The 144,179-nt window shown below is 36.6% G+C and overlaps 1 long non-coding RNA gene across 2 annotated transcripts; it reads left to right on the top strand.

Moving 5' to 3' along the window:
- The first annotated feature begins 24,377 nt into the window (after window positions 1-24,377).
- On the top strand, window positions 24,378-138,244 carry LOC129145594 (uncharacterized). 2 transcript variants are annotated; one of them, XR_008551373.1, is made up of 4 exons: window positions 24,378-24,427; window positions 32,977-33,092; window positions 135,771-135,851; window positions 138,224-138,244. It is a non-coding gene; the product is annotated as an uncharacterized LOC129145594 (long non-coding RNA). The 2 variants fall into 2 exon arrangements; XR_008551372.1 differs by lacking the exon at window positions 24,378-24,427 and having other exon boundaries at window positions 32,958-33,092.
- The last annotated feature ends 5,935 nt before the right edge of the window (window positions 138,245-144,179 follow it).

Here is a 144,179-nt window from a genome sequence, read left to right as displayed (position 1 = left end):
TAAATGTGAAAAAATATCCTTGTTTTCACTCCCTTTCTCTTTTTTGGGCTGCTTTTAGCAGTCTGAAAATCAGCTTTCATTTTGACTGCCGCTTAACAGAATTTGATTAAAAAAAGTAAACTAATTACAACGGAAATGCAGCCCTGCGAAGCCTTAAGAAAAACACATTATTTTGTTTTAGGGTTCAGTTACTATACATTCATTTATCATCTTTATAAGCGATGTGCAGGAGATGATGAATAGGCCCTGGCTTTGAATCAGGAAATGTAAATTATCCTCTTTCTTTCTTCCTTTTTTTTTTTTTTAAAAAAAAACCAACAAATAATGAATAGTAGTAAATTTGAAGCTAACTGATGTGCCAGGAACTCAGCAATGAGGTAATGCTATAAAAGTAGTGTAAGGACCCATGTGATGATCTGAAGCAAAGAGAACTCCTGGTCTGGGGGATGCATAATCTGGCCTGGAGAGGGTTGTGTCTCTTAGTTGAACTAGTGGTTAAGGAACCATTGGTAAGGTGCAGGTTTGCTCTGTAATTGCTTTGTATTTGAACCCCCTTCATGCCTAGTAGCCTTTGCCCTCAGCAAAATAGCAAGTGTGTTCCTTAATCCTCTCTAATCTGGATCCTACCTTTATCCTTGCTTTTCTCCATCCAAAGTTCTGCACGGGCAGTTCAGGTTTTAACCTCCTTGTCAAGGCTCCCCTGATTGCTTGAGATCACCATCTTATATATTTTGCATATTGCAAATCTTTCCAATATTGTCAGAAGTGGGTGCACTTATAAGAAGTTAAATTTTTTAGGATGGACAAAAGACAAAACTGTTTTAATGGTTGGATAGCGTTTGTGTAAGGAGAGAAAATGGAAAAGTAAATTCCCAATAAGATAAGATAACATGACTTTCAACTGTAAACAATGAATGGGTGAAGAAATGGTCATTATTGTGTATATACAGTGGACAAGATCTTAAGAAAGATAAAGCTCACGATGCTCACCTCAGGATAAATCTCAAATCTACATTACACTTACCATTTGGTACAGGAAATTAAGCCTTAGTTGAAGGAAAATAGCAATATGAATATTGGCTTTATTGGTACAGAAAATTATACATATTTATTTCCATTTTCAGGGGTTTTGCAATATTTACATTAACTTGAATAAAGAATGTTCAAGTTATTCACATGTGTTCCGTAAATTAAATTAAAATCTGCAACTTCCTTGCATTTGGGTGGCATTTATGGATAAAGACATTAGCCATAGACACTACTCAGTGATAAAGTTATTTTTACATTGTTAATCCCCATATTCCATACACATAATGCCAATTTGATTTTTATGCTATAATTTTACCATATACTGTTTTCCTTTTTAGAAATGAAATCTAAATATTTTTACTCACCATAACACGCAGCATCTATTTGCATATTTCCTTTTTAATTTCATTAAGTTTCATTTCTTCTCACAGTCTTACTTTCATTATACCTTTCTTTCAGATGGCTTAGGCAACAATTAGGCACATAGATTTGGCAAAATAAATAAAGTGAAGGAAAATATGATGCTCTGTCACTTTAAGATGTAGTCCATTTTTACCAGCATATTAAAAGTCTAAATATTTTATTGCTTGGACACAATCTCATTTTTATTGCCCCAATCACAGCTCATTGGCTAGGATATGCTGGGTAGAGGAGTGAGCTGGTCAGCTAATGGCCTCCCTGCTGCTAAAATTAACTAATTGTTAAAGTAATAACCATGGACCCTCATGGCCTATTTTAATAGTCAGTGGCAGTCTGGGAAATTATTTTGCTGCTTTCATTTCAGTAAGTCCTCCTGTTGGCCATTTGCACCCCTCTCTATCCTCTTAAATGTCCTCTTGATGAGAAATATTTCAATGAGAATCTGCAGGGAGCTCTGGTCAGTCCCTCCAAGTTGAAATTGGGGCCTGTGTTTCTTCTGTGAGTATGGACAACATCCTATTAGTCGGTATTGGGTTGCATGGGGGGTGGCCGTGTATCTACTGCACCAAAACTTCTTTTCCAATCTAAGTTTCCATATTCTGGAAATTGTGCCTCTCGCATCAATTTGCTTCACATCTTGCTATATCCTACCCAAATGCTAGTCATGATCTTGTCTCTCCTTTAGATGGGAACTCCTTTATCCATCTCTTGAATCTTTTATCCATCTCACACTTCTTCCTATTATAGGCAGGAGTTTGCTTGATATAGCAGAACAATATTGACCTCTCCTTCCCTGATATTTCAATATATACTCTTGCTGCAATACATTTAAATTTTTGAACTTCACACACTCCTTTCTCTTGTTATTTGTGATCTCTTCTGTACAAATTGCTCATTCTCAGGTAAGCTTACAGCTACCCAGAAAAGATTCTGCATTTTTTCTTCTTTTATACCCAGAACTGTGTTGAATACATTGCAGATGTTTAGTTAACATATGTGGGATTAAGTTGAATGAGCCATTGGATCTAAGCGTTTCTGCTCTAGAAATGCAAGAACTGGGCCTTCCTGGTGGCACAAAGGGGTAAGATGCAACCTATGAAGCAGCACAAGTTCGGTCCCCTGGCTGGCCAGGGAGCAACCCACATGGTGCAGCAGACCTTTTCTGACATGCCCACTGCTCCCCTCAGCAGTGTACTTTGGTCAATCTGACTATTCTGTTCCCCACTCTATCTCTGGTGAATCCTCTCACCCTCCACACCTCTGGCCTGTTCTCCAGCTGTTGTATGCATAAATAAATAAATCTTAAAAAAAAAAGAAATGCAGAAACATTTCTGCTATAGAAATGTCCTGTAGAGATTTTATTTTTAAAGATTTATTAATTTTTATACAAGAACTGGTGTACAGGCTAGATTCTAGGAGGGTGAGAGGATTCACCAGAGACAGAGCGGGAAAAAGAACAGGCAGACTGATGAAATACACTGCTGAGGGGAGCAGCAGGCGAGACAGGAGAGGTCTGCTGCACCATGTGGGATTATTGCCTGCTGGCGGGGATCAAATCCACACTGCAGAGACTCCAGAGAGCTCCACAGTGCAGCGCTCAACCAACTGCATCACCAGGGAGGCCGCCTGTGGAGCTGTTTTTAATCCCTCATATCCACAGAGGAAATGGTGGGTTCTATAGACCCCTCTACAGAGAATAAATCTTCATGAATTTTCTCATGAACATGTAATTAATATGGATTGCATATAATGAAAATTCCTTATGATAAAAATGTTAGAGTCCTCAGATAAAGACACTCAAAAAAAAAAATTGTATGGAAGGAAATTTTTCTCTGAAGGTGAGTGTGAGGCAGAATCATGGAGCAAACATTTTTGAAAGTAAGGATAGAGGGCTCGTTAGCCTATTTAAGAGGTTCACCTGTCAGCCTCACGTTAACCACAGATTTGCTGTTATCCACTTGATCAAGCATGTCGGGCCTCTGTTAGATGGGCATGCGTCCACATACCTGTGAGGTATTTTTTCAGTAAACTTTCATATAACTCAACTGCAATATTATGATATTGTATTTTATGCCTGTTAAGACACACTTATTGAAATTTTTTTATGTATGTTCATAAGTGAATGACATTGATACTAACCTTTAAACTCTTTAGAAAAAGTCTAGAGAAAGAGTCTGAAAACCAGTACATTGTTTTAAGATTCCATGCCATTCATGGCATGGTCCGTTAAGTCATGACAAACTTCTTGAATATTATTTATTTTTATACTTTGGTTATTTAAATTTTACCCAGATGTAGTCAAATTCTATAATAATGGCAGATTCTAGTCTAGGTTTGGTACAAGGATATTAAAAAGTCTAGAATCCTTTAAGTTCCATGTTTCTCACATTTCATAAAAACCTAGATAGAGTTCAGCCATTGAATGAAAGTTTAGATACTGTAGAAAATCATTATTTATAGTCCCCTTTGTTCAGGGGCCTCTTTATGTTCCGAAGATTAATTTGACAGTTGAATTTGATTACAGAATGTTGCACTGGGCAACACCACACTGATACAGACACGGGAGTCATGGTGCAGACTGCACAAGGCAGGATGCTGCTGAAGAGCAAGATTCTGGCCTTTTTTATTGATAGAATAATCATACAGCATCAGTTACATGGGTTAGGAGGATAAGGAGAAAAGGATGGGTTAAACTCAGGAATGTCATCTAGGGCTTTGGGGGACATGAATCTGCTGACCAGATAATTCTTACCTGCTTCATGGTCATGTGTTGTATTCTAAACCATACCCCAGACTCTGGGCCGTGGTCCTTATCAACAAGGCATTCCACTGTTCAGCTTCTGCGGACCCTTGTCATATATTGGTCCTCGGCTCTCTGGGCATTCCTGATCATACCTCATGATGCATGAGTCGGGAGTAAGTTTATGCATCCGTCATCAGCCCCTCAGGCATTCCTGGTCATACCTCTTGATGCATACCCTTCCCAGGGTGATCCAGCTTTCTGCTCATGATCGAATTGAAAGGTACCTTGTAAGATTTGGCTCCCATGAGTGACTGACCATTTGTGATGGGCAGTTCTGACCTCATTTAGGAATGCAGAACTGCGGGTAACAATAATGTTGACCGAACAGGCCGCTTAATTTTAGCAGACCCACCGCAATAGAATTTTTTTTTCTAAAACCCTCTCAAAAATCATATTTAGACTCAGAAAAACTGAGATCGTCTCCTGACTCTTCTGTTTACGGGCATTGGTTCCTTGGGAATAAAACTATAATATCTTCCAACTTCATTTCCCTTACAGGTGAAAATGGAAGTGGTTGCTTTTTCTGATCTGTTTTGGTAAATGATATGAACAAAAGATGATGATTATTTATAAAGGAATTAAGAGTCATTGAATGAGGACCTGAATGATTTCTCATGAGTCAAATGCAAGTATACCCATGCTTTGAATTCTTGATATCTATTTTGGTTGTTTCCTTGTCTTTTTTCCTAACTTCGAGTTTTCATCTGGGTTAAAAGAAGACAGAAGAAAAACAATTCTGCATATATTCAGTATTATCATCTCCTTTGTGTTCATTTAGGGAAGCAGTGATTCAGAGGAGAAAGTTTCAAGTGAGCCAGAGCTGCTTTCAAACTTGTCACAGTCAACTAGTTATAAAATCTTGAAATTCTCATCATCCTCTCTAAGCCTGAGGGTACTGATATGAAAGATGGGGACAATGGCTGTGCGTACTTCACAGAACTATTATGGGAATTCTAGGAACTAATGCTGCAGTACATCTAGTACAGTGCTTTACATACAGAACCAATCAGTATTTAACACGAGCTATCATTTCCATGTTATTTCAAATGACTGCTCAAACAAATGGCACTTTGGCATTTAGCAGTCACTCAGAGAGAATTTGTATGGGGAGGTACTGCTACTCAGAAAGTCTCTAGTCCATGGCCCAGGGTGGACAAGGTGTCATGGGAAGGAAAAAAGCCACCAGAAAGGCTGCCACATGCCAGAGGCAGTGCTGATGGGCCGTCTCCTGGAGGAATTGCCATTTGCCTTCCCATGTGAGCCTCAGGGCCTTGTGAGAGCTTTATGAGGGAAGTTTGGGGAGTCAGCTCAGGGATTTAGAGCCTCACCAGAAAAACAGAGTCACTCCAAAGAAAACTGAGTTGTTTGTGTTTAGGAATGAGCTTCAGGAATGTGGTACTGTGTGGAGGAACCCACGAGTACAGAGACATGCCTGAGAGTTCTGCAGTAAGAGCCAAATATACCCCAAGTCAAATTTCTCTTCAGCTTCTCAAGAATATCAAGTAGAGTTCAAAGAGCACAGGTCAGCAATTCTAGGTTAAATGAGACTTTTAGATTAGAACAAACCATCATGTGGCACGTGTGCTTCTGTGTGCATTTGTGTGTACAGGTATATTAATTATTTTCAAGGTCTTACTCAAACTATTCTTCCTCCATGAGTTCCCAGTAGATTACCTGGCCCTCTGAGACCTGCAGCACTGATTATCCATCAGCAGTCCAACCCATCTCCAGTAGAGTAACGGGACAGTTACTTGAAAGTCCATACCCCTTTCTCACTTGACTCACTCTGAGGACCAGCCTGGTATCTCCTCTTTGTTAATATGCTAAAAGCAGCCAACCCCAACTGACCCAGCACTTAGGGTGATAGATCCTTAGCCCATGCTCATTTCAGAAAATATAAAAAGTGCTGAAAACAAGTAAACAAACTGAAAAAGGAATGTGCTAACCATCTATGGTGTTTTCTTCTCCTTGAAGGTAAAGCTAACTTTGGGAGTTGCGGGGGAAGGTGGCCCATCTGCTTCTGTGACATTTTTCTGGAAATACCATCAAAATGAAAGTGAGAAATGTGCTACAAACTGAACAGTCATGATCCCCTCTCACATCCGAAAGGAAGATTGTGAGCAGAGCGTAATGAGCATAAATCAAGGCTGGGTTGTCCTGCCTGCATTGAGGCAAAACAGGTTTTCCTTAAAAAAAAAAAAAAAAAAAAAAAAAAAAAACAGCTGCCATAAGGGGATTTAAATCGGGTACTCCTGTTTTTAGAAAATCTCTATTTCTTACAGGATGTCGGCTTTGATCACTAATCCCTGGAAAATGTCTTTAAGAGCTACTCCAATTGGCAGAAGTACCAGAGAGTGGGCGTGGGCAGGTGTGGGGAAAGAAAGGAGGGGGGGAAACAACCTCTTTCCCAAGCCGATGTATTATTTTTAAATAAAAAGACAACTCTCAGAGGCTCTTGACTCCCAAGACCCCCTCTGCGGTTTTCCTAGTCCATGGTCCAGGGACACCATGAGAGAATGTGCTTTTGCAGGTCAGCTCTTGCCCGGCGCCCTCTCCCCGGCCAATGGCTTTAACGTGCGTGTGTCAATACTGAATCTCATTTGCCGCAGAGCAGCTTAGAGAGGGAAGCACATCGTGTTGCATTTTCCTTGCCTCTCAAAGTGGAGTTCCTGCTCCTCCTCGCTTTGTGTTGTCAGCAAAACCTAACATGTTTACAATCGGTCTCTTGATCTGAGGTAATTACCTGCAGGAGAAATAGCGAGAGTAAGAAGCTAACAAGAGAAGCCTTGTGTCATGTGGCGGTGGGCTGCTGTCCTGAAAGTGTATCAGACTTGTCAAATTGGTTCAAATTAAATTGACACGGTCCTCTCCCAGGCATCGCCATGTTATTATACATCTAGGGGCCCTTCTGGACAGTCAATGCCTTCCGAGTTAAAAAGAAATGTGCAACGGAACTCAAAGGAGCCAGCAACAAGGACAGTGAGGGCTCCAGGAGGCCCCGTTAAAACTGAGTCTGAGAACGCGAAGGTTATGTTATTACTGCAGCTCAGTTTTGGTCTTCTCTCAGCAATTTCTAGTTCCGTGCCGCTGTGACAGAGGTGTCCCCAGGCCTCATCCACGAGGCCTTGAAACCATTTTTTTTTCCCTGCCTCTGGCTCCATTTATTTATTTATTGTAACATTTTTGAGCTCTGTCCAGGGAAGTTGCTGGGTCCAGCAGCATCAGTGCCAGCCTGAAGAGTGACAGGGGAATTCTAATCCTAGCCTTTCCCTGATGGGCCTGGTGACCTTGGCCAAGTCACTTAACCTCAACATGCTGGGGCTGTCGTTTATAACTGAGCTGGGAAGTGAATGAGCCCCGGATCACCTCGACAGGGTGTCAGGAGAAATAACTAATTAATGATTGTAAAGCACTTTGCAAACAGAAAGTGCTGTACAAAATGCTTAATATTAATAATAAAATGCATTCACTGCAAGCCTTTAGGCATATGTACAGAAATAACGACAGCAATTAAAGTAACACACTAACAAAACTCATTAACCCCCAAACCTCCTTCTGACTGCACTTGGCTGTTGTAGCTCCCTTGCTTTCTTAAGACTTCCAGGTGGTGCAAGGAGGAAGGCAGCAGGGCACATGGCATTGGGCTCTCCCTCACTTGTCAAGCAGATTAACACATCACCTCTTTGGACAGCAGCAGCCCTCAAGCCCCCATCTCTATTTAGCCTTTCCAATCCCTCCCCCCAGAAGTGGATCATTTCCATGTTGCCATGCTCCAGCACCCATGGCCTCTACCATTACATACTCTCATTGTCTCTTCTCTACTCCCTCGGTTTCATTTCCTTCCACATATGTTTGACTTTTCTCTACTTAGACAACTTTTTCTCTACTATTTTCTCTACTTTAAGCTGCTTAAAGGCAGGGTTTCCCTTGTATTAATGCCCCCCACCCCAGTTCCTAAGAGAACAGTGAAAAGGATGTGGCCATGTATGGTTCATAGACCAAGAGGCAGATACTGTCTCCTCCCCAGGTGACTGATTGGATAAAAGGACAGGTGTTATTTGAAATCGGCCATCCACACTGGGATTAACTTGCTCCCAACAAGAACATGCCACAAGTTCCTCAGATCTGGAAGAGAAGAAAAGAGGTGACACTAGGGAGAGGGGTGGAAGAGAGAAGAAAGAATTTTTGACTTACTAGTTAAAAAAAACTGATAATTTTGATACTGCGAGGGGCGGGAATGCTGGCAGAGATTGAGAAAGTAACTTCAGGAAAAGAGGAAAGGAACTGATATGGTAAGTCTTGAGTAATCAAAAGACAGCACAAAGCCTGGGGTGGAGGTCAGAGCTAATAAAGACAGAGGTGGGGATGTCTTGTGTGGCTGGAGATCTGGAGCATGAGGGAGGACACTGAGGGCTTTGTGTAGACAGGCTAAGACCTTTGCAAAAAATTATGTTTCTATATTTTTTTATGTAAGAGTGAGAGACTGACTTGAAAAAAAATCTCTCTTTGTATTTCCTTTCCCTTCTGCTTTAATAAGCAATGATTTTGGTTTTTGTTTCTCTTTAACTTGAAATTTCATACCTTGCCTTACACAAAAATGCTGGCTCACATCAGAACTTTGTGCTACAATACTATCTTTTACAGAAAACAGAAGTTGTATAGAAATCATATTGTTGAGGCATTGTGAGTCAAAGTTTAATCTGATTCTGCTTTGAGTACAATATTATAATACAGGAAGATAATATAGACCACTAGATTGATAACCAAATGTTATTATAAAAATTACCTATAGGAAATGTACTTTAGGAAATGTATTATTATTAGCAAGAAAAACATAATATTTACCAAATATCAAAACAACTAAACAAAAAACTTCAGTTATTATATTCAATTTGATTGTCTAAAAGAGATTCCCTGAAGAGGAGGTTTTAGACAGTAAGGGTGTAGGGATGGAGAAGGGATGTAGAAGTAACCAAAGAACTCCTGGGCAGAAGGGAGGCAGAGGATTCTAAAATCAAGAACTGGAGAGGGAAGAAATTGCTGTGAAGAGACTGGAGCCAGATAAGGTTTGGTGAGGAGGAGGGGAGAAACTAACAGCACGCAAATCCAATGCTGAGGGACATGGGGACAACGATGTGATAAGAATCCCAAAGAGAGGGTGAAGAGTGGGGAGAGTGAGTTCTGGAAAGGCATCATGGCAGAGGCATGTTATAGAATATTCTTGATTTTTGGCAGCCACTCCACAGATGATTCCCTCCTATGGAGAGCTGGAGTGATTGTGGACAAGCAGTTTGGGAGATTACAGGTCTGGAGATGACTTGGGGAAAAAAAATCCTAAAATTACAAGAAAAAAAAATAAGAAATGATATTGTGGGAACACGAGCCTCTATTTCATGGCCAAATCAAAAACTCCCTGACTAGGAAATTGATATTCTAGCTCAAAGTCTCTTTCCTGAAAAGTGTGCATGAATAACGGGAGGCAGAAGAGAAGTGGTATCGGTGTGCACCCCAGGTTTCTGTTGTGCAGCAAGTGGTAGTGTGCCCTGAAATGAGCCACTTCATACCTCTCAGCCCCCTTCCATGTGTAAGGCAAATCTTGGAGTTAGACAATCTGTGATGTCCTTTCCACCTCTGACATCCAATGAGCATCATGATGCTGCATGTCTAAAGGTGTCTTAACACTTGCTCGGCAGCTTAGAAGCTGACTTAAGTGACATTTCCATTTTATTAAAGTTATTGTGAATCTGTCAATTCCTGGGCCTTTAGGGTTTTATCTCCATGGTGTAGACCGGTCAGTAGCTGCTACTGTATGAGCAGCCTTTTAATAAGCACTAAAAGGATGACCTTGTTCTTGCTCTTGAGGAGCTTATAGTCTAATTGGGGTGTCAGATAAATATGAAAAATGAAAAAAAAAGAGATATCACTAGGTTCTTATATTTCATTGTCAATTAAACACTGTAGACCCAGAGTGTTTTGAGTTTACTGGAGCAAGAGCTTTCTGTGGGTCGAAAGTCAGAGGCAAGAGTGAGGTGTAACCTGGCTCTTGAAGAGTAAATATTCTATTCATACCAACTTCCCTTTCTGTGTCCTGATTCCTCCTAGGTAATAGCTGAAAACACACATACACACACACACACACACACACACACACTCCAGGAGCAGAGGAGGAGGTATAAAGGTCTGACGCAGCAGGAATCTTAGTGTTGACTATTAGGTACTGACAATGGAGATAAGGAATGGCAGGGGTTCAAATCCAGATGCCACCAATTTTAGTGGATTACAACATAGGAAAATTGAGATTAAGCAATTGTAGAACCATGAAAATGGAAAAGCCTTTTATGCTACTTAAGTTGGTGTTAGACATGAAAAATTTTCATTATATTATAGTAGACTATAATTTATCAAAGTTGGAAGCAGAGTAGGAAAGACCATCACAGAGATTTTCATCTTCCAAAAGGTAACTCTTGAGTGTTGAATGGAGAGATTATGGGCTTACTGCACAGTTTGGACTAGAGTTGGCCTTGCTGAAAATTATTTCCCACTCTTAAGAAATATAGTTTTTTCATCTTTATGTACCCTCCTCTTTTTTTAAACAAATAATTTCACTAGCAACTATAATTATATTGTTTATAAGTAATAGGCATACAAAATGACCTTACTTTCCAAGCCAGGGAACTATTGAGATTAGAAGTGCTACTAATAACTATAATGGATAACAGTTGAAAATCAAGCTTATTCTTGGGAAATTGGAGGTATGATCATGCTGTCTGTATGACATCACTCTTTCTCCTCATTATCATCCCGTTCTTTGTCTTTCTAGGTCACCCCATTGTACGTCATTCTAGTGTCATTCATGCACTCCCCAGACATTGAAGAATTTTTGTTAAAACAAAGAAGCCAGCAAGCAAAAAAAGAGATACCTTTTAGAAAACAAGGAATCACTAGGAAACAAAGAATGCTAAATGTCAGGAAGAAATTGAAGCTAAAAACGTTATTTGAAGAAGAGTGATACAGAAAATGTCTGTGTGCAGATACAAGAAAAAAAAGTTTGGGCACACACAAGTTTTTTAATCTAAAGTTATATGGTCCTAAATTATGGCCTCTGTGTGTGTGTGTGTGTGCACGCGCATGTGCATATGTACCCACATGTAAAAGTGTGAATCTCTATCAGTCTGAAGAAATGTGATTCTTGAATAGCACAGGGAATAGGAGAAAAGAAAGCACTAGAGAGGTAGGGTAAGGGGAGAGTTGGGGATGCAGTTGTAATTTAAAATTATAACCCAACAAATGCAGAACAGGAAGGGAACAGCATCTTAAAGAGGCTGGCAGATAGCATCAGCTCATTAGTGTTTCCATTACAGTGTACACTGGTTGGCTTTCGTTCCTAGCGTGCACGCACACACACACACACACACACACAAAGTGATATATGTGCATGTGAGTATGGAGAAAGCAAATTAAATAAACACAGCTCAGGTTATTTTAGGATGTCCTGAGCATTAATCTCATCCTTGAAAGTAGTAGTGAGAATTATGAAATGTTTCTGTCTTTCAAATTAGCCACTGCGCTTCACATATAATTGGATTCCCAAGGCATCCCTTCAGTAGGTGAGGAGTGGGGAAGGGCAGGAGTGAAAAAGAACAGAACTCTTTCTGCCAGTTGGATGGACGACAGGAGAATCTACAATGCTGGCACAGCACGGCTGTCAACGATCAGAGAACTTTGTTTCCATTTGGAAATGATTAAGGTCTTATTGCTCCTGTCTTAGATATGAAAGACTTGAAATGCATCAGTTTGATGTAACTAAGGTTGAGTGACAACTCTATGCATGTAGTTAACAAAGTTCATTGAGAAAGAGAGAAGAGCACTGAAATTCAGGAAAGTTGAACCATAAGAATTGAGTACCTTGATTGAATTTGATAGCTCTTAATGGGAAACTGTACTGAACTGGCAAAAAAAAAAAAATGCAATGAGATTTGGTAAAAAGAATCATACTCAAATTTAGTTTTTTAAAAAACCTCAGAATTAATCTGGCCCATTTTATTCAGTTAATAGTAGAAATTATTTTACATGAGGAAAGACAATGTCAGAAATAACAGGGTGATATTTTAGAGGTAGAATTAGAAGGGATTAACAGAGAGAAAGTAATTCTTCTACAAAATATTTTCAGCAATCCTGCCTTGGGGCTATTTATTTATATTCTTTTTATTAAAGATGGAATGTGATTCCCTAGGAAGGATTTCTGGATGAAACTTGGGTTGTAATGACTGAATTGGAGTAATCAGAAGGTCAGATGAGCCACGGCATCTAGGAGACAATGGACAGGATGGGGAATAGAAAGAATGGCTCTGGAACTTGCCCAGAGACACCTGCAGGGATCATGCCCCTTACAAGATTGGCAGGTCAGTGAAGGCAAAGGGAAATGTTTCAAAGGATCCCAGGAGTACAGATAAAAGCTGGTGCCCTCCTAAGGGTGTCAGGCATCATCCTTGACAAGGACATTGGAGCACAGGGGAACAGATTCCTCTTAGTGACCTGAGTTATCTGTTTTTCTATGACACACATGGCCTGATAGTGGCAGCCAAGGGTATCTCCCGAGCCTGTTGGACAGTTCTGTTGTCCACCTCTCAGAAACTTTCATTTTATTTTTAAATTTTATGCCTTTAAGTGTGACATTGTTTCCATCTAGCAGTAGCTCCCGCCACCCTTTTTGGTCGGATTTCATCATACTTTCCTGTTTTTGTTTTAATTATATTAATAATATCTTACTAAATAAGTTTAAACTGTTACCTTGTAATTAATTAATAACCAGTGACCCCAAATGTATAAACTTTAAATCCATTCTACAGCTGTTCACATAGAAGACACTCATTTAGAGTCATGGACATATGCTTTCTGTACTTGATGAATCCTCACAGCAAAAGCCAGGCAGATAGTACAATCTGCAGTTTCTACTAGGGACAATTTAAAGAAGGCCACATGATGAAGGCTTTAGCAGCAACTTCTATCTCCTAAGGTTAGAAACATGATTTCTTGGCTTTTATTAACTATCCTAATCTTGACCACTGTTTTGCCATGTGCAGTAAGTCCTTGTTGCTTGGTTCTTTGGGATACTCTGGAGAACTCTTTTCCCTACTTCATCCTTTATGATTTTCTGAGAAGTGAGAAGGGCAAAGACCCAGAGTGATTCACTGAAGGTGCATATGGTATTCATTCTGCAGAGAACAAATATGGAACAGAGGAAAAAGTGACAGTCGCACCATTTGCATTTGGTATGTAAATTCAAGATACATATTGATTTACATGTATAATTTAGTAGCCAAGAAAAAAAAAAACCTACATAGCTAAATAAACTTGAATACCCACCCCAAGCTAAAGGCTGGGCTGATGGCGGTGTTTGTAAATGGCACTATGTGGTACCACATCTCTGCATGCAAATGTGTACAAACTTAAAACTGTTGCTAGGTTAAACAACACCTTTCCCAGGAAGCACACTGATTTAGCAGTTTGTGCTTTATACATTGGTCTCTGGGGCAGAAGGCCCTTCTCCACACCTCATTGTGAGGACAAAAAGCTTTACATCCCTGTTCTTTCCTCGCTGAAGTCTACCTTCAAATTTGTATAGCTTGGCCATTTAAATACATGTTCCCATACATGAAGAGGTTGAACATAGATATCCTGATAACCTTCGGGATGGATCTTAATACTTTGATGGGCTCCATTTTTATCCTAACTTTTTTCCTATTCTTAGCAAACTTCCCCTTACTCCCAGCCCTTAAAATAGATTCTTCTGAGAGAATACCTCATTGTTCCCTGGACACATGATATACCCACCACCATGTTTTTGCTCAACCCAGTACCACCTGACAAATGCTCTTACTCTCATCCATCAAAATGTCATTCATTTCTCAGCCTCCACTTGAACTTGATTTTGATGAAATCATCACAAAAGTTGAAGCTATGTTAAATTCTCCTTTCCAGGATCAGTCACAGCACTTGAGGTTTTAAGCTGTAATATCAAATTTGGTCATACGTAGTTTGATGAGACACCCTAACAATTTCCTTAGTGTTAATATTTGTTTCCAAACCAAAGAGAATGATTTCAAAGGAAGGGAATTCATCGTCCTTTCTCTAACATATTCCATCAGGTGCAAACATGACAATATTAGCACATAGCGCTGGACTAAATTATAAACAAGTATTTCCTCAGTGTATATTCCTTTTCTACTCAATCCACAGCATGCAATAGGAAGCCTTTATCAGTGATCATAGTTTTAAAATGTGTTAGCAGAGGCATGGAAGGGGTACAAGGATGCTTTAGGTTATGTATTCATGTCTTTCCTTTTGTCCCCATTCTGTGTGATTTTTTTTTCCATGAAGAGTTCTTGTTTGTAGTAAACAGCAACATGTACATTTTATAATCCAGGGTTCCTGAACCTTGACAATATTAAGGCTCTGGGATAGATAATTCTTAGCTATGTGGGAGCTGTCCTGTGTACTGTAGAATGTTTGGAATCATCCCAGGCCTCTGCCCATTAAATGAGTTTTGCTCCTCCAGATCTTGTGCAGCTATAACAACCAAGATGTGCCCAGACATTGTTAAATGTCCTGGATGGGCAAAATCTGCATCACTTTCCTCCATTCAAGTTGAGATATACTGCTATAATAAATGATCTAAAATTCCTAAAACATGTGTCTCTCTTCAGCGAATTAAATAAATCCCCATGAGATCTTAATACTTACTTTTCTTTAAAAATATGTTTTTGTTCAGATTATTTGTTTATTTGCATTAACACATTCACGTAGCATTCTATATGTCCTTAACTCTTACTGTCCAAAGTATTTTACAAAAATTAACTTTAATTTTTACAACATATCCATAATGCAGATACTATAATCTTTCCCATTTACAAATGGGAAACCAAGGCCCAGAAGAGTTAAGAAATTAATCTGAGGTCACACAGCTAGTAAGTGGTAGAGCTGAAATCTACAAGCTCTGACTCTGAAGTCTATGCTTTTAACCATGGTGCCTTTTACAAAAGTAAAAGTTAGTTTCCTCTGGAGTAATCATCATATATTCTGACCAGTTTTCATCAATTCAGGGAGTGCCTAATTTGGAGATTATCATAACCCCTATTAATTATTTTAAATACCCACAGATTTCTTTCTTCTTAACAATTTGCTCCTGAGTGAGCTCTTTGCCACTGCTGGGGCTTGGATGTATGCCTTCACAGAACACGGGGTCATGGAGGGACTCACAGCGAGAGTGTGGCATACTTCAGACACCGGAGAATGTTCAGTCTGTCATACCTGAATTAATCCCTCAGTTCTCTGCACCCAGAGGGAAAAGCCCCAGACCAATTGCTGTTTTGTATTTCCAGCCGCTTTATATTGTCAGGCTGTTCCCCAACTCAAAATCTCTAGTGGGTCTTTACTTCCAGCTGCTTCTGAGTCTAAACTCCTTTGACAAGAAGTCCAGACCTTTCATTATCTCACTATTCCCCAGGGAGTCCATCTGCTTTTTATGTCCACCTGCCTCACTCCTGACTTCCATTTGTCCAGGTGCTCCACCTGTTCTTTGAAGACACAGCGCAAGTCCAACTCCTTCCACGAAACTTCCTCTGGCACTGAAACCCTCAGCTCCCTTTTTCTAAGCTCTTTTAGCATCTGTTTTCCGGTCCATCCAAATCTATTCATGAGTATAAACTCTACATTCTCCTTCTTTGTTTTAATATTTACATTCCTCTTCTTAACTAGGTAGTGTAGGCTGCAAAAGATAGGGCCCTGTCTTCTGTATACCTGGCTCCCACCTGGCCTCATTGGTCATTCACAGGTCAATATTCATGCTCCCCTTTCCATGAAAGGACCAGGCATTTCTCCCCTCATTGTCAGTGGATGCTAAGCTTCCACAAAGCCCTTTAGTCCCTGACTGGTAGCTCTCTGAATCTTCAGATACAGGACACCAGCTGTGCCAGTGTGAAGGAGAGTATCACATCCAATTACTTGCCTTTGAAGAGGGTCAAAGACCTACAGTGACCTCCAATAGCATGGTTTTGGTATCAGTGGTACTGGGTGACAATATCATCGATACCTGATACTTGGGCATCTGTCCTTGGGGTGAGACAGATTTTTGTGTCGGCAGGCTTCTCCCACCAGAAATAACAAGTGTGAGAATTTTTTTTTAAAGCTAGGTTTTCATCAGAGCATTTAGTCTCCTTGATGATGGTGATTATGATACTTTCTGTGATCATAGTATTTAGACAGTTTTCAGTGCAGTGTCTCTATTATGATAGGTATGAAATATACTGAGCAGGAATGTAGGATAAGTGAATTAATCAGACATTTTACACCACTAGCCTCTGTGGCTATCACCTGTGGCCTTGGTTGTGCTAATGCAGGAGGCATTTGGGAGTGTGGAGGTGGGGCACGTGTGCCTGATTGTGGGCACCTGGATATGGGTTAGTGAGCCTGCCTGAGCCTGGAAGCCAGGGATATAAGGGCGGCATCACTCAGACACAGATGCCTATGAGAAGAAGGCTAGAGAGCATGTGTGACTAAGGAAGAGGTGAGACCATAAGAGAACACCAGAGAGAGCCCAGAGAAAGTGTAAAGACTTGTGGGGGGCTGGGAGGCTCGTTTTCCTCCCAGTCCCCCACTGCCCAGTCCATGCCTGCCTCCTTGATGCCAGTCTCCTTGCCTGATGTGCCTGTGGACCTGGTTGCCTGGGAGAGCATTAATGCCTGAAAAATACACTGAGGACTCTGGGACTCTCCTTTATTCCTCTGCCTGTGTTGATAGTGCCCCATACCTGCTGGCACTACAGGCAGGTATTACCCCAGATCTATAAAACAGTTGAGGGAGTCCCAAGTAGTTAAAGAAATGTACTTACTATGAAGGCCTTCTTAACTTTAATACTTTGTGGCATTTGGTATTACAAGTCACGTGATACAACTCTGAATGCTGTAATCCATGTAAGTTGATATCATAGACATAAGTTATTTGTGGAAAATTATTTTTTTTTTTAAAGATTTATTTATTTATGCATACACGGTCTGGGGCATAGGCCAGAGATGGGGGGGGGTGAGGGGATTCACCAGAGACAGAGCGGGGAACAGGACAGGTAGATGGACCGAAATACACTGCTGAGGGGAGCAGCAGGCAAGACAGGAGAGGTCTGCTTCACCACGTGGGTAGCTCCCTGGCCGGCTGGGGATCGAACTCGTGCTTCAGAGGCTGTGGATTGCTTCCTAGTGCAGTGCTTAACCCCTTGAGCCACCAGGGAGGCCCTATTTGTGGAAAATTTCAATATAAAACTGGACTTTGTTTTATATAAAATCAAAAAAGAATGTTTTATGTGCTTAGCATGATGAAGAACATGGTTTCTTTTTTTTAAAATTCAACAAGTATTTTATTTTGTTTTTCCCACTGCCAACCCTTTGGCCTCTTCCTTCCTCTTAACCTCAGAATCATCACTTTATTAGTGTCCCATATTTTTATATGTATTTGGCTTTGTTGAGCTATCTGCTATACAAACATCTGATATGTCTTTGTTATTAAGCTGCTTATTGAGACAAAGTGTTTATTGCCATTTTGGTATTTTAATTTTTTTGTTTGTCTCTTTTTTGATATCTAGCTTATTTCGGTTCCATTTCCATTGTATAATGTGTTGCTTCTATTGATTTTTGTTTGAAGTTTCTGCTGAGGTTAGACTATGATGTACTATTTTTGTAGCCTGGTGGGTGGTCTGATGGCATGTTTGTTCTGGTAGACCACATTTTTATTCTTCTCTTTTTCCACATTATATAATTTATATAACTATTATATCTTATATTTGTTATATTTTTGTTGTTACTTTTTAGTAACCCTTTTAAAATTTCTTACATACAATGCTTGTTGATATTTTTTAGTTTTTGATTTTCAGTGAATCTCTTTACCTTTCCCTCTGTCTTGAATGATAATCTTACAGGGTGATAAATTCTAGGCTAAAAGCTTTGCCTTGAGTGCTTTAAATATCTCCTACACTCTCTCTTTTGTTTATAATGTTTTTACTGAAAAGTCATGGACAGTATAATTGGTGTTCCCTTATTGGTTATTATTCTTCACCTTGATGGTTTTTAATATTCTGTCCTTGTTGGAATCTGTCAGTCCGATATTATTTAATTTGTGACTCTTTGGGTTTCTTGGATCAGAATGTCTGGTTCATTTTCCAGATTCAGATGACTCATAGCAATTATTTCTTTAAATAAATTTTCTATGCCTTTCTCTTTCTCTGCTTCTGGGACCACCATGATACAGTTGTTATTTCTCCTTAGGTTACCCTAATGAGCTCTTACACGGCTTTCATTTTTTTTAGTTCCTTTTCCCTTATTGCTTTTTTTTTTTTAGTTCCTTTTCCCTTATTGCGTGTGTGTTCTCCACCAGTATGCTTTTATGCTCACCAATTGCCTCCCTTACTTGCATTTTTCTACTGTTGACATACTCTAGTGTATTTTTAAATTCAGATATTGTATTTTCTAGATCTATTTAGTTCTAGTTGTAGCAGTAGAATATTTTCTTGGTCTTTGTTGTGTTCCTATTTAACATCTTCCATTGTTTTTCTTAATTTGGCAAGCATGGTTATAACTGCTACCTTAAGCCCCTCTTCAGACATATTCTGCTCTTCTGCTTGGCTGAGACCTCTCTCAGGGATATTTTTTGTTATTGTTCAGTATTTGTTATGTTCTTCTCTCTCTCGACTTTTAGCTTTTATGGGTTGTAATGGAAATTTCTTTTTCTTATCTTAGTAAATTGGATCATACCCTCCTACAAAAACTTGGTATACTCCTAGGTTTTTTATCTAGGATCTTTAGGTGTCATTTCACAGATTGCTGCCTTTATGCCTATTTAAATGGCCAGGGCACCTTTACTACTGCCAGTAAAGGTAATAGATAGGAAGGATCTGGAGCATAGGGGCACTGAAATGTTGCCTCCAATGAGAATCAGTGTTCCAAACTTCCTACTGTGCTGGGATACCTGAGTTGTATGGAGGGATCCACAGTGATCCCCTACCCTAGGCCAACTCCTCCTCAGACACAATGTCTTGTATGGTTTTGTACCAGCCTAAATGTCTAGCTGTGAGTGAACACTAGATATAGTGCTGAGTGAGGATGATAGTTGAGATGTGTCACAAGCACGGATTGTTCTCTTTGCTTTTCAAGTATGGAGAGCAATCCTGGGATACTTGCTTCTGTTATTAAGATCCAGCTGTTTAAACTCTGGTTAGTGAGACTATTCCATTGTTCTTTCAGTTTTGGTCCTGGATGAGGGTAAGACAGGTGTTGCAAAAATCACAGCCTCAGAATACAAACAATGATGAGGAGATCTGATCTTTTTAGCCAGGATCTTGCTCTTCCTGCCAGTTCTGGCTCCAGCTGTTCTAGAATGGCAGGTTTGGGTCAAGCCAGTAAATCATTACTCTGTGACCTTCTCTAATTCTCTAGTAGTGAAACTTCTGTCCTGCCTACCATCCCTTTTCACTCCCTTCTCCAGTGTAGTGCCAGGTCTCCAAAGCCTTTGAAGAGGAGATGCCCCTGAGTCAACAACAGCAGAGGGGCTTTGTGCAACGACTGCCATTTTCTTTACTTGGTTGTGCTGCCCCAGTATTGCTGCAAACACAGTTTAATTCCAGTTTTTCTACCCCTTTGTGCCTCACTGTTGCTCCTGATGTACATGGTGGTCATCCATTTATTTGTCAGGGGCTGGTGACTTTGTTCTGCTGTGATTAACTAGTGAGAATGTGGAAGAGGGAGCCTTCACCTTTACTTGTCACTATTTTATAGGACTCCCTGGTTGGTAATGTTACTCCAGGTTAATCTTGCCACTGCTTACCAAACTTAGATTTCATTCTACTTTTTTACATTCATTTTTTATTAAACAAATTATGTACTGTAAGTCTATGAGGAACAATCCTCAAAATGGAACAATGTTTAATCAAAAAAGAGTAAATGTGATGGAAGTGTAACCTACTGTCCCAGAGATCACAGTCAGCCCATGCTCCCACTGACCACCACTACCACTGCATTTTTATTGGCTCAGTGAAGGGTAGAATTTCTCAGTCTGAAAGAGTCCAGAGAAATTCCTGAGAGTGATTAAATGACCATGCTTTGACCCAGTAGCCTTATCAACAGAATTAAGAAAAATTTTCCTGTGCTATATTCTTCAGTGTTAGAGGATTGTGGATGCCTTTGACAATCTGAGAATAAGACAAGTGAAGATATTATATATAGGAAGTTCACAAAACCATGGAAACCATTCTGTGGTTCTTTACATCAATTCTTCAATCAGGAGAGTCTTCTCAACATATTCATTTTTTCATTGTTCCCTAGAGAAAACTAGAAGTAGGGAACTGTTCACACCAACAGATTCAATGGCTGATCTTAATGGAATCCTCCAAAGAAAGAAAAATATTTGCTGTTACAATCATTCAATTTGATTGAATAGTGATAACTGAAACCCTCTTAGGGATAGTCTGTATGCAGAAGTTGCAAAGATGAATGAATTTTTCCCTCCTTCAAAGAACTTTCAGGGACATGTGATATAAACAACCTTAAACTCCATGAAGACATTGAACAACATCTATGCATATGATATATAGTTTGTGTTCTATAAACATTTTCAGAGCAAGTAAGACAGAATATGAAAAATGTTGAAAACTTGATCTAAATAAACATACCTGGTTATTCAGAGAAGCGATATCTCACATTTAATTGAAGTAGCAGTGGGAGTTTAAGGAGAGTCTTGAGCGGTACATGGTGAATGATTGAAGGGATTTGGAAAATGGGCAGGAAACTGAAAAGGGTCCTGGTAAATGTGTCAGAGACAGGAAGAGTTGTAGACCAGGGAACAGGCAGAGCTATACTTTGGAGAATCTTGAGTGGATCAAATGGGGAAGTCGTCCAGATGAAGAAGACAGGTAATGGCATGCCTTTGCTCTAGCCTTCCTTCATTGAACTTTACTTTTGACAATGTTAGAGAGATCCTAAAATCTGTAACTTTAGTGAATCAATTGGTATTAACACCAGGACAATCTTTCCTGACTTCTAAACTTACTTTTGCATATTTCTCTCACATCTCCTCTTTTTATACTTTGTGTCATTTTATTTTCTTGGTGCCTCTGTTTCTCTCTCCATTCATCTAAATTAGAATTTGGTGAGATATGGAATAGTAACATGGCATGGCTGAGTAGGGGCATTATACATCTGTGTTGCAATAAATTAGAGTGGAAAAGTTAAGGAGTTTTGACCTATTAATTATCAAGTTTTCTTTATATGCTTTGAGAAACAATATAGAATATTATGAATATTATGCAAATACTATGTTAGTGAAAAAGTATGCCCAAGTCCTATTCTGATTTTCCTAGGAGCCATGTTCTCATTTTAATATGAGAGAAATCTTAATGTCTTGAATGTTTAGAATGCATTTGTCATGAGCTTTCAAGGGAGGGGAGAAAGCAGATAAATGGAAGGATTTTAAATCTGTAATGACCACATCTGGGAAAGAAGGGACCAGTGTAAACCAGGTATAAATGAAGTCTCTGAAGCTTCGCTTAATAATATTTCAGGACATCCCACTGTCACTGACCCTTCCTATATCATTTATTGGAATGCAGGAAAACAACACTGTTTTTTTGTAATCGTGTTTAAAGCACTAGCTTTCTTAGGGTTTCCTTACACTTTTTTCCTTCTCTATCTGTTTTCAGTTCCAGAATCAATGACTCTTGCCCTCTGGGTTCTGTTTCTTTTTAAGAAAATCTGCTTTGTGTCCTTTAATCACAATAAAGTGAACATGATCAGTGTCAATTCAGAGTGATACATCCCAGGGAAACATGGATTGTAGCCCAAGTCAAGTCTTAAGTTAAAGAACAATCTCCTGATTTAATTGAAGACCATACTTTCTAGGATCTCTTAGTACCCTAGGGGTTGAGAAGTATTATCTCTGAGCTGCATATAGGCAAAAGCTCTTGGGAGAGTCTCACTTTGAAAAGATAGTTTTGTTATCAGATTTTAGAAACCATACCAGTGAATCCAGATCAGTGAGGATTTTATATTTTGGCCTGTCTGAGTCATTTTAGATATTTTTCCTTGGTCACATTCTGAGACTAGTTCCCACTTTCCTAATTTACTAAGTTTATTATCAGCAGTATTCATCAATAATCAGTAAGTAAAAAGTAAAAAGTTAAAAAGTAAAAAGTAAATCAGTTAAAAAGTAAAAAGTAAATCAGGTAAAAAGTAAAAAGTTCTTTTGCTCTTTACTAATCAAGACAAACTTTTTTTAGCTAGTGGTTGTTTATTACAGGTTCTTAAAAATCTTGTTATTTTTATGAAAACTTTTGTCTAAAATAACATCAAATTTGTTTTGAAAAGTGTTTTGTTTTTATTGCCTGATTTTGTCTTTTGAATTGTTAATAGTACATGGGAAAAGAAAAAAAAAACATAGCTTTAAAATACTCATAACAGAATTGAAAAAGCCAGTTGGTGGACACCATACCATACAAAACACTTGGCAAAACATTTTGGTTTTTGCTTTTTCTGAAAGCTATTCTTCTTGGACCTACAGAAAACACAGCCACAAATTGACATCCAGATGGGCTCTAATTCAAGAGATAACCAGGGGGAGGCCCAAGTACCCCAAAGCGATGGAATTACACCTTGTCTTGAACAGATGGCAGAACCAGAGACCTGGGATTTCCTAAAATGCAACCAAAAAGAACATTTTGTCTTAGTGCGAACATGTTAAATATCAACCTTATTATAGAGAATGTTCTTCAAAAGCTTGTTTAAACATTGGCACAGTGCAGAAACAATTAGACTCTTTGTAATACTCTATGCTCAAGTGAAAAGGTGTGTAAAGTGGTCCTTTGGGGGGGACTGCATGGAGCTTAGGACAGGCTCAAGGCATATGAGCAAACCTGCATAACCTGAACACTCTGGAGCCATTAGTGGTGGCCAAATATAAACCTCTTCCTTGAGAAAAATGTCGAGCTTGAGTGACCCATCACCCCTCCCCTTCTCTCACACATTCACTCCCATCTGTCATCCAGGTGAGCCCCTGAGTAGAGCAGTGGGCGGTCAGCAAAGACCAGGGCAGGTTAGGATTAGGCAGTCCTCTCATTGCGTTGTACGAAGTGTAACTTAGATTTTCTTCTTGTTAGCCATTTATATGTTATTCATAACATATGTGTTATTAATAACACTGATATGTTATTCACTATGCTGCAAAGAAGTGTTCACATAACTGCCTCTACACCTTTCCTCATGTTGATCTGTCCAGGCTTTATTTTGCCTTCCATCTGCTCCACTGAGTCAAACACTCACCATCCTTTAGATGTCTTCCAAAAGACCTTTTCAAAACACATGAAATTATCAGAGTCTGTGATCAGTTCTTGTTTTACTTTCTGCCCTTTCCACTCACTGGAACATTTAATTGGCCTATGCCATTAGGTATATTTTGTTGTCTCATCTGTACACATCAGTTCCTGGACCCACGAAGCCAGATAAACTTAAACATATATCTGTATTTTGAAACTTTCCTTTTATTACTTACACATAGCTTAGCATATATATGTGTATATATATATATATAAAGTATATATATATAAAGTATATATATATATAAAGTATACAATATAGTTGACCCTTGAACACAGTGGGAATGAGGAACACCAATCCCCCCACATAGTTGGAAGTCCAAATTTAACTTACAGTTAGCCCTCCTATTTTTAGGATTTTTAGGGTTATCTGTGGATTCAACCAGTTGACATGCGTGCTTGGTTGGGCTGGTCAAATCTCTGAATGCAGAATCCAAGGATAGAGATAAGTCCACATAAAAATGAATTCATGCAGTTCAAACACATGTTGTTCAAGTCAACTGTATATGCATATGTTATTTATATCTGAATTAATGCCTACTTTCTTCCATAAACAGTAGGTGTTCTCTACAGAGAAAATTAATTGACACAATATGAAACTTTTGCAATTATAACAGTTTGATAATGAAATATGGTTCTCCTTTCCAGGTTTTGCTACATTCCATCCATCTATGCATGATTAGACTGACTCCCCAGAGGTGATGTGCTATGACTTTCTGAAGAAAATGAGTATTTTGTCCTCCTGGGCAGGGATTTTCCCTCTTACCAAGGTGAGTTGTGCTGGATTCCAGGAAGGATACTTCCAAATTCCATTTATTCTAGAGTGTAGAACAACATGCATGCAACCTGTTTCTTGCTCTAATATTCCCATTGCCCTTTGATGACTTTTAATTCTTAGGTCCCCAGCAAAAGGTATACTTGGACTTGTGCCAGGACTCCTGGGTCTTACTATGTCCATATCACTCCATGTGGGGAAGGGAAAATTAATAAAATATGGTTCTACTAATCGCTAATAGTTCCTATAATTACTTTATTTCTCTAAGAAAACTCCCTTTCTTCCAGTTTTTGGATGTCCATACACAGAGAACAGAAGAAGCCTACCATGTGCCAACTCTTGTCCTAGTTCTCCAAGTTCTTAGTAGCTATAAAGGCTCTTATTTTTCGCTTCATTGACCATCTGCTAGGGTTTCTAGGGCATCCTCAAGCTGAAGATTTTGGAGAGGAATAGAACTAGTTTGGAATAGGGAACTAACACACTTATGATATATAGTTACACATTTCCCTCAAAGTTTTCAAGCACTGATTTTCATGGTGTGTGTGTGTGTGTGTGTGTGTGTGTGTGTGTGTGTGTGTGTGTAGGAGGGGAGTTGATATACTGTGAGAAAGTCAGTGGTAATGCATATTTTCCCGATAAGTCACTCTATTGCTTCTAATTCATATTTATTTGAAATTTTAAGTGTGTATATAATTTGACAGTGGGTTTGAGTTACATCCATGCTTTGTGAGTCACAACTGATGGCATAAAGACAGAAAAACTTCCAAGTATGCACTAATGCATGTATTTAGCTGGCCTTTGGGATATTTCAATCGATTGAGCCATTCAGTGAAAAGATCCAACAAATGCCCCTAATTTGACATTGTTAGTTGTGGACTATTTTTTTCCCTCCTGTATCAACCACAGTGGCTAATTAGGCAGCAGATTCGAATCTTCATGAATTTTTCAGGCTGATACGTGTTCTTTCCCAGGGCTAATTTGCTGTTATCAGAGGGATGACTCTGGTGTACATTGTTGGTGGTGTCTGACCTTATTCCCCTATTTGGATTGAAATTAGTTGGGGGACTGTAGCCAAAGAGGTCATTTGGTAAATCATCTCTCAGAAAACAGGTCTGCTTTAGAGAATGTCTTTTTTTGCTCTCCATCATGCCCTGTCCTAGCCTGTGCTACTACAGAGCTTTATTGAGAAGAAATGCAAATCAATAAAACTTTTACTAGGGATTTCAGAAGCTTAAAAAATTCAGTAGAGAACTTAGTTATAAAATTTGTGTAGAGACCTAGAGTAATTCCATCCTGTGAGGTTTTTCTGTTTTCTGTTCAGAGTGATGGGGGATTGGCATGTACCACTAAGGGTCAAAACTTTGTGTAAGTAAATGAGAACTAAGGAAAACTGCTTTATTATGTGATTGCTGTAGCCATTGCTGTAGGTTTCTTGTAATGGCAAGTAAGGTCATCCTACTAAACCTTCTCCTGTGGACATGTAGGGGGAAGCCAAGGTACTAATCCATCCCCTGCAAGTTGTTGTTTCCAATCATAGCTTATTAGTGGTGGGAACTATTAATAAGTATCACACAACTATTTGCATCTGTTGAAAACGTCATCAGTACTAATTTCCACAAATTGGTTGCAATTTCCAGTAAGAAAATACCAATTAATTCATTCACTGAGTCTTGTAATGAGTTAGCCCAGTAGAGATTGGCACAGTGGTAAGAGTAGAGAAATAGTATTCAGGACTACAAGTTTATAGATTACACTTGGCAGGCCTCAGCACTTTGGATGTTTACCTTACCAGAATTTTTTAAAAGTCACTGTTCCCGACAAGACATGAAAAGGGTATCTCCAAACAGATGAATCCAATGCCTATATTTTTTCCTCTAGCAATATTCTTTCTTAATTTTCCATTGGGAAGGGACAATGTGATATTTAGCCCCCTTCACCCTCATGATATATAATTTGGGATGCGGGAGTATTACCTTTCAGTGCTAAAAGAAGCTGTTATATTGAAATACAAAGGGTCATTTTACTTATGGGTATGCATACTTTTTAATTAAAATTATTTTATTGCTTTTGTTAAGTAATTAAAATTTACAAAGTGATTTCTCACAAATATTTATTAATATTAAGTCATTTTTGGCATACACCAGTAAATTGCAAGCAATTTGCTTTACTCTGCATGTGTAATTAAAGCAACTAAGTAATTACATTTTTCCTAGAGTGTAGTTGACACTATCACATTTTTCTAAGTTTTGGTTCATTTTTATTTTCATTAGTGAATGTTTCATAGAAGTCCAGATAAGGAATGTCAGTTAGCAAGAGAAAAAGTAGCTACTTTTACTAGGCTTTGAGAAATACAAACAGATATCATGTGCCATGTTTGCATTCTCATTTGCTTTGTTTTCCTAGATGTCCTCCTCTTCCTTTATCTGCTGATCCTGCATCTTGTCACTATCTGGATAGTTATTTATATATTCCTAGAATGCATTTTTAATGGTTTCTTTATAGCATAACCTAACTACATATATAGACTTTGTAAAGGGCAGGAATTACCACTGAGCAGGGTTTCTAGGATTCAGCAGACCGGGTAAAGGAGGAGTCAGAGTCCTCAGTGGTTTTCGGCAGGTTTTTTATTGGGGTTCCCCAGGCATATGGCAGGCAGAGGTGCTTGGGGGCCAGGAGGCTGGCAGACCTCCCAGCCCCCAGCAAGTCTTCACTCAATCTGGGCTCTCCAGTGTTCTCTGCTTCTCTCTCTCAGCTTCTCCTCGCCTTCTGCTGCTTCTCAGCTTCTCTTCGGCTTCTTAGCTTCGGCTGGCATCCCCATGATGCCACCCTTAAAAAGCAGTCTTAGCCCAGGTGAATCCCATCTACCTATGCCCACACCCTATTCCAGGTGCCTGCCATCAGGCATGCATTCAGGACCTCAAGGATCCATCATCTATCCTGATGGCGGGAGGGCAGAAAAGCCTGACATTTTCTTTATCCTACAGACTTGTATTCAATATGGAATAAATAAGTGGTATGTCTATTCAACGAGACCATTTGCTCTTCAGTTTTTCCTCTTGCTTTTTCTTCCTCAGATATTACCAATTCCCTTGTGTGCCTCTTTAAACAACAAATGCCCTTTGGGAGTCTCTAGTGTACAGACTCCATGTCATGTGCAGGGATTTCTGTGCATATCAACTTACCTGTGGAACAGTTCAGCATCAAATGAAAGGAAAGACTACATCACGGTGATGATAAAGAAGAAAGGGAAACAAATGTAAAATAACACATCTAGGAAACACTGTCATTCTTAACCACAATACAGGATGAAGGGCTGCAGTGGAGATTAAATAGCTGTGCAGGATCTTGCTGAAGGAACATCCTTTAGTGAGTATGACATACCATAATGACAGAGTCTTGGTCTCCAGTCTAAGCTATGCATTCAGGGGAACAAAGTCAGAATTTTTTCTCTTGAAAAACAGAAATGGAAGGGGCTCTACTGAACACAACTTGGAACACATGTTTAGAAGCAAAAAAGTGGGACTAAATAATTACCATGAACCATTCTTTTTATGGCCAAGAGGGAATAACAACAACTGAATTTCCCCTTCCACCTGAAACAGCCTTCTAAAAAGAGACAGATTTGATAAAACATTCATTACCAAGAACTTGGACCTGAGACAACATAGTGATACATGAAAGATGGGAAACAAAGTCCTACAGTTTCCCAGATGAATACCTTAAGCAAGTTTCAGGCTCTAGCTTAGGAAGGAGTACACAGATAGAACTTCAGGAGATGCTCTGAGCTGGGCATCTAAGGAAATGCATATGACTAGAGTTTGCAGGGCAGACTGACAGAGGACACAGTTGCAGAGAGAGAAACTAGAGCACTGTAGAGGAGGGTGGCCCTCATGAATTGAGCAGAACACTGATTAGCAAATGATGGGTGGAAGCTGCTCCAGGCCAGGGAAAGAATCATCCGAAAGGATTAGAAGGGAGACCACCTGGTGCCTATCCAGGGTCAGATAGGTCACCAGCCTGACTGCAAACCTCAGCATTATGGTGGTTTTAGTAGAGTACTCAGAGGAGTCTTGCCTTGACAGTGAGGGATAAGTAGCCCCAGAGTAAATACTGCTGTTATCTTGCCTAAACATTCTTGAAAGAAATTTCCCAAAGAATCAAGCTTTTTCAGGTACACAATAACCCTGATTTGCAGGAAGCTGGCTTTTGATGAAGTGGGTGCAGAAGAGAAATATGCATTGTGAAAAGCCCTGCAGGGTGAGCCTTGATTGCTAGAGAGAAATAGTAGTCACAAATGACTGTGAACACTCACATACTTCAGCCTTCCTCCAGTCATAACAAGAATTCCAGCTAACTACAACCCAGTGCCAATTGCAGATCCTTGAAGAACTTCCCACATTCAAAGATCAGTAAGTAATCAACAGGAAGGTGCATAGAATATATCTTTAAAAGTGATCAAAGGAACAGGAAAAGTAAAAATGTAACATTACTAGTGATACATCAAGATGTTCCACAAAATGTTACTGAAATCAGTTGGAAAATGTGATTGAAGAAATCACCAAGATTTTTTTTTTGTAGCACATAAATATCTTTATCAAACAAAAATACAAGGTAGGGCAAGAGGTGCAAGAGGTTCTGTAACATATAACATATAACAGGAGTATGGGAGATAGGACCAGGATAGGAACAACTCAGAAAAGGAAAGGAAGAGAAAAACAAAACCATTATAGAAATGAAGTCCACCTGAACAGCATAAAAGTGAATTGACTAAAGGAAATGAGCTAATTAAAAGTAAACAAAAGGGGGTGGGGGGCGGGGAGGGGAGGGATTGGGGTCAAAATAAGGGGGTTGCAATTGTATATGGAATATAAAAATAAAATTTATTAAAAAAAGTAAAAAAAAATATTGAGATCTAGATGTCAGGATTGAGAATAGGGAGCAAATAGAATCAGAATGAACAAAATTAAAAACAATAGAAATAGTAGACATGGAAGACAAAGAAGGGGCTTTCAACTTAAGCATGGCAAGTATTCCTAAAGATAAAGGAAATACTAGATGAGAATACTATTTTGAGATATTAACAAGATAGTCACAAATGAGGCAAAATCTTGAGTCTTAGTATCATTTTCACTTCCTTTAAGACCCAATTTAAGGTTAATTTTAGCCAGAAAGTCTTTCAATTAGCAGTATGCTGAACTTAACCTATTCCTGCAGCTCTTTGTTACAATGTGATTTCCCTTCTATGATCACACTGGCTATTTTTCTTTTTAGTTTGAATAATTAAGCAGCCTTAGGACTGGGCTTTTCTTTGTGCTTTATGTCCTCTTTTGCATTTTGGACAGACTGTGCAGCATCAAGTGCAGTATAAACAAAAAAAAGACAAAGGACAAATATTTGATCAGGGAAGTTAAATGTATTTATTTTTCTTTTTCTCTATTACCCATATTGACCAACAGTGAGTTAAGGACACACTGGTGGCCTGAAAAGATTCCTGAGCCCCAGAGTGAGGTCAATCATAGAGCCATTAGGAGATGCAAAGTACTTCCCTTTGGCCACAATGTTACTATTTTGTTGATGACATTGATGAAACTTTCTTTCTGTGAAATTTAGCCCCAAACAGCAACAATTCAAAAACTCTTTCTTCCTGAGATCTTCTATTATAATAACCCCCAAAGGCACTCTCAAATTTTTCCTCTAAACTGGAATGTTGTTTTACTGAGTATTCTTGAAATAAGTAGAAATTATGTGGCAAGATGTTATGAACTAGGAAATCAGGACTCCTGGTCCAGATACTCAATCTTGTGTAACTTTGAGCAAAATTATTCATATTTCTACATACTATTGCCTACTATACTGGTCAATTAAAGCTTCAAGCACTGTAGAGAATGCTGGACAAGGAGGGAGGGCCCTGGAGTTCTAGTGCAGGGCTTATCTCTTCTTGCTCTGTGCCCTGGGAAATATCACTGGATCTTTCTTTCTTCTGTTCAATTCCAGGGCCCTAACAGTTCCTGAGTGGTTATAAATACTTAATAATTACATTTTGATAAAGAAAAATTTGTCTCAGTTTCCACAAATGTAAAATGAGGGGCATGTGTTAATGTGTTACCTAAAAACTGTTTCCACCCTAGAAATCTAACAACTCCCAGCTTTGCTCTGATTAGTAAGCATTTCTGTTGTGCATTTCAATTGCAGCAACTCTGCAGATGCCTGTTGTTTTTATGGAAGATGTGTTTGTCCCCATATGTGCTGTTTACACATTCTATGTAGATTGTAATGTCCATCCTCACTTGCACAACTTTTGAGAACAGCCAGACAAAAAGTCCAGAGGGCACACTGAAGGATTCTTACAGGAAGCTTATAGCCTGTCTCCTTTGGCTAATTTGCAAAAGCATTTTTTGATTTAAAACAGAAGGAGGGCGAATCCCTGGGAGAAAACTCACATCCACTAATGTTCCTTTTGGAGTGAGTTATGAGAGGAAGCCCCAGATGGATTATAGACGAAGGTTAAACTTTGAGACACTAATTTATTGAAAAGGTAAAGATAGTAAAGAACAGAAAGTGCCCTGAATGCTGTGTCCGCCTGTCCTTTTTTGCCCCATGCCCATGTGTTCCAGAAGTTTAATGATCTCTGAAAGGAATGTGTACATATGTAGAGGCAATGTCACCTAGACTCCTAAGGAAAATCTCTGCCCTTTGGAAAGGGTTGAAATGATCATTTTGATTTGATTCTACAATGAGAGGTAAATGGACAAACTTTAAAGAAGACATTTCATTTTAAGAGAACAACAAGCCTAATAGAGCTATTTGGGGGCAATAGTATCGAAGCCTCCAACAATATTCTGGAAAAATATTTTTGTACCATGAATAAAGTGATATTTAGTATAATACTTCATCAATTTGAAGGTGCTCATTATTTTCACATTTCTGAAATCATTTTATAACCAATAAAGTCTTACCATTATTGTGGGGCAGGTAAGAGTTAAGTCCAGTTGCTCCAAAAGAAACATATATTGTTATTATTCCTGGAAGGATGGCCCACTCTCTAACTTCTCAATGTTTTAGTCAATCAGTACACCTTGTAAGCACCATTGGAGGAAGGACTGTGCACACTGGTTCTGTTCTGAAAAACTTTTCTTGGCACTATCTGATAAGATAGAAAAAAGCAAAACTTGCAGAATAGGGCCAATGAATTGGATGAAAATTTTGGATACAATAATGGAACACTCTTTTCAGAAATGTTCTATCACCAATCATACCTAAGGAAAAGGACCAAGAGGACAATAACTGTAAATTTTACATTTTTTTATGTGGCATTACTTTAATATCTATTTTTTTGTTTTTCTTCTTTACTCAATTCCAGCTGCTTAGTCACGCATCTGCAGAGTGGTCATTCGGTACTGTTGTTTAACTACTAGTGAAAATCTTGTGATCAGATGAACTTTGGGGAGTATACCTCAAAAAAATTATTATAGACTTTCCAAACCATATTTCTCTAAAAATGAGGTGTGTAGATGAATACATTCATGAACCCACTTAATCATCTCTATAACCACCTTTTGCAATGTGACTTTGCATCAAGAATTGAGACTCTATTACTTCATCCCTTAAATCTGCCTGGCCTTGTGATTCACTTTAACCAAAGAAATAAGGGTGGCAGTGATGGCCACTTCTGAGAAGAGGCCTTAAAAGACCTGGCAGACACATGCCCTCTCTCAAAATAATATTACCATGAGGTGGGCAAGCCTGGGATCACCTATTGGAAGATTTAAGACCATATACAGAAGAGTCCAGTTGTCCACTTATGGGCATCCTCGACTACCTTATAGCCAGCCAGCTTTCAAACATGTGAGCTAATTCAGCTAACTAGGGTCAGCAGAGTTAGCCTCTACATGTATTTGACTGGAGACTTATGGTTGAGCCCAACTGACAACAGTATAATTACCTCAATGACATAGATTTGTGAGTGATAAAACAAATTCTCCTTGTTTTAAGTCACTAAGATTCGGGGTGATTTGTTACACAGCATAGCTCACTGATACATGAGGAAGAACATACGTTTCTCATAAAATCAGGTCATCCTGAAGTTCATATCAAGATGCTTTTTCTGAAGATGTTTTGAAGCTTTTGAATCCTACATATCCATCTATTTCTGCATTTCCCAGGAGTAGGAGCACTGAAATTCTCTATGACAGGCTGCTCTTGAGATATTTTCAACTTAGTTGGAACCAGGATTTGCCAGAAATGTCGTGAGACAGCTTGTTTAAGTGAGATTTCCTGCTTGGTTTCTTTTTTTAAAAAGGAGAAAGAAAAAGAAAAAAAATGATTTTTGGATGGAGTTCATCTGTGCTGGACACATTTGGACACATAGTGGAGGGGAACCAATGTGTAAGCATCTTCTAGTACTTTAGAAACTTTGGCAGTCTTAAACTACCTGAGAATTCTTAAGATTGAATGTTTGAAGTGAGATTCTAAATTAATAACACTGACATCACAAATTGCTTCCACAATTCCATCTCTCACTCCTCAAAAATGTTCTGTTTACAGATTGCCTTGTCTTCCTGTGGCTGATTCTTTGCTTAAACTGGGTATGTTCCTTTACTATCCTGCTTGTAAATTACTGGAAGATCATCTTCATTTCTCTTCAGACCTCACACTGAAAGGTGAGTTTTAGACACTTTACTATTTGGTTAATATTTTACATTTCAATATTCCAATTCAAACCAGGGAACCAGGGAAGCGTATGAATAAGACTTAAGCTATAGGTGCACATTTAGAAAAAAGAAAGAGCAAAGGATGAATATGTATGAAACTTATTTAAAATGCCATATTTATGAGGAGAGGAAAAATATTGGAGCCTCGCTTTCCTTTAACATATTTTCAAAACACCACATGGGATTGAGTGGGACCAAGTGAAAAGTATAAAATTTGTTGAGTGTGGTGGGTGTTTGAGTGTGGCAGTGCAGTAAAAAGTTGGCAGTGTGAATTATCTGTGGCTCTTGGATGGGAAGACTAGCTGAAGCCTTGGGATTAGGGGAACACATGGCTCTCTAGTGCCTGATTTTCAACAGGTCATTTGGCATGCTATCTTCCCTCTTTCTGCATCGGCTTACTTCATCTTACAAGTCAAGAGGTTAAAGGGCACCAGTTGTTCATCAGGCCAGCACAGGAGCTTGCTTTTTTCTCTGCAGCATCCTTATTGCCTTGGTGACTGCCCTGAACCTACACCAAATCCCTGTGGCAGTGACAACAATGCTACATTGTTGTTGTAGCCATGAAAATAAAGAAGAACCAGAGGAAATATTCAAGGGATTTTAATTAGACTGGCAATTATTTCAGCCATTCTATGCTCAGGTCTGTAGTACCTGAGCAGTCAAAACAAGAAATGGAAGAGATGCAAGAAACTAAGAAAAATAACACATGGGCACAGGAGGCATAAATGGAGGAGTTAGTATTCATAAAGAAAGTTCTGGTTAAATCAGGTATGGACAGCTGTTCTTTGGGAGTCCATGCTGCAGTCAACATGAATAACTTAGGTGCATGTACTAGCATAGGAAGGTCTCTATGCATATGGTTGAGAAAAAAAATAAAAGCTATGACCTACACTTGGGATCATTTTAAACCAACTAAACAAAACTATATATTTCTAACCTGTAAGTATAAAAATTCATAGAAAATAATTGGGATGGCCTGCATAAAATAGTTAACTTTGTCAAGGCACTAAGGTATGGTACAATGGCTAGTCAGAAAGTATTTTTGTTTCTCATAAACTAGCTGAATTAAATAAACAACTTAAAATGATTAAAATAAGTGAGGTATGGGCATACGTAAATAAATTTTATTTACCAACAGTCCTTCCTCCCCACTGTATACATAAAAGCAAAGTCATTCACCTTCAGGTTCCTTATTTTCTGTTTGAAGAATATATATTTTCATAGATATATTTCATATTTTAATAAAATGAAACATGCTCTTTTCTTATTTCCATAAATTTTTCTTTTAAGTTATCCCACTCTCCATTTATCCTTCCCTTTCCTGAGGGAAATGCTTATTTTTCTTGGTTTGAATTGTATGGCTACTACTCTTTCACTCTCAATTATTAATCAATCACCAAGAATTTACCAAGTACCAATTTTATAATCAGCCATGGGAGATATATTAGACATAGCAGACATGGATTCTTCTTTTGAAGAACTAATTGATGGTAGAGATCACCAATAACTAAAAGAAATGACTTGAAATTAGATTTCATGGTAGCATATACACGAAACAGTGCAAACTTAATCCATAAAGCTTCCATCTTTCTTTACTTCTGGAAAGATTCATTATTTACTATATTCTAGACACTAACCTGGCAGTTGGGTTTATGGCAAAAGTAAGTGAGAATGTCTTGCCCTTATAGAACTTTTATTCAAGTGTAGGAAAATCCATATTAAAGAGGTCAACAAATAATGAAGATAGCTTCTAAGTAATATATGCTATAAGAAAAAAAATAAAGGGTGATATGACAGAAATGATCTAGGGATGAAATTTGCTAGAAAGTTCAAGGAAGCCCTCTCTGATGGGTTGATATCTGAGATGAAACTTGCATTTCAAAGGGATCCAGCCATGGGAAAATCTGGGGGAAGAAGGTCACAGGCCAGGATTACTTCAAGAGTAAAGTCTCAAGATGGACATAAGCTTGGTGTACTGGAGGGCTTGCCAGGTAGAAGAGGTGCTGAGAAGAATGATGAGAAGTATTGAATACTTTGGGCTATAGGTTGTGTGCTGTTGGGAGTCTATGGCAGGACCTGTTTGGAGGGAGTAAAAAATACTTTCAGTGAGAAATCTCATAAATTCTCTCTTTGTGACTCTACCTTAATGGGTAGGTGGCTCTTTCTGACCACACATATTATGAGAAACCCCTCCAGGACATTCCCTCTGCCCCCACCTTACACAGGTTACTCTGGAGTAGCGTTTGAGTCTGATGGATAAGCATGGAAAAGAACAAGGCATTTACCAGGGAAGGGAAAAACCAAAACCAAGTGAATCAATAACATTCTCCTAATCGGTTTCCAGAAGCATTTGTCTATGCGAGAATGAGATGTTTGATATTCTGGTTGAGTAAGTTCTTGATTCCAGGTCATCAATTATGATAATAGAACAAATCAAAAAGTTTCCAGCAAACAGAAATTCTTCATTTCCTGGCTCCTACTCAACTTTATTGATTGGACTATTGGGTAAGACTATAAATTTCATGCAGAAATGCTAGAAAAGATTCTGGCTGGGACCTTTGCTCTTTCCAGCCTCACAAAAGGGTTGAGTCACCTGTGATGATTTGCATCATTCATCATACACCTCCCCTGCTTGAGGACAGAGGCAGGTGCTCATGGACAACACTGTCTTCACTCCTGTCTGGGAACAGTGGCCGCCCATATGTGTTACATATTCAATTGCAAATATCTATAATCTCCATTTTCTTCCAAAATATTTCTTTCATTTATCTTCTAAAATGCTAATCATTAGAACTCCTTCTTATAGTTATAAAATATAGGCTTCTTAAATAAATATGCATTCCCAGGCAAGAGGGGAGAACTCAGTTGTATGACTCACTTATCTTTCTAAATAGGTTCATGTTAATATTCATATTTACCTGGAGAGACACTTTAAAGAAGTGAAACTTACACATAAGTTTTGGAGCCCAAAGACCTAAGTTCAAGGCCTAGCTCTTTCTCTCACTAGCTGTAAGACTTGGCACATTGCTTAATTTCTATGAGCCATACCATCCTCCTCTGCTAAATCTCAACTTTCCCTGAAATTTAAATGAGTTTGTGCTTAGTTTTGTAAATGTTAAAACATCATATAAATATAGACTATTATAAATGCTTTCAATAGACAAAGCGAGATTTGTTAATAGGATTGATGTCATCATCATTTTGGAAAGTACTAGCTTTCAGAGAGGATTTTAAAGAGCAAAATCCTGTGGCCTTTCAGTAAATTTGGAGTATAATAAAAAAGAATAACATTTAATGATCTCTTACCATGTATTGGAGAAGATGCTAAGTACCTTACATACATTGTTATTTCATCTTCACAATAATCCAACAAGGTAGTTTTATCCTAAATATTGGTAACTAGCAGAAAGGTGTTAGGCATTCAGTAGCCCTGCTGTCCATTCAATGGGGCCACTGATGCTGGGTTTTAGAAAGTTATCAATGATGAAAAATCTTAGAAGTTAGAACTCCATACAAGTGCCTAGTGAAGGTGATATGTTGTAGGAGAATAAATGCTCACTTGGAGACCAAGTTGGAACTATGCTCATATTATTAATTTTATTGCAGATAGCACTTTGTAAACTCACATCAGTTTTAGTCCAGTTATAATATCCTTGTTGTTTTGTGTATTAGGAACAAGGTGAAATGGTGGATGCCTCCAAATCTCCATTTTTTTTCAGCACACTTTCCTCTTAGACCCCATTCTTTGACTTGTACTCAAAAGAACAACATTTGACCTTTGTCACCTCTCCTACCCCTATTCCTTGACACACTTAGCTGATTTTATCTTTGAGTCATTTAAATTTTATCCCTAGTTTAAATTTTACCCCTAGTTTAAATTTTACTTCCACTGTGATAAGACAATATTTTCCCTAAGAACCAGAAGTGGCGTTTTACTAAAATTTCTTTGTAGATACTAGCCCAAGACTAATATATAGCAAATAATAGAAAAGTATTCATAAATAAATTGTATTAAAATGATGTGGACTGGAAGCAAGTATAAATTACATTTTCTTCCTACTAAATATTCCATTTACTTTGACAAATTGACTGAGTTCTTTCCCACCATTTAGTCTTAGTGTTTTATACACTTTTACATAGAATGGGGAGAAAAGTAGGAATAAAGGATTTCTCTGACACCAAAGATGTGGATATTCTTTGAACATTGAGTGACTGATTAGGGGGAGAACACCTTTATTGAAGGCCATCATTTTCAATTAAAGGTTCTAGAACAAATGCTCTCTTAAAAGTGCCTTCTTCCTTTTTGAATTCTAAGTGCCCCTAGTCCTGGAAATCCCTCTTCAATAACTTACACAACTTCTTCACCCCATTTCTTCCTCTGAAATCCTAAAGAATGTCATATCTTTCCCACCAGTTTAGAATACCTGCTTGTGGAACTCCCTTCTTTAATTAAATTTTGAGCCCCTCCCACCTCAGCTGTTTAGACTGAATTCTTGGGGGATTGAGATCATGTCTTCTCTGGGTCAGAGACTTCCAACTCAAGTCTGTTGTGAATTCTCCTGCCCAAACACATCTTCCTTCAAGTCCTTCTTATAGTTTTAATCAGTACTATTTGCTTAGTAGTTAATTATTTGATGTGACTCTTATTTTTTATCTTTCAAATAATGGTTTCAAATCTTTTAATATGAAGGCCACAGATTGACTTCCTATCAGTTTCTTATAGTGTCTAGTCAAAGTTGTGGGGAGAAGAGTGTTCATTTCTGGCAAATTTTGATGAATGAATTGCATGCATACATGCATGCATGAATGAATTCCTCTCCTGTGACTTCATGGCAGTATTGCATTTATAATTTCTCCCTTGGCATTTCACTTGGCTTAGTGGCTTTTAGTTGGATAATTACTGTACAAATGACTTCTATATCTCTCACCAACCATTTAAAAAGTCAAATCTAGACAACAGAATGACTGTCTGCAGAAACACCTTTCCTTTTCTCAAGAAAATCCAGCCTCTTACCTTCTCCTACCTGTGCCTGAGAATCTGCCTTCTTTCACTAATAAAAATGATTGAAAAGCACCTTGAAAATACGAAGTGCCATATAAATGCTAACCGAGGCAATAATAAAACAGTAATAATAACTGTTTGCTGATAAACGTCACTTTCAAGCTCAGGGGAGACATTTTGTAAGGGGAAAACAGACTGGGTCCTGTGCTTGTCCCTGAGCCATGCCTCACTCTGAATCACACTCTGCTCCTTCCATTTGGACACCATCATTTGCAATGGTCATGAAATAGTGCTAGTATGTAAAATTATTGTCATCACCGACATTGTAGAAAGTAATCCATTCCCTGACAATCGCCAGGGTTACCTCACTCCAGTTGGTTGTTCAGAAAATAAATAGACTTGGGAGGGAATGTGTAAGGACTGCAGCTCCTGTGGCCGCAGCTCAGCCCCTGACACAACTGCAGCATCCACTCCAGTTTTGGTCAGTGCTGAGCTAAGTTGTATCAAGGAACCGACTCTGTGTGGGCCAAAGGGAGTTACAGCCAATATGGTGGGATCTGAGAGCTTTGATATTCTTGCCATGGACCTCCTGTTCATCTATACCCCTTTCTCTGATGAGGAATATGAAAGCAGAGACAGAACGCATGAGACACAGGGAAGCTCTTAACTGGAGGTTGGGAGAAGAAAGGATTCCAGTGAATAAAATTCCAGAACAAAAGTTCCAGACCTAAAAATACATACTTGTAAGAGATGAAAAGGGTATTCTAGAAGAAGCAGTCTCTTCCGCAGCACTGAAAATGAGAGAGGAGGTAGAGGACACTCTGACGCATTGGCTTGTGGCTATGGAAGGAGAGGACAGTTTCTAAGATAGGGACACCCAGGTCTGATGGAGCAATATTCCATCCTGTTGAAATTTACAGACACATCAATCTCCTTTGCTCATGTGAATCCCTCTTGCTCTGCTCAGGCCTCATGGTGACCCTTGTGGTTCCTTTCTTTCTGCAGAGTCCAGTTTATCCTGTCCTTTTCTGTTTCTACCCATATCCCATAAGCAACTCACTCTACTTACCCAAAAGGACTCTGTTCCTTAAGCTTCTCTAGAAGGTTCCTTCCCTGACTTCCTGCAGTGACTTTTGTTGGTCAACATCTCTCATTTTAGCAGAATCTAGTTGTTATCCATAGTTCCTTCCTGCTTCCTACATCCAGTCAGGGACCAAGACCTTAGATGTTTATCTCCTCTTCTGCATTCTCAGTGTTATTCCAGAAGATCAACACTTTGAGGTTAAAGAACATGGCAGTTTCTGATCTGAGTTTATAGCCAGGTTTACATGTTGGGGAAAGGGACAGCTGTGAAGTTAGAGAATTCTTCTTGGGAGAAGTAAAGCTGAGTTTCAGTAAAGTCTCTTTTAGAGAATAAGGAAAAAAAAACAGGCTTTCAGTTATTATGATATGTACCTTTCAGGCCCAATATGATTGAATATATAAGGATTCTGTAATACATAACAACATTTATGACTTTTGTTTGTTTATGGTTTTGATATCCCAGTACCTAGTTCCCAGAATTACTAACAATGCAGTCCCCATAAACAAAGGACCTAAGTGCTTATCTCTTAGTTGGAAGGAAGTGGGCTGCTGGGAGGAATGTGGAAGATACATGCCAGTCTTGGGGGAAACACCCCAAGGAACAGATTGAGTAGTGATGTCTGCAAGAACAGGGCAGAATAAAAGCAGCCTGTATTTCTGTCTTTCCTGCTTCCAGCCAGAAACATATAGAGTGGGCACAAGGTCACTACATATGAAGCACTTTACATTTACTTCTCTGATATGCATTTTAACCCCTTATTTAGGCATAATTAGCCTATTAAAAATAAGAAAACAGGATCAGTGGTATAGTGGATAGCATATATTTTTCTATGGCCAATGACCATTCCACCTTCTCTATTCCTACTAGTCTTTTTCATCTGATGTTGCTGTCAATCTTGCAGCCACGCTTCTCCTATCCCAAGTCTAGACATGTGATCCAGGCTGATCAACCAAAACATGCTTCTCTGGTGAAGGGTTCAGTATGGTCTTGTTACTCAGATGACCAGAGTCCTTTCTTGGGACTGATGAAAATATTTTGAAGGAAAGGGAATCTGTCTTAAGAGATGAGCAATCATATGACAATTACCATGGTCATCTTTACTGCTGCATGAAATCGACCTACTGAGATTAAAACCAGAAGAAAACAGTCAAGTGACAGTTTAGAGACTATGACAGAAATGAAAGCAATGGCAGAGCACCTCAAAGGCTTTATACTTTGGCTTCCTGTAGGTCTCCAGTCAAACATCACCTTCTCTGACCACCTGGTAAAAAATAACCACTCTGTCCTGCCTGGCCCTATGCTATTTTTCTCCATAGCACTTTCACCATCTGTCACGTTATATATTTAGAGATTTAATTATTGTGTTCACTGTTGTATCGTCAGCACTTAGAATAGCTTCTGACCCAAAGTAAACACTCATCTAATATTTATTGGAATGAATATATGACTCAATTGAACTATGGGCTCCAGTTTTGACTGAAACAGTCTCCAGCTCTTCAATTTACCAGTCATACAAGCCTATTTAGTCCCTTTCCTGGCCATACAAGCTCAAGTGTATTTTCATCACTTAGAAGTAACAACCCTGACTAATAAGGTGGAGTGCCATGTCCACATTTGGAGAGGCAGAGCTCTTTAAAGGCTTTATGCCTTGACTTCCTGTAGGTCTCTAGAGTGGGTGGACACCCCAGGTCTCACAGACCCTCAGACACTGCTTTTCTTGATACCAGCAACCCCCTGAGGCATGATCCACTTATTCCCTGACACCTCAGCCTAGGGACTGAGAGATAATTTTCTCCCAGTATCTAACACATTTTACATCTGGAGAGTCATAAATGGCTCAAAGGTGGAAGAAGGTTCCTAGCAATAAATGTACTTAGGAAAGAGTGAGAGTCTCATGATTTCCTATGATTTTCTCTTGTCTGAACTAGCTTAATGAATTCACTTTCACCAGGACTTACTGTCCTTATGGAGACATCTTATGGTGTATTTAATTTCCTATAGTCTTTTGCTGAGACTGAGTCTGGGACAAACAGCATAAAGACCCACAGGTTCTGTGGCTGTGCATGTCTGCAATGGCCAAGTGAAAACTTTATCGCCCCTCCTGGATACTGAGGGAGGATGCAGGCATGGAGTACCCTTGTTGAGGCTGGGTTATGCGTGACAGATAGATTATTCCATATACATTTGAAATAAAATATATGACTAAACTAAATGTTAGTTATGGATATTGATTTTATTGACTAAAATATCCTCCTTATAAACTCCTTGGTTTGTCTAGCAGAAATGTTACCGTTTGACCAGGATAAACATGAATGAGTCTTAGAAGGCCATGTGCTGAATGAATATAAAAAGGTTGAGGACTTTTCTTCTGAGAAGCAGTGTGAGAATTAAAGCATCGCTACAAGCTGCCTCTTGTGGCCCCTTTCTCTCCAGTTTCTCTTTTTCCTCAGGCTCCCTTTTCCTCTATGAGTACCTGATATCAGATCCCTCATTTATAACAAACTATCAATAACCCAAATCAATCTAAGGCACAACTCTTCCAAAGGAGATTCATTCTTTGATCAGAAAAGAAAAGTCCATTTCAGCTAAAACTATGTGTTTCATTGGAAAATTGCAGGCATATTGACCAACTAGAGAATACTGTGCATCTCCAAACTGCTTATCTTATTCTTCAGGACTTCTTATGCAGGCAGATTTCAATCAATTCTGTGCTTTGGATAGTTCTCAGTTCAAATGGGCTTGGAGATTGAACTTTGATCACTCTGATGCATGCCAGGTGCCTTGGCTTCATTTGGGATGAACACTCAACCCGTGGTGGCTGCCTGCGTCAGGGATGTTGAACATGGCAGCAGCAGCAATTAAGATACAAGAACCATTCTCTCCCTCTTTCCTCACTGTTCGTAACCATCCTATGATTTCTAGGTGAGTCAGAGCTCAGAGCAAACATGGTGTTTGATATTTTTATGAGGCAGTTTACCAGGTTTCTGGTTTTTCTCTGATGTGTCAGTTTTTCTTCTTTTGACATTTTGGCAAAGTCTTGTCCCTTAGGGAAAGCAAAACATGATACTCTCCATATCTTTTCTATATTCTCCAAATGGAAACTTAGGTAGATAATATAGGCAGGATCTGCTCTGTAAAGCTAGCAACTTTGTCTTTCCTTCTCTGTCCCTGCAAGTATGCCTGAACTTACCTGATTCAAGTTTTGGGCACAGAAGTTTGCCCTTAATCTTTATGACTAAATGATAAATCTCCATCCACATATTAGCAGATAGACCTACACTGGTTTCAGGTGATGTCTCAATTCTTAATAAATGGGTAATTTTACATATATTGTGAAATCATTTCATGTGTACTTAGCTCCTCAAGAACTTAGTAAGAGAGGGCCTCCCCGGTGGCGCAGCGGTTGAGCGCTGGGTTGCGAAGCTGCCCGCGGCCTCTGCGGCGCCAGTTTGATCCCCAGCTGCTCCCTGGCCACAGGAGGAGGGTCCCACATGGCACGCAGACCTCTCCTGCCACCCGCTGCTCCCCTCAGCAGTGTACTTCGGTCCTTCTGCCTGCTCTGCTCCCCTCTCTGGCTCTGGTGAATTCTCTCATCCTCCCGCGCTTCTGACTACCCAGTGCTTGTATAAACAAAAACAAACAACCAAATAAAATAAATAAATAAATAAAAACATGCCTCTATTTAAAAAAAAAAAAGAACTTAGTAAGAGACTGGACCCCATTGTAGGTGGAATATTATGGTTGATGGTGTGTGTGTGTGTGTGTGAGAGAGAGAGAGAGAGAGAGAGAGGAGAAACAGAGAGAGATTAGATTGCTGAGAATCTGGTATTTAACTTCTATTTTTCTTACTTTTTCCACCATGTTTCTTTCAACCATTACTATGCAAACCAAATCTTATCATTTTCTTCTCAAGCAAATAAAAGTACCCAATATGCATTTTATATCGATCAGTCTTGCGACAATATGAAATTCAGTAGGGAACCAATAATCCAAATGACACATGATGAGAATGTGGAGATTTAAAGGAGACAACAGAATTAAGAACTAGTAGGGTATGGAATAGTGAGGCTGCAAAATAAAGAGGGTTGTAGGTACTGAGAATAGATGGTGATCACAGATGATGTTAAGCAGAACATCCAAGAATGGTCACATTTTGGAATGAAGGTAACATGTCTTTCAAGAGTACTAGACACATAACAATTCTGTTCTTTTGACCAAATATAGGTCAAAATGTTGAAATAACTGCCTCTGCAAAACCCACGGTGCCCTAGATACCACACTGTGCCATCTTCGCTGTGTTGTGTGCATGCTTACCAACTTGTACATTTCCTTGTTTGCATAGAAAATTCCCAATATAGTCTATCTTGTGCAGCAATAATTATTTTAACTAATTTATCATTATACGTTAGTGGCAAATAATATTCATTATTAGTTTTTGTCACAGTGCTTTAGACACATGGATTCAACTCAGAAAACTGAATTCCAGTGGTAGAGTTTTCTGAGTCCTTATTAAAGCAGTGGTGAAATGTTAGGTGCTCATCTGTGTGTATGTTTATAGATATTTGCATATATATGTGTAGAGACACAATCTTTTCATAATACTCCACTAATGGCACCATGGATGTGTCACCTCCATTTTTAATTGTGGGCATAGCCATGCTGTGCCTTCTCATATGCAGCTTAAGTCATGCTCACTGAGTTGGGAAGTAAATCTGTTTCTTTACCCTCTCTCTTTCCCACTTATTTATTTGTAGAAGATTGGTTCTGAGTAATGGCCAGACTGATAATATACTTTTAATTAAACATTCTTCATTCTTTACTTTCTTGACAAATGTCATAATTTGGAAGTCATTTAAGTGTAATATGTAATTTGGTTAAATAAATCTGATATATTTGTATTTTCTTTTATTAAGCACCTATTGATTTTTTAGTTGGTCAATAACAGCATTTATTAAGTTGAAGTAACTGTTCATCAGTCAACTACAACTTTCCAAATTAAGGTATTTTAAAAAAATAGGAACTGCAGATGTATCCAAACACATTCTTGAGCTTCATTTTATCAGTCATGTATTGAAACAAATGCCATGTCTAGTCTCATGAACCAGAAAAAATTATTAAACATGTCTCTAATTCATAGATTACTCAACATTAACAATTTGTATTTGTAAGAAATGTTTCATAGCAGGGTCAAAGCTATGCTAGAGTTGCATGTTGAAGACCTGTACCTGGTGTTAGTCTCTGTGGATATGTGATAGACAACTTCTTATTTCCAATTGCTTGAAAAATTTGCATAGGTGTCTCCAGCCAAAAAATACCTTCCCCTTGTTTGATAGTCATGCTGCTGAGACTATCAGAGATTCATACACAGGGAGGAAATCCTTGACATGATCCTTTTGAAACTTCTACTAACTGCAGGACATCTGTCTACAATATCTCCTCTCACCCCCTGCACACACACAGATACTATTACAAGAAAGTTCTTATGTATATTGGAGATAATTTGTTACTCAAAATTTCTATGCAGTAGTGATGCCTATACCTTCTATAACATGTTCTGTTCAGATGTTTAAATGATTTTCTTACATTTAAATTATGTCATGTAGGAGTCCACCAATGGAGCTTTATTTTTCACATTTTCTTTCCCTAAGCCCCTCTTTCAAAAGCAAACTCAAACTCATTGAGTCATCTCTCCTAGAAAAGTGTAATGCTATAAAAAATGAATGGTTTTCTGGAAAGAAAGAGATTCCTCTTAATTCTATAGGAAACTTAAATAAGGGACCAGGAAAATGAATATAAGAAAGTGAAAATCAAAATCAACAAAAAACTATGAACCAGAGACACTTTTTGGGGGGTGGGGGGCGGGAGGGGAAGGATTGGGGTCAGAATGGGGCGTTTGCAATTGTATGGGGGAATATAAAAATAAAATTTAATATTTAAAAAATAAATAAATAAATAAATAAATAAATAAAAAAAATAAAAGAAAGAGATTCCTCTTAATTCTAGACAGCTATAACATTGATACAGTGGCAGCATGAGAATATGACCATGTTCTTCCAGCCTGGTTTTAAGTATTCACTACCCACCACTGTGCCCACATCCAGATAACACAATGGTCCATCTGGGGAGTAAAGGCTTTATATCTTCCTAAAATGTTATGAGACATGAAATATTGGGTCTATAAAGCTAGCTATGTAAATCCCAAAAAAGCCACAGTGTTAATTACATAATTTTTTAACGGTGAAATATCATAAATGTTCGTCAACATGGAAACTAAAAACAGAGATAAATTGTGAGTGTTCTTTTATGATGTGACACGCCAGTCCTAACTCAAACCATTCCCCGCACTCAGTTGTTCTGCTCATTTGGATAAGGGCAGGGTATTGTACTATCAGGTGACGTTGTTATGTGACTCATGTCTACTCCTACTTTGTTCCTCCTGTGTCTCTCTTCAGTAAATGTGACCTGTGGTTAATAATGAAACCCAAAAGTGGAGAGTGGAGAGTTCATGGTAGAACAAATTTTGTGAAACTAATATTTTTCTATAGTAAATTAGAATGAGAGTGCAGTACTTCATCATAATTGCCATCATCACCACCTGCCTCCTGCGCCACAGTTCTTTTCTTCCAGACCTCTATCCAAGCTTCTTTCACAATGTCCCTTCATGCTTACTTTCTGCTCCAGAGAAACTCCATCAGGTTTTATCCTGCCCCATTTCTGCCAAAAATGTATCCTTTTCTTTATATCCAGATCAAAGCCTATTTCCTCTTTAATAAGCTAGATAATCCCAAATGTAGGGTCTCCTCAATTTTATTTATGCCTTTTTTATACCTTGCACACTATACTTCCTATTATATATTACACAATACTATTTACACAATATTACATTTACTGTGTAAATAATTTATTTCTACCATTAGAGCATTAGAGAATGAGTGTCTTTTTTTTTCCCCCCTCTGGGGATAGGCAGTAACTTAATAGAAACCATGATTTTTCCTATGGGATGTCCCACATAGTAGCTAAGTGGGATTCAGAGAGGTCTGGACATGTCTGCTCAAGTCTAGGAATCTCAAGGGAGAGAAGTCACCCACACTATGGAGTTAAAAGGAGTCAGGCTCATAGACTTTTTGTGTGTGGCTGTTAATAAGGCAGGGACAGAAGTAGGACAACAGTTGCAGAATTGATTGCAGCATGGTATTTATCCAGGCTTATGAGTAGCACAGGTTAGAATGTTAGAGACGCTGTTCGGGGTGGGGTCTTTGTTGGAGCCAGAGGTCTTAACATGAGTAGGTGGTAAAAAGAAATAGTGGAATCTAGGTTATTTCACTGTAACCAATTTGTATTCATAGACCAGTGAGACCCGTGAACACTACTTTATGGTCATCTATTTACACTATTATGGATTAGAGACTTTAAAAGCATTTGTTTTCTGATGTTACAAAAAAAAAAAAAAGCCCTTCAAGGTAGTATTATTATGTCTGTTTTATAGACAAAGAAACCACCAAGGCTCAGAGAAGTTAGGCAGTGCAACCATGGGACCTCTGACTTCTTCCACCCTCACCACTCTGCCCCATATTGCATTCTTTCAGTGAAAGTGTGCTGCATGTTTAAAACCTGATGATTAAGCTAAAAGTTTGAGGCCAGGCACTAACGGGTTTAGAATAGGACTTGACTTTGCAGTAGTAACATTCATTTAATTTTCATTTTGGCTTTACAAATTTACCCTATCAAAGGTGGGCATATTTCAGGAAGAAAATAGCTTTTTAAATACAGATTTGATGCTCTTAAATGGGACTATAGTCACTCTTATTTATTAACACATTTAAACTAACCACACTGCTACTTCTGTCTCTGCAATAGGGAGAAAGCTCACACAAGGCCTTCTGATGCAGGGAGCATCTTGGGGACAATATTCTTATTGCTCAATATTTAAAAGTAATAACTTCAGGAGACATAACCTCATGGATTTTCTAATACAGTCAAATTAAATAAAAACCACCCTAAATGCAGCTGATATAACCCCTTCATGTGCAATTAGCAAATATTAAATAGAAACTTTAATATTAGCATTATTCTTTATGCCCCAGTGAGTGGGATATTATTTAAATTGATATGACATAAGAGGATATAAATAATTCCTAAGTGTAGATTTAAACTAGAATTTCAGTATGAGTTTGAAATCAGTAAGTATTATCAATTCCCTATTTCCCAGTGTATCATTTATTACCAGCCTGAAGATTTTTTTCCAAAGAGATTAAATTAGCATTAGGGCAATGATAAACATTATAAATAAATACAAAAATTGCCATTCTGAAAATCCAGTTGAAAAGAAAGTAAATGAATTGGTATGGTATCAAATTCCATCATCCCTAGAAGAGCTCAGACACAGTTCTAAGCATAAGTAATCCTCTATAACTTCTTTTGCAATCAAAAATGAAATATATTAAAACTTGAAAGTATAATTTCATTATCTACTATTCTAGATACACAAACTAAGATTCAGAAATAGCTGTGGCATGAGAGGAATTCTGATTAGCTTCCTACTACAAGTTGGTCAAGGCAGGGTTCTGAAATTTCAGAGTTGTTATCTGGGCCTGAGGGCCTCCTTTGGCTTGTCTCTGCAGGGTAGACCTGAGTGGTGACCCTTTCCGTCCCAGGCAATATTCTCTCCAGATATGATTCACTTCTCAGCATAGGTTCTTACACTCTACCAGCAGGCTATGGCTTTTTATAGTTGTAGTCTTATCCTGGAGTGATCCCTAGAAAGGCAAATAGCCTACGTTTTCACACCCTTTTCACACTGAAGACACCATGGAGAGCAATTACAGAGTGAGGCTCCACTGAGTCAGTACATATGGAAAATAAGCGTTTTTTATGCTGTGTGAGGGGCCCATGTTGGTTTCTTACCTCGGCATGATGGAGACCCACTCGTCTGGCTCTGGCTATCCAGGGGAAAAAGTCACAACCTATAGTGTCTGTAAGATGCTACAATGTCCAGAATATTCACACTAGCACATCACCTCATTCTTTATGGCGCTATCCTTTCATCACTTCCCTATTTGAAAGCAAATACCACAGAGGAAGTTGGCAGATTAAAAAAAAATACTATAGACTTTCTCTTAATGGTAAACTGACCACCTCCACTGAAGAAAGAGAATGGGAAAGGAGACCTCAGCAAGTTCTGGAGTGTGGAAATGAGAAGCTAGTGAAGCTGGCAGAGCAATGACAACTGGTGTGCCTCCTCAGAGGTAATAACATATTACTGAGCATATTTGTTCTACAGAATCCCTGAATGGCTGAGAACTAGGAGATGCTAAGCATATTTGGTCCAGAGAGACTCTGTAAAAGTTTTTATGTGGAGCAAATAAATCTCTCAACCCTTTTTCTACCCCGGGAGACTATCTAGTCCTCTCATTGCCCTTCCCCTCCTGCCTACTTTGCAGAGTAAGATCTCCAAAAAATGAAGTCAGAATGTCCTATCCAGACTTTGAGACATCAAGCATAGGGTAGGGCAAGGACTCAATCAGGGGTACTAAAAGATTGTAGGCATCCTGAGTTGTAATATGGAACCCCTCCCCCACTTGTCCCTGCTTCCATAAAATAAGCAGGGGAGCTTACATCCCCAGGCAGGGGAACAGAGGAGATTTCTTTGAAGAAATGTAATGACCTTGATGTGATGGAAAAATTAACAATTCTTGACATTTGATGTTCTTACTGAAAAGACCAGTCCCTCTATGTTACTGTGAGTCAGTAAACCTTACTCAAGCATTCCAGAACTTCTCATTAGCTTTGAGATTCTCTTTCAAATCTGAATGCAATGAAGAATGAACAGACTTTTGAATAAACATTTTAAGAACTTAGAAAACAATGAAATAATCACAACCCAAGGCAGAAAATGCATCTAGAACACACTGATAATATAGAGAACTAAAGACTAATATATTTGTTAAGTAAAACTAAAGCTGTGTCATCACTGTACTGGGAACAGGTGATAGGAGAGAGATGCATGTGGAACGGGAGAGCATGGCATCCTCATAAAAAGGAAATTGTACAAAAATGAAAAATATATAAAATAATAAAAATAAATAAAGAAGAAAAGAGATAAAGGGAAAAAAGGAAATCCATATATACTATGGAACCATCATAAAGATATACAAGTATAAGGATATCATTTAGAATGTGATGGAAAATATTTAAGTTACATAAAGTATTCAAATATATATAATATAAAAGATATCCAAGAAATAATGTAAAGTCCTGCCTCTAGAAAGTACAAGTCAGGGTAGGATGGAGAGAAAGTATTTACAACTATTTGTATTTTTAAGCCATAGGTATATATTTCTGTGACAAAATTATATATTTAAAAATATTTATGTTCAAATTTCAAGTCAATGTAATAGATATTCAGTTCAAAAGGACTTATCAGAATCTAGAAACTCACCCATTGTCAGGCATGGCCTTTTCCTAATGTCTGATATTTTTAAGAGCCTCTACCTGTGAAGTTAAGCTCATCTTATTCCTAAAACAGTGAAGAGGGATGCAGGTTATCTCATCCAATGGCATGGACATCTTCTCAGACTAAGATCTCAGGATCTAGGCACATGCCCAGGTTAACCCGTTATTTTCAGGCTTTTCTTCTTGACCCTCAGAGCTGGACCTTCTCTTTTATTGGACCTGAAGAATACATTGGTTGAAGCTCCTTCTCTATCTAGCTTCTTTTCCAGAAGTGTGGGCTTAACATACCTGGAACTCTCTGGTACCCATGGGTCAATCTCCATCTTTGTCACTAGAGTCACAGCTTAGCTGTCAGACCATTTGGGAGATTGATGACCTAGGAAACTTTTGCAAGTACTTTCTCATAATAGACCTCGTCACTATATTCTCTTTATTGTCAGTTTTCCTGTTACAGATCAAAAAATTACCAATCCCAGTCACTAGCCACCAGACTATCAATGGAGTGTTTTATTACTTGGGTCCCAGGGCTGAGACTCATCAGCTAACTTGATGTTCAGGAGCTAATCATTGAGCTCAATACTGCAGTGTCTTCCTCTGTAATCAGATCTTATTCCTTAGCCCCTATCCCCTCCAGTCCTGTCTTGCTTCCTCTCTCCAACAATTTGACTGATGTTGAGATATCCATAATGTTGAGGTATCCATAATGTGTCCAAGTGGAATACAATTGAAGAATGACAGGAACCAGTCTAATGTGTTACATTATTGTGTTTCCTTCCTCTTAAAATATTAGTACACCTAAGAAGAAAAAACATGTAACTTCCGTTTTTAGTATAGAACAAATGATTTCATGATGTATGGGTCTATGGTCATTGGACTGAAATTGAAGGTAAAAGTTCTTGACAAATTTGCTGTTTTTACTGTGCTGCTGATAACTTTAATACTGTATTTTTTTCTTTATTATTTTTAAAAATTTCCACCAGTACATAAGGTGGAATTCTACTATAGGCTCCAGGCCTCCCATTTAACCTCCAAAATGAAGAGAAAGCAATTCAGTAGGTGGTTAAGAATATGTCATAAGCACAAACTCAGCTTAAGGCATTATGAATTTTCTGTGGAGAAAATGCATTTATTCATTCTGCTCTAAGTCAAGATGGCTGAAACCCATTATCTCAAACTTCGAAAAAAAAAAATCCCCTTTGGGATGTGAATAGCCTATGAAATATTTCAGTCAAAAATGAAAATTTTGAAGAAAGTGAGGGTCCAGTTGAAACTTATGGAGCAAAGTTTAGGCTTCCTACCATCAAAGTTTTCTCTGAGCTTTCTAGATAGAAAGAGGCATGGAGAGTTAATGGGTGATATTATCCTAATTATTATTGTATAGCATAAGAGGGCCAATCTATTTCTGTAGAATAATAGAGCTAGGATGAGATTCGACAGCATCTGTCACAATAAATGCAAATATATAGAGAATTGACAATGAGCCATGATCTCATAAGTGATTCTATTTTCTATCTGAATAATGACAATGCTGCATTTTCAAGCTCAATATGACAGATACCTTCAGAGGTTCTGTAGGGGTGGCACTGGAGGCCCTTGTTAAATATATTTGCAAGGGTGAATGTTTTTGGACTTCGAGTTTTCTAAAGCTCTTTATGTCCCTAGAAAATTTTCTAGGTACTTTATTTTTAAGTTTGTGCCTGAAAACATTCCTTTTCACAGGCATTTATTAATTAGTTTTCATGTGTTCTTTGCCATGCTAGGAACTTAAGGAAATGCAGCGGACATGGTTCCTGCTTTAAAGGAGCTTATAGTCTTATTGGTGGGAACATGGATAAATATGATCACACAATCCAAGTGCAAGACAGTCTTAAGAAGGAAAATGTGCTCTCAACACTAAGTCATGTCTATATAATATGATCATGGACTGGGGGCTCAATGAGGAGTTTATAGTAGAGAGAGGACTTAAACTGTACCTGGTGGCATAGAAAAGGCTTTGATGGGTGAGAATGAAGAGGTGAGTCAACTTGGACAAGCACTACATAGAAGATGCAAAGGTATATGTGGCTGGAGTATACTGGCTGCCACAGCTGGTCTCTCTGATAATTCTCAGATACCCTCAGATACCCAGGAGAATATCTGAAAATTGCTTGTTTGGGTGGGTAAACCTTTAGGTACACTGAAATTGTAAATGGGTCCAAAACCCCTTTCTCTCCCTATTCAGATTTTTAACATTATCACTCTCTTATCTTCAGTTCAGCTCAAAACAACCAGGCTCAGCTGAGAAAGATGACATGGTCATTTATGTTTGTCTGCAGTGAGGGTGCGATGACTAAAATCTAAACTAATAACTTCAACCAAAATTGATGGGCACTGAGGGACATAAAGGAGAAGTCCAAGTTGGGGAAGGCCCGAAGAGTTTGGGAGGGCTTCCTGACAAAGATGCTAACAGAACCAAGTCTCTTACAGAAAACCTGTGTAAGAGATGATTGGGCCTGGATGCTAGTTCTAGAACTCTGTGTTCTGTTTATTCCTCCCAGAACATATCTCTCCATTTTCTCAGACTCAGTCTTGTAGTATCCCAGCCAGGCCTGGATAAGCCTTCATGAGTACTAACTTTGGTCCATCTCCTGGGACAGGAAGACAATTTCATATCTGGCTCATAGAAGTAAATATTTTTGTTCTAGACTGTTCAGTGGAGTCTCATATTGAAGCTTTAATTTTTCCAAGAATTATTGTTCATTCTGGTCCCAATCTCACTTCTTTCTTGTCTGACCCATTTCTTTAGGCCCAAAGAATATTCACCAGCTTGTTTTTTTAAAGACATATGGGAATCTTAAATCAGTGTTCCAAAATTATATACTTACTTCAGATCTTCCATGGTCTGTTAATAGATGTTACATAAGAAGTAGTTTCTGTGAGTAAACATATTTAGGAAGTGCTGGTTTAACCAAAGTCAAAATATGAACAAAAGCATCGACACCAACTTCCACGTGGTCATTACCTCTCTAAAGGAGGGTTGAGAAAGGTTTGAAAATTCATCTGCACCTGAAACATTTTTTTTTTCCTTAAAATGTTTTTTAAGCAATGACAAAATGTTAATGTGTGCTTCATCTTAGTGGGTATATGGATGTTTGTTTTATTATTATATATGTTTGAAGCAGCTCATCATTAAAAAAAACCAGTTAAATCTGTTTGAGGTTTTTTTGGTCCATTTTCATTTAATCATTTTATTAGTTTGCATTGTGAATCTTTAGTAGGAGGCTATAGCACCTGGTATTACCAGTTGGCCAAGAAAACTTTTAGAAAGAAGCACCCCTGAGGACATTTGTCTCTGGATACACCTTGCGAAGCACCATCTGAGGAGACAACAGTGTTTCTCATCTGTTATTCTGAAGCCTGATTTTTAGTGGCATTGTTGGTTTCCAAAGTTGCTAACTACCATCTCAGAAAACTCTACTATGTATTAATTAGGTCTCTCCCAGAATTAGCCCATGATATTCATTATGTCTCTTTCAAAATGCTCTCTCTCTCTCTCTCTGTTTCAAAATTATCCCTCCCATCCATCCATTTCCACCCCCTCCCCTTTTCCCTCCCTTTCCATAATTGCTTTCTGTGCCTCTTCAGTTTGGGGTTATTTTCAGAGCTCATGGGGTTGACATGTCCAAAATTCAATGAATAATCTATCCTTTTTTAACTCCTCCCCTCTCTCCAGATACTCTTTGAATCCTTTCTTAGATTCCTTTGTTGAGAATCCTCACACCCACTCACCTTCCATCCAGGGAAGTGGTTTTATAGCCACAAAATATTTAAAGTATGTGAGGCCTATAATAAACTCAGTCTTATAAAGTGTAAGTAAAGAATTATATTCTTACAGAGAAGGTTCCTTTCTGTTTCCTGCTGTATATTCAAATGATATTAATCATCAGCAAATGTCTTTGTAGACGAGGTTTGAACTTCCTAATTAGTTTATGGAAATAAGATACTCTGATACATAGTGTAGGAAAACAATTAAGAGACTACTGATGCCATGCAAGGATAAAACAACAGGCTGGCAAAAGGGGAGAGGTCCAATATACTGGAAGACCATACCTTTAGGGGCAGGGACTTGGAATGCACACTAGCCTCTGACAGCAACATGCTACATGACTTTGATAACTCGCTTCATTTCTGTGTGCTTGTTTTCTGTTTGAAAAAGAGTAACCCTAAAATCTACCCCATGTACTTCATGCAGTTGATCAAATGAGAGGAAATGTTAAAAGACTTTAAAAAGATCTGAAATGTTGATGAACAATAAAGGGATAGATGCTTGCTATTAAAATTTCTTGAAGTTATTAAGTTGGACACTTGTTAGCTGAAGTTAGTAGACTCTTTGTAGAATAAAAAGCAGAATAATAAAACTTTGGAAAGTGAGCTTAGCTTGGTGCACAGTTACTCAAACTCTCAGCCAGGGTCAAACATAGTTGAGAGAACAGTAGCAAAGGAAGGGTCAATACATTTATTAAGGAGCTTGTGAAGTTAGGTCTTGAACAGTGTGCAAAATGTGGATTCTGGGCAAAGACCTCTTTGTTCAAGTCAGTTACCAGGTTAATTAAATCCTACTTCTCTGCATCTTTAAAAGCACCTAGGACAGCCTGGCAAAAATGATCCTTATCTGCACCATGAGATGCCTAATGGGTTTGCCTCATCAGGGGTGAATGGAGTCAGGTTTTGTATGGGAATCTGTAGGAACATGATAACAATAAGGTGCAGAAAGTTGAAGATGCTTCCCTGTACCGTCCCTCTTTCAGTGCACCTGGTAGCATCCATTTGTTAGCTGTGATTGCAATATCAATATTATATTTACAAATATAGGGAAAATGGTATTTTCTTTGTGGCATTTGTATCTAAATCAGCCTAATATAAAGTGTCAAGAGAAATAAAGATATAAGGGGAAAAGGGAGGTAAGAAAATTGTGAGGCTATAGAAAAATTTAAAAGAATAAATCCTAGAGGGATTTATGCTAAAGTTGAACTTTAGGAAGAATCATGTCAAAGTAATGGGCAGAAAACAAATAGATGTGGGACATGTACATTGGCATAGCTCCACGTGGAGTTATGGAGTTAGTTCTAGGCTCTTCCAGAGCTTGGAATTACATTTAAGTGAACTCAGTTGCATGGCATGGGACCCATCCCAATGTGGAGTCCCAGAACTTTGGCTGTTGTATACTACCTAATTTCTCAAGTGCTGGTTTCTAAAAGCAATTTCATACTGGTTTACCTTGCTCAACCTCTTTTCTCACTGTATGCCCATATCATCAAGGCAATTCATTTTGGCCAATGCTCTCTGTTCCATAATAATGAATTATCTTGGTGAGCTAATCTGCTTGGGATTATTTCAGATGGAGCCATCTGGTTCATGTATTCAATTTGTAGATACCTAGTCTAGCATATTCAAGGCTTTCTATCCCTGTTCCAATCTCAACCCAACTTTATCTTCCATTTTCTCTCTCAGAAAGTTTGTGCTTTGCCCGGACTGTGGTATGCAGTGTGTCCTTCACTGAGAAGTAGGCCTTAGTCATCCATTAAACCAGATTCAGTGGTGTCTCTAACAGCAACAGTGCTTTAACTCTGTTTTGGTTACCTCATGTATGTTTAAAGGTAATAAAATGTTTGCTCTTCACAATATTACAATTCAAAAGCTTTTCTATACAGACTGCATTCCCTCAAATCATTCTGAATCAGTGAGATTTCGCAGTATTACCTTGAGTGTCTGTTCTGCCAGGATACTCACCAATATTTAAATCCCATTTAGGGAAGCAATTCAGAATCTTTTAAGTGTGAGAAGTATAATTAAAATAAATAAATTCCATTCTTTCTATAGTTTACCTTATGGCCTATATGTTAATCACCCCAAAATGTCCACAAGCATATAGGAAAACAAGTACTTATTTAAAATCAAAGCTGCTTGAATTCCAGATGGTTCAAAGTATATCTTAATCTATCTTGAGCAAGTCCCCTAATTCTGCAGGAACAAATGGTGGAATGTTATTAAAATGTTAATTAGTTAAATTTAGTCCCCAAAGTATAAAGAAAACAAAATTGCACCTACATGATTTTATTTTTACTAATGGGGAAAATAAATCTGATATATAAAGAAATGAGGTTATTTTAGAGAAAGAGAAATACATGATGTGAGTTTTAGATTAAAATATCCAGGGGTGTAAAGCAAGTCTTAACAAAATTATTGGGGTATGTTTCCAACCTATGACATGAAGTTATTTTTCACAATAACCTATTTTTATCTTGTATCATGAGTTTTTTTCTTTATTCAAATGGAAATTGGAGAAATAGATATACCAGTCAATGATAGAGCTTATGATTTGCAGATGAAGGGATAAGAGAGTAGTATTGTTGTAGTTCTTTTTTCCTTCTGTAATCATATTCAGATAGTTAAAATATTTCCTCCAAATTTCAGGTAATTAAAATATATATCCCTGTATGTTGGTGTATATTTTCCTGAGAAGAAATATCAGTTGAATATTTTCCATTGAATTATAGGCTGATGGATCATTTTTATTTCATTTGGAGAGTCTAAGAAAAGGTTGCACTCCAGGCAGAACAAGAAAACTGGTTTCTCTTGTTGGAGGGATCATACTTGGTCAAACATAGCTGGCAGCATGTGAGCTAAACTAGGGAAAGAGGAGAGGGTTGGATTCATCAGAGAGACATTATATCTTGGAAAGGTGGACAGAAGAAGCAAATTCTTAAAATGTATTTAAAGAAGGAAGACAGATTTGTCCCTATTTGTAGAGAGACTAAGTAAAACAGATGGTTGTTTCTGAAGTGTGAATTTAGGCAGGCCTCACTGCCCCAAATTATCTTTAATGCTGGCCAATCATTATATCAAACTTTAGCACCAGGAACTGCTGTATTGAAGCACTGATCATCATTTTACCATAATTAAATACAGAGTCTAATTAGAAAGGGAAACACCAAAACCTAATGTACAGACCCTGTTGTTTGCTCATACAGAGGTTATTTCCCTTTTATTGCTAACAATACCTCAGTTTTGTTCGAGTACAGGATGAATATTAAATTTCTGGGAAGATGAGTCCATCACTAGTGTCCTGGTCAAAGACATTCACATAAATGTTTATTCTGGGAAGAAGTTCTTAAAGAGATTTTTTTCCTTTCTGATAAGGAAAGGCATATCAGGGAAAGGCATATCAGACTTGCCCAATTCCTGACTTATGAGATATTCAGAGGAAATGATGCCTGCAATTGCTGCATCCATCTTGTGACCAGGGAAGGCAAGGGAGGGAAATGGCAGAGATCATGGCTAAAACTGAGACTTACACGTGGCAGTCCACATCCATTAACCAGGGGACATTCTGTGGGTGAGAAAATATGCATTTATTTAAGTTCTTGGTGGTTAGTTCATTATTCTATATTTTAATTTTATTATTCTTTTTTTTAAAGATTTATTTATTTATGCATAGAGAACTGGGGTACAGGCCAGAGGTGGGGGGTGAAAGGATTCATCAGAGACAGGTGAGCAGAATAGGCTCTCAAAGAACATTCATTTGGGGGAGAACTTTGAATATCTGGTATATTTACATCTTTACAATTTACATATAGGAAAAGATCATTAATAAGACAAAGTATAATCAAAGTACTGTCAACTGAGTGATTCTACTGAAATACACTGCTGAGGGGAGCAGTAGGCAAAACAGGAGAAGTCTACCGCTCCATGTGCGTAGCTCCCTGGCTGGCTGGGGATCGAACTCGTGCTGCAGAGGCTGCAGATAGCTTCACAGTGTTGTGCTTAACCCCTTGCTCCACCAGGGAGGCCCTAATTTTATTATTCTTTATTGAGGTAACATTGGTTTATACACTGCATATGATTTAATCAAGCCTCCTCAGATGTAGGCACCCATAATCCTCCACCATAGTCCACTGGGGTTCACTATTCTGTTAGACATTTTTAATTGATAATCAAGTACTATAACTCATACTTCGAATATCTTAATAATTGCTCCTCTGAATCTATATCTGGATGAGAGCAGATGAGAATAGCATTTGTAGAACCACTCAGTTGACACTACTTTGATTATACTTTGTCTTATTAATGATCTTTTCCTATATGTAAATTGTAACAATGTAAATACACCAGATATATTCAAGGTTCTCCTCCAAATGAATGTTCTTTGACATTAGATAAATTTATTAGAAAGGTAGGCAGATAGGCAAAATATCTGATTGGAAGGAAATTTTGGAAAAAATATGAAGACTTTACTGAAGACAGTGGTAGACTGAGAAATGCAACTTTCAGGTACAAGTCAAAAGTGGGACCCCTCTCTTGCAGGGGAGGAATAGGGCTCATGAAGGTAAAAACAAAATAGGTGATGAAAGCCATACCATGGAAACTCAGTCCTAGATTAGTGGCTAATTGATTGGAACCACAACGTGGTAACATTTTTTCCCCCCTAGTCCATGGCTGGGGACTTACCTGGTTTTGAGCAGGCATCTTTGGGGCATGGCAGTTGTGGTTTCTGGGGATGCAAGGTATGTGCTCAGGTTTAAGTCCTGGCAGGGCCACCTGATTCCATTCCATTCTGGGCACTTTGGCCTGACTGAGTCCATTTTCATAGTTATTCTGGTCTTGCATTTTTTTCTTCTGTATTTTGGTTGTCATTTAGCTATCCCTGGATAAGATACTCCCCTTAGAAAATGTTGCACAAAACAGAAATTTAAGACTTAACACTGTTACCCTTAGTTTCACCATCAAAAACACCTAAAATACAACCATGTTCTCCAAACCTTGGCAATGCTGTATTTCCCCGCCAGTCTTCTACATTTCCTCTCTGGTGCTTCTTAAATTTCTAGCAATATGAGATCATACCTCAAAAAGATTAAGAAGATGCCCAGTTTCTTGAGTGGCCCTGAATTATGCCACTCTCCGTAACCTTCGTCATTGGCCTGGCCCTTCACATTGGAATGCTACTTCTCTGCACCACTCACAGTCTTCCTGCCTTGTCTCTTAGATCCGTAGACCTTGTACAAGATGGAATCTAATGTTAGGGGATTGGGAGCCCAGTCTGATGCATGGATCTTGGTCACTATGCCTTAGGTCACTATTGTGAAACTTCTTGTTCTGTACTGTACTTCTTGAATCCCTACTTGTGCCACCTTGGCCCCACCACTCAACTGCTCTTGCCCACTTAGGCTTAAGCACCCTTTGAACACTACATGAAACCACCAGTTGTCCTTGTCAGAGGGAGAATCTACAACTCAAAAGTTCCCTTAATTCTGTTGTTCTGGAATCTATATTATTTAAAGTCTCCATTATCTTCCTTATATCCATCCTCATTGTGACAGAAATCTCAGCCTTCTTACCACTCATTAGCACACAGGTGTCTGACCTGACTTCCTAAATCTTATATTGAATTGTCACATTCCTAGTGAAATTTCTTTAACAGATCCCTACTGCCTATGAGGTGAAATGCATATTTTAGTCTGAAATTTGACCTCCAACATTCTGTTCCTCAAACACCATCTCCTGCAATTTCCATGAATGTAGTCCATGCCTATCTCTGTTCAACAACTCATTTTTTCCTATATTCCTGAAGAAATTTTCCTGTTTTGTGGTCATACAACTGAAATCGACCACCCTCCCCTCCAAATTTTATTTGAATGTCAAGACTGATGATCATACATACCCCAAGAACTTTTGAAAAGGTTTAAGAGAGTGTTTGTTGTAGCAGAGGAATTGAAGTATGAGTCCCATAGTCCTTTCTCTAAAATTATCTAAAATGCTTGTGAAGTGACAGGTGTATAACTCAGATATTCACACATAAAAGAGACATGTTCACTGCTATGGGAAGGTCAAAGAAGTGGCAAGTGAACACAGTGGGACTACTTTCATTTGGGGCACTGTCTTGGCTTCATGGAGGAAATGACTTTGGCCTTTGAAAAGGAAATCTTTTGTTATTTAGAATATAAACATTGGACATTCCAGGCAAAGGAAATAGTAAATAGTATTTAAGGATCAATGAACACTATGAGATGAAAGTGAAAAGGCAAGTTGGGGCACATTTGTGCAGAGATTTGTGTGTGTGTGTGTTTACCTTATATATCATAGGCATTTTCAAATATATGTAAAGCAGAAAGAATAGTATCAGTCTCTCAACTGCCTCTTTAACATCAGTAGACTTCTATAAAAAGCAGATTCAGATGCTGGTTTAACCTCTCCAAATTACTCAATTCTCCCAATATTTGATCCATAAATTTCTACTTCATTATAACTGTCTGATATCTTTAAGCAGAAACAAATGTGACCAGCTTCTCTAATTGCTTTATTCTAAGGGTTGCTTTGAATTACTGAATGCAGAAGGCTGCATCTACACTTTACCTGGGATCATACCTCAGGAAACAATCAAAGCAGAGGGGACACAATGGTAAATGATTTAGTAATTGCAAATGACATGGTTTTAATGCCATCACAAATTTTTAATAACTGTAAGTCCTTAAGGAAATTACTTTATTTCTCCAAGTATGAAAATATAGTGATGAAAGTCTGTCTGCTATTTGCACATGGTTGTCACCTGTTATAGGAGCTTACATGTTTTGAGGCAGACACCATTTAACACTTTTTTTAATGCATTATCTCACTTTCTTTTTACTAGCATTATGAGATAAATAATGTTTTTAATCAATATATTAGAGGTAGTATTTTGAAGAAAGGTCCGTATTAATAATTAACAAAAGTAGCTAAAGCAAGGCCAATGGTTAAATTCAAGTTCACACTTGGGTTCAGCTAGCACTCTTCTACATTGTGCTAAATTGCTTTTGCCATTCCAGTTTTCAAACATCATATTTTCTCTCTCACACCAAGTCACACATTAGTAGCTAGTTTTCTTTTCCTCGTTGTCCATGTGCTTTGGCAAAGTAGGGTACTGTGAGTAAAATAATTATTCTCTCCACTCAACCCTGATGATGAACCTTTTAAACTTACTTTTTGACAATCCTTTGTAGAATTGCCATAATTTAATCAATGCCTCAACATATTTTGGAAAATACAGAAACAGCCATTTAAAAAAAAATTGGTTGCTAATAGATAGACTTACAATGACATCTCCCCTCCCCCGTTTTATCATTTTGAAACTTTTCTTGTACTAAACAAATGTCCTTATAATGAAATTCTAGTCTTATGATTTTCCCCTACTTTCCTTGATATAAGCTAGTTTATTTTTATTTTTTAACCTTAAAGCTGACATTAGCTGGGACTGACTCTGTTTTGTATTTTTACTGACAAATCCATATTAATAACAACATCAATACTGTATTAAACCTGAACTATGGGAATAATTTGTAATCACGCCAAAATTAATAACATTGTGTATCACCCAGAGAGCCTCTCAGGGAGGAGAGTGAAATGGTTATTAACTTGGGTTATTATTGCAGCATTATGGACATTTAAATAGGCTATAATTCTAGAAATTTAAAGGTCAGTTTGATTTATTCAATTTAGTTTGTCATATGTTTGGAAAACTAATTAAAATCACAAACAACATGGTTATAACATTTTTGATGGCAAGTCAGAAGCCTGTATTGTAAGTATAATCACTTTGCCAGGGAAGGTAGACTTTTTGTGTGGGTAAATGGGACAATTTATTCCATTCCCATAATAATGTCTAAGAAGGCAGATTCCGTGGAGTCTTTCTGGATGTATAAACTCCTTCTTCCTGGATTTCTTCTCAAAACACTACTCCCTAAACCCCACTGTGACTAGGGTGCTGTCATTTAAATATGAATTAAAGATCTAAAATAAACTCACAGACAAAAAGTTCTCCTCCTTGCTGTGTTTTAGAGTCTCGTATTTCTCATTGGACATGTATTTTTTAATTTTAAATAATTTCTGTTTGGAGATAACAGATAAAGCAAATGCCCCTGGAAGGGTAACATCTTGAGTTGTGTTTATTTTATAAGAAAGTTTTATAGCAAACGAAAATAGTATGGATCAGTGAAGCCTTAAAATATAGAGAATGGAAGATGGATGCAATAAGTTGGAAGTGGGAAGACAGCTTATCTTCAATAAAATAAATGGCTCATGTCAGAGTAAATCAGGGATAAAAAAGGGAGTATTCTTTTTTCCAACTAGTATTAAAATAAAACATTGTATCTGTCTCTTTTTTCATGTAGTATCTACCTATGTTTTAGAGAGAACAATTTAGACATGGCTATTAGTATCAATAGCAAAAAGAAATATGGGAGATGAAGTACCAGTATAATTAAAGGGCAATACATAAAGAAAATGTGAAGTAGGTCTTTGGACCATCCTAATGGATATGACTGGAAGGAAATGAAATAATAGATTTGAGACCAACTTTCAAGGTACTCTCAACATTTAGCTGCCTTACATGACTGTAATTATCTGGCTATATCTTATAGCCAAATAGCTTCTAAGAAGTCCTTAAATTATTTGGATGACACCTTTATGATCCCCAAAGCAGATGCTTTAACCATAGCGATATCTACTTTATGTTGACAGCCTAGTGACAAGGAAGAACTGATGGAGAGTGGGAAAGATGGAGATGAAGACAGAAAAGTTAGTATTTACTAATTGGTTAATATTAACCAATTGGTTAATAGTATTAACCAATTAATACCATTGGTATTAACCACTGGGCCAGCTTTGTATATTTGGAATCAGACTTTGTCCCCCAAATAGTTTCTTTCTTGGGAAATATTTTGTGTCCCATTCAATGTGCCTGAAAGGTTTCCATATATTATGAAAAGTGCCTTTTAATCCACCTATGTATTAAAGCACATAGTATGTGAGTAGAAAGGATAACATTAAAGAAGATGACACAGTTCTTAAATTTAGAACTTATAATCTAAAACCAGAAAATAATTATGCAGACATATTAGGGACTAGAATTAGGCCTTCATTTGTAAAATTTTGGCTTCTTTATATTGAGAATTGAAAAAATGAGGCAAAAATCATATTGCTATGGCAAGAGATGGTGCAATTTACTTAAGGTCAACTGAAAAGGGTAAAGTAGAAGATGCAATGACATTTTCTCCCCTTTCAAAACATCTTCTCAGATATGATGTAAAGAAGATCAGGGTCATATCTGACAATTAAGTGATAGATTCTAGAAAAGTATAATCTATGAAAAGTACAAAAGCATATAAAATAAACCAAATTATTAATAATTACTTATTATTTATTTAACATTTATTTGATAATTATTTATCATTAAATTAATAAAGTAAATTAAATAGATAAATTAAACTTATGAGAATATTTTGGGGAAAATAATCTAATTTCCAAAAAAATTCTGAATTGCAGATGCTGCAGACTGCTCATAGAAAGGTAGTGGAGGCAAACAGTCATAATTTCTTTACCACATTTTGGTGTGCTTGATGTGCATAAATTATCCAAGTTGGATACTATCTGGCCGCCCTTTACAAACTTATAATGAAAGGTACAGTAATGCTGCATTGTTAAAAGTGCAAAAATGATAGGAATTTCATAAGGCCACAATGTCCAATATGTGAAACCAAAAGAAAAGTTGCAGATGATAAGAAGGACAAGATGATTTTTGGAACTGCAATTGCTAGGGATGATGAAAATTTTTTTTTGGGTTGAGTCTTGAGGGATAGTTAGCACTGAGGCAAATCAAGGGCATGTACTCAATGGGAAAGTACTTTGCATTGGGAATTTGTAAGATTGAGTCTTGAGGGGCCTCCCCGGTGGTGCAGCGGTTGAGTGCTGGGTTGCGAAGCTGCCCGCGGCCTCTGCAGTGCCGGTTCGATCCCCGGCTGCTCTCCGGCCACCGGAGGAGGGTCCCACATGGCGCGCAGACCTCTCCTGCCGCCCGCTGCTCCCCTCAGCAGTGTACTTTGGTCCTTCTGCCTGCTCTGCTCCCCGCTCTGGCTCTGGTGAATTCTCTCACCCTCCCGCACTTCTGACTGTACCCAGTGCTTGTATAAATAAATAAATAAATAAATAAATAAATAAATAAATAAATCTTTAAAAAAAAAAAAAGATTGAGTCTTGAGGGATAGTTGGCACTGAGGCAAATCAAAGGCATGTATTCAATGGGAAAGCACTTTGCATTGGGAATTTGTAAGATTCCATAGCACAGGAGTTTAGGTCTCTATTTTCTTCCACCAGATATTATAGGGTATCAATGTGAGGCTATCTATTGCAATACAGAATTAATTGAAGTTATTCAGAAAATGTGATCTATACTTATGACTTATCTTCAGTTTTTTCCTGTTCCTAGCACCTCCTTTCAGGTCTCTGGACTCAGCTACTAGCACAGCCAGACTATGCTAGCAATTTGGATAAGATAGGACTAGTGTTATGAATGGTGACAGCTATCACTCAAAAATGGACAGTTAGTGTTGCATATTTAAAGTGGATAAGTGTGTTTTCAAGTTGTATCAGCAAACATATTATCCTACAATTAGGGTAAGCAGGTTACCCTAAACTACACCTGTTTGATTTTTCAGGTTATGAACATTTTGTCCATTAGGTGAATTGATCCAAAATCACCTATCACTATCACTATAACCTTTTTTACTATGGGCTTTTTGAGGTAAATCAATCACCTTCTTTAATCCAGTTAGCACTGAACCTTATAAAATAATTCTTAGTAAATATTTGTTGCATTAATATACCTTATCTTAAGCCAATTTTTTTCCTTTAGATTGAGGCAGTCTCCCATAAGCATGAATTGAATACAGATAAAGTGAAGAAAATAGAGAAGTTAAACAGTTTGGAAGCTCTCCCTATCATAAGTTTTCTTTCTTAATCAAGGACTTTTTATTTTATAGCAGTTACTAGAATATTAGCAGCATTAAGGAATCAGATGTGTAGATGACAGGTTGAGGATATATTGAAGAATGTCTGGAAAGATACAGACTTTTTAGAAATGATAGAAAAGATATAAAAACAAATAAATATTTATCCATGGAGAAAAGCAAGAATGGAGAACTTTCTTTGTAAGAGATATACATGATACCAATGAAAGAAAAATACAGTATCACATGTTGGAGAAAACCAGAGCCAAGAACATGCCTGGGGAACACTATCATCAAGGTTAGAAACTGTATAAGGTGTCATGTCCAGCGGTGGTGACACCTAGGAGCAGAAGGGCAGACAGGGGCACCTGACAGGTTGATTAATTGGTAAAGCAGTAAAGCAAATGATCACATTCTGAGTGTTTACCTCACCTAGGACTAGGAAGCAGTTTTGCAGACATCTCCTCAAGGCAGGACTAGCAAGTACAAGACTTTGAGTGGAAGAGAAAAGCCATTCTCTGAGTGAATAGTGAAGTCTGGGTGGACTGGAAAACATTCATGCGTGGAACATCCACTGGTGAAGGACTTTGCCTGTCAGACTAGTTCACTATTACAATCAGTATATCATGTGTCTAATACATTCTCACACTCCTGTTCACTCATAAAGCAGGTACTTCTACCAAGCAGACTGGACACATATATGCAGCATACTTCCACCCAGATCCATTTCACATCTTCTTTATCGTCCCAGTGTCCCTAAGGAACTGACTGAAATAGAATGCATCACCTAGGTTTCTCTGTCCTCTGGACTTTTGTTGGGTTAAGCCTTTGGAAGAAAGTAGCAGGAGAGCAGAGGGATGGAGGAAAGAAATTAAGGTGTTTATTTAGCCTTAATTTTTCCTATTTTGATGAGAGTGTCAGGGATTACACTGCTCTAAGGTTACTGCCCCTGTGGATAGTGACTTTTTTTTAAATTTCTCAGCTTCTAGTAACTCAAATTCCTCTCCTTGATTCTCTAGATCTAGATTAAAAGTTCCCATGTCTCTGGTACTAAGTTGGTCAACCATCATTTGGTAGTACCTAGTATTATTACCCACACTTCTGTAATTTCTCCTTTTAACATATATCATTCTGAAGGAACTAATAGAATTATTGGTACCAAACTAGTGCCCACCATAAGGGTACTGATAATCTGTGATTATAGTTGTCACAATTATCACTGGTAAGGATATAGAGTGTATCACATGTGTAGGACAAGGTAAAGGGAGATCAAGTGGTTGAAATGCTTACTTGCTATGGTGATTATGATGGTTATATAAGATGTGATGGTGGAGCCACTGCTTCTAACAGTACTAAAAGGCTTACAAAAAGAATTTTAAAAGATGCTTATGGATTTAACCTCTCAACTCAAGTCATAGACAAAGAACCATTCATCTTCTAAGGAGCCTTATGGTAAACCTTTAATTATTTAGCTACAGAAAGAACATGGATAAAAACCAAATATGGTCTGAATAGATATATTTCTGTCCTCCAGCAAACTGGCTGGTCACATTCTTGAGTGTTCCCCTCAACTGGGGTTAAGAAGCAGTATTAGGGATATCTATCTCAAGGTAGGATCAACAAGACCTTGTGTGGGAGAGAAAAGCTATTCTTGAGTTATGATAGACACAATACTCAACATGTATGCTAAGAAAGAGTATGGGATGGGGAAAAAAGCACAATTCAGAATACTGGCTGAAGACATTGGGCAGACAAAGATGAATCTGACTATTTTGACCTCATATCTCTTTGAAAGAAAGTCTTCTCATAATCTGAGTAATCTAGCCTTCCTTGGGGGCAGGGAGAAAATTTTGATGAAATCATCTGGAGCAACTGACTTGCACATGAGTAGTTTTCACCTCACAGCCTTCTAGCACACCTTGCGTTGCTTGTAGTTTCATAGGAAGGTAAATTGCAAACACAGAAGTAAAAGAATGCTCTAGGGAGAGGTAATATAGGTACCCAAAGAGTTTCAGAATCTTGCTAAGTTGAATTCCAAAAGTATGGATCAGGTCAAATAGATGCAGACAGGGAGCAGACCCTTAAGATTCCATATTTGTGGTATCAGATCCAGTACCTGGAAGAGTTGTAAACTGTTTCTGAGTCAGTCACTTAAAGCTCATGTTCTGTAGTGGCTCATAGTCATTAAGGTTAAGGTGCAGCTCTCAGGTTGAGGAGTCAGAACTTGTGTGACATATGTAGAGAAGAGATATTGGAATGGTATTTGTGGTGTTGCTTTTTAATCAAGCTTTAGATGATTGTTAAAACTGTGCTATCATGCTTTTATTTCATATTTTCTGTTGGATTTGTATGTCTTGAGAGGAAACAAATGGCATACTAAAAAAGAATTTATCTAGAAAGAAAAAAGTTAATTGTTTGCAGGGATAGGGAGCATGTTAGGGAAATCAGCAAACGATGGTGAGAAACCTAAGAACCAGCAACAGCAGGAAGGGGTAAATGCCCTAAATCTGTAAAAGTAGTAGAAAATATCATGCCTAGTTTCTCATCAGCAAGAGTAAGGTCAAGGGAAATCATTCAGGAGCTGTGGTCATAAAGGAACACAGATGAAGTGAACTGTAGCAAAACAGAAGAGAATTCGGGAATAAATATCCTTGCCTCTCTCCTACTTCACTTTACTCTCTTGCCAGTATCTCCCCCATGACAGACATGAACAGAAGCTAAGGCCAAGAATCCTGAATAACTTGGGCCTAAGGTGTAAGGAGCCCATGGAATACAGTAGCACAGAGAAAAGTAAAGACAGGGAATGGGGGAATAAGTGGAGAATAACCAGAACAGTCTATTGTCTGCATCATTTAAATCTCAAGAACTTTTTATTTATTTATTTGTTTGTTTGTTTGTTTTTAAGATTATTTATTTATATATTTTATTTATATAAGCACTGGGTACAGTCAGAAGTGCAGGAGGGTGAGAGAATTCACCAGAGCCAGAGCGGGGAGCAGAGCAGGCAGAAGGACCAAAGTACATTGCAGAGGGGAGCAGCGGGCGGCAGGAGAGGTCTGTGCACCATGTGGGACCCTCCTCTGGTGCGGGGAGCTGCTGGGGATCGAACTGGCGCTGCAGAGGCTGTGGGCAGCTTCGCAACCCAGCGCTCAACCGCTGTGCCACCGGGGAGGCCCTATTTATTTATTTTTAAAGATTTATTTATTTATTTATACAAGCACTGGGTACAGTCAGAAGTGCGGGAGGGTGAGAGAATTCACCAGAGCCAGAGCGGGGAATAGAACAGGCAGCTGTTCTGATGAAATACACTGCTGAGGGGAGCAGTGGGCACGGCAGGAGAGGTCTGTCACACCATATGAGACCCTCGCTGGTGGCCGGGGATCAAATGTCACTGCAGAGGCTGCGGGCAGCTTTGCAGCCCAGCACTCAACCACTGCGCCACCAGAGGAGGCCCTCAAGAAGTTTTTAGAGGTGACTGTCATTTATGTCATGTTTTCTAACAATGTAAAAACAATACCAATGTGTATTTTTGGTTCAATAAAAATCTATACTTTTGGAAATTAAGCATCAAACACCTACAAGCATATACATATACGCATAGACACACCTTTAGATAACACTTATATGAAGCAAATGCAAATGGAAATATCAAACTATTCATAATTAAAGATGTGAGTTCAGTATCTTAAAACATGTGAAACAGGTTAAAAAGATAAGTGGAGGGAAACTTAAATTTTTAATTAGATTTACTGAAATAAAATGATGAAACCAGAGACAAATGAAAATGACATTGTTTCCAGATAATATTCTTATTCTGAAAAACTAGTAGATAACTTATTTTAAGAAAGTTCAGCATGTTTATCATATAACTGTGAATAGTAGTAAATCTTTATAGCACCAACAATAATTAACTAGAAATTACAAGCAAAAATAATCTAACTTATAAAAGCAACAAAACTATAATGTATGTAAGAATTAATTTAATAAATAAGACCGCTTATAAGAAAATTTTAGAATGTGAGGGAAGTACATAGAAGAGAATTTGAATTAATGAAAAGTCTATGTTCTTGGAAAAGATGATTAAATACTAGTTGTATGTAAATTATCTCTCAATTTAGTCTATAATTACAATGTGATTCCACTAAGATATACAGTTGGATTTATTGTTTAACTCATAAAATTAATATAAAATTTACATGAAATAATAAAAGTTCAGGAAGATGTGAGTAAATTTATAAAAGAAGATTAAAGTTTATGGGAGGGAGTGCATAATCACATGAGAAAGTGAGATGTGATACAAAGCTATAGTAAAATCATAAAACAAAACAGTATGATTTTTTAAGGACTGAAAAATAGACCAATGAAACAATAACTGACACTGACTCATATATTTAGAAGTGAAATATACAATAAAGGTGGCAGCAAAAATCAGTGAGGGGGAAAACAGAAATTCTTGAACAGTACTGGAAAAATATTTACTATATGGAAAATAGCAACACTGGATCACTACCTAATACCACATACAAAGATGAATTCCCGATTAAAATTATCTATATATGTATATGTATAAAATTACTAAAGCATTAGAACTGTGTGGCAGTACAATGTCTGTGATGTATGGTTGATTGAGACTTCAAAAATGAAAATTTAAAAGCATAAATCACAGGGGAGGGAGAGGTACAGCAATGTAAATGATAATATGTTTAATAAAAGTGGTGTTTACTTTAGAAATATAATGTTGCTTTAACATTAAAAAAATCAAACAATATAATTCAACATTAATAGAACAAAAGAGACAAAAACATATAATCCTCTTAAATAGATACAGAAAAAACATTTGACAAACTTCAACACACGTTTTTGTTAAAAACTCTCAGAAAATAAGATTAGAAGGGATCTTCTTCAAACTGATAAAATCTACAGGTGACATAGTTTATGGTGGAATTACTCATTCCCCAGGAACAGGAACAAGTGAAGTTGTCGGCTCTCACCACTTGAATTTTTCATTGTACAGAAAGTGCTAATCAGTGCAATAAGGTGCAATGCCAAAGAAATATAAGGCATGCAGATCAGAGAGGAAAAAGTAAGCTGTCTTTATTCTCGGTTGTTGTGATTGTTTAAGTAGAAAATCCCAGTGGACGTACCAAAATACAATAAGAGAATTTAACCAGGTCTCAGGATAACAAGTCAATGTAAAAATCAACAGGATTTCTATGTTTTTGCAAAGACCTATGGGAAAATGAAATCATTACATACTATTTATGAGAACACTAAAAACAACAAATAGGATTTGTTGGGAAAATAGATTTTGTTGTTGTTTTTAAACAATAAATCCTGTTTTAAATTAAGGATAAATTTACAAAATATGTGTAAAACTGAGATGTATACAACATTACAAAACATATAGACAAGCATGGAGAGATACTCCATGTTACTAGATCAGAAGAAACATTAAAATGTGTATTTTTTCCATATTGTGTATTGATTCAACACAATTCAAAACAAAATCTCAGCAAGATTTTGTACAAATTCTATAACTTATGTCCTCATGTAAAGGACCTATAATAGTGAAATCAGTTTAAAAAATAAAATTAAAAGACATTACTTGGTGACAAGTTTATATAAAGAAGAGCTTGCTTATTTTTTTTTTTAAAGGACTAACATATAGATCAGTGAACCTAAGTATAGAGTATGTTAAAAATAAACTGAGACTGTTGAGCAAATGATACAGAGATTACTGGATCTATCTGGGAAAATAAATGAAACTCACCTTTACCACACACCATTAATAATAATTTATTTGAAATGGTCAATAAATTTAAATATAAAAATTAAAATTATAAAGCTTCCAGAAGGAAAATAACGGTCAAAATTTGGAAAATTTGTTTTTAAAAAGATAGCATTCAAATATTCAAAGGCAAGCCACAGATTGGGAAACATTATTTGCAAGATATATCTAACAAAAACTATATTGTGCAAAATATATAAAGAATTCTAACAACCCAATAGCAAGAAGACAATCCAGTAAAAGAAGTAAATGACTTGTATAAATATGGCACAAGAGATATATAACATACTCATAAACACATAAAAAGATGTTCAGTATCATTAGTCTTAAGGGTAATTCAAATTAAAAATCACTGAGATGTGAATAAATATCTACTCTATAGGTAATGAAATTTAAAAGTCTAATCATATCACACCTTGGCAAGTATATAGGGAAACTAAAACACTTATTTGTTAATGGTAGTATAAAAAGGTACCACCACTTTGGAAAACATTTTGGTAGTTTCATTTAAAGATACACAGTCTGTATGCTAAAAGGTATTTATTAAAGAGAAATGAAAATCATTTTTCTACAACAAGATATGTACAAAGATGTCCAAAATAATGTTGATAATCATCAGTCAAAACTGGAAACAACCTGAATGTCTGTCATTTAACACATAAATTGTGTTATAGTCATAAAAAAGAAACCACTGATTATTAAAACAGCACAGTTGAATGCTCTTTGCAGACAGGGGCACCAAGTGTGCTGTTACATACATATGAACTCTTAGGCCATGCAGGAACTTGCTTATGAAAGAATGAATGGACATCAGAGGATGCCTGGAGTTGGGAGCAGTGAAGAGTTATTGTGGAAGAGTGCAAAGGAATCTCCAGCGTTGATGGAAATAGTGTATGTCTTGATTGTGGAGGTTACATTTGTCGAGACACATTGAATTGGACAATGAAATAAATGTATTTTATTGTATTTAAGTTATGACCAAAGTTGCTGGTAAAGTTAAAAAAAGGTAAATAAACCATAAGAAAAATGATTCATCTGATTAAACTGAATTGTCTTTCCAGTCAGTGAAGGACAGTGGGGGCCAAAATAAAGAGCAAGCGACATAGTAGGAGAGACATTTGCAGTATCTGCAACTGGCCCTGGATTGTGATCTGGTATCTAAGATGTGCAAGTAGCCTTTGCGAATCAGTTAGAGAAAGTCAGCAACTCAAAAAATGGACAAAGAACACAGGAAATTTATAGAGGTAATCTATAGGATTGGATTTAGTATGTAAAGATATTCAAATTCATTAGAAAGAGTAAAAGATAAATCACAAAATGAGAGCTCATTTTATACCTACTAGAGAAAGCAGAAATTAGAGATCATTCTAAAGGGTGATGGTGAATAATGTGGAGATGCAGGACCCGCTTGGCACATCTGATAAGGGGACTGGTGCAGCCAAGTCGGGGAGCTTCTGTTGGTCTGTAGAATGTGTAGCCTTCAAGGACTGGAAGGGGTAAATTCCAGTCTCCTATTAGAATACATTTTTCCCTTTATCTCCTATAATACTAGTGTTTTTTTTGCTGTGTGCTGTGTATGTGGAGATTAAAAGCCATTGAAGTTTCTGTGCATTTGACTCTATCATTCAATAATCAAAATGTACCATTTTCTATCCCTTTAAGCACTTTTCCCTTCAATTAAAACCTGCCAAATGTTATGAATGTGATCCGTGCTATCACTGTCATTGTTCTAGTCTGGTTTGTCTTTGTCCCTATTTTATCATCATCAGTTCCAAGCCACCTTGTTTTATTTTTTTATTTTTTTATATGCTATTTAATTTTATTTGTATGGCATTCTAGAGAAACTATAGCTAAACAGTTGCCAGGTTTGGACTTTGGCCAGCAGAAAGTAACCAGTAAGGGAATAAAGAAATTTTGTAGGAAGTCACATTCCTACTGAATGTTGATAGGAAAATTCATGCACCTGTATCTCTAGAAAGAGTGTATTTTACTGTATGTATATCATATCCAAAGTCTTGATTTGAAACAAAACAAACTTTTTGGAAAAGAACAAAGAGAAACCCATGCAAGTCTAGCGACAGTATGAATATTCTGGGACGATTTTTGAGCTTATTTCTTATTTGTGAAAAGTGTGGAATAGTAATGGTGGGGATTCACTTAGCAATTCCTATATAGGAATATCCAAGCCACCTTGTTTTAGGTGTTTCTTATTCATTCAACAAAGGTTTGGGACAAATATGATGACTTGAGAAGAAGGAAAGGCATTCTAGTGAAGGCCTTTCCACCAACTTAAGCACGGAAGACTTTTCTAAATTAAACTAAAACTTAATGTGATCCTAAGGAAAATAAACACTTGTTTGTTTTTTTAATAAGGTGGATTTTTAAGTCCATATGGAAACATTAAAGAAACAAGAGTAGCAGAAAAATCTTCCACAAAAGATTCCTATTTTTAACAAACATGCTTTGCTCTGATCCTTCCCTGTCAAGTCTCCAGTCCTACTCTAAGATGCAACCGGTTTTCTATCTTTTTGCGGTATATTTCTAATAAACTCCAATCTTAAAGAATAACAAATATACTATTTTGAGTTTATCATTTTTAGCTATTATCAAAGAATTTTCTACTCTTATGGGTGAGAATTTGTTCTTTTTTCCTATCTTCCTCCCAGTCTTTCCATCTTCCTAACAGACAGTGTCTATGAACTGGGCAGCAGGTTTTCAGCGCACATGGAATCTTCTGGTGTGTTGGTCTTGGACTTTCTGGCCCCCAGAATTGTCGATGATAATCCACCCAATGTGTGTTCTGTTGTAGCAGCCCAGATGGACTGAGACACCACTATAACAGTTACTCTATCAATTACCATATTTTCCTAATTGCCTTAGCTTCTGGAAAACCCTGACCTCTTGTTCTATCCTGACCCAGTTTGTCCCAAGGCCATCTTGGCAAGGCTATCAGCCAAGGCTATGTCTTGAATGGTCTCCTGGGTTGAGTTCACAGTTTCCTACTTTGTATCCTCTTGTTACCAGGGCTGAGATTTTGCTGTAGGGTTTTTGTATGCTAGAGAGACCACATGTTCCAATGTTAAGATGTATTGTCTCTTGGATTGTTCAATTTCTCTTCATACCTTTCATCTGATTGTCTCTTAATGAAATGGGGGCCCTCAAAAGCCAGATGGAAGAAGGATTTACTCCAAGGTTCCAACATCACCACTCTAAGTATTTTCAAAGATTCACTCTATTGCATTTCTGTTGAGAACAATGTTCTATCACTGTGCCTGTGGATAAATATTGGGGTGCCTTTAACTCAAGAAAGGAGAAAGGTCCGAGGAGATGGACACAAGATTGGAAATATCACTGGCTCAATTACTCTATTCATAAAACTTTAATCAGCTGCTTTGTTGTTAACTCCATTTATCACTCCTGCTGTCTAATTCTGTGCCTCCACTGAGCCCAAAGCCCCTCCACTCAGAATTCTGAAAGGCAGATGATGTTCTATGTGGTCTATAGCACTGGCTGGATTCTGCCAGATCATGCAAGCTTCACTCCTTTGATGTTTTTTGCTAAGATGTTTTCATCTACTTTCTGCTTCCAAAAATCTCTGTACTCTCTTATCTTTGATGCTGCCCTTCTTTATCACTATTTGTTTCATTATTTTTCATTTTTAAAAATGAAATATTTTCATTTCATTATTTTTCAGTATTTTATTCCACTCTTCATTTCAGTGGCGATTTTAGAGAACAGTGAAGTGAGAACCTGCCGGCATGCAATCTTATACTGGTAATCTATAATGTTTTATTATAAAGCGAGGCAAATCCCCCCAAAATACTCTTCTTCTTCTAATTTGTCTTGGCTATTATTTTCTATTATTCATCCACATGGAGTTTAGAATCATTTTGTCAAGTTCAAAGAAAAAAAATCCAATTGGAATTTTAATTGGAAATGCATTAAATTGATTAACTTGGGAATGAACGCTTTTTATTTTTAATTAAATTTCCAACTACTGTTTTTTTTTAACTTTGCTAATTATAAAATTCTAAAATTATTGCATTTTTGTCAGAACCTGGTCTCTGCAATGTCTCCTTTTTCAAAACTGTGTAGTAATAAATTTATTTTCTGTAGCATCACCTGGCACTGTTTTTCAAAATGCAGGGTCCTGATCAGCAGCCTCAGCATCATCTGGGAGCCATTGAAAATGAAAATTACAGGACCCCAACCCGTGAATCAGAAACTCTGGTATGGGGTTCAACATATTCTGATGCATGCTAAAATTTGAGAACTACTGAGCTTAACATCTGACTAGCATATAACCTTGGGAAAAATACTTAACCTAAGTCTACATGTCCTTATATGTAAATGGAAAAATAACTGCATAAACTTCTTAGCATTGTTACGAGAAATAAATGAACTAGCATATACGAAGCATTTAACGTATTCCCTGGCACATTGTGAATATAAAATGATTACTAGTAATCATTAGTGATTATATTATCATAATTGCACTTTCTTCCAATACAAATCTGAAATTTTTTTGTCATGAGCCATTTTGAGAAATAATCAATGTTTGCTATAAAAGTGGGTATAGTCCCCTTTCTTTGTGTATGAAGGTTTTGCTGTCTTTATGAAGACAGATATTATACATTTTAGATCTCCTTATACTTGTTTCTACTTAGTAACCATTTTGCCCATTGTATCTATAAAAGATTATATATCTTGTTAAACTCTCCTAATATGGTCACATGTTTATAATATATTTATGCTGTTTGAAGATTTGCCCTGTTATTTCCTCCTTAAAATTTTGTTGTACGTTTTTATTCCTGTCCCTCAGCTTTTGTTTTGCAAATGTGAATTTGGATGGCTACATGACTTTTATGCCTTTGTATTTTGCCTGCTTCTTTTTCAGTGTGATATTTTTCTTAGTTTTATAATTACAATGAAAACTGCCAGGTGTGGATATAAATGTGATTTTCTTTTCATTAACTTTCTCCTAAAACCTGTGGGCCCCTCAATCTGTTCATATTTCATAGAATTGAAGAAAGACTTATCCCACAGTACATCTTTGATGTTTTCCTCTGCTTTCATTGTTCTTTTCTTTAGAAACACTTTTTATCTATATAGTTCTTACCTATTTTGCATTCTGTCTATGAATGATGATTTATTCTAGGTCTTAGGTCTTTGCTACCTGTGATGATTTCTCATGTGTCCTTCAAGTGTATGTGCAAAGAAAAATGTGTTTGAATCTTTTGCCATTTATAATAAATTCCTCCCTTTATGCATTTAATTTTTTTATTTTGTTACGTACATTAACTACATTATCCATCTTCCTTTTATTTGGTAGAATTTGTATCTTAGCATGCTAAATTTCTCCTAGTGGACCTCTGCTATTTTTAGAAGAGGCCATGTGTTATTATATCTGATTGAGAATGACAATCTCTTTATTCCATAGGAGCTGATTTTCAGAAATTTTCCATCTGGGTCCCCTTTGCTTTTTAATTTTTTTTTTCCTGTTTGCTTATCTGTAAAGAGGTGGCTTTGGCCTTTCATTTAGAGCTATAAACTCACATTGTTTTGGGTTTCCTTTTACTCACTCTGGACAGTTCTACTCCAGTTCTGCTTCCCGCAAGACATGTATTTACTGCAGATTTCTGCTATAGAATTTGAATTTGCTCCTAGCCGTGTTAGTGTAATGACATTCCAAATTGAAACACTGACTTTTTTAAAAAAGTAACTTGCAATGTATCCATTAATCCAAGTTCCTGTGACATTTTCAACATCACAGCCCTTTGACATGTGATTTTCTCCTCCAGAAAACCCTGATCCCCTTGCTAAAATGTGCAAACATAAATGCTTAAATGTGTTCTAAGAATGTTTGGTTCCAAATGAAAAAAAAAATTGCAGAATGGGAGTCAGTGTCCTAAATGCCTGAGAAATCACACCTGTATAGACGAATAGCTATTCTCTTATGCTTCATCTGAGTCTTAGTCCTATCTATAAAGGCTGAAGTATGAGGTGACTTCTGTCTTCATACGGGTGATTTAGAGCTTGCCATGCCCTGAGGTGAAATCAGGGCAGATTTTCCCCAATGCCAACATTTTAAAAGAGGAAAGTGAGGTCCAGAGAGGTTAACTAGCTTTATCAAGGTCATACAACTAACAGAAGATTTGAGGGAGAACACCAAGGTCTCTAGACTCAGCATATTCTTCTTTAGCACAACACCATGCTGTCTTTTGAAGACATGTTTATTCTCTTCTACCTAAGGAAAACCAGATGATCTAAGGATTCTCCAACATCACCAAAGAGCATTTTCTTTTCAAGAAATAACATCCAACATTTGCCCCCTGAATTTCATATAAAATAGCAATATGATTCAATTAGTACTTACCCATATGTCACTCATCAACTGGAACTTAACTGCAATGCATGTTTACCTTTTTTTAATGCCTTCTATAATTGCACTAGCTCTTTTAATTTTGTTCTATTCTGGCCTCTTTATACAAATATTTTTTCCACTTCCCATTAAACTCTACTGTATTCTTTGCGTCCTTTCTGAGGCTTTCTCTCCCCAGATGGCACCTGATATTCTTGTTGGCAGAAGCCATGTTTTATTCAATTGTGTCCCTATGCCATCTAACATAAAACTAGGTCCACAGGAAGTATTTACACAGTAACCTAGTCTAGGGTACAATGCTAAAATAGCACGTTTCTCAGGAGACTACTTAAAGGAAAATTAAAATTTAATTAATTATTTAATAGTTTCTGCATTTCTCTTAATTTGGCTCAAAATAGCTTGTGTTTACCTTCTTTGTTTCTCTCTTATTTTGGCAATTTTTCATGGATATTAAGATGTCTTGTTCAGCAAACATTTCATGAGGGTTTCTGTGTGCTGGGCATTGTGCCACTCTATTGGGAAAAACACATGAATAAGATACAGTCTCTGTTGCAAGCACTCAGTGTCTGATAAAAAAAAAAAAAAAGACATGTATGTAAATGATCTCAGTCAATTTTGGGAAATACTCCAATAAAGTTATGCGCCAGAGGAGAAGAGATCAACTAATTTACCTTGAGAGAGTGTCAGGCTCTCTAGCTCATTCTTTTGGAAATAAAATCCAGCAAGAGAGCCCAATCCCAAAGTGCCAATAAAACCGTAGTTCCCTGGGGACTTGAATATATTGAACAAACTTCACCTAATCCTGTTAATGGTGCTCTTTGGGATTCTAAGGGCACTGGAACCTCCAAATGACACCAGTAGACCATGACCAACAGCATAAGAAATAATGAACATTTTACAATGATGAAAAAATAAATCCCTTTCCTGTGTCCTTCTAGATTTACTTTGACTAGCTATCGAACAGGCGTTTCATAGATTCAATACATCACAACATATTAAGTGCTGCTCAGCTCCCACCACTTGTGCTGCCCTGCTGTGGACCGTCTCTTTCTGTTTGCATCTTGCCTGTCCTCTGTGCATATAAACTAAGCATCTCCATTTCTGCTCTCAGAGTGTACCATGCCATACAACTGAGATTTCAAGAACAAATATCAACAGTGGCTAAGCCAAACATATCTTGTCAAGAGAGTGCCACTGCAGTGTAAAGATTGATTTGTCGAGGGAGGTCTTGCATATAAGTAGATGTGAAGGCAAGGACTGAGGTTAACAAGTTCCCACTGTGGGAGTTTATTTATAACAAAATAACAAAAGGACAGTTCTGCCTCTGCCAATTACATTCCATCTCTTCCTGTATCCATTGCCATAGCATCTTTTTTTTCATCACCAGAAATCAGCCTCTCCAGTGCAAATTCAGGTAGAATTCTGACAGAAAGCTTGCCTTGAGGACTTATGTTTTCATGTAGATTAGGATAATTTTATGTCAGTACTATCTGGAGGGGCTGTCTGTGCCCAGTTCAGTGTTTAGATGCACAGAAGGACTGAAAGAGAAAGAGAAGGCATGGACTTTATGGGTTACATACTCACAGAGATCAGACCCCCACCCCCTGAAGAATGATGTCAACCATGGACAGTTAACTCTTAAAAATGTGCCTTGGGGCAAGAGGACAATGAGGGAAATATATGGGTATATTTATATATATGTAATTTCCCAATCATGATTTTTAGCTTGTACAGTGCAAGAGATCAAGCTAAGTTGTAAATTGCTGCAGAATTGATTGCCCTTTTTGTTAGTGAGTTTAAGGCATGCTCCTAACTTCCTCACTATCCCCAGTCCAAATGTCCCAGTCTGAAAGTTACTGCAGTTATCTTCTTAAACTCTGCTTCCTCCATAGAATCAACTTAATACCCTCATCCTTCTTCCAATTCCAAACCTCTCAGTTGTGTTCTGCATGATTGCATCTGGTCTTCCCAAGGATAAGTCCTATTTCTTCCTCTGACTTACATGAGCACCCAAAGCCCAAGTCTCACCTAGTTTCTGTTCACCTGGAATCTTGCATTGTCTTTTGTACTAGAAACACCATCATGCAATCCTTTCTTAATAGCTAACAACATTCTGTGTTTGAATGGCCATCACTAATGATTTAGAAAGGTGGAGAGTGAATTAGTGAAACAACATGGTTTAGAGGGGTTTTTCTCAAGTTTCTTAATATTTAATGGGCACCAAAGGGTTTAAATCACATTGTGGATGTAAGAAGGCTCATGATGAAGCCAAAAATGGATGTATGGAATGCAGGCAAGTGAAAGTGAGTCCAGAAAGTTAGAGAGGAGAATGATAATTAGAGTTTAATTATCAATATTCATATACTTATGTATACTTTGGTATACTTATGAATACTTTATATATAATAATATACCAATTCTGTAAAAATGTATTAAAATAACTTATTATCAGGATTTTAAAAGTGATTTGTTTTGATGATTATATTGCTGATATGTTTTACTTCTCTGATTTCCTAAATGGGAAAAAATCATCTTTCAAAACAATTATTGTGCTTTACTTCATACAATTTTCTTTGAGAATTGTGATTACAGAACTGTGCTCTCGATGTTCATGTGAAAATTTCTAAAATTTGCTCTTTCCCTACTTTAAGGCTCTTGGTGGGATTTTCTGCTTTGAATGTGATTTCATCAAGTTGCATTTTCCTCTCAGTCTGATTATTTTAACATGCTTTGGGCTTCAAGAATTAATGTTATCCTTCTAAGAATTAGTTACAAAGTAAGTGCTAGCAGGTTGTGGTGACCATGCTTAGGTATTAAGATATCTCTTCTTAGTACTCAATATTTAAACCACGATAATTTAATTTAATCCTAGGTTTTTACTTCTGTTCTTAAAGTTCTAGGTTGCCATATATTGACATAGAACAATGCTTCACTACTATTTTCAATGTGTTAACATGAATGTCTACTGGCTTACAAGAGATAGAAGGGACCTAGTCCTAAATGAACTGTCCCATCTCCTGGAATTCAAATACCCCAGAATATAAAAGTAAAAAAACAGAAAGCAACAGACAACCAATTCCAGTGGTTTAGGGTTGTATGAAATAATTAGAGAATAAGGTTTTAAGTTGCTTTTTCAAATAACCATTCATTTTCTACTGTGAGATTTGTGGACTGGTAAGCAAATTTAAATTTGACAATGGGGTCATTTTAACTGTGTTTATAGTGTACAAGACTCTGAAAATAATTGTTCAAACAGAAGTAGTGCCAAGCAGAGAAGGCTTTCTAAATTTGTATTTGGTTATATAGGTATTAGACTAGAACTTGGCTGGAGCTAATCTGGATCTACGTTCATCTCAACTAAAGTGGGTGGAAAGATATCGTATTTCCCATTAGTGAATATCTTAGATACAGTGGATTTCCAGAGGTTACTAGAATGCACTGAGATTTTGGGCCACAAGAACAGTTAAGCTTTTGATTTAATACTGATTCTGGAAAATATCATTCCTTTGTCTATGACTATCATACTCCAGAAAGAAAGGGGAAATAAGAGGAAGAGAGACATTGATTGATTTATTGATTGATTGATATTTGAAACCACATTCCCTTTATTTCATATTTCACTATGATCTTTTTCCTTCCTATGTTAAATGTCCTTTTTTTAAAAAAAATCATTCAGCACACACAGAATATTGTTATATACAGATAATAACACCCTGGACAAGACAGGCATAGTCATGCCCTCCTAGAGCTTACAGTTTAGCTTTTATCTTTTTCATTTACCATTGAAATACTCTTTTCAGCCAAGTGGCACCATGCAGAGACATTTTAATAGAGAATTCCATAATAGTGGGAAAGGGGACATTTCAGTAAATCATTGCCACTGAATTTGATAAGTTATTTTACTTTCTATTTTCTTTATAATCCACCAGTCACTTGCATTACTGACAAGCTATATTGGGAAGAAGAGTTATCAGAACAGATGCAGTCATAGTTCTTCTCTTGGAAAATTCCAAACCTCATAAGGGAAAGAAGATTCTTTTACATGAAATAGACCACAAACTAAAGGCAGAGTTTCCATGTGACCTTATTATCTGGTTGATTAGGCCATAGCACTTTACTTTTTTATTATTCATTCATACATTTCTTCATGCAATTACTCAATGAACAGCAGTTTAATACCCATTAAAGTAAGGCACTTAGATAAGCAAAATATTTCAAATGATAGGAACCAAGTCAAGGACTCTTCACCACAGACTCCATAAATTACTTCCATTTCAAAATGAAAAGCTTGACATCTGTCACTTTTCCCTGGGGGCCCTAAGCTTCCCAAAAAGCCAAGCCTTTGATTACATTTTGGTGTGAGATAGCACTTTTCTACATCTCCCCCCTCGCCACATGCCACCTCTTCCCTTCATCCCTCAAATAAAACATATAAGGAAACTCTCAAGCAAACATCAACTAAGGAATGCAAAATGAGATAATTCTTGATGGTGTTTCTAGACCTGGTAATCACTAATAGCTCCTGCGGGGACTTACAGGAGACTGTGTTTTCATCCTAGGCATCTCCCATTATAAAAATAATTCTAGAAATGCTTGAGTTTACATGTTTAAATTTTGTGATTTTTTTTCTTAGCTTGTTTTTTTTATAACTGAAATTAAGTGAAATCTGAGCGAAGTTTATACTGATTCTTTTATCAAATAATTGTGTCATTCTAATACAGCTCAATCTTTCAGTTCTAATTGGACACAACAAAATAAAAAAAAATCAAGCTTTATTTCTATAATTGGCTGTAAACTAGTGTATCCTTTCACTAAACTTCACCCATCAAGAGCATCTGCCATCACAGAATCACAAATTCATTCCATATAGCAACGCACCTCATGCTCCTCTTGCTATACTGCAAAAGCCAATTATATTCACATATATCCTATGCAATTTTGCTTTCAGCTTCCCAAACTGTAAGTCTGAGAAGATAATGTAACTCTTGATTATTAATTTTTTAACTTAGGAAGTCCTACCCAAGTTATGTTCTCTATGTAGGTCTTCTCCATCTGGATTTTCTACTGAATTCTTCTCTTTCTCTAGAACTTTATACACATACTCTCTTTTATTACAGGAACAACTACTACCTACCTCTCTCTGAGCTAGTGTACATTTCAGCATATTCCTACATCATAGGTGTAGTTTAATTTAAACAGTTTTCCTTGTAATTGAGACTCTTAGAAGGAGTGGAGTCACTGGGATGAGGTAGAGATAGAGTTTTGTATTGGGCTATAAAATAACTAGTGTTCAACTTGAGAGTTCTTTCTACTATTTTGAAATCTTTTACACAATGGTAATTGTCAAAATTCATCAATGTATTCAGTATGTAGAATGTTTAACAAATATGTACTCTATAAAAGGATTCCAAGTGTCATCTATCAGTTCTTCCCTTGCTGTCTCAAATTGGGAGGTAACAGAGACCAAGCCCTGATGGGTGAATGCATTGTGGTTGGATTCTATTATTTCTCCAATGCAGATCACACACTCTGGCTTAGGGGCACAGGATTATTACTGGTGGTATGCAGGGATGTGCCCTGTGTTTGAAGTGAGGCATTTGCTTACCTACTAGAAAGCCTCAGTTAACCAGAATGAGCATGATCCTTCATTAAAATTTGTTACAATTTAGGGCACTCCATCTCCCACTTGACTTGCATCTTCATCTCCTGCTCTGGACATGAATACACACCTGCCATTCTTATTAACAGAAAAATAGACTTGAGCAAATAATTTTTTAAAATAATTTTGTTAAAGATTTATCCATTAATGCATACAAGTCCAATGCCAGGTAAAAAAAAAAAGTAAAAAAAAATGAGAAAATGAGCATTACCTTTTTACTTTGTACCAATTCTCCTTTCTCTGTATCAGTAATGATGGGGTTTTTTTGGATAACTTTTCTATCTTGTTTGTTTTTAAGATTGATTTATTCATGTATACAAGAACGAGGGTACAGGCCAGATGTGTGGGTGGGTGAGAGGATTCACCAGAGACAAAGCAGGGAACAGAACAGGTAGACTGACTGAAATACACCACTGAAGGGAGCAGTGGACAAGACAGGAGAGGTCTGCCACAGCATGTGGGTGTCTCCCAGCCGACTGGGATTAAACCCATGCTGCAGAGCCTGCAGACAGCTTCACAGTGCTGTGCTCAACCGCCTGTGCCACCAGGGAGACCCAACTTTTCTCTATCTTATTAGGAAGGTAAAAAGTGTAATTGCTGACCCTATATTTTTCTTCTCACTGGTCCTAATCAATGGAAGGAGAAGCAATTGATTAGATAAGCAGAATCAGAGGCTTACTAGGAAGGTTGAGTAATGCACAGGCTGTGCCTGATTCTGCCTAAGAGCTGTCAATCCCTTGGATTGGTCATCAGGGTAGCAACAGGTTTGCATTTGTGTCCTGGCCCTTATAGGAGGTTCTCCTCCCTATGCAGGAAGAGCCAACCTTTACTCTCCCATTTGTAATTGATGTGGAAAGAGGTCCATGCATGGTCTCAGGACTCAGCTAACCCCAGTTGTTAATGAAATGCGATGCCTTATGTGGGTTCTCAATTGTAATAATTTGAGTTTATTAGAAACTACTTATTAATCACTGTTTCTAAATGATTAATAAAGTTGATTTTTTTAGTCTTGGTTTGGCTAATGATTTCTGTGCCTAGTCTCTTATAGATTACAACAGGGGAAGTTGTAATTGTTGCCTCTAGTCATAAACCCTTAGATATAGTCAAATCTGAATTAATCATTATCTTGACTTAACTTATTTTTTCTGAACTAGATGTCCAAAGAGGAAATTTAACTAAGACAAACAGAGATGGGATTTTAAAAAAGAAACATTTCATAATTAGTTCATACTTTAATTTCTCATCTCTCTAAACTGAGAGCAAGGTCGAGGAGTCTTGGTAGTCTGATGAAAAAGGATAAGGAGAAGAAAGTTCTACAGTTACCTTTGAAAGTAGGAGAGTGAATTAGCTAGTGAAATTCAATAGTATGTCTGGATATTGTTGGGGCTCCACTTGAAGCCCCAAATATTTTTATATTTGAAGCGAAGCCCGTGAAGAAACTAAAATGATTTTTACCAATAATTACATGACTCCTTTCCTCTTTGCTCTCTTTTCAGACAATGTAACTCCACTGCTGAAATCACCCATCTCTATCCTACATTTATGTGTGTTTTGTATGTGTGTATCTGCTTTCACTGCATGTGTATGTAATCCTAAATCAAATGTTGCTTAATTTGCTTGATTTTGAATTTTAAGATATAACGAATGTGTTCTGTAACTTAATTTCATTCCATATTATAGCTATTAGCTATATCCATAGTGTTGCTTAGACATATAATTCATTCATTTATTTCCACTATAGTTTTTGCTGTCTGCTGCTTGTTTTGCTGTTATGAAAATGCTATATGGCCATTCTCATATATATCTCTTGGTGTGTGTATGCAATTTCTCTAAGTTACTCACCTAAGAATGAAATTGTTTGCTCATAGAGTAGACAAAAGTTTAAAGACAATGCCAATTGTTTCCTAAGCTGGTGGTAGAAATTTATACTCCTTCCAGCAATGGTTTCTAGAACAATTTCAGTTGCTTAGATACAGGCACTAAATAGGCAGAAGGATAGTTTTAACCATATTGACGGTTTGCCTTATGAATATGACAGAAGGGCCAAGGGAGTTAAAGGGATGATTAAAATGAAGTTCCATAGAAATTAAGCTGTGCAGAATATGAAGTGAAGATCTGAGTGAAGGATGCACAAAATATGGAGTTCAAGAAGAGGTCCCTTCAGTCACACCATAGAGAAGTAGGTGGTAAGTGGTAGTTGCTTCCTTGGGCAAAGAGCCAAATGAAAACCCTAAAAGGGAAGCTGCAGACTTCAGACAGAGAGAATAGAATATGTAGATAGGACTGGGAGGAAGGAGAGAAACTTCTTGGACCTATCCGGATACTTATTTTTAATCTTTAGTCAGAAACAGCTCGGAGGCAGTGCAAAAACAATGAAATCTAATGAAGTAAACTTTTCATCTAGTACATTTGAATGTCTTTGACCAGAGGGAGGGGGTGTCATTGTGAGTGTATACTCATTAAAAATATTTATTTGCAATAGATACATGAAAAGAACAAGGACAACATCAAAACAAAAGCAAAACATTTGAGCAGCTTGAGGGAAGTCATTCAGCTCACAGGCTGAAAAATAAATATGCAAAACTGGGTCCATTACTCTCATACCAAGAGTACCTGAAGGTTGTGTGTCTGGAAGTGATTTTTTTAAGTGGTTTGAGTAGAACCTTTTAGGGACGTTTCATATTTGGTGTCTCTTGAGAATCAACACCGAGTTCTGTAAATACTCCTATTTGCATTACCATATCAGGGAGTTCCAGAGCCTCTGAAGCTCCATCTCTGCATCTCCTTTGGGTCCAGGTCAGAGCGCCTCACAGGTTGCTGTGCAATTTGTGTCCTGTAGTGAAGGATACCAGCTAGAGAGCAAGGGGGAGACATGAGTCTTGCTGGCCCTCCACTCACAGCACAGAGCTGGATGCTGGTAAGCAACTATATTTGAAGATAGAGAAAGATACTTTTTCCTAATTTATCTGCCGAAGAATACAAAATCAACAATATGTTGTGTTTTTTTTTTTTTTTTTCACTTTTCCTTTGGAGGAAATGTAGATACAGCCCAGGAAAGGAAGTAAATCATGTTGTGGCAAGTGGAGCTGAGCCCTGCATTCCTAGGGGCCTCCTGGCTGTCTGAGCTGCCTCCCTTGCTGGGTGCAAACCTACCAGCCAGGACAAGGGAGCAAATTCTGCCCCTGTTGTTAATGAATACTCAAGGGTACCCAGAGGCCCTTAACTGTTAAAGGGTGCATGTTTGAAAATGGGTCCAGACATCCTCATGCACAAAGACAAAGGAAGCAGACCTTTAATGTGAAAGATTTTTAATAGAATTGGTAGGCATAAAGAGAGGAAGAAAGACTTTCAATATAATTATTTCTCAGTAAAACTCCCTTTATGCACACATGTCTAGCCAAATGGATGGGCCTGAAGCAATGCCACTGAGGCCCAAAAGCTTGCCACAAGTCTAAGTTACCTTCTGGAAAGGAACCACGAGAAAGGAGTTAGGCAGGTCTCAGAGAGCAGGGACAGAAGACTCAAAATGTGCCACATAATAATCTGCTATGGAGTCAGGATAACGGCTGCCACTGTCTCTGCCATGGATGAGGAGCAGCTTCCCCATGTGTTTCTCACCCACTTCTCTTCCAAGTATCTCTTCCAAGTGTCTCTACATGTCTCTCCTCTGAGTCCCTTGTGTTCGTCCCTGCTCCCTTGTTCCTTTCTTTACCCACCTTGCTCTTTCCCAGTCTCTTGCCCACTCAGGAAGTCCAGTTCAAGGCATGATGGGACTTGTAGTTCAAGGCAACTGCTCATATGTGGGGATTGGGAAAATGGCACTGCCCCTTTCATGGAGGTGTATCTTTAACACCCTGACATCAGGATACCACCACCCAGGCCAGAGGGACGCTGCCTGCATGTGCCATGGTCTGGGCTCTGCCCCTGACATCCTGCATCCTGAGAAAGAGGACTGCTAGGAAGGTCACTGGGCTGAGGGGCTTTTCTTTTCTTTCTTTTTCAAGAATTTAAAAATCAGTGGGATATATGGGCTTACCCTTTTTTGGTCAGAATTCCCGCAAAGACAGTGGCCCCAGCTAGCTGGACAGGAGGCCTGTGAGTCTCCCCTCCCCTGTAGTGATGGGTGCAGGCTCAGCAGCACAGGCCTCTGCCACACCAGTGGACTCCTGTAGCTACGACTTGACTTTGCACTATCAGTAGGTAACTGATCTTCTCCCTCTCCCTCTACCTGCTGGTATGTTGATAAATTGATTTTTTTTTTCTCTGCACCAGAGGCCCTTTCATTTGCATTTGTGGCAGTGGATGGCAAAACCCAGAACTGGTGGATTCTGGGTCCTGCCATCCAGAGATTCTGACCTGGTAAACACTTTTTTAGCCCCCCTTGGCTTGGTAACATGAACTTGCTCAGCTGCTATGCTGAATCATCTAGGTTCCTACTGCTGGGGAGAGGGGGAGTGGGGTGGGGGTTGGAAAACAGTGTCTTGGAAATTATAGAAGGTTGTGACCAGTAAGGTGAACTTTTGGGATCTTGTCATTGAAGAGAACCAGAGGGGCTTAGTCCAATTTCCACCAGACAGCAAAATGCACTGTAATGAGTTTTCTGGAGATTGAAATTGAGAGTGATGGAAATGGAATCGGAGATATTCAGGGAGATAAATGAGTGGGAGAGATTTATTGATGAAGCATGTGTAGAACTAAATGTGGAAGTTAAAACAGCAGAAAATAAGGTCCAAAAGAGGAAATTGAGGGAAGAGGCAGCATGAAGCAGGAAGGGGAACATCAAGTGAAGGCAGAGCTGGGGAAGAGTCAGAGCAGGGGGACGGGTGTTAGAACTGGAGGGATCTGGGAAAACTGTTCCTTTGGACATTGTGGGATTAGCTGTGTGTCTGGACACCAGGAGTGAGATGTAGATCTCATAAATTATCATTGAGGAAATGTATATGCCTTCATCTAATTTTGTCAAGTTGAATCTCTAAATATTGTAGGTACTCAATTAACATCCAGATCAATGAGTAGTCACAAGAATGGTCTATTTGCAGGTGACATGGTAGTGAGCTTCTGGGTCTGGGGTTCACTGTGAGGCTTAGAGCTGCTGATTATCAGAAACCTCACACAAGTCTTAGATTATAACAATAATGAGAGAGGAAAATCAATGATGATAGAATACTTTACTTTCCTACTTCATCCTATAATTTAGTCTTTATTCAAAGGATGTTCAGCTCCTTTCCTTCAGTACAACCGATGCCCTAATGAGAGAAGGAGACATTGAGTATGAGAGCACATGGCAGAGTGGACCAAGCTCTGAGTGAGAAGACTGCATAAGATAATCTTGCAGAACTCATGTTCCCTTTATTTATTTATTCATTCATCTATCTATCTATCTATCTATCTATCTATCTATCTATCTATCTATCTATCTATCTATCTATCTATCTATTTATACAAGCACTGGGTACAGTCAGAAGTGAGGGAGGGTGAGAAAATTCACCAGAGCCAGAGGGAGAGCAGAACAGGCAGAGTGATGAAGTACACTGCTGAGGGGAGCAGCAGGCGCAGCAGGAGAGGTCTGCACACCATGTGGGACCCTCGCCAGCGGCCGGGGATCGAACTGATGCTGCAGAGGCTGCGGGCAGCTTCGCAGCCCAGTGCTCAACCGCTGCGCCACCAGGGGAGGCCCTCCATTATTTATTTTATGTAACAAATCATTCTTAACTCATGATTTAAAAAACATGGACTCATTATAGGATTGCAATCAGATAGCAGCTCAGACAATGGTAAAGTCCAAGATGACCTCACTCACATGTTGGGGCACTGGCACTGGAGTTTTACTTTCATGGATTTCTGTCATTCAGTAACACCTTCATGCCTTCCTTACATGATGGCAGCAGCAGTCCAGGCCAACAGAACTGGAAGCTCTACCTTCTCCTGTTACAGATTCCAGAACTCATACAACCTCACTCTCCCTTATCCGACCGGATGAAGCAAGTCCAAAATCAGAGCAGTGCAAAAGGGTTGCGTAAATGGACTCACCTTTTGTGGGCAGACTCAGCAAAATGCTGTGGCCAGCATTTCCAGTCTATCACAGTTGTCACATAAACTCTGTAGTCTACCATTTGCCGGGACACAAAGGAATACCTTATGTACCCCTCTAGGTTCTTCTTGGAATGGATGAGTCATCAAAAAAACACCAGAAGGGTTAGCGCAGAGAAAACACTCAATAACATATATGGGGGGGGGTATATGGTTGTAAATTCTAAATAATAATGAACCAGATTTATTCATCTCATGTTTAGGGCCTTGGAGTCTCAAGTAGAGAGGAGATTTCATATGACAGACAGGAGGGTAGTTTAACTAATATTTACTCTGAGAGTAAAGATCAGACTGTTAGATAGAGAAGATTTGTTTACTGAAAAAGCTAGACTGGGTAAGACACCTAACTAGACATCTCTTCTTCCACTAGGGAGGGACAACAGACTTAGGCAAAGACAGACACTTTCCTCACCCTAAGAGCCTACATTGCTTTGAATCCCAAACAACATGCAGTCTTTAAATAATGCTAATTGACCTTCTTCTGGAGGCTCTTAGGACCTTGATGGACCCCTATTTCCCATACCAAGGTGATAAGACATTTGGTATTGAGAGAATACTATTGAGAAATCCTGTCTGACCTTTCTGGGGAGACTGACCCCACATATTCCTGAACTTTTGTTACCAGGTGATTTTTTAAAATGTGTCACTGGTTCTGGGCCTAGTCACCTGCCACCACTGATGCAAACAAAAGGACCTTTGTTATAACAAAAGAGAAAAAAATGACCATTTATTCTAACCAGCAGGCTAGAGGCAGAAGAAGTTTCAGTTACCTGTTGATGGTGTGAGGTGGATTTGCAAATGCAAGAGCTGCTAGGGCGTGGCATGGCCTGCTGCATCTGGAGCTGGGGTCTATAATACCCTGAGGCAAAGTCTTACCAAGTCTTTCTACCACTTATATGTGGAATCTAAGAGAAAATATTCTGAATTGGTAGGGTAGGAAAATGGGGAAGAGCTAGATAATATTTTCACTTCTAAGATGAATAAGGTCTGAGAATCTAATGTAGAGGCAGGGTGTGGCAGAGAAATTCTACTACTGCAGTCGGGGGGTTCCCTCTCCTCCTGGAGGGGTGAAGGCCATGGCCAAGCCAGTTGGACTAGAAGATGCCTCCATAGCAGCCACAACGAAGGAGAGAGGGAGCCCATGTGCCCTATTAAAGGCTTCCAAAATGGCTGCTTCCACCATCTTCCCAGCAGTCCTTTCGCTCAGGATGTCAGTGACAGAGTTATGACCACATCACTGCAAAGTCATCATGCTCTCCTTCCTGGGTTATTTCGGCCATCTGGGGACAATGTTGGGCAGATATTCAATATTCAATATTTCCAATATTCAATTTAAAAAATTGGTTCTGTCTTTACTTCTGAGGAAATAGAAACTGAATATCTAGAATTCACCTTTGAACACTTGGTAGAGCCAAGCCAATGAGGACAAAATACCAGTACTTGTGCACTGGTGCTCTTTCCTCACTATGACTTTGGGTCTCCCCACCCCCAACTTTACTAGGATATAAATGATAAAATAATAACATTTTTAAAATATGCAACATGATGGTCTGATATATATGTCATATATATGTTTGCGAAAGGATACACATGAATTAATACGTCTATTAACACATAAGGTAACATCTATTACCACACACACTTTTTGTTCCATGAGAACATTTAAGTTCTACTCACTGAATAAATTTTAATGATGCAATACTGTGTTATCAACTATGGTTGCCATTTTTTTTTAAAGATTTATTTATTTATGCATAGAGAACTGGGGTACAGGCCAGAGGTATGGGGGGTCAGAAGATTCACCAGAGGCAGAGTGTGGAGCAGAACAGGCAGATCTACTGAAATACACTGCTGATGGGAACAGCACGCAAGTCAGGAGAGGTCTGCTGCATCATGTGGGTACCTCCCTGGCTGGGGATCAAACTCGAACTAGTGCTTCAGTGGCTGTGCCAAGCGTCAGGTTGCGTCTTAACCCCTTGTGCCACCAGGGAGGCCTTGTGGTTGCCATTTTATACATTAGACTCTCAGACCTTTTTCATCTTAGAAGTGAAAATATTATCTAGCTCTTCCCCATTTTCCTACTCTACAAATTCAGAATGTTTTCTCTTAGATTCCACATATAAGTGATGTCATGCAATATTTGTCTTTGCTTATTTCATTTAACATAATGTACTGCAAGTTCATCCGTGATATTGCAAATGGCAAGATTTCTACCCTTATTAAAGGATGAATAATATTCCACTGTGTGCATGCATATATATTATATGTACAGCTTTATCATACAGCATTTCTTTGATCCATTTAGGTTGTCTCCATTGTGAATAATATAGCAGTGAACATGAGAGTAGTTGTCTATTTGAGATAATGATTTCCTTCCTTTGGATGTATACCCAGAACTAGAATTGTGGGAACATAAGGTAGTCCTATTTTTAATTTCTTCAGGAACCTTCATACTATTTTCCATAGTGACTATACCAGTTTAAATTCCCATGAACAGTGTACATGGGTTCCCTTTTTTCCACATCCTCCCCAGCATTTGCTATATCTTGTCGTTTTTGACTCTAATCTATTTCTTGTTCCCACTCCCAATTAAGGCTGTAGGTATAGACTAAGTATCTCAGCTAGGTGTGAACTACTATGAAATTTGTAGTAATTAATGATTATGATGATAGCTATGAGTTATTAACAAAATTAGAAAGAACAAGGAAATGTCATTATTATATCTTTATAAGATTGGGGGGTGTGAAAAAATAGCAGTTGCCTTAAAGATAGTTTCTTTAATTGGGAGATGGGAGGCATTTCTGATAATAGATCAGAGAAGAAAGAAAAAAAAAAAAAACTAGAGTGTCTAAGAGAATGTATTAATATGGAAAGTTGTTAGTGATCTGGGCAAGTAGTATGGAAAAAAAACCAAACTAGAGAGAAGATCCACTCAAATCCTTGGAAAATATCAGTGCTAGTGAACCAAGCTGGACTTCCAGGGTGAAGATACAGGTGTTGGTGACAGAGCTTCCTCCTGAGACCCTTTGATATGCTTCCCTTTTGATTGGATGCACTGGGAGGCAATTAGTGATATAGTCAATAGTCCCTAGATACAGCCATACACATCTCCACCCCAATCTAGGGATTGTTTTTAACACCTTCATTGTTAAAAGAGAAAACAAGTACAGAAAACACTAATATGGAGGAATAATTCTATGCAAAGGTATAAACACACATGGTAAACATTATACATTTTTACTGTCAAACTAAAAAATCCAAATAGTTATTTTGTGTTCCAAGGCAAGAAGATACACTATAGTATAAAAATCTTTTTTCCCAAGTTAATCTATATATTAGAAACTCCCCAACAAACTCACAAATTTAAGAATTTATTAACTTTTTAAAATTGAATTTGATAAGTGAACTCTCAAGTATATAGCATAGAGAACATATGCAAGTGTATCTAACACATTTTCAAAAAAAGCACAAATTGACAGGTAAAGTACACTTCTAAGTATTTGTGTACTAAAAAGCTATAATTAAAACAATTGTTATTGATGTAAGATAAATGAATGGAAGTAAAACAAAATAGAGAAGCATACCCATATGATTATGGAAATTTATCTTGTTACAGCTGGTATTTCAAATAAGTATAGAACAAATAGATTGTTGAAGGAATTATTTTGGAACATTTTAATATTTACTTGGAAAATATATAATTAGGCCCCATACTTACATGATCTATGCATAGCTTATACATACTAAGTCCAGATGTAAAAAAGTAATTCTGTTATAGAAACATCTAGAATGTTTTAATCATTTGTCAGGAACTCATTTCTTGAGTTCCTTCAATAACATTGAAGAGGGGAAGGATATCTAAAGAAATATTGTAAAACTAGGTATCAAAGCAAGACTGTACTATATACTGTTTCTAGAAAACCATTTTAATTATTAAAAAAACCTGGAGGTATATTAATATCCGACAAAGTTGACTTCAGAACGAGGAATAATACCAAGAATAAAGAGCATTTTATAATGATAAAGTTATCAGTTCAACCAGAATACATAAATGTGTATGCACACACTAATATACCTTCAACATCCATTAATAAAAAAAAAAAAACTTATAATATTGTAAGGAGAACATTCACAATTTTAATTAAAACCCCAACATTCCCTCCTGATAACTGATCGTGATGTAGAAAGAAAATCCTGTTTAAGATAGAAACTTTGAACAACTCTCTGAACAAACCTTAGTAAATTTTAACATTGTAGAGCATTTCAACCAACAGCAGAAGAATATATATATATATTATTTCTATGTGTCCATTAACATTGAACAATTTAGATCATATAATGGACCTTAAAACAAGTCTCAATATAGTTAATCATGTGGAGATATTTTTTTTTTTACCACAGTAGAATTAAATGAAAAATTCTAAAAATCATATAAAGATAAAATACTGTGACATTAAACGACATATTTTCACATAACCCATAGTAAGAAAAGAAATCATATGGGTAATTTGAATATATTAAGCAGTGAATGAAATGAAAATTTGTGAGATGCAACTTAAGTAGATATTACAGAAAATTATATATTTTAAAATGCTTATCTGTAAGGAAAGATTAAAAGTCCAAAATCAATTTAAATTCTCACTTTATGAAGATAGGAAAGGAAGAGAAATGTAAGCCAAAAGCACATTAAAGGAAAAATATTAAATGTAAACACAAAAGTTAATGACATAACAACTAAAAAATAGAGAAACAATGAAAATGAAGTTATTTTTAAAAATATGAATAAATTGATCAATGTATCTTAAATTTGATCAACAATTATTAAAAGCCAAAATTTTCCAATATTAAAAATTAAAGAGGGTTCATTATTATAATCCTATTGACAATAAAAGAATAAACACATAGTAATTTAACATTTTTATATTCATAATATCAACTATTTAGATGAAATGGACAACTTAGTTGAAAAACAAAAATCACTAAAACTAAAGTAATAGAAAATACTACTAGTACTCTATTAAAAATTTGTAATTTTGTACTATTAAAATTTGTAATTTAATGCAAAAATTTCTTATAAAGAAAGCTAATCCCTATTATATTTAATTTTGTATTAAAAGTAAAATCAAGCATTTTGCATATTTATTTTTCATTTGCATTTCTTCTTTATAAACTTGTCACTTAAGTAATTACCCCATTTTTCTCTGAATTTTTCTTTTTTCTGTTTCTTAGATAGTTTGACTTTTGTTTTTATATATACTATATTTTTTCTTTCCTCATTTGCCTTTTTATTTTCTTAATTATATTTTTTCTCCTATAAAGATTTTTTTTGATGCATTAAATTCCTCACTATTTTTTGTACATAATTATCTAATTTTTCTCTGGCTGCTTTTAAGATTTTATTTTTATTATTCATTTTCAGAGAATTATGATGTATCTGCTTAGGTTTTGATGAGACTGTTGGGCCCCTGAGTTTATACTTTTTACTAAATTTTGAAAAATTTGGCCATTATTTCTTCCAAAGTGTCCAACTCCCCTGTTTTGGCTAGAACTCCAGTTATGAGTTTATTAGCCTTCTAATATTTTCCCACATTTCAAAGCTACTCTATTCATGGTTATTTTTTCAAACTTTTTTGGACATGTTTTAATTTGAATTATTTCTTATATCTTTGTGTTCAAGTTTACTGTCATTTCTGAATATGTGATTTAGACTTCCCATTGAAATTTCTAAAACAGATAGTACATTTTACCTCTTTTAGGTTCCACTGTATTTCTCCAGTTAACATCTAATACTTCTCATCCATTCATTTTTTTTTATTTGAAATGCTTAAATATGCATTAAGTATATTTAAAGTTCTTGGTTGCTAATTTCATGTTTTAAAAAATTAGTTCTGAAAAGTTTTGTTTGTATTGTTGTTTCTTCCTGTTTTTGGCATGTCTGATCATTTTGACTGTTTCTATGACTTTCAGATTGTTAAAAAGTTTAAATTGTTAAGTGTATGGAATTTGTTCTTCCACAAGGAACTTTTTTTTTTTCATTTTAGCATAGAGTAGTTTAGTTTTAGTAGGCAGTTAAGTGATGTATTTGCCCGCCTTCTTTTTTGAATTATGCTAGGTCTATAGTAATCTTTAAAGTTCTGCCAGAATAATATGGTATAGCCTTCTATCTCTAATCTTCTATCTCTTTTCTGTGGTTACGCTATTTGGTGGAAACTCAAAACATTCCTGGTTAGTCTGATTTCTGGGAGCTAGACAGCTTACCTGACTTATCACTCTCCATATGCAGCATCCTTATTATTCAAGAGTAGCTCTAGAAGAATAAAGGAATAATACCAAGAATAAAGAGCATTTATAATGATAAAGTTATCAGTTCAACCAGAATACATAAATGTGTATAGCACATTTATGTGTGTATTAGCACACACTAATATACCCTCAGCATTCATGAATTAAAAAACACTTACAATACTGTAAGTTACAGATGTGTGAAGTTAGTTTTCTTCTTAGTTTCCTCCTTACTGGAATTTAGCCCTACCACTTCTGTTCACCTCATACATCCTGAATTTCAACCCGTGTTTTCTCAATTCAGCCTTGTGCTTCTTAGAAGCAATTCCCCACCCCACTGTGGTTCCTCCCAGAACAGAGTTTGAAATAAAAGTCCAAATGGAGATACATATATCACTTGTCAAAATAGGTGATTAGTTATAACAAAATGTTAATATATGTTCTATCAACTTAATAAAAATAGTTAAATAGAAATTTGAAGTTAGTTTCAAAGTTGGTGCTCTGAGTCCTTGATTTCCCGTTGTAGCCAGCTAGGTGGCGCATTGGGCAATCATGCATAGACATGGCTAATTCTCTGAGCAAGACTACAATGAGTGGGTTAGCAGTCTCATTGGTTCTCATGGGTGGGAGTGGAGTGGTAGCAAGGTAATTATAAATGAGTGTGATTCCTTCACATTTTTGCTTCCATTATATATGAAGCACTGTCTGATCATTTAATAAAGCGTTTTCATTAATTTCTTGTTAGAGATGTGTTACACATATGTAATGTGTAATAAAACCTCCACAAATGTAACTTTTATGAAATAGTCTATTGAAACTTATATAGTCCAACTGAAACTGCTTTTTTCCTTTTAGTAGAAGCCATTTAGTAAACTTAATAATCCAAGTCAATGTAAATTGTTTGCATATATGTGAGCATGTGTGTGTGTGTGTGTGTGTGAGAGAGAGAGAGAGAGAGAGAGAGAGAGAGAGAGAGAGAACATGAATATGAGGGTGAATTCATATTAGAAAGACAAATGGACCTTTGTGACTGTATTATCAAACTTTGTTCACTGAAATACTGCTTGGTGGAAAAAAATAAATATGATATACACCGCTACTTAAACCAAATTAAATAAATGCCAATATGTAAAGCACCCAGTCCTTCAGTCTAATAGCCATTCAATGAGGTTAGATTTCTCCTCCTACCTTCTCAGTTTCTCAGAAATCAAATATATTAATGGCACTCTCCTGGAGTAATTTATTCATCTTTGAATTCTAGTTTGTTAGTGACTCAGAAGGGAGGCATTTCAGGCTGAAGAGGGATGGTGGATGATCACAAAGAAAACTAAGTTTGGTAATAGTTAGAGCCTCAAATCAAATTATGTGTGTATAGACTTTCTTTCCTTCCATTTTGAGCTTGTGCTATGCAAAAAAAAAAAAAAAAATAGTTGGCATGCTAACCAAGCCATCAACTTCAGAGAATGGGAGATGTGTAAAGAGAATCCACAAGGGGAATCGTAACTAAAGACAATTTCCCATGAAAGAGTTAATCTTCAGTTACTTAGCTTTCATCTTGTGTCTATGGAAAAAGAAATTGGTATAGAATGAAAGGATTTGATACGGTCTAAGAATCCTCATTCTGCCTTCCTCAGCCCTACCCTGATTTCAATAGATTGTTCACAGGTTAGAAAGTTTGTTTTTCTAAGAACTCCTTGCAGATGTGCCTCTTTCTGGGTTGGATCAAATATGGACCTTTTCCAAGGTATAGGATGAGCAACTTTCTTTTTCTGTAGTTCTGTATGGCTTGATGACTCTCAATCCCTGACCCTCCATCCGCTCTGTGCTGATCAATGTCCACACCTCTTGAAGGTCAGGGCTTCTGCAGACTCCCTGGATTAAGGTCTCCATGTCAGAGCCTGTTATCTGGTGCAGAGGCCCTAATGCCATTAGCAAGAAAATGAAAGAAGCTTCCAAACAACCTTCAGATCGATGCTAACGTTATAACTTCCAACAGCTGCTGTTCAGTTTCTTTATTTGTTAAGACCTCCTCCTGTGTGGAACTCTCTTGACTCAAGTTTAATTCTGTCAATTTGACAAAGATGTTTTGAGCAGCTGTTTTGTATCCAGGCCTGGGTAAAGCCTTGGAAAAGTGAAACATAGGATATGTTGGGTCCTTTCCTTCAAGATAATTAGTATACAACTGGAAACAGAGAAATCACAATTTATAGAATTATATATGGCTGGGATGATTTCCATAATAAGGAGTAAATTTGGAAGGTGATCAGAGAAGGGATATTCATACTGGTGCTGCTGGAACAAAGATTTTGAGGAAGTGTAGAGGAAAGGAAATGCCTTATGCAGAAAAACTAAGCTAGGGGACATGGGGTTGTTATTTCTTGTCCTATGATACAAGGTACACCTTTCATTGTACTGAATTTCTAGCTCCTTACCATCAAGATGCAGCACAAAACTACATAAAAATTCCCATGGAACAAAACCCTCAGCAGCAAGAATGTTGAACATCTTTCAGTCCATCTCTTTTTTTTTTAAGATTTATTTATGCATTCAAGAGCTGGGGTACAGGCTAGTGGTGTGGGAGAGTGAGAGGATTCACTAGAGACAGAATGGGGAGCAGAACAGGCAGATCCACTCAAGTACACTGTTGAGGGGAGCAGCTGGCGAGACAGGTCTGCTGCGCCATGTGGGTCAACTAGCTCCCTGGCCGGGGATCAAACTCGTGTGGCAGTGGCTGTGGATTGCTTCACAGTGCTGAGACTCAACCCCTTGTGCCACCAGGGAGGCCCCTGGTTCCATCTCTTTTGAGTTTGCAACAGCTCTTTGTAATACATATGACATTCCAACTGGAGCATTCTACATTAAAAAAAAAAAGACAGAGAAGCAACTCTTTTCTACTTGAAGTGCTTCAATTTCTTACAGAGAAGGGAGGGTGGAGAGCATGGTAAAATAGACAAATCTCTAGTAGTTGGTTCCTTTGCTTTAGGGAAAGATTGAATACTGGAAATGCCCTCTTCTATGTGGTTCATGAAGTTCTAAATGAAATCTCTCTTGCACAGATATTAAAAATGAAAATCAAGAGGCAAAGATTTCAGCAGTCCAGCAGCCCTTCTCCACAATGCCAGGATGGACAGTTTGAGAATTGTGTCTTCCTTACTTCCTCTTGAGAGTCAGATGACTGTGAGGCCTCACGATGTAGGGACCCTGACAACACTTTTAGAAAAGCAAAATATTTAGCTTCCAAATTCAGAACTCTCAACAATCTGGAATATACTTTCATTTTCCCAATCTCATCTTCTTTCCCTGTTCTATTCACAGTCATCTCCAGAATATGTTTTGCACATGCTACAGGCTTTATTTTCTCACCTTGCGCCCACCATGAAGACTCTTTCTTAGTGTTTTCACCTCTTTATACCTATACTTTTCTTTATAACCCATTTCAATCCAAACTTACTTTAGCCAAGTCTTTACTGCAATGCATTTGCATGATAAACTCTAATTTCTCCGAATTTCTTCATTTCTGACTTTATGAACCTTTTTTTTTTTTGATATTTAGCTAGTACCTTTTGGCATTACTTATTTTGTGGCTTATGCTCATATTTAATTTTCTGTGTATGAATATCTTTCCATTTATGTTAACCTAGTTTCTCTTATTAGAACATAAATCTTTGTGTATGGAGCATTTATTTTTAACCTATGTAAAGTTATGTTACATTGCTCCATCAGTGTCTTTTGAATTAAAAATAATCTATGAAACTCATAAACAGGCAAAACTTTGGCTAAAGTAAAAGATTGCCTCAGTAAATAAAAATGAACTTTAGCTTTCCCGCTTTTATTAGATAACCTCAACTACTATAGATGTGAGTTTTCTGGCATCTATGCAAGGTTTTTATGTCCTACAGGACCCCAATCTCACCTGGTTTGCCTTCTACTCAGAGACTACTGTTTGACTTGCTTTTCCCTTTTTTCACTTGTCTCTAGACTAGGATTCTTTTCTTGGATCACCACTTTTCTCTACCTATATTGATTCCCCAATATAAGGGAATTAAACCAATCTCATGTCTTTAAATACAAGCTCTATACAACTGACTTTCAGTTGTCATTTTAAAATATGTACTTCACCTTTGAACTTTGTAAATGCTATATCTGCAAATGCTTAGTGAATAAACATCTAATATTTAGCATGTTCAAAATGAATTTTCAGTTACTCATATTAACTTCTTTTTGATGTGGTCTTCCAAAATATCAGATTTATTTTGGTGGTTCACACTAAAAATACTGACACCATTAAAAACTTTATTCAACTATGGGAAATTTCAAACAAATATAAGCAAAAATCTTTTAAGAAATGAAACTCCCTGCATCCATTATGCAACTCCAATGACTATCAATGTTCTATCTTCAAATTTTCCCTAACCTCCACTTGATTTTTATATACTTTGATTTTCTCAGTAAAATTGGTGTACATTAAAATGCAAAAGTCAGGAAACAATTTTTGATAAATAGATGCATCCATTTAAATAATTCTATCAATACTGATAACATTTTATCAACATAGAGTTTCTCTGTGTCCTTTAAATCAATCCCTTACCTTACTTAAAGGCCACCACTGTTCTGAGATTAATCAGTATTTTGGCATCTATCAGTAATTAATTCCTTTTACTACTGTGTAATCATTGTATGAACACAAACAAACTTGTTTATCAATTCTCCTATTGATAGATAGTTGGGTCATTTAGAATGTTTGGAAAATGTGAATTAACTTGCTGTACATATTCTTTTTCTGGAATTTTTTGGAGTCATATATCTTCATGTATTTTGGTATAATAGCTAGGAGTAGAAAGACTGGATTATAGATGGGTATGTGCATAGCTTTATTTTTTATATTTTATTTTATATATTATTTACATCATTTTTCATTTTTGCACAATGTATGTTTTTTCATCTTGGTTATAGTCCCCATACAATTCCCACTCCCCTTATTTTGACTGTAATCCCTTCTCCCCTTCCCCTGCTCCCCCCATAGTGTGTCTCTGGCTTATAAAAGACTTCCATTACATTTTACAAAGCAGCCGGGTAATTTTACCTTCCACAAGTAATGCATGATCATTTTGTTTTCTCCATGTCCTTGTCAACATTTATTATTGTTAGTCTTCATAATTTTAGCCATTCTTATGAGTGTTTCATAGCATCTCACTGTGTTTTTAATTTACATTTCCGTAAGATTTTTCATTAGTTACTGTATATTAGGGTGCATTTTCTTTGAAATAACTCCTTAAGACTTTTGCCCTTTTAAGAAATTTTGGTATTTTAAAATTTATTCTTTATTTGATGTCTTCTTTAATGTACTCTAACCACCTTTTTTAGTCAGAGAATATCTTGTCAATAACTTCTCCCAGTCTGTGGTTTGCATATCCTTCTTAATAGCTTTTTAATGAGTAATTTTAAAGATGTGAAAAAAATCTCATTTTTAAAATATATTGCTTTTTTCATTTATGGTTATTTTACTCAGAAATCTTTTCTCATTCCTTATATGCAAAAATATTTATCTTTATTTCCTTTAAAATATTTTATGAAAGTATACATTTTTTATGAAAGTATTAATTTTTATGAACGTAGGTCTTTATTTTTTGTAAGTTTTGAAGTAGAGATTAAGGTACATTTTTCTTTTTTATATATATATCCACATTATGCAGGATGACTTGACTTTCCTTCTCCCTATATATTGCTTTGGAAACTTGGCTGAATATCAATTGATACATGCATGTATATATGCATGTATAATTCCATTACTGTCTTTAATACTTTAGTTTTAAAATTCTGTATAAAGTAGTTTAAGTGCTCTGATATTATTCTGCTTTCTCAAAATTATGGTGGCTATTCTGCATACTTTGTATTTTCATAGTAAGTATAGAATTACTTATATTGTCATAGGAAGTTTGCTGGATTTAGGAAATCTATAAACCAATTTGTAGAAAATTGACATCTTGAAACAAAGACTTAAACTACAGCCTTTCAATCTATGAACATGGTATAGTTTTGCATTTATTTAGATCTTTACATTGGCTAGGGATTCCAGTATAATCTTTAATAGAGGAGGTAACAAAAAAAAAAAACTATAGCCTTTTTTCATGATCTTACAGGGATAGTTCACCATTTCACCATTAAGCATATATAGTTTTATAGTTATCCTTTAGCAGTTTTAAATATTTCACCTGACCTTCTAATTTGGTTAGAATTAAAAAAAAATCACTGTGTGTGTAATTTTGTCAAAAACATTGTGTATGCATCCACTGAGGTTCACGCATGATTTTTTTTGTTAACATAAGATTAAATGATTTTAAAATATGAAACCAACCTCACATTTCTGTGATAAACTTTACTATCTTATATATTGGTGAATTAAATTTGATAATTATTTTTTGAGGATTCTTTTATGTCTGTGTTCTTGAATAATGTGTTCGTAACATTCTTTTTTAAAATCTCCTTTCTCAGGTTTCAAAATAATGATTTGACTGACTTCATAAAAATAGTTGAAATTTTTTATCACTACTGTATTTTCTAAAGGAAGGTTCTCTTCAATTAATCATTTAATAATATTCTTTAGTGAAATGATAAATTTGCATGTGTATGGCATGTGTGTATATATGTGTATGTTTGTGAGTGTGTTTTTCATTAATATTAATTTTCTTTGATAAAGTCAAATATTTATTTTATCTCATGTTAATTTCATAGTTGCTTTTCAGAAGATTATTTTATTTCATCCAAGACATCAAGTTTGTTGGTATAATGTCACCCAAATATTTTCCTTTTAATGTTTCTAAGATAACTCCTGTTACTAGCAATTTATGTTTTCTTTTCCCTCCTAATCTGCCTTTCTAGGAGCTTATGGATCTGATAGACCCTTTCAAATAGTTTTTCTCTGCTAATTTTCTCTACTTTGGTGTTTTGTTTTGGTTTTTTTAGATTCCTGACTTATCTTATTTTGTCTTATATTTATTTTGAAATTAAGATGTTTACATATAAACCTTTTTATATATTCAGTTTATAATGACTGAAATTCTCAAAATTGATTTCATGTCTTTCTTGTGTTTGAAAGCCTTTGTTAGAGGCATCCTATATATTTCTGATACTATTTGTTTTGGAAATTTTTCCAATTTTCCCTTTTATTTCTCCTCCACCTACTTTCTTTGCTCATAAGCTTTTTAAATAAATACTTTAATCCCAAAATATATTTAGTTTTCTTTGTATATTAATTTGATTAATTTCTAATTTATTATGTCACATTCAAAGAACATATTATGTAAGATTTAGCCTTTTGTGGATTATTGACAATTCTTTTATTGTTCAATATGTGATCTACATTGCTTAACATTTTGTGTGACCTTGAAAATAATGTATATTCTTGTCTGATTTAGTGTTGTATAAATATCAACTTCAAATGTTGACAGTGCTGTTTAGATCCTACGTACCTTCATTAATATCAGGTTTAGGTCTATTATTTACTGAGAGGCAGTTATTAAAATTCTCATCAGTGATTGTAGATGTTCCCATTTCTCCCCTTACATTTTAATTTTTTTAACTAATTTCTCTATTGGACTTTTAAATACAGAATCTTGTACTGATATTTAATGACATCTCATGGGATTATTGTATAATGATGATGTTCTTGAAAGTCTTCCTTCCATACCTCAATGCATTTATTCTTTTTGTTGGGTTTTAGTGTGTGAGGTTCTTGGGTTCCCTCTGAGAATAATTTCAACAGTTTTCCATTCAGTGGCGTACTAAGTTTAGTAAGGACAAAAGACCTTTGCATAGACATAGGCAAAGGCTGCATTCTAAAAAGGCAGGTTTGTTAATGAAAGAGAAAAAAAATTGAAAAAGGGGGACATTTGCATAGGCACATATGGACAGTTCTTAAAGGGCAAGAAATGTCTGTGAAAGAGACAGGTTTATTAAGGAAAAAACTCAGGCAGGTAGTCTACCTACATAGATGCAGGCAGGTAGTCTTCAGGCAAGATCTGCATTTTTTCCATAGCAAGTGTAGAGTGTTGTTTGGGGAGTCTCTCCTTTGTGGAATTTTACTTTGGAAGTGGGTTACGTTGGTTTTCTGGAATGACAGGTAATTCTTTCTGACCCCACTTCTGATTCCTGGAAACTTCCATAGCTAGTTTAAGGACTAGTTAATAATCCCTACCCCCACCTCTGGTTTTTGACCTTGTGAAAAATTCCATCCAAAATATTTTACTCTATGCTTTCATCATTTGGACACTTCATCAAATACTGTTGATTATTTTTAAAATAAATCCATAATTTGATTTCATTAAATCATCTCCCCGGTAGTCATCTCAACTCACATCATGCGTTCAGGTGAAAATCTTAGTTATTGTAAAAGTCTGTAAATATCATTCTTTTCTCTCCCCTCTTGTTTCATTTCAATCTATTCCAAACACAGCAGCCAGAGTTATCTTCTTAAACTGCAAGTGAGTTCTCATCACTTCTCTCCCCCTACACTCAGCATATAAACGACAGTCCTACCCTGACAAGCAAAACCTGTGGTATCTTCTCCATTATCAGCTGCTACCCCTTTGTACTTTAACTTTTATTACTTCCTTTTTATTCACTTTAAGTAAAAAGGGATCCTTGCCTTTTAGTTAACAGATTAATTAGGCTTCTACTTTCAGCTGTTGAATCCGCCTAGCCCACTCCAGCATTCCTGTAGTTATTTTCCCTCCTCATTTTACTAAATGCCAACTTCCCCATGAGTTTTTCTCTGACAATCCTGTCTAAAATAAGTTGCCACTCTTCTTACCCAATCATCACTTATCCCTCTTTCTGGCTTTAGTTTGCTCATCAGCATGTGTAACTATTTAAATAACATTTATTTATTATGAATTCCGCTCCCCCTCTCCACCACCATTGCACTTAAGGCTTTGGGAGAGCAGAGGTCTGTGTTGGTTTTATTTACTGTTTTATCCCTGGTGCCTAGACTTGTGTCTGACATTCTATTCATGGCAGGACTTGAGGTGCCAGATAATTGCCTTTGGCCAAGTTATTTCTTTTAAACTTCTGAGTGGACCTGATTTAATAATCTTTTAATCTTCCTTGATAAATGGTGAGCTAATCTTACCTTGAGTACCTTTAAGTGAAGGTGATTTTGCTTCCTCCCTGGGTACCTTGTTTCCAAGTCTTAACTGTTCTAATAGTTACAAAGTTTTTCCTAATAATTAACCTAAATTCTCCCTCTGTTGAAACAGAAGCCCCATTAGCTCCTGCTCTGTCCTTGTTGACTAATGAGAATAATTGGTCTCTGTCCTTTTTATAGACTCGCCCTTCTATATTTGTGGATATCTGCTGTGCCTCCCCTCAAACGTTGGTCAAGGAAGTGTGTCAGCAGGATGGCCACGTGGGGACCAGCCAGGCCCAGAGCAGGCATAAGCAGCTCATCTCCCCACAACAGAAATGAATGAAAATTGTTTTAAATAGACAGTGAGATTATGTGATAAACGTGGTTCTTAACTGAGGTTGGATTCAGGTCTTATATTGACAAATAGACACCTTTAATGAAACTTAAGACTTGTGAGCACTTTTAAGCTGACTTGAAGCCTTATTATTGACTATTAACAGTCTTCTCTAGATGCCTCTTCTCTTCTTCAGAGAGCTTTCTTTCTAGGTTTCAGTCTTTATAGATGCTTTTATAACTCTTTTACTGTACTGAGTCTTCCTGCCCTAAATGGAAAGTATTTTTTTAAGTAGATTGTGTTTACTAGAATTTTGTACAATATTCTTTATATTGAGTTGGCCATTTTGCATTTCCTTCAATTTATTATTTAGGTTTTGAGTCTATGTAAGGATATAATATCTGAATCCAGTGGCTTTCTCATAATTTTCCTTCAAATTGCATGCTACTTTCACCATGAATTGCCCATTTATGTATGTGTGTAGCCAAACAATGCAAAGAAAACAATTTCAATTAAATAGGTGAATCAACATGAAAAAGAAGGATAGTGATGAATGGAATGAACACACACTCACAGTTGATAGAAAGGAGTTGAAATTCTGTGTTTTTTACTTAATAACAACATGGCATTTGAGAAAATTTCTTTGAGTTACTGAACTTCAGCTGCTCATATTTAAGTGAGTTTCAAGTCAGATTAATGCTAATGTTCTTTTTAGACATTCAGTTTTATGATTCTGTAAAGGAGGACAACTTCAAAAATTGTATCATAATGCTTAAGTTTACTATGTGTGTATTTAATATTAGTTATCAAGAGCAGCAGAGAGCTAATCTGGACTAGTGTTCACAATTGGGATCAAGAAAGAATCTCTGAAAAATTGTGAGTAAAAATGAATTCATATTCATTTTTTTGTCCCTTCCACAATAACAACTCGATAGTTCATATTATGTATGAATGAAATATGTATTGAGGAACTGTCCATATTTCCTTGGTTCGCTGTATTGCAGGTTTGGTCTTAAAGTAGCCTGTAAACAAGCAGCTAGTGTTTATCACAGGTCAAGATTTCTGACCCTATCAAATGTGTGATGCAGGAAACTTCAGTTACAGCTGCTTATCATTCATGACTTGTCACCCAACATTAACACCATTGACTAAGACTAAACTGGTGATATGTTATAAAAAGTAATGATGGCACTCACTGTAAATCAAAAGTCACAGCTGGTCCACCTGCCTGGGTCCTGTTTTCTGTTGCTTCCACACTTTCCTACATCATTTTAGAGGTCAAGCTGCCAGCCACATTTTATTGCATGACACAAGTGAAAAGTTTGGGAACAGACTTTTCTGTCCGTTTGGTGAACAGAGAGAGATTGGTTAAAATTTCTTGCTATTTTATGAGGATAAAGACAACCATATAGCAACTGAGATAGGGGAAGATTTGCAAAGAGCAAATATGGGTAAGATAGATGAACATTTAGCTTGGATATTTTGAGTTTGAGCTGCCTGTTAACATCCATGTGAAAATCTAGAAGGTTGTTAAATATTTAAGATGGGACTTTAGGGGAGAGGTCTATAATATAAAAATTTCCAAATGCTGTTTTCACCCAGTTTTAAAGTCTGTGGCTAAAATTTCTTAGTTCCTCTTTGCAGGCTATATGCCAAGTCCCTGCCACAACTGCTTCCCTTATCAAGTTTTAACACTTCTGGATTACAGTACATATATTCCCAACTTCAAGAGGTCCCCAGACTTGTACACTCCAAGGAAGCCCTTCTTTCTTGGATCCCCAGAATCATTCAAAATACCCAATCCCCAGGGAGTCAGTGAAATGTAACTAACCCTACCATATTGCCATAAATAAATCTCCCTCAACACTTTCAGCTGCAGTTACCGTGTCCCCCAATGTGGCCCCTCATGGTAGCCTTCTCTCTTTTAGATTTAGAAATAACAAAGAGTTATGTCATTCATCTATCCCAGTGTTTTAGTTTTGTGTCCCACTGTCAAAAAGGTTTTTAAATCTTATCAAGCAAGGTCGAAACTGGAAATAAAAATGTGGAAATGTCTGGTACCAAATAGTATGTCTGGTACCAAACACTATGTCTGGTACACTGTAGAAGATAATTAGAATAGCATTAACAGCTGCATCTCTAGTGTTGCAATGTTGCTGTAATTCCATCCTGGATAGCTAGATGGTTGATATCACTTCAATCTTTCACTAAAGAGGTCTTATGAAATGCATACCAGCTTGGGGACCTCAAGGTGACTATTGACATTATTGCTATTTCACCCCTGCTGGTCCTTTTGCCACAGGGGACATCGTGATGGGAAAATCATAGGATTTGCTAACATGACTGATAAGGATCACAAGATCAAGCTGTAGATCTTAGTGCATTTAAAGGAATACCAACCAGGCTCTAGCAAAGGAAATCAATTCCAAAACATGTACTAGATGGACTGATAACTACAGGTAGAGCCCCTTGGTGAAATATTAACTGACTTGACTTGGATACCTGTAAAGATCTGGTACCTTTGAATAGAGGATGATCAAAAGGAAAGTTTGAAAAAAGCAAATTTCTAGTAGTGCATTCCACAAAAGACTCAAATAAGAAGGAATTCCTCTTTTCTCTCTAATGCCTACTTCCAACTCCCCATAGAATCTTTTTTTTTTTAATATTAAATTTTATTTTTATATTCCCCCATACAATTGCAAACGCCCCATTCTGACCCCAATCCTTCCCCTCCCGCCCCCCACCCCCAAAAAGTGTCTCTGGTTCATAGTTTTTTGTTGATTTTGATTTTCACTTTCTTATATTCATTTTCCTGGTCCCTTATTTAAGTTTTCTAGATTCCTGCTATGAGTGAGACCATCCGGTATTTTTCTTTTTCTTTTGGCTTATTTCGCTGAGCATGATCCCTTCCAGTGCCATCCATGTTGCTGCAAATTGCATGTGTTTATCTTTTTTGAATGCTGAGTAATATTCCATGGTGTATATGTACCACATCTTCTTGATCCAGTCATCTATTTTTGGGCATTTGGGTTGTTTCCAAAGCTTAGCTATTGTAAACAGTGCTGCTATAAACATAGGAGTGCAGGTGCTCTTTGGAATTGATGTTTCTGTGTCCTTTGGGTAAATACCTAGGAGTGGAATTGCTGGATCATATGGAAGCTCTATGTTTAGTAGGTCCAGAAATCTCCACACAGCTCTCCATAGTGGTTGGACCAGTTTGCACTCCCACCAACAGTGCACAAGAGTTCCTTTTTCTCCACATCCTCGCCAACATTTGTTGTTGCTAGTTTTTTTAATATGTGCCATTCTCACTGGTGTGAGATGGTATCTCAAGGTAGTTTTGATTTGCATTTCCCTGATGACAAGTGATGTTGAACATTTTTTCATATGTCTGCTGGCCATTTGCATTTCCTCTTCAGAGAAGTTTCTTTTTAGCTCTTCTGCCCATTTTTTGACTGGATTATTTTCTTTGTTGTTGCTGAGTCTCATCAGCTCTTTGCAGATTTTTGTGATCAGTCCTTTATCATAGTATTGGGTGCAAAAATGTTCTCCCAGTTGGTGGGGTTTCTCTTTGTTTTTGTTATTGTCTCTTTTGCTGTGCAGAAGCTCTTTAATTTGATGTAGTCCCAGCTGTTTATCTTTGCCTTCACTATCACTGCTTTGGGTGATGTGTCTGTAAAGATGTCTTTGATGTGCAAATCCCGTAGTGTTTCGCCTATATTTCCTTCTATGTATTTTATGGTTTCAGGTCTTATGTCTAGTTCTTTAATCCATTTTGAGTTGATTTTTGTGTATGGTGTGAGGTAGTGGTCAAGCTTCATTCTTTTGCATGTAGCGACCCAGTTTTCCCAGCACCATTTATTGAACAAACTTTCTTTGCTCCAATGCATAGTCTTTGCTCCTTTGTCAAAGATTAGTTGACCATAAATCTGTGGGTTTATTTCTGGATTTTCTATTCGATTCCATTGGTCTGTATGTCTGTTCTTGTTCCAATACCATGCAGTTTTGATGATTATGGCTTTGTAGTAGAGTTTGAAGTCTGGGAGTGTGATGCCTCCATTTCCTTCTTTTTTTTTCAGTAGAGCTTTGGCTATTCGGGTTTTTGGTGATTCCATATGAATTTCATCAATAATTGTTCTATTTCTTTGAAGAATGCCATTGAGATTTTGATTGGAATAGCATTGAATCTATTTTGGTAGGATGGCCATTTTAATAATGTTTATTCTTCCAATCCATGAGCAGGGGATGTCTTTCCATTTCTTTGTGTCTTCTTCTATTTCTTTTAACAGTGTTTTATAGTTTTCTTTGTATAGGTCCTTTACCTCTTTTGTTAGATTTATTCCCAAATATTTGATTTTTTTTGTTTCGATAATAAAAGGGTGGTTTTTTGATTTCTTCTTCTTCAGATTTATTGTTTGTGTATAGCAAGGCTACTGACTTTTGCGTGTTGATTTTGTATCCTGCCACTTTACTGAATTGATTGATGAGTTGAATTAGTTTTTCTGTGGAGATTTTGGAGTTCTCTATGTATATTATCATATCATCTGCAAATAGTGATAGTTTGACTTCTTCTTTTCCTATTTGGATTCCTTGGATGTCTTTCTCTTGTCTTATTGCTCTGGCTAGGACTTCCAGTATTATATTGAAAAGCAGTGGTGAGAGTGGACATCCTTGTCTTGTTCCAGATCTTAATGGAATTGCTTTCAGCTTTTCACCATTGAGAATGATACTGGCTGTTGGCTTGTCATAGATGGCCTTTATGATGTTGAGGTATGTTCCTTGTATCCCAAGAATTTCAAGGGCTTTTATCATGAATGGGTGTTGCACTTTGTCGAAAGCTTTCTCAGCATCTATTGATATTATCATATGGTTTTTATATTTCTTTTTGTTGATGTGTTGGATAACGTTGATTGATTTTCGGATGTTAAACCATCCTTGTGCCCCTGGAATGAATCCAACTTGGTCGTGGTGAATTATCTTATGGATACATTGTTGGATTCTGATAGCTAAAATTTTATTGAGGATTTTTGCATCAGTGTTCATTAGGGAGATTGGCCTGTAGTTTTCCTTTTTTGTGTTGTCCTTATTCGGTTTTGGTATTAGTGTAATATTGGCTTCATAGAACGTGTTTGGTATTGTCCCTTCCTTCTCAATTTTTTGGAAGAGTTTGTGAAGGATAGGCACTAATTCGTCTCTGAATGTTTGGTAGAATTCATTTGTAAATCCATCAGGTCCTGGGCTTTTGTTTTTGGGGAGGTTTTTAATTACCATTTCAATTTCGCTGCTTGTAATTGGTCTGTTTAGGTGTTCTATTTCTTCTTTATCTAGCTTTGGGTGATTGTAGAGTTGTAGGAATTTGTCCATCTCCTCTAGATTGTTGAACTTGTTTCCATATAACTGTTCATAGTAGTTACTGATTATTCTTTTGATTTCTGCTGTGTCCGTTGTGATTTCTCCTCTTTCATTTATGATCCTGTGTATTTGTGCTTTCTCCCTTTTTCCTTTGTGAGCCTGGCTAGGGGTTTGTGTATTTTATTTATTTTTTCAAAGAACCAGCTCTTGGTTTCATTGATCTTTTGGATTGTTTTTTTAGTTTCAATTTCATTTATTTCTGCTTTGGTTTTATTATTTCTTTTCTTCTACTGGTTTTGGGTTTTTTTGTGTTCTTTTTCTAGATCTTTGAGCTTCGAGATTAGGTTGTTTCTTTGAGTTCTTTCTTGTTTTTTGATGTGAGCTTCTATTGCTATGTATTTTCCTCTTATTACTGCTTTTGCTGCATCCCATACATTTAGGATATTGGTGTCCTCCTTGTCATTCAATTCAAAGAATTTTTTAATTTCTTCTTTGAACTCCTCGTTAGTCCAGTGGTCTTCCAGTAGTGTGGCTTTTAATCTCCATGAGGTAGGATAGTTCCTTGCCTTCTTTTTATGATTTATTTCTAGTTTGATGCCTTCGTGGTCAGAAAAGATGGTTGGTTTGATTTCAATCTTGGTGTATCTGTTGATGTTTGTCTTGTGCCCCAGTATGTGATCTATCCTGGAGAATGATCCGTGTGCGCTTGAGAAAATTGTGTACTCCGTTTTTTTTGGGTTTAGTGTTCTATAGATGTCTGTTAAGCCCAAATGCTCTAGGTCCTTATTTAGAGCTTTAGTTTCTTTACTTATTTTTTGTCTTGTTGATCTATCCATTGTTGATAGTGGTGTGTTGAAGTCTCCCACTACATATGTGTTTTCTCTGATGTCTGTTTTCAGAGATGACAACAGTTGTCTAATATATTTTGGTGCTCCTTCGTTTGGTGAGTATATGTTAATGAGTGTTATTTCTTCTTGAACTATTGTCCCCTTGATCATAATGTAGTGACCATTGGGGTGTCTTTTTATCTTTTTGAGTTTGAAATCTGTTTTATCTGATATAAGTATAGCTGTTCCTGCTTTCTTTTTGGCCCATTTGCTTGTAGGATTGTTTTCCATCCTTTGACTTTGAGCCTATTTTTATGTTTTGTAGCTAAATGTGTTTCCTGGAGACAGCAAAAGGTTGGGTTTTGTTTCTTAATCCAGGCTGCAACTCTGTGTCTTTTTATTGAAGAGTTTAGTCCATTTACATTTAGAGTTAATATTGATATGTTAGCATCTGTATTTGCCATTATGTTTGTCTTTCCTTTGATTTTATTTATTTATTCTTTTAATAACTTTTTTTTTTTTTTTTTGGTCTTCTTTCGTTGTTATTCGTCCCTCTGAGGTTCTGGCTTTAGGATTCCTTGTAGTATTTTTTGGAGTGGGGGTTTAGTCGCAATGAAATTCCGGAGTTTCTCTTTGTCTGGGAAGGTCCATATTCTTTCTTCATGGAGGAAAGAGAGCTTTGCGGGATAGAGTATTCTTGGTTGGCATCTGTTTTCTTGGAGTCTGTTGACTATGTCCCTCCACTCTCTCCTTGCCCGTAGTGTTTCTTCAGAGAAGTCTGATGTCAGCCTGATTGGTTTTCCTTTGAATGTTATCTGTTTCTTCCCTCTTGTCAGCTTCATTATTTTTTCCTTGTCCTGGATTCTTGGGAGCTTTACTATTATGTGTCTTGCTGTGTTTTTCCTTTCGTCGTGGAAGTTTGGTGTTCTTCTTGCTTCTTGTATATCAATTTTCAGCTCCTTCTTCGCATTTGGGAAGTTCTCTTCAATTATATCCATGAATATTTTCTCTGTTCCTACATCTCTCTCCTCTCCTTCTGGAATTCCTATAACTCTTATATTTCTTTCCTCATGGAGTCAGATAGTTCCCGAAGTCTTTCTTCATTCTTTTTCCTTCGTACTTCTCTTTCCTTTTCTGTTTTGGTTCTTTTTATTTCTGTGTCTTCAAGATTACTTATTCGTTCTTCCATTTCATCTATTCTGCTTTCATTGCTTTTCCCAGAGTTCTTTAGTTCCTCCATTAATTCTTTGATCTCCTGCATTTCTCTTACTTCCCTCTTTAGGGACTCAATTTCCTTCTTCTGATCTATCACTTTTTTAATCATGGCAATTTTAAATTCTCTTTCTGGAAGGCTCAGAAGTTCTTCCAAGTTGCTGTCGTTGCAATCTGGGGAGTGGTTTTCTTTTTGTGTGTGCTTCTTTCCTGAGGAGTTGTTAGGTTGCATGTGGTTCTTCTACTCCCTACTGTCTGTTTTCTAATTTGTCGTATGCGTTGGGACACTGTGTTGCTCGGACTGACTGACATCTTGGGTGAACTTCTCCGCTCCCCTCTGGCTCTTCCAGGAGCCATCTCTGTCTTCTGAGGGAGCTTTCTGCTGGTTTTAGGCAGTTTTTACTGAAGAAATGTCCCTGTTCTCAAATGGCGAAGCGGGATGCAGTCCCTGCGCCTCCGGTTTCAGGCACACTCTTCTGCGCCCCTGGTCTGCCCCGGACGTGGGTGCCTGCTCCCTCTGTGGGCTCAGACTGCTGGTCGGAAGGGGGCCTGGCGTGGAATAACTTCCCGGCTGGCCACTGGGTTCTCCAGAAGCCTTCGGCAGCCCGGGCTGTGTGCGCGTCTCCCGGGGTCTTTGTTCTTCTCTAATGGTGCCCGGAGCCGTTTGCTTACCGCCGCGGCGGATCCTGCAGGGTTCGCCTCAGCTCCGTTCACGGGTGTGGTGGCTGCAATAGTTCCTTTCCACTCTCAGTCCCGCTTGCTGCGTCGTTTGTTCTTTGGCCGTTTTGGTTTGTTGTTTTCCTCCTCTCTGCAGGTCGGAGAGTGCCGCCTCTGTGGGCGGGGGAGGGGAGCCTCCCCATAGAATCTTTAGTCCCATACCAGTCTCAGATCTGGCTTTTATTTTGTTCCTTCAATTGTGGAGATACCTTCTTTCAGCTAAGTGAGTTGTTGACAACATGGCTTCTAGAAGAATTGTAGTAAGGTGACCTACTTAGCTTTTTTATCATATCCAGAAAAATTAGATATGTTAAAGGTTCTAAAATTAGATATGTTAAAGATTTTTTTGTGGTCTGTGTTGATTAATTTATCCATTGTCCTTTGCGCGCTAGTTTTTAATGCTGTATCTGAGGTAATTAGTTTTATCAGTTTATTGATGTATATACCCTACCATTAGTAACCCTCCTCTCTATTCCATATTGATGCACATATTGCCAGTCTTGTGAACCTCACCATTCTTCTTCAATGACATTAATTTATATTAAGAAGCTCTTTTATTGACTTAGAACATAAATAACAGAACTATTTCCCTAGTCTTAGGCATTACGAGAGCATAAGGGAAGGGTGACTTAGATTGTCTTTGTCCATAGGCCATTCACATTTCAGGTAAAGTTAAGAAAAAAGATGAAATTATGAGAAACCGTGTGACTTGAAGGGACTCCTAGACAATGTGTATTTGGGAAACACCAACTTCCAATTTTTAGAACAGATTCTGGCTTTCAAGTAGTGGATGTGTCTAGCCTTCAGTCACTGTGTGATAAAAGACAATCATATGCTGCAATTTCATTTGGATATTGAACCTCAGAGGAGTCTCATATCACAAAATAGCTTCCTTGGCAGGGAATCTTCCCATGCACTCTCCCCCTATCTCTGGGGTATCCCAAGATGAGAAGCCCAGGCAGAATGGCATTTCCATTCTTACTCATGCCCTTCTGGGACCTTCTATGTTTTCTTCCATTTCTCTACCTTTTCTTCACTTTGCCCTTCCTTTCTCTTTGTCCTTCTTGTCTTTGTTCTCTTTCTCTGAGGACCCTTCTGCCTGACTCTGATTTCCTTTGACTTTCTGAGTTTAATTTTCATTTTCTGAAACTCATTCATCCCCTAATAATTCATATGTGAAGATTGGGGTCCAGGGCAGAAAAAAATCCCATCAAGACTTGCTAAAATGAAGAAGCTGTGTATTCATTGTCTCTCAATGTCCCCACTTACCTTCTAAAGTTGCATCCTTTGGCAGACCTGTGACTCAGGGGAGATAGCATTTAAGAGGCCAAATGATCCATTTCCCATCAACACCACTCCTGCGTACATGCACTGGGATGTGACTGGGACAAAGGGATTGGAGGGACTCACTGGACATTTCAGATGTTGCTTTTCTAGGTCCATAGCATTTGCATACAGAAACTCACAACAATCATTTTAAATTCTGCCTCTACAATTCTAGTATAATTATTATCTGTTGTGTATGCTTAATATTGGGATTTTAGGGATGCCGTGATAAAACTTCAATTTATAACTCCATTCTCAACTTAATCATGGATGACCAGAACATTTTAAACTAAACTTTAATTCCTAAGTTAGAGAGAAGAGATATGAACAAATATGTCTGAAAGAGCAAAAACGGTGCCCTAAATTCACAGTATAAAGCCATTGTTTGGCATTCAAATTCTTTCTAAGAATATTTTGTAAGATTAGAGATAAGAATTTCTGAGAATTTCTTTTTATAAAAGAATTTTTATAAAATTCCATAAAAAGAATTCTTTCTATAAAAGAATTTCTTTTTATAAAAGAAAATTCTGCCCATAAATTTGCAAAGTACATGTATTGAAAACCAAAAATGGTCTTAAATTTTATGAAACTTGGATATACTTTATAGAAAATGCAATAAAAATATTCTTTGGACAATTACAAACATACACTCACATACTTTTTCACACTCACATACTTTTACAAATACACATAAACATACAGAAACATGCACACACATTAAAACAGACATTCTGATTTAGGTATGCTGTTAAAAAATTAAATAAAATCTAAATAAATGAAGAAACTGTTCATTAAATGATATTAAAATTTTTAGTGTTCTTCAATTTATTCTAAATGTCAGCAAGATATTTTGTACATACCAATAGTTTGATTCTAAATTTATGTGAAAGGCAAGGAAGTAACTAGATAGTTAAAACAGTTCTGAAAAAAAGAAAATCTAAGTTGGAAGTTACCCATTACATGATTTTAAGTTATAATGATTAAGATACTATGGTTTTGTTGAAGGAGCAGACACTGATCAATGGAACAGAATAGAAAGCTATAAAAAAAATTTAAACAAATATTTAGGCATAAATGTAACAACAAACATTTGCAGAAAAATAAAGGAAGCTTGCAGCATAACCTATGCAACACGCAAGCATGATTCTAATTGGTCAGAAGCAAAAATATAAATTACAAAACCTAGTAATTCCAGAAGAAAACAGAATTTTTTACTTTGGGTTTGGTGATGAGTTTTTAGATATGACTCAAAAAACATCTAAATGACAGATGTTGCTTTGAAAAAGACACTTAAGACAATGAAAGTACAAACCAAATAATGGCAGGATGTATATTTGTAAAGCATATGCATAATAAAAGGCTTGAATGAAGAACATATAAAGTGTTCTGAAAATGAAATAAAAACAATTTAATAAAAAATTATGCCAAAGATCTGATCAGACGTTTCACCAAAGGAGTTGCACATATGGCAAAGAAACTTATGAAAGGATGCTCACCATCATTAATCATTAAGAAAACCCAATGAGATAATACTACATACCTATTAGAATGATTTTCATAAAAAAGACAGATATAACAAACGCTTGAGCAATAAAACTCTCATTCAAATGCTGGTGACAGTGTGGTAGTTGCTCATAAAGTTCAATGCAGACTGTTGGTATGCCCCGATAATCACATTCTTGGATGTTTACTGAAGTGAACTGAAAACTTATGTTCATACAAAAACCTGTATGTTCATGTGTATGATAACTTTATTTATAATCACCAAAAACTGGAAACAATCCAGATGTCCTTCAACAGATGAAGATTTAAATGAATATATTACATCCAGAAAAATTGAATAGCACTCAGCAAGTAAACAGGACCAGATATTGATTTATGCACAATATGGGTGAATCTAAAATGTGTTTTGCTAGGTGAAATAAGACAAGTGCATTGTATTTAAATTTCACTATTCAATTTATTTATTTTTTTAAAGATTTATTTATTTATTTATTTATTTATACATGCACTGGGTACAGTCAGAAGCGCGGGAGGGTGAGAGAATTCACCAGAGCCAGAGCAGGGAGCAGAGCAGGCAGAAGGACCGAAGTACACTGCTGAGGGGAGCAGTGGGCGGCAGGAGAGGTCTGCGCGCCATGTGGGACCCTCCTCTGGTGGCCGGGGAACAGCCGGGAATCGAAACAGTGCTGCAGAGGCTGCGGGCAGCTTCGCAACCCAGCGCTCAACCGCTGCGCCACCGGGGAGGCCCTCACTATTCAATTTATATGACATTCTGGAAAAGCAAAAATATAGGGACAGAAAATACATCAGTTGTTGCCAGTGATTCATAATAAGAAGGCTGATTAGAAAGTGACTCATTTTAAGGTGATGAAACTTTAATATCACCTTAATATTTATTTATTTATCAGTACAGTAAGCATTTGTCAAAATCTATAAAACTGTACACATCAAAGATCGAATTTTGTGAAAATTAAAAACAATTGTCTAAGCTATCCAGTGATCCTTGGATGAAATGTAGACTGACAAATTAGTAGTATGACGAATGGATGGCATAGTGTCATTGAAGGGGGCACTGACCTCAGTAACTTTGAAGAAATAATGATTTGAATAAATAGTGTAAGGTTTAAAAGAAAAACTGTACACAAGAACTGTCATCTAGTTGGTAAGTTTGTTTCCCATAGGAGTATGGGAGTATGGCTTAGCAATTTTTAAACTACCTTTACATAGATATGACAGCAAAACAAAACATGAAAGTATAGATAAGGAAAGCCAAGTTTCTCACTGTGAGCAACAAGATACAAATAGGCAAGAGGTAAGGCTAGAATGAACTCTGGTGAGCTTGACCACCACAGGAGACAATAGGGGTGTGTTTGTGTGTGTGTGTGTGTGTGTACAGATAAATACATACACAGATATATGTATATGTGGAATAAATACAGCTATGCATTTATGCATGGGTCAGTATATATACATATATGCTATGCATTGCATGTGTAATTTATATACATATTCATTTTATAATTTTATAATTAAATTTTATGTAAATTTATAAATAAAATTCATTATACATAGGTATATATTTCCTAGAATTAGTAACAAATAGTAGTAGCAAATACACTCAGTATTCTTTCCTTGCTTTCTAATACCTTTCTTTGAAGAGATAACTGATTCTAGGTCTGGGTCAGGGAAGGTACAGATGTGCCTGGAGTATCTTATAATACCAGAAAGTAAGAAACCGAGGGGAGAAAATGGAAGCATGCCAAAAGAACACAAGAACAAAACTGAAAAAGTCAAAAACAAAACAAAATCCACATGAGCAATGATGATAACATTGTATATAACCCAAAGTATGAGACGGTGTCCATAATGTATATAACACAGGTGCCCCTTGCTTTCTAAGATGTTCCTATGAAATCTTCCATAAGCTGAAATGGTATAAAGCAAAGACATAATTACTATTAATTTGTATGAAAAACTTTTAGAACATCCATTCCTAACCACACCCCCAACCTGCTAAATAATCACAAGTAACAGTGATATGTGTCTGTTCTGCTATGTTGTCTCTTAACACACACGTTACACACACACACAATGTTTTTAGCTCTTTGGGTCCTCCCTCTTGCATCATTTTTTTTCCATTTTAATTTTTTTATTTTAAAATTCTCATCTTCTTTCAACAGTCTTTAGAGTTACTTTCCTTCCTTTTAACATGAATACTTGTTTTACCGTTTTAGCCTTTTCAAAATAAACATTTAAAGTTATATATTTCCACTTAAGTCTTATTTGTATAGTAATTATATCCCACAGTTTTAGGATACAGATGTATAAATGTTTCCTAGTTTCCATATTATTCCTTTTTTTGACCTCTGAATTATTTTAAAAGTTTCTGAATTTCTAAATATATGTGTTTTTTTCTTTTTAGTTTTTAATTATTGATTTCTAAGGCAAATGTATTGTGGCAGTGTGTTTTTTATTATATCAATTATTGTAAATTGGCTGAAAGGTGTTTCACATCCAAGTATGTGCCTATTTTTATAAATGTTCTATATTTGTTTATAAAGTATGTGTTTTCTTGGTTACTCATACCCAATAGATCAGTCTTGCTAATAGTAGTTTAAATCCTCCATATCCTTTCTATTTAGTTACTACTAGTTTTGTATTAACATCTCCTAACATTATGTAGATTTATAGACTTTCTTCTAATTCTACTATTAATAATTTGACTCTTAGTTCTTACCCTCATAAATGTTTGGATTTTATTCTTCTTCTCCAGTGAACTGATTTTTTTGTTATGTATGATTGCTTTTACCTCTTCGCCTGCACATGGATATTGTCTCATATTATTATTGCCATGCTATTTTCTCTTACTTCAACATTTTCTCTTCCTTTGTGATTTATCAATGTCTGTTTAAATTGCATATAAATAGATTTTCATTCACTCCAAATTAATATATGTACCATTTATTTTTATTTATCCCATAATGTTTGTATTATTCTTTCTTATTGCAATGTTTTGTTTAATTGATTACTCAGAAATATCAGAAATTATGTGCCATGATTATATTCTTTGAATGTGTATGGTAGAAAGTTTAAAGGTTCTTTAACTTGGAGTCTCAAGCTAAAAAAGAAAAAAAAAAAAACATTGTCATCTTATTCCTTGAGAGTACAAGGTTTTAGAACAGAATGGCATATTACTGCACTCTCAGCACACATATGATGTAAGTACTTTAGTTATATCAAATTTTATCCAGCATAACTTTTTTGTAATATTAACTTTGTTTAAATTAGCCATATATTTTATTTACTTCTGTATTATCTCTCTGTCTGTCTGTCTGTCTCTCTTTCTCTCATCCATCCTTTTTAAACTTGTGACTTTACATCTGGAATACACACCTTTCAGCCCAAAATACATCTTTAGGATTCTTTATAAGTAGCACATTTCCCCAAATTTTCTTCAAAAATATTTTTTTCTCTCTGATGCTTTATACTAGTTTTATGCCATATGTATTTTAGATAGACAGTTATTGTCCCCTTAGTAAACTAATTTTTCCCAAAGTCTACTAACTTACATTGTTTCTCTTGAAAAACCCAACTTGTGGATTAATTATCACAGTTTCAATGTTCTCTAACTTTTATAACTAGCTGTTTTTAAAACAATCTTTTGATAGTTTTGTAGCTTCTCTATTATGTTTAATTGCATGGATTTCTGAATTTTCATTTATCCTATCTGATGTGATTTAAACTGTATGAACAATTTTTGTGTGTACTAATCATTGATTCTTCAGTATTATTTTTTGAAAGGTCTGTTCTCCTTTCTCCATCTACTTGTTTTGGGACATTTGTCAAAATCAGTTTACTTTGTGTGTGTGTGTGTGTGTGTATGTGTGTATTTATTTTTTGCCTCTCTATTCTGTCTCATTTATGAATCTATCCTTTTGTCAACATCACACTGTATTGATTGATATACTTTTATAGTAAGCCCTGAAATCAGGTTTTGTGGATTTTATAGCTTTGTTCTTCCTTTTTCAAAATCATGTTGGCTATTGAAGTATGGGTAGCCATCAGGAAATTCAAAGGAAATCAAGGAATGACCTTATATAAAATGGTGTTATAAAAAACACTAAGAGTCAGTCCTAACACTTAAGCAACTATTGGGCTAAAAAGGATGATTAGAATCAATTATTTGGCACTCTGAAACTGATCAGACAGCTGTGATAGCCAAGGGAGTGCTTGATGAAAGGTGAAGATGCTGATCCTTGCTGAGTGATGAACCTCAGTGAGTGTCCATCCTCCATTCCTTAGTTCTGCCTTGGCTGTAAGGATGCATCCCCATTTCGAAGTGACTGACTGGAGACAGGGTGAATAATGGGGCCTTGAAAATCCCCAAATTTGAGGTTGTGCATTTTGTTTGATCTGATGGTGCCCTGAAGAACCAGTGCAAACACTGTTGTTGTTTCAGTCCTTTAAACAGAAGCAATAGCTGTTACCTCTGACATCTACCAGAAGCATCTATCAAGAGATTTAAAGTGACAGGAGCTCTTCTTTTTCATTTTTGGAGTTAGGCATTTAAGAATGTATTTGTTAAGCTGACTTAAGATATAATAAAGGAGAAACTTCAGTGACCACACATAATAACGATTACCCACATTCCAAAAGAGTCTGGAAAAGTCACAAATGGATGGCTCCAGTCCTCAACAACACCAAGTCATCAATACTAAGGAAGAAGTACATACTTTGTATAGCCTTTCTATCAAATACATTTAATGAAAAACCTTCCCATGAAGAAAATTAGATCCAGATAGCTTCATTGTAAATAGTACAGAATTTTTAAATAAACAATAATGCATATCGTTACCAAACTCTTCCAAGAATTGAAGAAGAGGGAATATTTGGCAACTGTTCCTTTTGGGTCACAGTGCACCACCACCAAAACCAACAATGACATTACAAGAAAATAAAGGTACAGGTCAATATTTTCATAAATGTAGATGAAAAATTATTTATAAAATTTAATAATTTAAATGCAATATCATATGAAAAGACTAATACATCATGCAAAAGTAGCACATATGCAAGGAATGCACAGTTAGTTTAATATTGGAAAGTAAATAATGTATTTCACTGTTAACAGGCTGAAACAATTGGAAAATGATCATCTTAATAAATGCATACAAGGAATTGAAAAAAACCCTTTATTCCTGTTTTACAGGAAAAAAATGAACTTTCAATTGTGAGTAGATGGGAACTTCCCCAACTTAATAGAGGGCATGAAAAATGTACATCTAACTTCATGTGTGATGGTGAAAGACTAATTACTTTACACATAAGAGTAGAAACAAGGCAGGAATATCCACTTACCACTTTTTCTGATGTAATAATTAAGAATTTAGCCAGGTGAACTAACAGTAAAATAATTAAAATGTATTTGAATTGAAAAACCAGAAAGCCCTCTTTATTTGTAGATAATATGATCACCTATCAAGAAAATCACATGGAATCTACATTAAGCTACTAGAAATAAATTTAGGAAATTTGTGGTATATTAGATCAGTCTGTGAAATTGACTGTATTTCTATACACAATATTGCACAATTAAAAATAGGAATAGGGCCTCCCCGGTGGCGCAGCGGTTGAGTGCTGGGTTGCGAAGCCGCCCGCAGCCTCTGCAGCGCAGGTTCGATCCCTGGCTGCTGGGCGAGGGTCCCACATGGCACGCAGACCTCTCCTGCCGCCTGCTGCTCCGCTCAGCAGTGTACTTCATCAGTCTGCCTGCTTTGCTTTCCCCTCTGGCTCTGGTGAATTCTCTCACCCTCCCGTGCTTCTGACTGTACCCAGTGCTTGTATAAATAAATAAATAAATCTTAAAAAAAAAAAGAAATAGGAATAAAAGTACCATTTTAGCGAACATCATATATGAACTAATTGATGGTGAATGTGAAAGTTTTCAGAGTCTGTACATTGAATTGTACAGAAGAATGACAATTCCTGAGAGACATTTTAGAACTATCTAAATAAACAAAGATAAGGTATTTTTTTGGAGCAGAAGACTCAACAATAAGATATTAATTCTTCCCAAACTGATGAATTCCAACCAAAGTCTGTTCATTTGAGTCTCCAACCCTTTGAACTGGAACAGAAGTATAAGTTCCCTAACAATAAAAGGTAAAAAGAAGCAAATCTATGAGCTTATGCATATGTGAGTCTGGACAATGTTGTACACAGTCCCTGTGTGCACAGGCGGGGTTTATCCTGAAAGGGGAAAACTTATCAAGTGTTCTCAGGTATAAATATTGAAAAGCTTCCTAAAAGGTTAACCCCTTTGCTTGATGTCAAGATGTTCTTTTCAAGCTGAAGCTCAAAGTAAATTGCCTGTGAATGGGAAAAGGGGAGCGCAGCCTGACAGGAAACCTTCAAGCAATTTTTTTGTCTCTTCAATGCTGCATATATATAAGTAGAAGCACTTATACCTCTCCATAAAGCCGTGCTTATATTACACCCACTTCTGCCTTCAGCTGTGATTTACTCTGAATCCTGCCTCACTTGCTATAAAATGCTTTGTCTGTCAGTGACACCTCTGTGAAACCTCCTTCAAGTACAGCATTCTTGCACCTAGCTTGTTGCGCCAAAAGCTGCCAGCTGGTCTAATTCAACTCTATTTTAAGTTCTTGAATCACATGACTTAAGCCCACATACGTGTTGATTGTACATGATTGCCTTTATTGATTGCTCCTTGCACTAAACTTATTTCAGAGTCTCCTTCCAACTTTAGCAAGAGTTCTCAATTTCGTTTTCATTCTCTCCCCTGTGGGGTTAATACTGGCTCTTTCCCGCTTCATTTCTAATTCTGTGTATACGAAGATATTAAGTAATTGTGTCGTATAATCTCTACTCTAGAAATTTGGTTTCCACAAATTCTAACATATCTGAATATATCTTTCATTGTCCACCCCCTGAAGTCAGCTCTACCTTTTAACTGCCTAACAACTGCATCATTACTCTCCGTATGTCATCAGATTTGAATTAATGACTTAGACGTTGTGGGACTTCTATCAGCCACAGAGACTCATTCCTTCATCCCTCATGCATTTCATGTCTTTCTTTTGATATTCACACAGGTTGCCTTCCTATTATAGTAGTGGAGAAGAAATTCTGCCCCCCCCCCCATTCCTCTGGGTTCCTTTTGGGTTAGTCTAATAATCAAAACAGCATAGGATAGGTTAGTGGGTGAAAAGTATCCATTTAATTATGTATGTAGGGGAATCAACATAGATTATGAGGATTCTGCTTTCAGTCAGGAAGAAGAGGATATATACCCTAAACTGAGGAATGGGGTAAGGGCCTAGAGCACTGAGGAGAGAGGGGGACTCACATGACAGAGGGTGATTCAAATGCTCTGTGATGGTTTCACTTATAGGAGGAATAAGGGGACCAAATAAGACATCAGGGGAAAAATAATACAAAACAACAAAAATAAACAGACAATTATAATCAGAGACAACTTGCAGGGGAGGAGGAGAGAAAGGGATCAAAGGGAGGGAGGGAGGAGCACAGGGGACTGAGGTGATGGTGCACGGGGTGCATTGGTGAAGGAAATTCTTTGGAGACTACACCTGAGTGGCAGGGGGGAAGCAAACATTGTTTAAAAATAAACAATGGGCCTCCCCTGGTGGCGCAGTGGTTGAGCACTGGGTTGCGAAGCTGCCTGCAGCCTCTGCAGCGCCTGTTCGATGCCTGGCTGCTCCACGGCCACCGAAGGAGGGTCCCACATGGCGCACAGACCTCTCCTGCCCTGCCCGCTGCTCCCCTCAGCAGTGTGCTTTGTCACTCTGCCTGTTCTACTCTCCGCTCTGGCTCTGGTGAATTCTCTCACCCTCCGTGCTTCTGACTGTACCCAGTGCTTGTATAAACAAATAAATAAAAATAAATAAATAAATAAATAAATATATAAATAAATAAATAAATAAATCTATAAAAATAAAAATAAACAATGATGTATTGTATACATACATACATACATGTATATATATATATATTTTTTTTTAAGTGCTCTGTGAGTACTTGTTTGCCCTGCCATCTACATGTTGTCTCAGATAGAAAGGTCATTCATTTCTGGTGATCATCCTACAATTATCTGGATTCCACAATCTTTGTTCTCTAAGGTAATTAAGGTAATAGTTTTTCGTGAGCTTCTAGGGCCTCAATTGACCTCAGCTCAAAATAATCTGTGTGCTAAAGTAGCTTGTGCTGGTCCTGAGCATCCTGAGGAAGTCTGTTCAGAGTACCTTCACCATTACAACTAGATTTTTATATAGTTAGCCTTTCAACTAGACTCTGGGTCAGTTGCAGTGACCCTAAATCAGAAAGTCCTGGATGAGCCCCAGGTACCTAGTTTTATTAATAAGTCCCCAGTGATTGTGAATTGCAGTCAGTAAAACAACTATTCCTATCTTGTATTTCTAAACTTTGAATAATTATTTCTCTTAGCTATGTATTAAGGAGGAGAGATATTCGATAACAATAACTGCCCTCATTTTTTTATTCTTTGCTGTGCCTTACATATGGGAGGTGTTCAATAAAGTTAGCTGCAACAGATCGAGATAATTTGAGGCCATCTTACCTCCACATACTTGTTCATAATGTTCTCCCTGTTGAAATATTATTCCCTGCCTCTTCATCTTCTATCTATAGAATCTTTCATTTAAGGTCTACTTCAGAGCCCACTTTCTCATTATAGTTATCGCTAATTCACACTCCTCCTTTCCCATGTGCTCTTTCTCGGTGTCAAGCTCTCCAGAACTCCATTTAGAATAATTCTTCATAAATTAATCATTTTTTTTCTCTAACTACTTAGAAGGTTTATAATGTTTTCTTCATCAGTTTCTATATAGATATATAAAATTAGTCTGAACATTCAAACAGTGCTTAATAAGTATTTGTTGCTTTTTTTCTCAATTCATATGACTGTGACTTGCATTTAATTCAACATTATGAATACTAGATATGTGCAAAATATTGCTTCAGGTGCTGTGTTAGTATTAGCACACCCTTTGAGATGTTTAGAAAGGATTCCAGTGCCAAAAACAGATGATGTATAAATTAGCCCCCAAAGGGTTTTATCATTAAGAAAATTGTAGCTACCACTGGGAGTTAATCTGTCTGTCTGCTGGAGAGTATTGCCTTGTCCAACACTTGCAAATAAAAAATACTTATGAGAACAAATTCCCTGTTACATATCTAACAGTCAGAATACTATTTTGTTTGATTTTCATCCTCCCAGCTCAAAAGAAGCTTCCTGATCAATCACCTAATGTCGGTGCTTGAAGCAATCACCCATGTTACCCAAAGAACTGGCTATTGTTTTGAAAAGAAAGGAATGCACCAAACTTTGTGAATAAGGGTTCCTTCTAAAACTTTTAGCAAGATACTTCTATTAAGAAATATTAAGGGCCTCCCCGGTGGCGCAGCAGGTTGAGTGCAGTGCTGTGAAGATGGCCACAGCCTCTGCAGCGCAGGTCCGATTCCCGGCTGGCTGTGGAGCAATGCACTTGGTGCAGCAGACCTCTCCTACCTCACCTGCTGCCCCTTTCAGCAGTGCCTTTGGTCCATCTGCCTGTTCTGCTTCCCGCTCTGTCTCTGGTGAATTCTCTCACCCTTCCTTGCCACTGACCTGTACCCCATTTCTTGTATAAATAAATCTTAAAAAATAAGAAATATTAACGTGAGACTCAGGTGTGCAGGAACTTAGTCATGTTTTTGCTATTCAATTTGTGACATTGAGTGACTCCCTGAATGGTATTGGGAACTCGATATACTTAATCTGAAGTGGGGGGATGGAGAATGAAGTCTATGACCAGGTGTAGGTGGTACTGGTCTAGTCTGCCTTCTCTTCTTCAAGTCAGAAGATACAACTCCTCTGGTTATAGCTGTGGACATGTGGGCCAGCTGGAGAAAAGTATACCATTGGCTGTTTCCAAGAACTTTTAGGAAAGAGTTCTCTTTGGGAGAAACTTTTGGAAGCAGAGTAGTGGTGAAAGACCAGCAATACCAGTGTCTATGTTTTCACCTTCATGAAGAAGTTGTTGGCAAAGAATGATAATGGCAAGCTGAATTCAGAGGAAGAAGTTTAGGAAGAAAGACTTTCCTCTTGAGTTTTGTTACATAAGGTTTCTTTGAAAGCAAAAAATATTTGACTGATAAATCCAGACTATAAACACTTACATATCATAGCAAAATAACTGAGTTTATTTTAATACCAAGAACCAGATACTTGCTTAGTTTGCTATCAGTTTAAATTTCCTAGGAAAATGGAATCTGAAAAATCTAGTGTCTATAGCCATTGTAAAGTTGAACAAGGATCATGGCATGGCTTAGATAATGTATACATTGAAAGTTGTGGTATACTTATCCTTAACTTACTCATGGGTAGAAAATTAATGAATAATGGTTAAATGGATCAATATCATGGGAAAAGTAGTGTGGATATTTAAGTGTTTAGAAATACATCATTTAGTGATATTTGAGATTTTCCTGAATCCCACATACTCACTATATGTTCTTAGTGCCATTTCATATTTGTGATCCTCAGTTTCTTTTTTTTTTTTAATTTATTTTTTAAAAAAGATTTATTTATAAAATAACCAGGGTACAGGCCAGATTCACAGGAGGGTGAGAGGATTCACCAGAGACAGAGTGGGGAACAGAACAGGCAGACTGACGAAATACACTACTGAGGGGAGCAGCGGGTGAGACAGGAGAGGTCTGCCGCGCCATGTGGAACCCTCGCGGGACCACCAGGATCAAATCGGCACTGCAGAAGCTGTGGACAGATTCACAGTGCTGCGCTCAACCACCTGCACCAACAGGGAAGCCCTGATCCTCAGTTTCTTATAGTCTATACTAGAATGATGATAGTTCAAAGAAAGATACAGTGATAAATTTTTTAAAAAAAGTATGTTTAATAGTAAAGCACTATGTATTTAAAATATTATTTAGAATGTAAATACCACAAAGATAGCAGTAACTATATTTCATGTTAAAGTTTAAAATAATTATTTACAATATTTTCCCTAGAACAGTTTTTTTTAAAAATAAATTTTACTTTATCAATAGGTGTGTCTGTGTGTGTGTCTGTTTGTGTGTGTGTGTGTGAAAGAGGGAGAGAGAGACAGAGAGAGAGAGAAAGAGAAGGTGGGATGACTAACAATATCAGAAGAGAATTCCTCTCTTATCTCAAATTTGTAAGACTTGCTTCAAAATACACACACACACAAATCAGTACTTCTTAACATTTCAAGCATGCTTAGTGGAAAACATCTAATTCCAATTTTATTTTTAAGTCATTATTATATTATGATATTTATCCATGGTGACATCTGTAGCTACACTTCATTCTTTTACAACTCCGTACTATAATATTGTGTCATATCATAGGAAATTACAAATTCTGTTGATACATTTAAATTTTTCAAAGTTTTGCTATTATTAAAATTGCTGCTTAAGAACTTCATAAGTTATGTCTTTTGACATAGTTTTTTTTTTTTTTTAAGGATATACATGATGTAGAAATTCAAGCTTGTCAGGAAGGTTATCTTCAATATACTAGATATTTCAGATAATTTTCCGAAGTGATGGGACAAATTTACACAGTAACAATATATAAAATTATCACATAATTTTCTGTGCTTTTAAACTGAACATTTTCACTTAGTTCCTTCAAATACTTCCAAATTCTTAATATTTTCAGACTTCATTTCTTTTTTTCTTTTGGCCAGTAATAAAGATGTGAAATGGTATCTTATGGTATTAATTTTTTTTTTACATAACAAACTTTCCTTTATATATTTACTACATCTCTTTTTACTGAGTTCACTTTTTTCCAATTTTATTGTTACTTATTTTAGTAATGATTTGTAGGACTACTTTTTATATACTAGATCATAATAATTTTCCAGTTTGTATATGTGTGTTAATTCTTCCAACACTTGAATTGCATTTTTTGTCATAATCTTTAAGATACCTTTTGATGAATTGATATTCTTACTTGTAATTAAAGATATGAATAGTTTCCTTTTTGGTTGATATTTGCACATATTATATGAGAAATCATTTCTTATTCTGTCATCTAAGAGGCACTCTCTATCTAATGTTTTCTAATTCATTTATGGTTTCAATTCTCATTATTAGGACTCTAATTCATAGAAAATGGGCTTTTGGAATCAGTGCAAGGAAATTTCATTGTTTTATGTAGGGCTAGTTCATTATTTATTAGTAATTTTCTCCTTTTCCACTGTTATGAATTTCCATTTCTCAGACATATACTGAAATATTTGTTTTTCCCTGTTAGTGTCACACAGTTTTAACTACCAAATCTTTAAAACTTGATTCCTAGGAAAGCACATTTCTTTTACTTTTTTTTTTTTTAAGAATGATATAGCTATTGCTGATCTTTGCTTATTCATGTAAATTTTAGAACCAGTGTGTCAAATTCCATGCAACACACTATTGGTTGGAACTTTGGGGATTGCATTGACTCTGTTCTTCTATATGTCAATGTCAGTGAAATATTTGAAATAATAAATCTCCCAGTCCATGAATATAGTACATTTCTCCAACTGTTGTGCCCCTTTTTTCTTAATATTGAAGAATTGTCATCATTTGCATGTTTCAAAGTATAGGGTTTTGTTTTCTCTGAGTATATATCCTTCTTCTTGAACTCAATATATCGTTGCTAAATTGGTAGATTTTATAATTTCATTTTCTCAATAAGAGTGATTACACTCCTAATAGGGTTTATCTGTTTTTGAATACAAATACACATCATATCCATTGGAAAAATGTTTTCCTTTTTGTTTCTTTTTGATGTCATTCTATACGGCTTAAAAATAGTTCTATGATGATCTTACATATAGTTTGCTAAACTTTATAGTTTATTTGATTATAATAAATGACATATTAATTACATTTTCCTAGTATTTGTTGCTTTCATGTAGAAGTGAAACCAACTATAGAATATTCACTTTGATTCTAGCAATGTTTATATAAATATTTTTTTTCAATTCAAGAATTTAATATAGTTTGCTTTTACTTTTCTGTGTACTCAATTATATTCTGTTCAAATAATTTTAGGTGTGTTTGTTCTATTTTAGATCTCATATATTTTGTCTTGTCTTTCTGCACTATTTAGTCTCTATGAGATAATATTTTGTAGAAGTGGTTATAGCAGATATATTTAATTTTTCTTGATTTTAAAGAAAATGCTTTAATCAAATCTTCACTTAATATAAATTGCATGTATGTTTCTCTGTGTGTGGTCAAATGTCTTTGAATTTCATCCTCTCTATGGACCCATCCATATGTGACTTAAGTTTCACTGCAATGGGGCTATATGATATGAGTCTCTCCTTTGTTATCACATGCTCACTCCTCTGTTAATGTCACATTATATTTTTAACCAAACTCTCTATACATTCATTTTTGTCCCTCAGTTCATATTTTCCTGAACTATTATAGACTCTACATCAAGTGGGAAGAATCCAGTGAAAAGTAGAAATGCTTATGTCTAAGGGCACAAAACCATGGAGAAGTAAATGTCATATCAATGTGACATGGCAGAAAATCATGCTACTTAAAATACTGCATCAGATAACCACAGCTGAGGTTTTGTGAAATGATGAGCATAATTTGCCCTCAAATGAAAAGTCAGAGTCTCAAATAAAATAAAACTAGTGACAAGTCAATCATTAATTAAATTTCCAGAAGCTTGATTTTAACAAGCACCTAAATGCTTGTTAAACTCACTAGGGTTCAGTCTATAGGCCAAGTGGTATGGGGAGGTGGCATAGCATATTCTGTCAGCAAATTAGCATATCCTAGCATGGATTATTTTATTCCAGGAATGGTCATTAAAATTTGGAAAATGGTTTAGAGTTCATGGAGTCCAACCTCTCTTCTAATGGAAGATACTTTCTTTTGTGGTAGCAAGTCTCTTAATGGTATTTTTATTCACTCACCTCTAACATGCTGGATGTAACTAAAGTTAGAGGCAACAACTTCTGAAAACTTGATTTTCAGTTGCAAGGAAATAGACCATGTATAGTTCTTATACATCAAGAAGTAAGCCTCCAACTCAATATAAGAAATATACATAGAGTAGTAAGTTCAAACAATAGAGGAAAAGAAAGGGGTATAGAAAAAAAGTAAAAACAAAGACACAAGAGTTTGGATTCATGGTTGGAACCAAGAGGACAGCTATAGAGTGTGTATGGGGCAGAGGAGTTTATTATCCCCAAATCAATGCCCAGTTTACTCATTCTGAGTGATTGTTCTGGCGTGCATCAGGGAAGAGCATTACATAGAGCTGGGGGAATCATATATCCACATAAGGTGACATGTGGATTGAACTCAAGCTAAAGACACCAGGTTATGAGAGATAGCCCCTATAAGAGAATATATAAAGAAGATGATTTCACGGACTTCTGAGCTCCAGTTTTTTCATCATTCACTTTCTTATAGGTATGTGTCAACAGTGGATAACCGGCGGGATGGTTTTCTTTATAGACTCCAGTCTTCATCAGCATGAAAAATGTTAACTTTTTCACTTTTTGGGCTCTTTCTGTGGTGTACTCTATGGTAAATCAATATCCAATATGTTAAAGTCACATTTTCATCCCATACAATTCTGTAAATATAGTAATAATTTATGGGTCAAATGAAAACATGAGAAACTGCCAGATTGTTCCCAGAGTGACTGTATCATTCTGTTAGGAATATGGGGGACTTGCAGGGGTTACTGCAAAAGGTCAGCAAGGTGAAATTCTGTAGGGTGTTGGAGTCCAACCTCTCTTTTGTATGTTGCCTGTGATGGTAGTTACAAGATTCTATGCATATGTTAAAATTTCTTGAACTGTACACAAAAAAGTGAATACTACTTAAATATGTAAATATATACAAATAAATAAAAGGTATGCCATTTTTTAAATAAGGTAGCCTACCAACATTCTTTGGAGAAACAATTAAGGCTTGTCATATAAGTCAAAATTTTATTTACAATTTAGCAAAACAATAACTGAATCTGCTGTAAAGGCCACCAGGGTCAACTTTTTATCTTTTATCCTTACCTATTTTTGAAGTATTTTGAATTATTTTGTGCCTTTTCTAATTCTGCATTCAAACCACACTTTTTAAAAAAGAATTGCCATTTCCATCAATTCTGAGCAATACATAATTGCTCTACACCTGTATGAAGTGCTCATTTTTTTTTCATTTAAAGATAGGTATGACAGTTTTTTCATGGAACAGTTTCCACAAATGGGAAATATCAGAATTTGATGCAGGTAATAGGCAATAGAAAGGCATCATCATCGTAAAAGGGTTTTAATATAAGAAGTCTGCCTTAAGGTCCACAGAAAACAATGCATCCATACATTTAAGTCCTTTTTCTGGCAATAATCCTTGTTGTCACTGTACTATAAAAACAGCATGCCACATTTACCCTGTCCCTTTAGTGATACTTCTAATATAGTGTGATAAAAACACATGCTGTGTCATATGGTATATGTTATGTATTCCTAATTGGACATTTGTAAGATGTTTAATAATGACTAGAGCTCCACTGTGTCTAATATATTATGGAATAAATGTGTCAAAAAACAGTGGTATACCCTAAAACTTTATTTTAAAAGAGGCAAATCGTACAGCTCAGATGCTATTGTTTGTGTCTGATTTGGGCAGCAAAGGGATTTAGCAGCAGATGATGAGAATCATGCAATTGGGATATTTTCTCTTTTTAGAAAAAGGACTGGATACAAAATGTTAATCTGATTCTCTGACATTTTTGTAGCTCACACTGCTTAAACTGACTTCAAATGGAGTTACATTGATCAAATAGACCAGAGTCACCATTTGTTGGCCAGAGAGCAGGAGAAAGATTTTCTTAAAAGATCTAATCTGTGACTCCAAATTGCTGCCACATAAATAATGTCAAAGGAAAAAGCTTTCCTGCTGGCATAGCTATCCACATGAATTCTTGGACAACCCAGAATGCGCAGACCCCCCCACAAGGAAGCCATGGGGAGAACTCATTAAAGCAAGGAATGAAACGTGTCATTATCAGTAGTTCCATTAAATTCTTCATAAGAAATAGAGACATAATGAACATTTTAGGAACAAATCTGGAATGAGAGACAGATGGAATTAAATGTACTTGTATGATAATATTTATCTTCTGTCTGATTTCTAGAGAAATGTATTTCTAGCTTCTGATTTGAAACAGCTCTCAACATTTTATTCTACATTCCTCTACCAAATATCTACTCAGTGCCTTCTATGTCTCAGGTATTGTAGTAGGCTCTAGAAGGACACCAGTGAGCCAGTTGTATTTCCAACCAAATATCTGGTACTTCCTAAAAGACTGGGAAAAGTCTTAGTTGCTAGAATGTGCCCTTAAGACAGAGGCATTTCTTTCACATGAATTTATGAGTCTATGTGTGCTTTCATGTATTCATTAATACATGAAATATTATTTTCAGCTTATGGTTACTGATACTGCTTAAACAAGAAGTGGATTTTAAAAATCAAACCCTTTTCTTAGATTTTCCTGTAGATTGTATTCCATTCTTTATTTTTTTTTTTTAGATTTATTTTTATTTATTTATTTATACAAGCACTGGGTACTGTCAGAAGCACAGGAGGGTGAGAGAATTCACCAGAGCCAGAGCGTGGAGCAGAGCAGTCAGAAGGACCGAAGTACACTGCTGAGGGGAGCAGCGGGCGGCAGGAGAGGTCTGTGCGCCATGTGCGAGCCTCCTCTGGTGGCCGGGGAGCAGCTGGGGATTGAACCAGCACCACAGAGGCTGCGGGCAGCTTCGCAACCCAGCGTTCAACCGCTGTGCCACTGGGAGGCCCTTATTCAATTCTTTAAATTGATATTACTTGTTTTCTTTGTTCTCAAGTTATTTTTGGGAGGGGGGAACAGATAATTACATTCTTTCTTTCTGCTAACCTATTTCAGCCAGCAATACTGTAAAAAAAATCTTATTTTCTCATTTTTTTCCTGATACTCCTGGGTTCAAAATTTAAACAAGGTCCAGATCAAATATTCACCAAAAGTTGATTCAAATGAAAGTTGAAAATTTGCTAGGTGAATCAGTGGAGCTAATGGCTTCAGTAATACCTATATAAAAATTTAGATTTACAGTTGCAATTATCCTTCTCATCTTCCTTATGTCCTCTACCCTCTTAACTATAAATAGACCACTATGACTGTATATGAAGGAAAGTACTGGAAATAAATACTGTCAAATTATCACTTGTCTAACTTCATCTACTATCCTTCCGTCACAGACACATGCAATGCTGGCCTTCAGATGTTTTCCTTTAAAAATACAGTAACATATTTCAGATATAATGGAGTATATATTGTCAGATGAAATAAATGTGTTTCAGAAACACATTTATGAAGTCTGTACTAATTAAGTTTTTAAAAGCCTTTATATTTACATTTTCATTTTCCTTCAAGTATTTTTTATATTTTATTCAAAGAATAGTACTGTTGTTCTTTCTTATTTTACACATGATGTAACATTCTGACTAGAAAGTTTTTAGATGGCTTTCATTTACTTTAAGAGAAGTACACCAATACTTTCAGCTGCCTTTATTTCTTAGCCCAAAACATGTTTTTTAATTTTTTTTAATAAATGGACAACTGTTCTCCAGAGATTGCCCCACCAAATACTACTCTCTGCATGCTATTTTAGACTCACAAGTATAAGGAGGCAAAACAATGAGTGTTTAGGGTTTAATTTTTAATAAAAAAGTTCCCCAAACTCAATTAAATTCTTACTGAATCTTGAGTGAAAATGAAATATACTAAACCCCAAGAAGCAGCCACAAATGTCTAATACATTGGATAACAAGGATTAGAGAGCTGGTTTGGGATCACATGCCTTCGTTTCGTTATTAGACGTTAAGAATGGGATTTTAGGAAGCTCTCCTAGATGCATTAGTCCCAGTAAAGTACTTACCAGATAATTCATTATAGTCTTTTTTTTGGGGGGGAGGGGTTGTAATTTAGAAGAATGCAATTAAAACTGAACTTGATAATTAATTCTGAACTGGTGAGAACTAGTTCCAGAGATTATGACTATAATGCTGTGTAGTCATTGATATAAATATTCATGAGGTTTCATTGTTTTATGGTTTTCTCAAGCACACAGCTTATCTGAAGAAGTAAAATTAAAGTACAATTATTTAACATTACAATGCAAATAAGAATCAATGAAGAAGGAATTGTTAATTCACTAAGGAATGTGAATACATGTAGGCACATGTAGAGACTATGTCATATATGTGCAAGTAAAATATCTGAACATACAAACTAGAAGATTGGGAAGAGAGGAGAAAAAGTGATATGGGTAAACAATTTTGGATCTTAATCTGGTCAACACTGGGTGAGTGAAATTCATTGAAATCGACTTAACCTACCACCAAAAATCAATCAACATATAAAACTAATCGTGTGCAGCAGAAGAGAGAATGAGAAAATGGTCTTTCTTATTCTATTTCCATCTTTTACTGAGCCATAATGCCATCATATCTGACCTTGAAGCAGATTCATCTATAACATGAAATTTTCAAGTAATTTGATAGAATAAACAGGTTATGATGAATGGATGAATGGATGGATGCATGGATGGAAACTACAAAGAGAGAAGTAGCCAGAAATCAGCCAGCTACGAAAATTGAAATAGGTGGGAGGAGGGGAAGTGGGAGAAGGGAGTACAATTTCAGATCATAGTCTTTGATGCAATTTAATTTAATTTAAAAAATTCAGTCTTAATGGGATTCTTATAATTGCTATTTGTTTATATCCTCAAACTTGATGAAGAAAGAATCAGCACAAACACTATATTCATTGAAAACTTTATACAAATTTGAGAAAGATTTAAGCCTTCTGTACTAGTATGCTCAGTTCGTTTATTGTTAAGCACCACAAAGTCAAATTCAGTATTATGTGATTAAGCTGCATCTGTCTCTGTGCAAGCACTCACCATATTTCTTTAAGTTCAGCAGGTGTTTTGCAAAGAACCTAAAGGATTTTGCACAAAATTAGTGTCTATAATAAAGCGATGCTGATGAAGAGACAGCTTTTTATATCACTGATATATTATAGTTTCTTTCTAATAAATGTCATTGCTAGATATTTCAAAACCTGAAACAGATTTGCTGACTGCACTGTTTTGAAGCATATTTGCTGTGCCTTATTGCTAAGATGTTCTTTTATAGACATACAGTTTAGAAATTTTATTTGACATTGTTGACTATTAAATTAGCAGCTTTTCAACTTTGCAAGACTTCTGTCACAAAGGATGCATCCCTTTTACATGAATATTTTCTGGCCCTATTCTAAGGTAATTTGAGATGCATTAATTGAAGCCCTAATTTGAGAAACAGGTAACAATAAAGTTGTTATTTATTCACAATAAATATTTATTAACAATAACAATTTTATTGTTATTTGTTATGCTTTTCCTCAGATTCTCCCTCTCTTTCTTTTACACACACACACACACACACACACACATGCTGTCACACTCACACACACATTTATGAAAAGTCAAACTGTAAATATATAGGGGTTTTCATTTCTAATTATTTGAATTTTATGATGTAAAGCTAAAAATGTTCTTCAATTGGAACATTAACTTGGGGAATCCCTTTGGCATCCAACTTTCAGCAAGGGGGTTGACATCCTTTGGTCATCTAGTTAAGTAAACTTATTCATTGATTCCAGCTCTGGGTAGTGAGGTACACATACCATGAGGTCAACCCCTTAGCTCTTTATCTGAATTTGCTATTTTCGGTGAACACCAAAAAGAATCATGTCTCAACTCTATCTAAAGGTAACAGTGCTAAACCAGGTGTCCTTAAACTGTGGACAAATAAATTACCTCAGCAAAGTTACTGACAGAGCCTAAATCCAGGCCCTAACCTGCTAGCATGGAGAGATACTAATTCTCTGTTCCCAACACAGCCCAAACCCATTGCTCACAATAAAGGATATGGCACAATTACCATACCCCCAATCAGTGTTATTTGAAATCTAATTCTGTGAGGGATCCTGATGAAAGAGAGCGAGAAAGGGAAATATTAGCCACAATGCCTACTGTGATGAGCTTAGTCCAGAAATCTATATTAATTCAATGCTATGACTGTGGACATACTCCTGTTTCAAGTGGGCATGGGGAGGGTTATAGAAAGTATAAATAGTTTCTGTTTTCAAAAACCTATAGTCTATTGCAGCATTATAATCACACATGCAAATAAAACACAAGTATATAGACTAAATGCTAACTGAAAAAGGATCAGTACAGGCAACACATTCCAATTGCAGAGAAAGAAAAAAAGTCAAATATATATATATATATATATATATATATATATATATATATATATATACTCAGAGTCTGTATACATGGAAAATAAGAAGAAATATAAGACACATTTTGGGCACAAACAATATTAAAAATGAAGTCAAGTGTCTTTCATTTAGGATGTACAAAGCTACAAAGAATGAAACTTATCATAACAATTAGAATAAACTGATTAAAGTAAAAAATCATAAAATTGCAAAAGCTTATCACAATATTGAGAAGATAAGGCTATCATGTGACCTGAGATTTAAAGTGTGATTGGACTCTTCCAGGAGATAGGGGGGTATGCATATCCTCTCACCTGTGACATCACACAAGGAGAAGAGACATTCTGCCAGCTATAACATGAGCAGGTAAAAATTGAAAAAAATGCTAAAGTCAAATGTAGGCTAGGATGTCAAGCTAAAATATGTGGGGCCTCCTGACTAAAGGGGCTTTGCGCTGATTCACAGGTGTTTTCCTGTCTTTTCTGGGTGCTTTCAGGAAAGATTATGGGTAGACTAGGAGACTAGAGAGAGTCTCTGTGACTATAGGCATAAAATCACTGGTCAACTAAGTTACATAGCGACAGACAAAATATACCCTATACTTTGGCAGACACTTATCTCTCATATGAAGCAAAAACCTAAAGGCACTGGAGTTGGCAAGGACTATGACTCACAAAGAACTGAAGGGTGAAAGGCAAACTCTCTACCTGAGGGGGTGGGGGGCACCTACCTCCATTCAAAAATAGTTTCTATATACTGATAATCTTCTGAACCTCTTCTGACACCAAAAAGAGTTCTCTTACTTCTGGGAGAAGGATAGGAAGCTATCTCTAAGGACTAATTGCAGGCACAAGGCAGATTTATGTTACCACGAAGAAGAAAGGAGAAAAAGTCTGCAGCTCTGAAAAAGTCTCATCCTGAGGTGGCACAGGACTACAATAAGATGAAGACTGAACCATAACAACAGAAAATCTCCCTTCTATGAGCTTGAATTAGCAAAAAAATACCAACAGCAGTTTACTTCCGGGGGATTTAGAAAACCATGCAAAATTTATTTGTTTTTTCCAGTGGCAGAGGCATATGAGGTTGTTTAAAAGCTAACAATAGAAAACTAACTCTGATAAAAACTCTCCAGAATTCAACACAATTGCTAAGCACTCATCCTATGAAATAGAAATTTAAATCTTTTTATCAATTGAAAGAAGTCATAGCAATAGCAACACCTAAATTGCACTCAACTACTGACTAGATTCATTCAGCTGCCCCTATTCACAGCAAAGCACCTCATTTCTCTTAGAAAGTACTTTTGATCTCAGTCAATACTACAATGATGACACATAAAACAGAAAATCAAGGGCAAAAATGACCATTCAATTAATTGTTAAGAGACAAAGCCACCAACAAAATCAGACTCAGAGATGACTAGATATTAGGACTATTAGAGGGACTTTGAAATAACGACTAAACTGTAATAATTTTTGTAAGGAAAACTAACAATGCATATGAAAAAAACAATAAATTTTATTATATTCTTTAGTTTGAATTTAATACAATCTGAAACTCAGAAGTGCATATGAGCATAAGAATGACCCAGGACAAATTTGCTTATACTGACTCAGAAATAATGGAGGTAAATCCCAATGCTACGAGTTTGAAAAATTCCTGTTTATTCTTTATTACTTTATAACCCATATGCCAAATAGCCCAATGGGAACAGTTGTGGACATCTCAACAAAAAACTACAGTAGGAGAAACCCATAGGGAGAGGGATATTTTTATCCAGTTGGCATGCTGGATAAAATAAGATATATTTAACTCATCACCAACTGTATATAACTTGAATTCTTATCTTTCACAATAGGTCCGCTACTATTTAATGTACTATTCTCAAAAACTGTTTTTACATTATATATGTATATGTATGTGTGTGTATACATACCCATACCCGCACACACATACCCGTGAGAGAAAAAGAAGTAGTTTTCTAAATCCTTTTAAGAGAGAACTGAAACTCCAGAAAATGTGTTAATTATCCATAAATCAAATCTGAATGTATAAAAACTTTTGGAGTATCCAGACATGATGGAATATCACTCAGCTCTAAAAAAAAGATGAAATTTTGACATCTGTGACAACATGGATGAAACCAAAAGGGATTATGCTAAGTGAAATAAGTCAGAGGAGAAAGAAAAATACCAGGTGGTGTCACTTACATGTAGAGAAACAAAACATTCTATATACTTATATGTAGAATGTAGAGAAAGGATCAGATAAAACTAAATCATTAACAAATTCCAGAAATATGACTGTAGAATTGAGGCTACCAAAGAGGGGTACAGGGAAAGCAAAGTGAAGAGGAGACACAATGAGTCGTGGAGAAGGACCTTGAGTGCCTTCGTGGTGGGTGTGGTGTGGAAACATACACCAAAGGGTGTGATCCTGTGTCTCAAAATCATATAAAATGTCTTAAACCAATGTTACCTCAAAAAATGTATGAAGTATGGCTAAAATAGTACCTACAGGAAAATTTATACCAGTAAATGTTTATATTAAATACAATTAAGTTCTCAAAACAATTTATTAAGTATCTGCCTTAGCAAATAAGAAATAAATTAAAAATTGAAGGAAAGTAAAATAGAGGAGGTAAATGATAATAACATGAAAAATTAGTTGTTACCAAAGAAAGAAAATGGGAGAAAGAATAAAATGAAATCTTTGTTTTCAAAAATTCATTTCAGGTATAAAAAAGAAAAAAAGCCACAGATGACCAATATCAAAGATAAGTGATACATTGTTAACAGAGATATTACAGACTTAAAACGAAATGCTGGTGACATTAAGTCAATACATTGACAACTTAGTTGAAACAGATTTGTTGAAATAAAGCTCAATCAAGAAAAATAAACTTATATTGCTGTTTACTTTAACAAGTGGGATTCACAATAAAACATCTAACTACAAAGAAAAATATAAGATCATATAACTTCACTTAGAAATTCTACAGAGCATTTAATGAAAAGAGTAAAAAAGATCTTACTTGTGTCATATGTAATGTTAAATGATGGGATGTTTTGTTATTAAGGTGAGGAACAAACCAAGAATGCAATTTCAATTCAAATTGTGGCAGTTCTACTCACTGCGATAATGCAAGAAAAAAAAAATGAAAGGTCTATTGATTGGACAAAAAAAATCTTTATTTACAAACATAATTGCCTACATAGATAACCCTCAAGTAACTTTGCAAAGAGCTGCCAGATCTAATAAGCAATTTCAGCAATAATATAGTTGAGAAGATGTGTGGGTATGTTGAGAAGATGTGTGTGTATGTGTGAATATCTATATAAACTGTCAATGAACAATTGGAAGTGGAAATTTGAAAAAAAAAACATAATTGCATCAAACAATGTCCTAGTTAAGGATGAATTTAACAAAATAAGTGTTTTTATTTGTATGACAAAGTATAAAACATTGATGAGATAAGAAATACTTAAAGTACATTCACAGTTTGACAGATTCAAATGGCCAAAATATAAAATCTTCCAAAACTGACCTACATATTTGATATAATACCTACATATTTGATATAATACTGAGTTACTCAGTCAGATTTTATTGGAGAAATTCTCAAATTTATATTAAAATTTTTATTGGAAACAAAGAAATTAGAAGCTGAAATAAATTAAAAAATCAGTTCTAATATTATCATAAAACAAAACAAACTGAATTTTTTTTTCCTGAATTGTTGCTTGATATTTTGGCTGATATGCCAAAAATAAGATGTAAACATTGTGGGTTGCTGAATTACAATCCAGTTTTAACTCATACTCTTGTCAGTAAGCTAAAACATTGATTTTTAAGAATATGTATTTAAAAATTGGAATAAGACTATTTTAGGGGATTTATATAACCTTTATTTACAACCCCCCCCCCATCTCACTGAGGTCTCACTGTCAGTAGGATCAGAATCAGCCCCTCTTGTCCTTTCTCATATAACAGGTCCTATAACTGTGTTGTTTTATTTAGCTACTGTGCATGTAATTGTCAACACCCTTCACCATCCTGATGATTCAGACACATAACTATGGGCAATTCTCAGCCATGGCCAACACTGTCCATTACAAAGTCAAATTTGGGAAGGCACATGTTAATCACAAAATAAATGCTAGTTTTGCCAACTTATGTCATTAAAAACAGGTTTGTAAGAACATGCTAAGGGTAGTACTAGAAAAGAACACAATCAGGGTGAATTTACTGATACAAATATAATCATCCAAGGTTCTGAGGAATTTGTAAGCTTGATTAGCTACAAGAGGTCACCCCCCTCCACATAATTTTTTTCTCTCAGAAAGTTGATTCAAATTTAGTATTCTCAAATAAATTCAGTTAATATGCTACACATGTATTTCTTGGATTAGTACAGATTCTCCAGGAATTCAAATAATTGTTTCCCAGTCAATGTCCCCCAAATTACCCATGCCCTTGTGGGCACATGTCAGCCATCAGAGTCATTCAAAAGCAGGGCCACTGAGGTATCTTAGAGCTTTCCACAAGTCTAAGGCATTTCTGACAAGGAATCACAAGAAAGGGTTTGGGCAGGTGCCAGAGAGCTGAGATGGGAGAAAAGAGAAAAAATACAATAGTTCACAATGAGGTGAAGATGATAGCCACCATTGCCTCTGCCAAGGACCAAGTACAGGTTCCCTACATGTCTCTCATCCATGTAACTCTTTTCCAAGCCTCTCTTCCAAGTGTCTCTCCTCCACTTGTCTCCTCCCATGTCTCTCCTGCAAATCAAAGCCACACGAAAGAGAGTGCCCACCTACCTTGGATATTAGAGAGGTCTGCCTGGCCTATATCCATGGAATATGAATGGAAATTGATAACAAAGTAGAACTTTCCACTTGGTATTCGATTTACTAGAATTATTTTTTGTTATAAAATGGTAGACTAAACATGAATGAGGTCTATACATATACTAAAGGCATTTTGTCAGACATCTTGCTGCCCTACATAAATTCAGTGTTGGACAGTGAGAATAATTATATTTTAAGAGTTTTAGGAAAAGCTGCAAGTGAGGTACTCTGTGTTTTTTGAGAGACTTTGCAGGGGAAAACATAAGAAGATTGAAATGCTCAAATGACAGGTTGTTTTGCAAAGGGAGTTGAGGGTTGTTTCTTCAATTCTCACAACTATTACATGCAACTTCATTTTTTTACAAAGGAATAGTAGAGAGAAGGTTTAAGAGTACGTAGCATTAGAAAAATCACGACCATAGGACCAGACATGGCTTCACCAAGGGAAAAAAATAAGCAAGTCATCACCCATTGTATGGGGAAGTCCATAACATATCTGTATTTGGGAAGTTCCCTTTTGTTAATAATAAGAAAAAAAAAATAGAAAGTTACATAACCAATTACTTGTTTAAGCAGTGGTACTAAAATCATAAATAAATGTTGGTAAATAGATTAATGGCAAACATTGAAGAGAGATTTTAGATATTAGCTGAAAAAAATGAGTCATGGTATATTTACTTTGACTACACAGAATACTAAAAGCTCTTTATTGAAGTCGGGGAGCTGTAATCCATCTAAAACTTTAGGAACAAGTATAATGCTAATTTATCCCTATTCTAAAGTCATCAAACAATTAGGATCACTCAAATTTGAACTCTTCATAGGAGTTCAGTGGAGGGGAGTCAGTGATCAATTCCTAGAATATCTGAGAAAGTTATGGATCTCTTATTAGATAAATAGAATATTCTGGATGTGTGCAGTAGCACACACATGTGTGATAGAAAATTTAAAATATGCAGTGTCTGTTATGTTGAAAAGAGATAAAACTTATGCCAACATAAGTCCACGTGAAAAATGGGTGCTAAGAGAGGAAGAATCAAGGAGATAGGTAGGATAAAGCTCTATAAAAGGACACCTTTTATGATAAGATATATCCAAGGAGGAAAAGTAGAGTCTTCAGAAGGACGGAGTCATCTTACTGGAGGGAAGCAAAATTAGGGATTTTTAAGTATCAGATATATGATTGACAGGAATGACCTTTTGGCATTCTTGCCAAACCTGAAATTTGATGACCTTATAACTATGAAATTATCATAAAACTTTACCTCCACTTTTTATTCATTCTGCCCTCTGTTCCCCTTGTCACTGTTTCCTTCCTATTTTGTTTTCAGCCAGCCTTCTGAGAAATATGTTTCAATTCATTTATTCTATTCAAACTTAAGATTCGACCTCTCAGTCAGTAGTTACCAGCCTATAGCAGCAGTAAATTATTTCATTTCTGATTTGATTTTATCTATTTCCCATGATAGGCCCAAGAAACATTGTTTTCATAGACTCACTACCTTATTTAAAAATACATGCATTTATTACGTGTCTTGGGTGAACAAAGCATTGTAGGAATTGGAGGGACTTGGGGAAATAATATTGTGCCTCCTGCCTCCCATCCAGATGCCTATGTCAGATTGTTCAGATGATGAGCTTCTGATTATTTCCTGAAGAGAACTCTGCAATTTCTCTAAATATTATTCTCAAATATAACCTATGATGCTTTATAAATTCACTTAAATTTGAAACTCTGAATGATATGTAGGTCATTTAATACAACTCATTTTTCATAAGAAAATCAAAGTCCAAGTGCCTGGCATCTTCAGAATGGATCTCTCAAAACTTTTTTATTATGTTAAATGAAGTTCTACATAATGGAACTAGAATTAAGGCAAAGGAAGTACCTTAACATCCAATTCTCTCTAGAATAACTCTAGAAAATATGGATAATATGAATCAGAATACTAGTATCAACATGCAGTGTTGCTTGCTTCTAACTGCAGGAAGAATGCTTCAAATCTGGTTCCTGAAAGCTTGTCTGCTAATTAGTCTCATGGACTCACTAGGCAAGCTTACACAAAGCACAAATTCCCATTTTCCTTTGGAGGAATGTGGTTTAGTTAGATGTGTGTTTGAACCTTGGAATCTCTCTCACCCTTATTCACCACTATGATGGAGACATTCAAAATATACTGCCTTTTTACAAGTCTTACAATTTTAATATTTTGATGGTTTAGAATTTTTAATTTTACATTATTCTTGAGCTGCTTCAGTAATCCTCACTTAAAACTTGTATTACTTTGTCTTTCATGTTGCCAGTATTCCGCTAGATTTATTATGTTGTTCAGAATTCTGGAATCTCCCTCTGTATATGTCTATGTCTACTTCCTCTGCTTATAAAGACTCCATTTATATGGGAAGTGTGTTAGGATTAAGAGCCAACCCCAGTGATCTCATTTTAATTTAATTAACTCTTCAAAGATACTGTCTCCAAATTCAGATACATTTTGAAGTATAGAGTTAAGACTTCAACATAAGAATTTTGTGGCAACACAATTTAGCCCATAACATTTACAAATCTCTCAGGATTTGGAAAGTACTTTTTTTAATGTCTGGAGAAGCTTATGGTTTGCTCCAATCAACAAATACTCAATGGATACATTCCAGAAAATAAGTATGATCTATTCATTTATAAACTTGGTCTCCAAAGGACAGCCATCCACTATGCAAGCCCATACTGTGATATTTACTTTAATGTAATAGAACACATTCTTTAAAATATATTCCCAGTAAGTCCATGAGCCTACTTCATAAAAGAACATGTCTTTTAGTGCCCATATAACCCTCAGTGTGTATAGACATTCTGGAATAAAATTTTCAAAAGATGATTCAATAATTTACACTAATCACTAATTCACATGACTGTCCTTCAGTTAGTTTAAAAAAGTGAAGATATTTTAAATTTCATCCTCCAGTCCCAACAAAGAAGCTTTGCCTGCCCTTGTGCACATTGATTCAGTGAGACAGAAGTAAACCTGACTGGCAGCTTTCTAGACTCTTTTTGTATGCAGAGCTGCCTGCTTGAGGCCAGTATTATTAAGGTTGAGTTTTGACATTTCAAAGGAACATTGGAAGATTTTGACCTCTTCTTCAGAATTTGAAAAAGAAAGATACTGATGAGTCTCTATTCATCTTAACAGGTATGATTCCCCCACTACACCCCCACCATTAACTAGACACATTTTTTGGTTATGTAGCTTTAAAACAAGATGTACTTCCTTTTCTAATTAACTGTCAAGAATAAACAAAAATAGTCTCTTCGATTTTAGCTCTCACACATAGGTTATCCAGCCTGAGGAGCGACTTCACACACAAGGTCTCTGCTACTCACCTCTCACCGTCATCACCCACAATTAAGTCTCATTAAGATTTTCCTCACTTCCATCTTCCAAGGACAAAAATAATGCAGGCTATTACCATTTGTTTTATTCCAATAGGGAAACCCATGGGGGGTTTTAGACTGAGAATTTCAGAATTTTCTTTTAAATCACAGGGCTGAAAAATAATGAGCTCTTAGCTTAATTTTCCTTTATCTTTGTGTGTAGGTGTATAATGTTTAATCTGATTAAATTTTATATCTTTTCAGACAAAGTTCATATGCTTTTTGATGTGGATTAGTTTCACTTATTTTCCAATGTGAGCTGATATTGTTCTATTCTTCCACCAGTTATGGGGCAAATGTGTCACTGCTTCTCAGAAATTTCCAGATTGCCAACTTTATATGTAGTAATCTGATTAAGACTGTGTGTTTGGGTAGGTATGTTTATGTAGTAAAATGTAAACATATTTTAAAATT

Source organism: Talpa occidentalis, unplaced genomic scaffold (genome assembly GCF_014898055.3).
Source record: "Talpa occidentalis isolate TD23 unplaced genomic scaffold, MPIMG_talOcc4v2.1 talOcc4.13, whole genome shotgun sequence".
In the NCBI taxonomy this organism is placed as follows: domain Eukaryota; kingdom Metazoa; phylum Chordata; class Mammalia; order Eulipotyphla; family Talpidae; genus Talpa; species Talpa occidentalis.
Note: the sequence above shows the minus strand (reverse complement) of the source record. Positions and strands in the feature narration are given on the sequence as shown.